General features: G+C 40.7%; 2 protein-coding genes and 1 long non-coding RNA gene across 9 annotated transcripts in view; 2 read left to right on the forward strand and 1 right to left on the reverse strand.

Moving 5' to 3' along the window:
- Nucleotides 1-8,669: 8,669 nt before the first annotated feature.
- LOC117558813 (multiple PDZ domain protein) lies at nucleotides 8,670-56,855 on the reverse strand. 7 transcript variants are annotated; one of them, XM_034235254.1, is made up of 50 exons: nucleotides 56,723-56,855; nucleotides 54,128-54,213; nucleotides 53,025-53,191; nucleotides 49,660-49,821; nucleotides 49,228-49,367; nucleotides 48,406-48,619; nucleotides 48,027-48,149; nucleotides 47,118-47,315; nucleotides 46,477-46,615; nucleotides 45,778-45,866; nucleotides 44,423-44,657; nucleotides 42,483-42,569; nucleotides 42,162-42,241; nucleotides 41,608-41,754; nucleotides 41,223-41,393; nucleotides 40,428-40,619; nucleotides 38,609-38,818; nucleotides 37,640-37,798; nucleotides 37,273-37,410; nucleotides 34,766-35,059; nucleotides 33,874-33,979; nucleotides 32,955-33,153; nucleotides 32,165-32,206; nucleotides 30,969-31,076; nucleotides 30,740-30,820; nucleotides 30,065-30,242; nucleotides 29,792-29,902; nucleotides 27,406-27,498; nucleotides 26,038-26,100; nucleotides 25,805-25,876; nucleotides 24,708-24,903; nucleotides 23,032-23,228; nucleotides 22,862-22,953; nucleotides 22,006-22,102; nucleotides 21,055-21,117; nucleotides 20,294-20,389; nucleotides 20,144-20,218; nucleotides 19,899-20,067; nucleotides 19,664-19,809; nucleotides 18,575-18,658; nucleotides 16,029-16,222; nucleotides 15,665-15,679; nucleotides 12,110-12,257; nucleotides 11,951-12,037; nucleotides 11,782-11,866; nucleotides 11,221-11,384; nucleotides 10,400-10,504; nucleotides 10,177-10,271; nucleotides 9,960-10,083; nucleotides 8,670-9,879 (listed from the first exon to the last, which is right to left on the reverse strand). In XM_034235254.1, the coding sequence occupies exons 2-50, from the start codon at nucleotides 54,141-54,143 to the stop codon at nucleotides 9,733-9,735; spliced, it is 6,393 nt and encodes a 2,130-aa protein (XP_034091145.1). In that variant the 5' UTR covers nucleotides 54,144-54,213; nucleotides 56,723-56,855; the 3' UTR covers nucleotides 8,670-9,732. The 7 variants fall into 7 exon arrangements, with proteins under 7 accessions (XP_034091145.1, XP_034091538.1, XP_034091402.1 ...); XM_034235647.1 differs by lacking the exon at nucleotides 37,640-37,798; XM_034235511.1 differs by lacking the exon at nucleotides 27,406-27,498.
- Nucleotides 56,856-66,193: 9,338 nt separating this feature from the next.
- Nucleotides 66,194-66,507, forward strand: LOC117559132. The gene is made up of 2 exons (XR_004570932.1): nucleotides 66,194-66,259; nucleotides 66,343-66,507. It is a non-coding gene; the product is annotated as an uncharacterized LOC117559132 (long non-coding RNA).
- A 13,746-nt stretch (nucleotides 66,508-80,253) lies between these two features.
- Nucleotides 80,254-144,179, forward strand: part of LOC117559180 (adhesion G protein-coupled receptor L3-like) — a 232,893-nt gene continuing 168,967 nt past the window's right edge. The window contains 2 exon segments of the mRNA XM_034235900.1: nucleotides 80,254-80,778; nucleotides 103,166-103,229. The gene's annotated coding sequence lies outside the window, so the exon portion shown is untranslated.

Raw genomic sequence — 144,179 nt, forward strand, 5'->3', positions numbered from 1 at the left:
GCCCTGCGGTCATGTCTGTCTCCTTCTTGTTCTCTGTTGTTGCTATCGATACACAGAAATGTGCTGACTGTAGGCCTACTACTTACATAACAACAACTCTGACTGGCTAATGTCTCTGCTGTCCTAAAAGTAATTAAATAATTTCTCTAAGCAAGGTAGCAATTTAGCCAGAATTATTACCATCTCAGCAGGCGATGATAGATGGCGATGCCTCCGTGTTTTATTTGCCTGTACGAAACTAAAAGGAACATAACAACACATCAGGAGTGCATAAATCAGTTTGACTCCTCGCAAATAACAGGTTCATGCAAGCTTTCCTCTAACAGCCCTGCAGCTCTGCATGATGGACGCCTCGTAGACGGCTGACGCTTCCCTGCTCTCTTTTTGCGTCTCACACTTTCTCAGGGCAAACACTGAGTGAAATAATCGAACAACACATAGTGCTTCATAAGGTCTATAAGTGTTTAGAGAGGATGATCTTTTGAGAGGAACTCTTCATTTGCAGCTATTTGCATTTAAGCTGATGCAAAACATACTTTTCCTGCATGATATGTTGCATTGCATTATGTTTTGTACTGTGTTTGACTTGTGTAGTCGTGAAAGGTGTTCAGTTTGAAATTCCTATCATTGCTGTTCTCGTCATGCATGAACAGATTCCATCAGAGCTCTTTCAAATGTTTCCCCTTGAGGTGCATTTGCAGCATAAGCCAGACTCAAGCGTGTGTATCTTTCCTGCAGAAACATTGTCACCCAGTCACATTTCTTCCTTTATTACTAATGTGACAGGCAATCCGAGGCGTGTCAGATAGCCATAAAAAGGGAATACAATCCACAGTCACACATGGGCGATTCTCTGGCTGCTGATGAAAGAAGCATGTGCAGGGAAACAGTTTTATGTGCCCTCTTTGTCTGATTTACAATGTCTAGAGGACATGATTACACCTGTTTAATGCTGTGAATCCACTCAGGAAGCTTACTGAGCTGTCTGACATGTGTGATCTGCAGGAATGCAGCCGTAACTAACAGCACAAACAGACATGAACCTCAGGGAGATGTTCTCCTGGTCAGGGGCATGTAAACATGTTTTAAAGCCCTGCTGAGGCTCTCTGCAGAGGAAGTCCTTATAAATCAGACCAACGAAGGGGAGCAGCCCTGCAGCACCCTCAGTACTGACGCAGCAGAACAGCTACTGCTGAACGAAACTGATGAAAGTCACCTTTAGACGTTAGACTTTTATATTGAGCGCCACAACCTATCCTCTGTTGAAACTAATAATGTATTTCGCACTCACTTTGATACCAAACCCATATCTGCTAAGGTTAAATCTCACTTCTTAGGTACTTGTTGACTGTCTTTTTTTGTTACTGTTCCTGGGTCTGTCTGAGCATGTCTTCAAAATACAAAGATTAATAGATTCTTTTCTGAAGCCTTCAGTGAAGTGCAACTGAAAAGACAAGATGATAATAAAAAATAATAACGAAGAATATCTTTCTGACTTTAATGCAAAAGCATTGCTAAGTAAATAACTCCACTCAGGCGGAGTTTTATGACTTGATAAAGCTTTTGTGATAGTATAAAGACAAGTGAGCAGCAAAGTCTTGGTAAGATGCCAAGAAGTGCAAAATGTAAAAAGGACTGCAGCTTTTAATCTGACATTTTCAAAGGTTTACAACCACCCCATAACCCGCCCATTCACATCCAACAATTGTAAGCCAGTCTTAAGAGGGGTTAAAGCCTGGGTCGTAAATGTGGAATTGAGAACAGGCTCTTAAAGTGTCATCCTCAGGATAATAAAGGGAGCATCAGCGTGAATCAAAAGTTAGACATTCAAGTCAAAGCCTGGGCAAGCACCACTCTCAGAAAACAGGTTATTTATGGCTCCTCATTTAATTTGACACTCGATTCAGTGTAATGGTGCAGGCAGGTTTGCTGAGGGAAGATACAATGTACAGCGAGGGCCGGAGGCGTCGATGAGCTTTCATCACCATCCTGCCTTAAAATCAATAGGAAGCCTTTGATTTCACACAGCAATGCAGAGACATGCAGGTCAATAACAGACAGCCTTAACACATGTGGAACAGCAGCGGTGTGTTTGCTCGACCTTTGTTACTGATGTTTAACTAGTGGCACAGTCAGCTCATTGATGTGTCCTCCACTTTGGCTCACACAGATCTCAACAACTATTCAACAGACTGCCACAACATTTTGTACAGAAGTTTATGGGTGAGGCGGACATAGAGAATGACTCGGGTGTTCTCTGCTTTTATTTCAGGGAGGTTTGCATTTAGTTGTTTGTATAATTGTACCATTGGATAGATTCATTACATGTGTTCATGATCTTTAGATGATTACTCAACTTTAATGTCCCTTTATGTTCCCTAAAGGTGGCCATATTCTGCTTTTTGGGGTTTTCCCTTTCCTGTAGTGTGTCATATAGGTGTGTGCATGTAAATGGTCTGCAAAGGCTAAAATTCCAAAGTTCCCTCCAGAGGTAGTTTCTCTTTTCAGACAGAGGGGGAAAAGATGTGCTGCAGCACAGGCAGTAGGCTATGAGAAAAATAAATACCTTTCTGAACTTTAAAGCAGTAGAGGCACTGAATACTTATATCAACCTGAAATGAAAAATAGGGCCCTTTAACTTAGGTCTCAATCAGATGACTTTGTTCCCTGTGTGAAAGAACACAGGCTTCACATTCATTTGAATGAGGCAAGTCCAATAGAGCAAAAATAAATAAAAAAATGGAACCTGGCTCAACCACACAGTGATGTCATCGTTCAAAAGGCTGCGGCATGCATTCCTGTTAGATCACGTATGAGTATTTTTGCTTCTAACCTCATCGTAATCAAACATTAAGTAATCCTTGGCTGATAAACTCCTATTGTATTGTAAACTACTGTACACGGTTTTCAAACTCAGGAAAGTGTCTCCCAAAGCTAACCAGCCTTTTATGGCAGCTAGCATACCTGTGGACTGTGTTCTTCTTAAAACTGATAAAGTCAGAACATGTTCAGTTAAATAAATTATTGTTATTTGTTAGAAAAGCAACACTTTGCATGCATTATTGGATTACATGCTGCTCCCACACCCCTGCAGCTGTGTCCTCCTACAAGGTCAGACATGTACCCCCCACAAGTGATCCCCCCCAACCTCAGCTCTGCAAACATTGCCCAGCGTCTGTGTCACTGCATTACTTTACACACAGCTCATAAAATGATGATTACACACTGCTGAGCCTTATCAGGCCGCGGCTGGGTGATCTAATTTGAAGCTGTAACTGAAATGCAAACATACCATGAGGAACACGTAAAGGTGTGTTTAACCTGTGGTGAAGCTGCTTCCTGTTATCAGAGATAGGGTTTGAGCCAGCTCATTACAAACTGTCTGCTGAGCTCACTGTTTGTACTGCTAACAGGGGATAACTGCAGTTGAGGGTTGAGCATTTAATGTCAGTGTTTGGTGTTCCCTCATTGAGCATGTGCTCTGTTGGCTGTGTAAACACAAGGCGCAGCCCTCACACTCCACTTTGTGCAAACATGACAAAGGTGAGGAAACCCGACCTGCATGATGTCATCGTTGCTCACGTTAACTCCAGCTTTATTTGCAATGCTGAGCTATCATGACTGCTCTGTAAATCATGATAACACCCAGCTTCCTGCTCCCAAAGTATGGCATAATTGTGGGTTATGGAGAAGAAGGGAAGTATGTGTTTGTGTTTCTGTTTACTTAGAGACACATAATGTCAGCCTCTAAAAAAAGCAGCATAGTTATATGTCTTTGTTTGTTCTGGAAACGAGACACCACAGTGAGATATGTAAAACTACAGTCCATATAAGCAAGGCTTGGTCAAATTTGTCATGCAAAATGCTCTTTCTCTCACCATACTAGCAATAATTCTGCACTACCAGTTTGAGTAGTAAAACTTGTTTATGATTCTGAGGTTACATTTTCCGTAAGGTTTGTGGTTATCATTAATCTTTCAATAAAGTTTAATCAAGCATAATAATCTTGAGAAAACAAGAAACTGACATAATGAGCTGCTTGCACACATTCCAATGTTTATTAGTTATTAAATGCAATACATACATTTAAGAAAGAAATGTTACTCTGACATGTGTCACCAGCAACTCCACCCAATCTGTGTGTGTGTGTGTGTGTGTGTGTGTGTGTGTGTGTGTGTGTGTGTGTGTGTGTGTGTGTGTGTGTGTGTGTGTGTGTGTGTGTGTGTGTGCGTTGTGTGTGCGTGTGTGTGTGTGTGTGTGTGTGTGTGTGTGTGTGTGTGTGTGTGTGTGTGTGTGTGTGTGTGTGTGTGTGTGTGTGTGTGTGTGTTGAGGAGGGACTGTTAAAGAGCAACTAGTGTACTCTGACAGGAACAATGCAGAGGCTTGTGTGTGCCGGTGATGTGCTAATCTCTCTGACAGCTCAGTGAAGACTCGAGGCAACAGGCGCAGAAAGGTCAAACGATCCTCAGAAACCTGGCTCCTTCCTTCAAAGCTGCTAAAGAGAGAGCTTTGTGTACTTCAAGAAGCAATTTTACACCACTGTCACAGCGGAATTTAATTCTGTTTGTGTATTCAAGGGCGTGTCATTGTGAGGAAATGTGACCTTTTTAAGGCCCTCGCTTCTCAGTAAAGGTGAAGTATGCCTGACTCTCAGGTAGGCCCTACTCTATGTTGTCTAACTGAGCGTGTCTTATAGCTGCGTGTTTTCATTGCAACAGTTTGATATGTCAGGGCAGGTTTGATATGGCAAAATTATTTTCAAGCACTTGTTAGAAAAGACCTCTTGTGGGAATGTTTCCGAGAGCTGCCAGTTTTTAACAATAATACAAATCTGCCTCTGGGTCAAAATGCTAATGCTAGCATGGCAGGTCCACAGTATCAATGCAACATGTTTAGCATGCGTAATGTTATCCATGTTCTGAGGCCAACTTTGTCATGATTAAAACATTTGCACCACCTGGTTCCTATTTCTAAATCAACAATTGAGTAGGCTAGATCCCATGTTAGCGGTTTAGCAGGCATCATGGTGTCTCTTTGGACATGTTTGCTGAGTCATCATGCCTTGCCCATAGGTTTCTGTTTGCTTAAACTCTTGATAGCCAGTGTGCATGAGTCATGATGATACTGGGCTCTGAAAGTTATCTCACAGGTTACATCTGAAGGGTCATGAAGTCAACATTTGTCATGCAACAGGACATGTCTTTGTTTTAAAAATGTTTTATGAATCCAAGAATGGAGTCTTGTTCATGGTCATATCCCAACCCAGTCTCACGGCATTTCGTGTTCACCAACACGATTTTTAATCTATTGATTCGTGTTCCCCAACACGATTTGCTCCTTTTTTTCGTGTTGCACAGCACGATTTTTTTTCGTGTTGCACAGCACGATTTTAAAAGCAATGTATTTCTATTGCCTGCAGCACGTCTTTTTCTCCGGTCGGGTCGAGGAAGACCTCAAGCTGTGTGGTTCATAAAAACATGTTCTTACTCAATATCAAGCCACAATTATTGCTTTTATTTTAAATCGTATAATTTCGGACTTTTGTTGCCGTCTGTGAGGAAAAGAAATGGGGCTCAGAGCCTCAGAATACTGAAATCTGTATTTTTTAAATATTTTTTTCCTTCTAATTTGTTATTCTTTTCAAAAATAACACACTGTTATTTACTCACCAATAACACACAATTATCCTTGCTTTTATTGATTGGTTTAATTCCATAATCTCGGGCTTTTTTGGCGTCCATCAGGGACTGAATTTCAAAATAAAATATCCGGAAACAGACGTAGGACTATAAGGGACATTTCGAGTGTCATTGCGATTGTCAACCTTTCTGAGTTTAGGATGGCCGAAGACACTACACTACCCATAATCCCCAGCTATCGTTTAGGACTACAGTCCCCCGTAAGGTTACGCAGAGCGTCAAACAGCTGTGTGAAATGGAACGAAACCACGCCAGACTATCCAAAACTGGAATCGAACGCCCCCCCCCAGAACTACACATAATGGATGCTGGCTATTGTGTTTCGCCAAATGTTCTATGGGACGTCTCTACTGAACGTTTTCGTTTTTCTCACAATTAGAAGTTGCCAGTATTAAACACATTGGCGCTATCAAATGTAAAACTATTATATATTATTTATTATAATTAATAAATGGGTGAAAATCGCTATATATACCCACATGACAGCTCATTGTTACTTTGTAATTCTACTCCACTACAATTCAGAGGTTAACCTGGTATCTTTACTCCACTGCATTTATTTGAGTTACTTTGCAGATTCTGATTAATTATGTGAAATATAAACAACCCTTAAATCAGACTTTAGTTACACCTGAGTAAAATTCAGGTAAGGTGATTGTCAAGTGCCAACAGTCAGGAAAGATATTTGATAGTTGGTGCTTGAGAAGACTAAACATGTATCTGCAATTGACATGAATGGAAACGAGTAATAAAGTATATTCATTACTCGTTATTCTCTACTAATAGTTAATTAAAGACTGTATATTATGGCTATTTTGCACATCCCTTTCAAGATTTTCAAAGGTTTATTGACATATCATATACACAACTACGGTGTAGTTATGCAATGAATGAAACACTTGGGTCACAGGTTCCTCAACAGTGCATTACAAGACATATATCAATATGTGTGAATCTCCACCATTAAACTGTCATATTCTGCACATTTCTTATTCTATCTACATACATACGAGTATAATTCATATGTATAATATCAGTTAAAATAAGTGCTTCAACATAGTTAACATTGCAGGAAAGCAATATATTAGACGTTAAGTACTTTGTCAGGCTTAATATTTATCTGTAGATAGATACCCCCAACGTTTTTTTCTTATTTAAAAGAAGACCTTAATCTGTTATTTAATGTTTAAATAAAGGTTAATTCGTTTTTCTGTTTTGCACCTCCTCCTATTAATATCTTTGTACATGCTGCACTAAACTGTTTTATTGTAGAGATCACTTTATAGTATCTTCTTGATTTTTTATATTCTATATTTCTATATTTATACTTTCCCCCTATGAAAGTATGTACTCTTAATATTTTTTTAATCAAACACAATAATTCAATAACGTGCTTTAACCACTAGATGCACACAAGGTACACAAATGTTTTCCGGATTTCATATCATATAAACACCAAATCCCAGCATGCATTGCGGCTCAAACATCCAATAAGTGAGCTTAAAACCATAGCTGAGGATCTTGGGTAATGCCTATGTCCGGTTATTTTTATTTTGAAATTCAGTCTCTGACGGAGGACAAAAAAGCCCGAGATTATGGAATTAAACCAATCAATAAAAGCAAGGATAATTGTGTGTTATTGGTGAGTAAATAACAGTGTGTTATTTTGAAAAGAATAACAAATTAGAAGGAAACAAATATTTAAAAAAATACAGATTTCAGTATTCTGAGGCTCTGAGCCCCATTTATTTTCCTCACAGACGGCAACAAAAGTACGAAATTATACGATTTAAAATAAAAGCAATAATTGTGGCTTGATATTGAGTAAGAACATGTTTTTATGAACCACACAGCTTCAGGTCTTCCTCGACCCGACCGGAGAAAAAGACGTGCTGCAAGCAGTAGAAATACATTGCTTTTAAAATCGTGCTGTGCAGCACGAAAAAAAGGGGCAAATCGTGTTGGGGAACACGAATCAATAGATTAAAAATCGTGTTGGTGAACACGAAATGCCGTGAGACTGGGTTGCATATCCCTTGAAAATGTACATAGAGGCCTGATTGACATCCTGACAATGCAGTCTTTAAACTATGGCGCCATTGACGTGGAAACGTTACACCACTCGCCCACACTCAAGCCGAGCGTGACGCATTGGCCACATCTGATCTCACATCTGAGAGGCCTGTGCAGACAAGTGTTGTGTAAACCAACCTGCGTCTGCTGCACCATGGGGAGGCTGCATGAGGGTTCAACATGGGGGAGCCACTAAAGCAACAGGTGCTGTAGGAAAGCTCAGCTGGGGAGTGCTAGCTGCGTTAGCTAGTAGCAGCTGCAGGTAACTGTTGACCTTAGGGTGAACAGTTGAGCTAATTCTCCTGAACAACCCCCAGACCTCATTAGACGGTGGGCTTCAAAGGTCTAGCATGACTCCTGTGATTAATTGTCACCCCCATGCTGTCTGTAAACCGACTTAAGGAAGCGTACTTCATGCACAGGACCCCACACACACATACAGTACACATAGGGCTGAGACAGGCCGTGAGCAGCTGTGCAGAGACAGATGGGATGTCATGTTTTAATGGAGAGCTGTGTCTCTCTCCATTCAGGCTTTATTAAGTCTCAGGTGACAACTGAGTCTATTCAAGCAAGTCTATATTATCCTCTGTCTATAAATCTCGCTTCATGTGCATTTAATTTCAACACCTTGTGACTCCCTTTCATAAATGCGACAGTTAATTGCTTTTATCTCCTTATAGAAAATGTATTTGTGTGATTTATGGCAGCTGTGAATATGCTGTACAATAACTCAAGCAGTTAGATGGAGTAACAGCTGTCATGCACTTCACAATGCTCAATAGGCTTTTAAAAGAGCATTTGTTTCTGAATTTAATTGTGTTTTTAGATTATTTTAAGAAGGAGGAAGATGTCTGCTTTTTGCATACAAGGCACAAGAACAGTGAAACGCATAGATTGAATCCAAAGGTCACTTTTATTTAATTCAGTGTGAATAAATTCAATACTGTCCCATTGACAGAGCTAGAAATGCATATTTATGGTGATAAAACAGAGAAGAGAAAGAAACTAGAGCACACAACACATGCCTAAAGCCTTCAGGAGCTACATGACTTTGTTTTCAGTAAACAGTAAGAGCGCAGGTCCGTTATTAAATCAAACCCTCGAACAGTCAAACCTAGTGAGCCGGCCTTTTGCTTTTCTGTGCACTTAATACTAAAAAAAATCAGAATACTTACATAATACCTTTTTATATATTGGCTTTAGCAGCAATATATTTCAGTGAGTAGGACACACAAACACACAAACAATTCCTCATTTAGTAAAGTGTGCACTCCGATGACACACTTCTTAGTTTTAAGGACTTCACATAATTCTTCCGGTTTTTACAGACTTCTAGCCATCATCATTTAATAATGTTCTCTTGGACACTTTTGCTAGAACAACAGTGACTTTAGGCTATGTATTTTTGACTTTATGAAATGTTGAATTAGCAACAGCCGCATCAGCCTTTCAGGAAAATCAACACGATGAATTGCTGCTTACAGCTAATACAGAAATTAGCTCAATTTAGCTAATCTGCTAATCACCTCGAGGGAGTTTCATGCTGTTTCATCCTCTGATTGTGGTATAAATAGACATCAGACTGCTAAAAACGTTGAAAACAGGCTTCTCTGTAGAAATACTTTTGTGTTAATATTGATCAAACAATTCATTTAAATACAGGAAAATACTTCAATCCAGAGCCAGGGAATGTAAGAGAGTTGTTCCTTAAACTATTTTCAACCTCTTTGAGATTAAAATAAAAACTTTTTATGAACTTAACTTGACATGACTGGTTCATATCTTTTTTAATCTATGTGCTGTAGGCTTACGTGGATCACAGTGTTTGAAGCTACATTCAATAATGATAATAAGCTCCTTCATGAATATCAGGAAATAAAGCAGTGTGCATATTTTCACCTCTGGAGATTTAAGCACATCCCACTAATCAATTTGAGTTGACATGTGTGAGTGTGTATTATGAGAGGACAGTGAGTGTGACGGTTCCTTTGGTCCTCTTCAGGATGCCCACGGCTTCTTCATGAGTGACGCCCTCCAGAGTCTGCCCGTTAACCGCCATTATCTGATCCCCCCGCTTCAGTCGGCCGTCCTCCGCCGCTGCCCCCTTTAAAACACACATACAAAAGTTAAATACATATTTCTCCCAGTTCTGAAAATATACAAACAGAGCATTGTGTCTTGTACCTTTCCAAACACGGTTTTAACGTAGATGGGCAGGTCTCCATGGGGGCTGCCGTACCCCCCCACTATACTGAAGCCCAGGCCATCAGGTCCTCTCTCCAGATTGATGCTTTTATACTGAGGGGGGCTGAAGCAAACACGGAAAATGTTGTTTAAAAAAATCCCCTTCTACTTGCAGCTCCATAATTGTTTTCTTCTTTGTGTAGTAAACAGCTGATACCCGAGGTCGTCCTGGAAGATGCAGCTGGGAGTAAGAGGTGCAGCCGGGGGTTCCGGAGGGGGTCCGGTCACAGAGGTGTCGCCGCCTGCTACCACCTGCAGGTACACCAAAACACACACACACTCTCTTATGTTGCATGATAAAGACTGAAAGTGAGGTGCTAGGGCTCCATCAGGGTGACTTCAGGTACTCTTCTCACAATTGAAAAACTGTGTGTGTGTACCTGCAGCTGTATTGTGCCTGTGGCGCTCTTCAGCAGACTGACAGCCTGAGCGTGGGTCATGCCTTCAGCCGAGCTCCCACAGATACTGACGATGCGGTCCCCAATCTGGAATAGAGTTTAGTGCAATTTAAAAAAGACACAAGAGCAAAACACATTGGAAAGACAGTTGGCAGCAGAGAAAATGTAAAGAAAGCTGGTTCTATGACTCGTTATAATGTTTTCTTCTAATCGATGAATCTAGAAAATAATCAGCATATTAATCTACAAAGAAAGTAATCATGAGTTGCAGCCCTTTTATTCCCTTAAAGACAGTATGCATATGTATAAGCAATGTTAAGTATGCAGTAGTCATGTTATCTAGTTTCTATAAATGTATTGTTTCTTGACAAAAGTCTGGATAACTCTCCATGATAGCAGGATGTGGATAACGATTTGAAATGTAATTCACCCCGAGTAATTTCATGATGTCGAGTTATCCTCTCTCATTCCCTGTGAAAGGATAAAGCAGCTTTAACATACTATTCAAGATTGGCCTCTTTTACTTCAATGAGCCCTTCAGTAGGCTAACTGATCTGAATGCAGCAGTGGGAGATGTATTACCCGTGTTAGCGCTATGGCTATTGTCCTCCTCTCTGTCACACAGAGCTATAATTGTTTTTCTCCGTCTCTAACTAATAGCTCTTGACCTTTGAAACTGAGTAAAGTGAGTGGGAATGATATGCCCGTATATAATTAATATTCACATTAAATCCCACACAAGAATTACTGGCATGCAGACTCTTGGTTCAGTATTCAGAGAGAGGGAGATGAACATGTCGTACTTTGAGCTGCTGAGTCTGAGCAGCCAGGCCCACAGGGTTCATCATGGCGATGAAGATGGGGATATCTCCCAGAGGGCTGCCCACGCCCCCCGCTATACTGACCCCCAGAGAGTCATGGGGCCCCTTAGTGAACTCCACTGTCCTGGTCTCCTGATGCTCTTGAGCTGTGAAGGGAACAAACAAGCAAAATGATCAGAAACCTGGGCCACGTTTCTCCTATGTTTCTTCCTGCTTTCTTAATAGTGCAGACGCTTTTCCACACCCCAATTTCTGCAGTTTTCTTTTTTTATATATCTGAGAAACTGAGCAGCGGATCCTGGATAACAATACATCACTTTTTGTAGATATATAGGAGGCTTTTGCCATATTTCTACATGTTTATATCCCCTCAATTTGACGTTAGTGTAGCATAATAACAGCTAAAGCCTAGACTGCTGCAGACATGCTACTTAGCTAAAGCTAGTTAGCAGCAAGACGCCTAGCTTCTGCACATATGACTACCACAAACCTCGCATTGCCTTGATTTATTGTCACTTGGAATACTTGGGGCATGATACTTACTGTCTAGACACATGTTGGGTTTGTCGGGGTCAGTAGGGCCATTGTCTGCCTGAGAGACCAACCTGGTGCTGCCATTCTCACTCATCTGAAACAGAGTCATTTAGCGTTGTCACTTTTTGTCAGAGAAACCAATCAAATGTCATTCCTAAAAGATGTGTAGTAACAGTACCTGACTGCTCTGAGAGAGTCTTCTTTCAGAGTGGAAGGGCCCGGCTTTAAACCTCCCCACCTCCATGTTGATGGGCCCCACGCAGCACTGCAACACGAGGAACAGTATTTAGTTTAAACCATACATTTAATCCACCAACCGTGAGTGTGACAGTCGTACCTTGAGCAGTGCAGCCATGGCCTCCTGCGTGCTCGTCCTCACATCCTCCCCGTTGACGGACAGGATCTGATCGCCCTGCATCAGCCGGCCGTCAGTGTCCACCAGCCCCCCCTTCACAATGTCAGACACAAACACTCCGGTGTCGTTCCTGTTAAGAAAGGAACAGCACAGTGAGATAACATTACTGTAAAAGTCATAATGTACTAGTTGACCTTCATTGTAACATACAGTACTGCTGTAGTTTAACATTTAATTAATAACACACTATTGATCCCGCAATTTCACATTTTGTCCTCTGCACAAATGTAGCTTGCCCTCCAGGGGAGCAGCAGCTAAGGATGGAATATTTAAAAGCAACTGTGACCTCAATAAATGTGTTTTCCATCCTGAATCCTGCATATGCTCAGAATAGAACTGAATAGAAAATATGCTGTCTGCTGCTTTGCATGTTCAATGTTTATTTTTGGTTTGCTAGTGCATAATCTGCAGAGCACAATACACAGTAGAACTAAGGTAGAAGAAGAAGAAGCAGCAGGTTAGGTTTAAAACACATTTACAATGGTGTATGCTGAGGTAGCAAGCTAGCTGCAAAAAGTGGCTGTCGTTACTGATTTAGATTTATGGCAACAAATAGATATCTGCCTTTGCACAGGGGACGTCTGAAATGTTGCCGCATAAGCATTGGCCTGATGGTGGAGCGTGGTGATTGTACTACCCAGTTTAACTACTTTAAAAACCGTAAACTGCCGAACAAGCTTGCTGCAGTCAGGCAGAAAAATGGAGAAGCTATCACATTGAATGCCTACTGACTTTTCCCCATCTTCAACCCACTAGATTTTCATGAGATATTAACTTTAGAACTTGAGTGCAATAACACAAGTGTTTTTCACACCTTAAAGTCAGCTGTTCGTTGTTGTTATTGCCACCTGCTCATCCCCCCTCAGCAACAACCCCATGCTTCTCCCTCTCGATCTAATTATCTCCCCAAAAAGTGTTCAAGTGATCAATCTTCAAAACATCCTTTCACAAGATTGTTTGTCTGAAGCCAAAGGTCAACATAGTCACAAAAGATATGCTCACTCTGAGCGCTGACCTCTGGGAAATGCAGATGAATGCAGAGATGGGGCTGCATTATATCGGAAACATTTTTCCCCTGCAATTTATTCCTTTATCAAGAAAATCAATTGTTTGATTTGACAGAGACCTGTGTGTGTTTTCCTGAAGCACATCCTCCCTGCAGACCTTGCATATCTGAGGTGCCAATCTCCACGTGGATACAACTAAGCAGATCATCCGATCCTCCTCACCACAAACTCCTGGCTGTCACTCCTCACCACTAACTGCTAGCTTGCACTTTCCATTTCAAACCAGAGTTTTATGCTGTCTCTTCCTATGGAGCATTGTTGTTTTTTCCGCTTGTGTAGCAAAACTAATATGAGAGAATGATTTACAACTTCATTTAAATAACCAACGTGGCTTTTCATCCTGCAGCAGCCCAGTAAGCTACTGAATCTCCTATTATTATATAAATAGATTTTATATAAAAATATGACAGACTAACATTTAAACGTTTAACACACATTTAACAGTGTACATGGCTTAGTTGAAAAAGCTCCTCAAAAACGCTATCGAAGCAGTTCCTGCCGTTGCTACATTAGTTCAAACAGTAACAACGGACTATTTTTCTTAGTGGATGAAACACCTTCATGCCGATCTAGATCCCTCCGCTTCGCATCGGGCTCCTGATCAGCCTGTCGGTGTTCTTTTCCCCATAATGACCGCGTCGCTGCACATTATCCCTTACATATGACTGTGTAGGTCATTCACTTAGTATGATCCCAGAGGTCAAATAAGTCACTACTCCCCCTCTCCCACATGTGCTTTACCTACAAATATTTATGTGAAAAAAAGAAAAGAAATGGTGTTTGTGTAAGAAGATCTACAACCTGTGCCAGTCAGACGTGTGTAAAGCTTCCTTCACAGCTCTAAATTGAACTTATTTCAAATGTCGGATGGTAAAAAAGCATCATATCTGTCAGTACTGTCAGAAATATGATTGAATTTAAAGGTGATTTTTAGCTCTAGTACTTTGCAGCCACAGTTGTTTGTCCTACGAGGTTTGGAGGTCAGTAGTTTGTAAGGTTGTGTGTTTGGGAATGCATGCATTTATGTGGTTGCAGTTATTTCAGTGTTGTACTTTTTTCTGCCATCCTTATTTTCACTATGCTCCCTCACACACATTTCTCTGGCTATAGTATCTACATTTAAATATAACAAGAAAACTGTGTGTCTTGTGTGTGTATGTTATCTCTATTTATCTAGCTCTATACACAATACACACTATCTTAATGTGATTACCCTACTGTCCTACTAGGGCATTGCGTTCCAAGAATGCAGGGTTGTTGGTTGTTCCTAGAGTCTCTAAAAGTACAATGGGAGCCACAGCCTTTTCTTATCAAGCTCCACATTTGTGGAATCAGCTTCCAGTTTGTGTTCGAGCGGCAGACACCCTATCCGTTTTTAAGAGTGCGCTTAAGACCTTCCTTTTTGATAAAGCTTATAGTGATAAAATAAAATAATCTAATAAGAGTGCATTGACGTAGATACGTTGTGCCTCTTCACTTATACATTTTAGTTCTTACTCTTTCACTTAAATCCTAAAAACTTTAAATTTAAAACTTTATCCAAACCTTTCCCCTCTATGACCTCTCGAGGTTTATTAGAGGGTAACAGGTTGCAGAGAACGCCTAGCCCGGCCGGGGAGTGTGGAACGTAGCCACTGACCCACTCCTACCTCTGACAAATTCAGGTTCCAATGGGGACCTTTTTCCCTGTGTGTGCCTCTCCACCTCTGTTTCCTACTTCTTACTTGCTACCCTTTTCCCTCAACCTATCCTAAGCGAGTGCATGTATGTAGACACGTTAGTTTAGCTGCTATAGGCTTGGACTGTTGGGGGGGCACCTTACTCTGTCTTTCTGGCTGTTTGTACCTGTGTACTCTCATGTTCCGATTAACCCAGCTTCCCCCAAATCTCTTTTTTGTGTCCATATATACGCCGGGATCCTGAGTCGAGGCTAATCCTGTTGCTGTGGTCGTGTGTCCTGGATCCTCTATCCTGAGCACTGGATCTGAGTCCTGGACTTCGAGTCATGGCTGAACCTGTCTCTGCGGTCCTGCCAGACTCTCACCATACTACTTCACTGATGGCTCCCACAAGATTGCTGACATCCTTGTGGATTCATCTTCTTATTATAGACACATGTATTTCCAAACATTTGGTCTACCTATGTTGCAAATGTATTATCTTTTCGATTTACACACGGCATCTATTGCACGTCTGTCCGTCCTGGGAGAGGGATCCCTCCTCTGTTGCTCTCCCTGAGGTTTCTCCCATTGTGGGGTTTTCTCTGGAAATGTTTCCTTGTACGATGTGAGGGTCTAAGGACAGAGGGTGTCGTATTGTCATACTGATATTCTGTACAAATTGTGAAGACCACTGAGACAAATGTAACATTTGTGATATTGGGCTATATAAATAAACATTGATTGATTACCTCTCATCCCGTGATCTGCATTAAAAAAAGAGAATGTGTACAGTTACTATCAAACTATGTTGACTCTTAGATAACTATTTAATTATTTTTAATATATTTCCATTCCATCATTTCCATTACCTGTTTTTTATATTTGTAGTGTATCTGTTTTTATACTCAAGAGACAAGCTCATCATTTTAAAAAGACCAAAATTAGACAATTTCAAGGTTTTATTTGTTCCTTTTTCTTAGTTAATTCTGTTCTAAGCTATGTTTACGTGTATATTAAGGGTTACCAAGATTCCTTGTATGCTAACTTAATAATAATACTGTAATACTGTCCCACTATGCATTAAGTTGTAGTCCTCGCACTAATCGTCCTCACCTCCTCCCCACGATGCTCAGGCCCAGGCCCTGTCCCGGCTGCTTGTGCAGCTCCACACTGAAGGAGTCCCACAGGTCCTCCTCCTTGTACTGCGCCTCGTCCCTGAAGACCACCAGCCGGACCCTCTGGGGGGTCTGCCGCAGGACGTTGATCGCCTCATCGTGACTCGCTACTCGCAGGTCGATGCCGTTCACCTGAGAGGTCAGTGTAAAGTTAGATATTATCGTGTCTCCAGTAACACAATGTCAGCGTTTTTCAGAAATCCTTACTTTGATAATTGATCAAAGTTATTTTTTTTTCATGTGATCTAAACATTTCAGTGCTGTTCAGTTAAATATATGCTAAAATTAGTCTGTACAAGATTCAAACATTTAGGAACAACCACAGAACATGATAAATAATGCATTACATGTAGTTTATTGCATAAAACAAACTGTCTGGGAAAATGTCTTCATTTTAAACAGTCTGCAGAGCAGCAGAGCCCTTTTCATCTCTTTTTATATGAAGTGAATGCAGCAGCCGCAGAGAGCTATAAAAGTCTTAACAGCGTCATTTAATGCTAAAAGAGAATTTTCCTTTGGCCGCTGAGGTCACATTTCTTCAAACTGCTGAGCTATCTAACTCTGGATCATAATATGAAAATGTTACAACGCTTAGAGGGAAGCTGAGTGGTCAGCGTGAGGATTGATGTCCGGCTCCTCTGCCCACATTAAAGGAGGGAAATACCCCATTAGCTTTTTCCCATCGCAGCGTGCCGTGCGCTGGGAAAAAAAGTCACTTTTCCTCTCTGACCCGATCATCTAAACAGAACAGCTTGGCTCCAGGACAGAAATGAAAAGAAGAGGGCAATTAAGTCATAAGGCCTTGAATGTGTGTGTTTGTGTGTGTGCACGCCCTTAATTTCAGGTCTACTGATTGAGCTTCCATAACAAATCTCCTCCCCCTCCCTCTTTCACAAAGCCTGAGGTCAAATGCAGGGCAAATCCAAGTTGAGCTGCGATACTTAACTCGTCTCTCAACGTCATACGTTCACAAGGAAGCACAAAACAGCCGGCTAAACACAAAAATAAGATGGGAAATGATGCCTTTTACTGAAAAAATACCCTAGAAGTCCTTAAAATGAAGACTTAGTAATGCTAAAACGTTTCTATAGTCAGGGGTGCACATAACTTTTTTGCCCTGGTTCTCAAAGGAGCACCTGGAGATGTTGCTTGGTGCTCATCCTTAAAATGAAATAAACTGTAACTTTTGAGGGGTCTTGACTTTATTTGCCAGACACACGCGCTGAACACACATGCAGAGGTGAACACAGAACACACATGCAGAGGTGAACACAGAACACACATGCAGAGGTGAACACAAGACAACATTAGCACGACCAGTAATCCTACAAGCTGTCATCACTACCCTCCTGACTGTTCTCCTCACTGTTCTCCTCTCTGTCAGACATGGTAGCTGATGATGTAGGCCTACTACTTTCTCTCTGGTTGAGTCTGTGATTAGCTGCTTGCATCCACAAGTCAACAGCTGGGTTTGGGTCGAAAGTCTCTGTTGTCATCTTAGACAAGTGGATGTAATCAAATAAGTATGTGAACATAACCAATAACCTACCATAGCCAATAACAAATTAATGTAACTTATTTTATTTATGTTGTTCATTCATATCTTATTTTACCTCAACATTTATTTATGTATTTTTTTTTATCTCTCCAGTTTTAAAGGATATTTTTGGTTACTGTCCTATAGTATACATTGGAATGATTTCAAACCTGTTTATCCCAATAATTATAAAGGAGTGCCTTGGAAATATGTGTTTACATAAATTGTGACCAAACCGTTTGAACTTAGACTAAAGTGAACTATCTAAACACTCAGAGTCCTTTACCTCACTGAGCTGTAGTTATCAGTCTCAGTCTGACTGGAGAGGACTCTCCCTCCACATCATTGTAGAAACATCTTCTTCTTATATCCGTTAGAGCAGCTAGCACCAGATTATAATAACAACAGCGCCGGTACCGGTGCACCCTCCCTCTCTCCCACGCTCACTCGCATTTTGGCTGTGAGCTGCGGTTGCCAGATAAGCCAACATCCCCCACTTTCATCACTTACAGCGCCCATCATACAGGGCAAATGAAACGTGTAACCGGGGTGAAAAGGGTGTTACATTTACTTAATTATGAATATTGTTACATCAAGGCCGAAAATTAGGATGAGCACCAACAGTCAAAAATGTTTTTTTCCCTCCCAGAGCTGTCAGCGCAGCGCCTCCACAGATCTGGCGCCCTAGGCGAACATCTATTACGCCAGCGCTACGGGCCGGCTCTGAGTTCATATGCAACTCGCAAATATATTTCTCTCTCTTCTCTTTTCTCTCTTCTCTCTTTTCTCTTTAAAAAAGTTATGTGCAGCCCTGTCTATAGTGTATATTAGAGTCGTATATCGATACATTTCTCACACTAAACCAAGCATTTATTCGAAAGCTCCTTCAGTTATTGACATGTGTTCAGCCTCATTTTTATCTAGCTCGTTTGTGATACTCATTATACCTCCAGGATTTGGTCTCCTGCCCAGAGTCTGCCATCTTTAGAAGCAGCTCCTTCTTCATACACTTCATGGATAATGATGGCCCCCTGCAGTGAGAGGAAGTGAGCAGAACAAAAAGAAAGAAAATGAGAGCGGTAGTGATTTAACTGGAGGAAAGGAGAAGAATACAGGACAGTAGGTAGTGCGAGGAAATATAAAGCAGTTGCATAAGGTCCATCTTTGTAGCGAAGATAATTTTAGACTTATTTTGGTTTTTCTGTTTTCTAAGTGTGAGTGTCATTTGGGGTTCAGAGGTTACATTCCTGGGCTGGATATTGTCTGCTGCGGACAAAGAGCTGCTCCACCAAGCCTGACTGAGCAGACAGAATAGATGCGCTGAGGAGGAGGAGCAGGAGGAAGGCTGGGACAACATCATTTCCTACATTCCTGAGTCACCGCGGCTATTTTGAACCTGCATTACACCACCAGCACACATTCTCACTGGGTGGCATGTTTTGGTGGGGACTTAAAGTACAGTCATGGTACTTTTTTTTTTTTTAGGATTTACAGTATCTTTTGGAAATGATTCTCCTGGTTAGGATTCATTCAGTGTGGATGGTTCAGGAGATGTTTAGTGTCTCTTCTCCTCTGATATAAAGTGGTCAAACAGTGAATACATTTTCAGTTTGAGGTTACAATTCAGAGTTTCTGTAAATAGGCATGGGTCATTGCAAGCGAATTTATACATTTTGTGCAACTAACTTTATAAAAAGCTACTACTACTACTACATGTGTGATGCCATAAGGTTTAGTTGCTTTTAGACATTAAATTGCAGAGTTATCCACAGAGGATTAACAATGCATGTTCACGTTTAAAATAGGCTTAAAATCGGATTAAAAAAAGTGCATTTTGGATAACTTCCTGCTGACAAATGCTCAAAAGAGATACAATGATTTTACAGCAGACCAGAGGAAACCTTTAAATTACACATTGATATTGCTTTGAACATTTTTGAAAACATTTCGGGTAAGGTAAATATACAATCTAACAAAATGATGGGAAAATGCAGAAATTCTAAATAATATACAGATTGTCATTGATATTCTCCTACCAGCAGGGTGTCGCAGCCCCCCACGATGCTGAGGCCGAGGCCGGTGCGGCCCTTGAAGATATCGATGGTCGTCTCGCAGCCGGGGATGATGGGACACGTCGTGGGGTCGCAGGTCAGCGTGGTGGGGGTGGAGGAGCGACTCGGACCTGCAGCAGAGGAAGAACAAAGTGAGCTGATTGATCCTTTATGTATCTCCCTGAATAAGAAGTCAAACGTCCAAACAAAGGGGACCCACTCATCACTGCCTCTGCCTCCGGTTGACTCAGAGTCGTTGCTGCAATGCTATGCATGCTGGGAAAGCCTGGGAGGATGCCATCGGAGCTATCCCCATCCTCACTGGTGGACGGGAGAGACGAGAAGGTGAGCTTCACCGGACCTTTGCATGTCCTCAGGAGAGAGTTCACCTAAAACAGAGAATAAATCATTAGACATCATCTTTCCTTCTGACATAAGAAAACTCACAGGGAATACTTGATTTACCTGTTCCACAGTGTAGCCGAGCACTGATTCCCCGTTCACAGTTAGGAGTTTGTCCCCTGGTCTCATACAGCCCTCCTGCACATCACAGTTTCGATCAGTAATCACTTTTGTAACACGCACTCATCATCTGCTGCAGGATGTGAGACTTACCTTCCCTGTGTGTCCTCTCACTTCAGATATACTCTGAATCTCCACTCCGTTCTCTGTGTTTCCCTCCACGAAGGTGATGCCCAGTCCTCCGTCCTCCTGTTGGACAAACACAGCATTGAGTACACACAGCAAATAATGGAGCTGCAGAAAACAAGCATTAATGATGATAATTATCTCCAGAAAGATAAGGAGCTGCCCCGATTCTGCCACATTTTCACTGTTAGCTCCTGCGGCTTTACACACACCGCATGGGGTCTTTTTTTACTCATTCTTTTTAAGCGATTAGTTCACTGGAATCACAATAATTTTGTTTCCAAATTAGTCCGATTCTGAGGCTTCTGATGTTTGATATATGTAAGAATAGATATATAAAATAACTGAATATATTCCAGTTTACCGCAGGAACTATTTTCTTTGCTTAACGTGTTTCAAATGTGAAGTTTTTCAATGATTGACTCTGAAAACCTTAGCAAATATAACTGAAAATATCTGCAGGGCAAGAAAGTAGACACCACAAGAGGTAGCAATGTTTTTCTCTTTTGGGTGAACTGAGGCTTTATGACCCTTTGGAACTGCTTTTTCTTTTTATTCCGTCTCTTTTCTGTTTCATGGCCGTTAGTCAGACTCCACCGCTCTCGTTCTGTCATACCCCGTTGACTGTTTTTGTGTACACCTCCCTCATTATGGCCAGACTTCCTGTCTATTATGGTCTTTATTTTGGTGTTTCCAAAGAGCAGTCTGTCCCGTGTGAAGTGTCTCACCTTCAGCTTTATGGCGTGATGAATATATTTCAAAGTGTCTCCGTTAGCAGCAGTAGTTTCTGGCTGTGAGGAAACAGCAGCAGTTAGTTAATGCAGTTTGAAGTATAAATACATGTGTACGTGTGTGTTGGCTGCTGAGTGTGTTTGTGGTTTTGGTGGTCACACAGGAACTGCAGGACCACACAAAGAGACTTTTAGGAGCAAACAGGCATTAAAACAATTTAGGAGCGTGCTGCAGCATAAAAACTCAATTGCACAGGAGCAGGGGTGGAACATAACTCGGTACATTTACTCAAGTTTAGTCCATTTTTGACTTACTGTTATGCCACTTTATTATGCTACTCTTCTACATCTCAGGGGAAATATCGTACTTTTTACTTACTATTTAGTTACTTTTGACACATTAGATGAAGTACTATACTACTTATCTACCCAGTAGTATTAAAAAGTAATGTTGGCTCCGTGTAATGAAAAATTAACTACTCCTAACTACATGTATTTGTTAGTTAAACACAATAATATAATTTTCAAAGGATTTATTTTGTTATCACAAAATCCAAGTTGATGTCTTTAAAGACCCAAAGATATCCACTTTAAATGAAAATCATGAAATAGGCCTATACATATTTGAGAAAGCGGAAAACAATATTTTCTGTCATTTTATAGAACAAATTATACTTTCAATAATTACGTGGTTACAAAGTTATATATTATCCAGCATTATCCATACATTTACTAAAGTAACATTTTAAATGCAGGACTTTAACTTGTAAATGACTATTTTAGATTCTGGTACTTTTACTGAAGTAACGTATCTGTGTATGTCTTCCACAGCTGCATGTGGGTAAAGTAGAAGCACTAATCAAAGTGTGTGAGTTATATGCAGACAGAGCTTTAACATCTGCATCATGTGTGACTGTTGTTTTTGTGGGGCCATGTTGTGGGTGTTACCTCAGTGGGGGGGTCCTCAGGGTCTCCCCCCTCCATGTCTCCCCCCTCCTGCTCTCTCACCGGTCCCACAGCCATCTGCTGCAGCGCCTCCGTGTTCCTGCTCCAGAGAGAGGGAGTCATAACTCTTAAATAAACGCTGCTCTTCCATGAGTTACACGTCTGATCAGTGTTTCTCTCCGGGTCAGCGCAGGGATGAGAATTAAGTAGGAGGTTAAGTAGTGTGATTCTGGAGAGGACTGTTTGAGGAGGGGTCAAAGGTCAACATGTCAGACGCTGTGCTGATGTGTAGACTGCTCACTGATCTGTTTACACAATCATAGTTATAGTGTGCCATTTTCTTAAGTAAAAAACAAAGAAATGATACTTCAATAAACTGCCACTTCAAAATGCCCAGTTACAGTAATAAAGAAAAAAATGATGTATCTATTGTTTTCTAAATATGTTTTTTGTTTTATTCGTTTTGGCTATGAAGATTACCTTTGTGCATTGCATTGTGGGAGAAAAGTACACATAAACAGCACACTTATAAATACGTTTTTCTTTAGTGCCACTTTGTCATACTTAATGTTTTTACTTTACATACACAAAACCTTTTAGATGCAGCTATAGTGGTGTTTAAATCCCAGTTTTAATATTCAAATTGAACTACAATTTAATATTTGTAACAATACATTTTGCTTGTATGAGGAAGAATGTGTTACTTAATTTATATTCTGACTCTCCGCCTTCAACTGTGTGCTTCTGTTGAATCGCAACAGCCCCCTCTATTGTATTTTGAACAACATTACAACAGATTTGAACAGTCTGACAATGAAATATAGGTGCCATGAAAGTGTGCTCATAGTACATTTTTTACCTGACAAAGATGATTTTGACTCTGGAAGGAGCGCTCTTGATGATGGAGGAGGCGTTCTGGTGACTGTGTCCGTAGAGGACTTGCCCGTTGATCTGACCGGATACACACATATATCATTAATGAATTATTCCTCTATGTATTGAAACATCCTGACATCCAAACCCCCTTACCTCCAGCAGCTCGTCCCCCACCACCATGCGTCCATCCCTGCCCGCCGCCCCGTTGGGGTCGATGCCCACAACGAACACACTCATGCGGGAGCGGTCCCTGTTCCCGGCCAGGCTGAGACCCAGGCCCGTCCTCCCCTTCTCCAGCTCCATCATGTGCAGGACCCCCGAGAGGCCGCCGTAACGCTGGGAGATGTTCTCTGGAAAAGGTGAAGACAGAAAGATGTAAACTGATGTACAGAGATGGCAAAAGTACAGACATCCTTTACTCAAGAAGAAGTACAGATACTCGTGTTTAAAAATACTCTGGTAAAAGTAGAAGTACTGACTAAACTTCTTTACTCAAGTAAAAGTAAAGAAGTATGGGTTTTGAAATGTACTTCAGTAAAAAGTACCCATAACTAGCAGCTGTTTTAAAGAGTAACTGACCTCCCTTTATATTAATAGAACAATAATGTAATTGTTAGCTAATGAATGTTTCCATGCTGAACAACGGCAACATGACAACGTTTTCATTGGTTCCTCTTCTTTAGAGAAGACCAGGAAATGATGGATACACGGATCGTGTTCAAATCAATAGGCACGCAATGACTCTAAAGAATAATGATCAGGCCACCAAACACAGATTAAAACTAAAGTAACCTGTTTGAAAATGTAAGAAGTATAAAGTACAGGTATTTGTTAAAAATGTAAGAAGTAAAAGTAAAAAGTTGTCAGAAAAAAAAGTAGTGGAGTAAAGTACTGATACCAGAAAACATTTACTTAAGTATTTGTACTCCACTATTTCCCATCTCTGCTGATCATTTCTCATTTTATGTCGTGTTGCTTAAAAGAAGGGTCATTTTTTGGAATTGGTTAAACCCACAGGCATCAAAAGATTTACATATCAGGCTGCTGAGTTTTATCTCTTTGTCTCAAACTTGTTTGCAAAGTTTTTCATCTATTCCATCCTCTCCTGTCTCTCCCCCCCTCTCCCGTTAGACAGACCAATGTTCTCCTGTTGTTCTGGGCTTCCTGCCACTGTTGGGCCATCAGTCCTGCACTAATCTGCACAACTCACCTCCCTGGGCCCAACCTCATCAATCTTATCCAGGACGGGAACACTCTCTCACACACATGCACACACTCACACACAATCTCTCTCATACAGAGTCCCAGGTGTGTGCAGCAGGAAGTCCGGTCTCCTGAGTTGAATGTGTCTGACTGTGTGACCCGTTCTCCTTGAAGCGGTGACTTCGTGCTGCAGTTTGACATTCAGCAGTCTGCCGGATGCTAAGAGATTAATTTTACCGAAGTGACAGCCACATAAAGACCGTGAATGTGTGCTCTTCTTCTTGCAGATGGATTTATGAACATGAGAGAAACTAAAAGTGCCTTTGAGGACCTCTAGTGGCAGAGAGGTGATAAAGCATGTTGCTTCTGTCAATGCATATCCTGTCTGTATTCCTTAACTATACTATTCAAATGAAACTTCCAGGGTTTATAATGCTATCCCACACATTTCTCCCAAGTCACTTTCACTTAAACTAGGATTGAATTGATAGGCCAGAGTGGATTTAAAGCGACACACACTATCCTTTTCACCTGTTGTGTCTCCCCTTAAATGACAAAAAAAGCCTTAACTCTTGTTCAACACAGTATATAATTGCACATTTAAATAAAAGACAAAGTAGACTCACTCCAGTTGTATCCAAACTCATCCTCCTCTTCCTCCCGCTGCTCCACCCTCTGCTCCTCCTCCTCCTCCTCTTCCTCTGCAGGTCCTCCAGGACTCTCCGTCAGTGTGTCGGTGTCAGTCTCCCCCACATGGGGCATCACCGGCAGGGGGAGGACGGCGCTGGTGGGAGGTGCCTTCACCGCTTCACGCTTCACAGACTGTCACGCCACAGGAGGAGTTGGAAAACAGTTTATTAGTGAGAGGTGAGGAGGAAGAAGAGGGTTTTTTTTATAGTGAAGCTTGAATCATGTTGAGATGAAGATGTGATAATGCAAATGCTTGGTTTACATCAACTGCTTCATCACTTTTATGTTAGGCTGAGAAATAATAGTGTAATATAGATGCTTAAGGCTAGAATTAGGTTAATTAGAATATAGCTCAATTTATAATGTGATGCTTATATTTAAGTATATCGTTATTTTTTTATAACTGATGTATTGCATATAATTAAACAATAATCACTCATCATGACACTTACCTGAAAACCAGGGGAAATAAATCACATTTTGATCACTTTAACTGTTGTTTGATAATGTGCAAAAATATCTCGAATGTGTCTTTGTCATCCGCTTAAGTGAGTAAATAGTTTTGAAAGCGAGAAAGAAAAAACAAAAGACAAACAGGACAAAACATTTTGATTTCACAAAAATGAACAAAGGTAAAGAGATGGAGGAGATGTTAGGACATGAACAAGTGTATGAATGTACAGCATGTTAAAATATATTCAAAACATGAACTGTATTAGAGTCGCAAAGACTAGTCCATCAACAAAATAATAATTATGATTATGGATTAATTATGCAAAAATGTCAAAAATAATATATATATTTAAATAAAACTGAATATCTTACGGTTCTGGGGTGAACAAACAAGACATTTGAAGACATCACCTTTGACTCTTTACGGACCAAATCATTATTATAGAGAAAAATCTGCTGATTAATTGATAATTAAAGTGATGCTTAGTTGCAGCCCTGAACTGTATCATGGTGTATTTACATTGCTGTACATCATACACAGAGTGAGGAAGGGGAGAGCTCAACGCAGAGACCCACAAACCTTAAATGGGGTAGGAGTGAAAGGGTTAGTTGGGGAGAGGCGGAGGAAAAGTCTACTGTGACTGTAAGCCTCCTACGGAGAAAGACAAAGGGTGAGAACTTTAGACGACAACACACAAACCTACATCTATCGACAGAAAGGTGAAACACAGCTACTCCAAACTTTTAAAGCTAACACTTTCTGAGCTGTGGAACAATGGCAAACACTCAGCGGAGGTTAACTGAAACACCCACCTTGTCCTTGTTGTCTTTGGTCACAGCTGCAGCTCTGTCCTCTCCGGAGTCTGCTCCCGAAGACTGCCACGCATCACACACACACATGAAGGTAAACACTCACACATTCATTTGAATGGAGAAAACTGTCATAACATTCACTTCTGCGTCACCACAATGTGAAAGATCCTTTATCATAGGGCCGCACGATATAAGAAAAAAAACATTGACAGTACAACATTTGTTTTCTTGCTATATAAAAATTACAGAGATTTTTTTTGTCAATATTATCCATTTTATCTTAATTTTTTTTGACCAAATCTTCCTCCTTTTTTTCTCCTCCTGTTTATCATCCTGTCTGTTGAATGACATCTTGGACCATTACTTCTTTGAGTTCATTGGCCTTACTTGACTTTGCATGTTCTGCAATGTGACATGTGTACATGGCAAAGATGATGATGAATTGATAAATTACCGACCCTATATGCCCTACTGTATCATATTTTAATCCTATTAATATTAATCAGTTCATACAAAGTGTTTTGAATGACCATATGCTGCATCATGAAAAACCATCTGTTTATATTGGGGCTACTGAAGAAAAACAGACATTTCTTAGACAACAGTCAACATTGAGTGGAGAAGCTTCTGCAGCAGCATCACATGTCGGTCCAATCGTGACCCTTTATCCTCACTGATGGAGCTTAAAAGGTTTTACAAGAAAGTCTGACGTTTTGAAAAAAAGATACTGCAGTTTACAGTTCTTCACATGATTGTGTTGAGTGCTGCCTGTCTTATCAAGTTGTCTCCTTTGCATCGGCAGTGAGACACTTGGGACAATGTTTGAGGGATAATTGTTAGAAAGTGGGCCTTGGAAGCTGAAGACAGGAGGAAAAATAAAATGCAATTATAGTAAAAGCCTGTGCTATGATTTAACTGTGTGCTGCAACAAAAGGGCCGCAGCAGAGCACAGGAAGAGGCAACATGTGCTCGGAGGAGAGAATAGAATCACATTTCAGTAGAAAAGTGCACTTTAAAATGAAAGTATCGTTTTTTTTTTATTGGTGCCGTTCGAATTTGAAATGTTTTCCTTCAATTGGTTGTTTTTTTGCCCGATACTGAAAGCAGAACAGAGTTTAATATCTGAATAGTTATCCCAAGCAATATAGTTATTGCAATATTCAAAGATATTGCATATTTTTCTCATATCGTGCAGCCCTAGTAAACCTGCATTCCAAATTATTTTTTAATGTTTAACCCAGGACTCAGCACAAACGCATGCATGCTCTCCTTCATTGTCCTCATGCAGCTCATAGTTAACACACAGTGTAAAGCAGTACAGGGGACACACATAAGCAGACAGACATACATGGGGAGGGGGCTTCTAACCTGAGGGGGGGCAGGGGCTAAGCAGGTTTGGTTAATGCAGCAAGCACTCGACCCGCGGTGAGTACTGAGCTGCAGAAAGGGCAGCAGCGGCCTCTAAAAGCAACACACAGGACCAACAAGCTGACAACATGACGGATATGTAACATGAAGGCTGAGCTTTTCTGACAACATTGAATCAGAGGCCATCCAGGAGGAAGGAAAAGGCGAGTTTGTGGGGAACCTCAGGTTTTATTTAAATGAGTCACCATTGAAAATGTACAATGAAAATCAGTCTGTGTATCTGCATTTAGAATTTTGGAAAGTCCACTTAAAGTCTATTTCCTCCTGGGGTGGCTTCGTCGCTGAAGGTGTCTCGGTCAAGCTACTTCCTTCAGGACAGCCATTCCTCTACAGCAAAAAATAATCACAGCAAAGCCTCTTTCTCTGAAATACTTTAACCGAATGTTTCAAAGACTTCTCGAGGCTACCCTGAGATTATTCACCGCTTACAAGAGAAGGATTTAAAACTTAAAGGCAGACAGCATGGATATGCTTTATTCTCTTCAGGCGGCTGCATTTAAAAAACGGCATTATGGCCTGCCTACAGCACTTAGAGGTATCACCCAATCAATATAATATTTCTCACACTGTTCAGTCCATTGTGATGAATTTCAATGGAGCTGCAACTCAATATCAGTGACTTTAAAGTAAATTGAAAGCATGTCTTGCAGTCTTGAGCACATTTTGACAGCCGCAGAGCCACACAGTAGGAATGATTTATTTATTTGCTTTTCTATTGCTTACTTGAGGAGTTTATTGATAAGGGGACATTTCAATAACCCCCATGGGGAAATTGCATTAGGATTCTAGTCTAAATGTGTATTGAATGTCAGCATTACACACAGGTTTTGAGTTTCTATTGTGCTGTGACACAATAGATTTCACCCCCTTTTGATTAAAAACAGCATTGTGGGTTATCTCATTGTTACCATTAGATTACCCTGTGATATAAAACAGAATAGGATGTCTGGATATTAAAATAAAAGCCCTGCTTCTTTTTCTCCCGGAAGGAAACTACAATTCTTAGTCTGTTTTTATGTCTGTCAATATACACATCGAGTCAAATATGCAGTTCGAGAGAACATTTGCTAACAGTGTGGAGGCAGAAGGGATGAAGATGACGTGTGATGGAGAGGAAGGATTACCTGACATGTGCGATGTGGCATGCAAGCTGGGTTATATACTGACAAAGGCTGAGAAAGCAGGGCGGAGGGACATAAATGCAACTCATAATGTAGTCAAACATGATATGTGAACTATTGACAAAAGGTGTTAACGTCTTTTAAAGTAATTAATCCCCATATGGGTAGCTACAGCAGGCAGATGGTTAGCTTGACCCAGCATAGCCTACAGAATGGAACCAGAAAATCGCTAACATTAGCCTAAAGATCACAAAACTTGATGTAATTTAGAGTTGTCAAAACTAAGTGATTTTACCAAAATGTTAAACCAATGTTTTAAGGTTTGCTCTTTGTACTGTTAGAGGCTAACTTTATCTAAAGTTGTGTTCATTAAACGTCATCCCACGTAGCATTTGCTGCTTTAATTAGCATTTAGCTTAGTGCCTTAACGTTAGCAGGTTTATTGTAGCAGCTTTAGCTTAGCGGAAGTAATGTGGATTCAGTTAGCTCTTTACTTTAAAAGTCAGAAAATGCTGATCCGATGTGTGCACACATGTGTGGAACCATGGAGATGCTAACTTCATGGTAGTACCATAAAATGTCCTCCCTGCAGCTCTCTATTCACTCTCCCTCTTCTTCTTTTTTATTGGTCTTTACCAGCTCCAAAGGGAAATATCATCTGGCTGCTAAGTGAAGCTAATAGCTGCTAAACACTCCACTGTTGTTGTCTGACTGCTGTTTAGTGCCTAACCCTATTTAGCATACAGTGGGTTGTAAAGCTTTTTCCCTCAAATCTGTTTAAAGTCACTGTACTGGAGTTTAGTTCTCCATTAACATGAATTATTGCTCTGCATGTGCTACATTACATTATGAGTTGCTACAAGGCTTAATAAGTAGCCATGCTAAGGAAAGCATTATATCTGAATGCAAGCGATTGACTCAGAGATCTGACACCAGCTGCAGGGACTATTTAGTCATGGTTTAAAAGCCTGAGGGCACTTTCAAACAACAAAGGAGTAGCAGTTAGAGGTTAAAAACTTGCGAATTTATTTAACATGACACAGAGGGTTTGTTGTTGCTCTCATTGGATATTTCAAAAATCAAACCTGACACACCGGGTTTTTGAAAGGGCCCTGTGCAGATGAACTGCTACATGAGGTGAAAATGGAAAAGGATAATGATCTTTAGAGAATGAGGTAGTTAGTTTGACTATTATTTGGACTCACCCTGGGCCTGTGGATGATACTCTGAACCAAGAAGGTGACGGGGTTTCCTCCCTTGCGGATAGCCTCCACTGCCTCCTCGTGACTGGCATCTCTTAGATCTACTCCATCCACCTGTCACAGAATATATTGGGGAATCCTTACTTTTTTAAAGATTTTAAACTCTTTTCAGTTCTCTCACATTACTGCACCTTAATAAAATAACACTATAGGAGGTAACTACACACAATAACAACTTCACGTCTGCTTGTTCTACCACCTGTATTGTTCCCTTACCTCTACGATCCTGTCTCCAGTCTTCAGGGTCCCGTTCTGTCCCGCAGGACTGTCCTCCAGTATGTGTTTGATGAAGATGCCCCTCATCACCTCTCCGTTGCTCAGCCGACTGCCCATCCCCCGGCCCCCGACAATACTGATACCCAGAGACTTGCCTGGCGCCCGGAAGAGCTCCACTCTGAGGAAGGTACACATGCATTTTTATTTGTACACTTCTTAAATGTGACTCTTCTACTGATATGTCACTGTAAACGTTATCCCCTTTATTTTGTCTATAATAACATCACTTTGATTCTTTGATGCATATGACAAATGTCATCATTGTAGTTAACTCATATGAACACTACTATTTTGTATTGTTTAGTTTGACAGACTATTCACCACATTTAAACTCAATATTCTTCTGGAATACAGTTTGGTCTCTGTAGGCTTTTCTTTAACCAGAAAAAAACAGGAGTCTTTGAGGTAGCTGCAAGAGAACTGAATCTGACAAAAACCTGTTAATATGTATACTTAATGTTGGGGAAAATTGTCATTTATTAAATCTAACGTAGTAATCAAGCAGCAATGCATTGAGTGTATTCAATTATGTGGATCCACTGTGTTAGTTTTCAAAACCATATATCTCCTTGAAATGTTAACAATATTATTAGATTAAATACAGTGTGTACTCACTTCCTGGGTTGGTTCCAATTGCTGTAAGAGGCACTCTCCTCTCCCTCTCCATCTTCCCGCTCAGGGAGGTTAGGAATATCTCTAAAAATACCAAGGTGAACGGAAACAGTAAGGTACAAAACATAAACTCACAGGAAGACTGCTGCCTAGCAAACATGCATGCAAACAGGGCACCTATAAATGTAACTGGCACGTCACACAAGTCATTGTGCACAGAATGAGTACATACTTCGGATCTGGAGCTGGGACTGCATGGATTTCATCGGAGACTTCCTCTGTAGTCTGCTCTAGGCTGGCCTTGTACTCCTCCAGATACTCTGCAGGTACATATGTGATTCTAAACACACACACACACACACACACACACACACACACACACACACACACACACACACACACACACACACACACACACACACACACACACACACACACACACAAGTCAGACATTTCCTAAAGCAAATGTCTTCACCCTCCATTAACCTTCTTAGTGGCACTCACATTTAGCCAAAAATAGAGAATAACTGGCGAGAGTTTTTTCATTGAGCAAAAGAGCTTCTTTCCAATCTTTTTATTCATATTCAGAGACTTCTTTCTCTCGTCCCATAAGCCCCAGAGAGCAGTAACACTGATCCGACTGTTGAACACAGATGTTTACCTTCATAAAGTCTGAGACATCACGTCTTCTGTCACCTACTGTGTGAGACAAATCTGCAGGGTGTAGCCATCATTAATTCATGAGCCGCTTACTAATTCATGTTAAGAAATGAACCAAAAGCTAGCTGACAAAATCTGACACCCACTTAGAGTTCTTCTTCCAAACAATTCAGAGTGAAGTTGATGCTGAAGGGCACATTAACATATTTAAAGGACGCTGACAGAACGTCAACAGATGGGCTGATCTGCTTTTTAAACATGATGCACGCAGACAGAGAGAAAGATGATTCCCAGTGAAAGATGAAATGGAGGTTGATGAAAACATCACAGCATGCAGTGAGAGAAATGGTTAGGCAGGGAGTTATAAATGGTACAAAAGAAATCAGACTGGTCATTAGTGAATATGTTAGTCACAGAAATATGAAAAGGTTATACAGCAAGAGAATTGATGCAGTCAACCAAGGTTTATCCAGTTATTATATAGTGTATGTGTTAAGATGTGCACAGATTTAAAGTTATTTTGAGAAACACTTTAATGTTATTTTCTTTACAAAATAACTTAAATGCGATTTAACATATCTGAATGATATTTATAGTGACATCTTACACAATAAGACTATGCTGTTGTCATTGTTTGACAACCATTAAGTGTCTGGATAAAGCTCTTTTAACTGCGATGAATGCCGTTAGCAAATCAAGAGAGAGGAAGTCAAAACAAATATGGCGGCTGCGTGGAGAGACACCAGCGTGGACGTTAGGCATACTCACACATAAAACGGGCACAGGTCGTCCTCAGGTGCACTAGCAGATCTAGAATGTGAAGAAGCTTTTAATTTAATTTAATTTTTTTAAGGATTTATGCACCGGAGTGAACAAACGGCCAGGTTTAGTTCAGCAAGCACAATTTATGACACACCTCGTCCCAATGTAGAATATCGTCTAGTTGTGTAACATAATGTGCCTAATTTTGTTCCTAGGATTAGTTAACATGCTGCAACATTTCTGTGTCAAACAACAAACCCTCTTTTCATTCTTCGTGCTTTCTCACTGAATTTCAGTAAATTCATGTTTGCAGTAGAGAATGGATGCTTGGAAATATGTTTACCAAATGCTGTAATTGCAATTAATGGTTTGGTCTATAAAATCAAGGCTACAAATCAAATGTAAAGTGGGCTGTGATGACTGCAGGGATGAAGATAGAAAAGACATATAAAGGCAACAGTGAATATTTTTGAGTTTTTTGTTTATTCTAGTCCAAGGTGAAGTCTTTAGATGTCTTGTTTTATCAGTCCAAAACCCAAATACATTTACTCTAATATGATATAAAACAGAAAAAGGTTAAAGCAATATTTTTCTGACCTTCATGCACAAAATACTTGGAGATACTTTTTATTTTTGAGTGACTAATAGTTGCAGCTTCACATTAAACATAACAACATTTCAGAGATCTGACTTTTTGTATTTATTGGGACTAAAACCTCTACCTGTTGTTGCATTTGTGGTGCAGCCGTACACCTCCTTTGCAGTAACGTGTGTGTGTGTGTCTCATGTGTCTCACCCCAGGTCGGGTCCGATGAGTGAGTGTCGTCGCAACATGGCTCGGGCCTGAGCGTTGGTCATGTGAGCGGTGGGCTCTCCGTTGATGGCCAGGATCAGATCCCCGACCCCCAGACGCCCGTCCCGGCTGATGGAGCCGCCGTGGATGATGCTGCGGATCAGCATCCCCAGACTGGCCTTCATCGCGCTCACAGTCATCCCTTCAGGTAGATTTGAAGAAATTGTTACACTCTGAAATTGGATTTGGATCTAAATTAACCAGAAATTGACTTAATTCCGCCATCACTGAAAGTATAGATTGAAAACTAGGTATCTCCCAAGGAAGATTTTTGAATAACTTAAAACGTCTTTTTATTAATTTCCACATTTCCCCGCAAATTGTCCAAAACCCCACAGTATTAACACATTTGAATTTCAATGGAGTATGTGGAAATTTGAACTTCTTCCCTTGTAACTCAGCGTACATAAGCATAACATCAGTGTTTCATTTAAAAGCGGATTTTGTTTGAACTCCACATGGTTTAAAGATTATAAAAACAAAACCCAAATGTATTTTGTTGAAATGTTGAATTGAGCATAAAAGAGAAACCTTCAGTGGGCTAAAAAGCAAAACTAGGCACTGAAAATCTTCATAACACTTATTTGTTTTAGAAGCTAAAACTTAGCATGCTCCGAGCCAGCAGCAGCCCCATGGGTGGGTTTTGAAATGCAAATACTCTGAAAGGATCCTTTCAGAGTGAAAAACAGACAAAAATCTCTATCATTTTAGCTTTTTTAGCTGGCATTCAGAAGAAAAAATGACACAAAAGAAAAGGCCATTCCTCCTTTCAGTCATGCAACCTCATTTACACTTCTATGAAGAATAAGTCGAAAATGAATAAAATAATAACAAATCAAAATGTGAAGAAATCAACACAAACCCAGGCTGGAGTTGCCCTTCACGACTGTGATCGTCCTTTCAAAGCTGCTCCCCGAGGTCAGCGCTTCTTCATCAGCGTCTTCCCCTCTCACAGCAGCGTCTTCATCCTTCAAGGTGATCATTCAAAAGTTAATCATGAAGGTAAATGAAAATATTATGCCCGATTCAAACAAAGCGAATAAAAGCTAAGTGCAGCTGATTGAAAATAAATAAGCTTTGAAGGATGAGTGTCTTATGTTTGGGGAGTGGATTACCTTAAGAAAATCCATTAAGAGAAGACAAAGCACGATGATTTAGCATATTTTATAATACACCTTGAACATTTATCAGAAATACTCACTGCTCATCTTCTTTTTTCTAACTTGTTTTACATAAGACATACTTTGATTACAGCTCTCTTTCTCCAAACATGTAAAACAGGGGTTACTGGACAATCAAAAAGGCTGTCGTAAGGGTCATATTACTGCTTTTTATATATCCAAGATACTAACTATAGAGGTGACAGTTCTCCTCCATGGCACTGGAGAGGTGTGCTTGAGCAAGGCACTGAACCCCCAACTGCTCCCTGGTGCCATAAAAAGATGGTAGGCTTTTTGCTCTGGCACCTCTCCATAAAAAAAATCTTGTGTTTGTGCATGTGTGCATTTTTACCGTGTTATATGACAATTTCCCCTAGAAGGTTAACAAAGTGGATTCTTCTTCTTCTCTTCAGCTACAAACTCTGTATTTTGGTCCAATCAGAACTTGAACTGGCGACCTTAAGTTAATACAGACTTAAGTACCGCCTATGTGACATTTTTTAAATATGTGGTTTATAATGAGGCTGCACAATATGAAAATTGTTAAACATGGTAATTATAATATATAGTTTGTAATCAGACTTATTGTTTTACCTTTATCATATTTATATCTCCAATATCTTCAAAAGACATGGGTGTCTCTGCAGGTTCGTCTAATGCTCCGGTCCCTGCTTCAGAGTTTAAACACTGCTCTGGTTCCTCTTTGTCAGCGTGTGGTGCCAGGAAGTGGTCAGAGGGGCTCAGTATGGAGTTAAACGTCGGGCCTCTGAGACTGGGAGGAGAGAAAGAGGCAGACTTCTGCGGGGAGAAGGCTGGGAAATCGTCTTCAAGGCTGGGCGGTGTCTCAAAGCCGGGTCGCTCCTCCAACAGGTCGAGACGAGCCGTCAGCTGCAGTAAAACAGAGCACAGCAGCTGAAGGAGCGCTCCTCTCACATAGGCACACAATCGGGGGGAATTCATCTTGTTCAGTCGCCTCCCGCCCCCCTCGTAATGAACCATAGAAAAGCCATCAGTGGCCAATAGAGAGTGGTAGGAATTACTGGCGATCTTGAGCTTGCCGTGCACAAAATGTGGTTTTATTGTAACAGCATTTAAGACTTTATTAGAGGCCGGATGAGTAGTGATGAATCTCAGCGAGCGACTTCCCTCTGGGAGCCAGAGCAGAAGTATCAATCTTTAGAAAACAGTTAGAATATGCAAATGGCTAATACAAGTGGGGCTCAATGAGCAGACATGGGAAGTAGAGTAGAACAAGAAAAGGAGGTTTCATTTTAATAAGGCAGCGCTATAAATCCACAGTGAAGTGGCCTGTGACGAGTGCAGGTATTCAAACGATGCAATTATGAAGATGGGAAGGATATCCCAGGCAACAGGGAGAAACATTTATTTGTGTAGGATTTTAAAAAATGGGAATTGCTGTGGTTTACTTTAGTGTCTATAATAAATTCACCCCATTAAAAAGTGTACATAACTTAACGATACTGTGTGTAATGAGTCATATTATGGCATGCAGAGATGATACAAATAGAAGACATTTCATCAAATGTCTGAAGGCAGAATCAGTTTCCTAAAGAACACTCAAAATTAATTACATATGACAGATTCAAGATCGTAAAAAAACTATTCAAACTTTGACTGTCACGCTCCAGGCGTAGCCAGATAAAGTTTAAGTATGCATCATTTATAGAATCGCTTTGAAAATAAATCGAGAAACCTTTTTAAAAAAAAAAAAACACTATACAAATCCTTTCTGTTTTATATATTTCTTATGGTCTTCTTGAACAGAATGACCAATGCATATGCATGAATGTAATCTATCAATGCACTCAGAAAAAGGAGTGCTTTATTGACAGCGTAGACTCACTTATTTAGTCTCTAAAACCCAGTTGACCTTTATAGGTAAAAAAACATTCATATTCCTCAAAATAAAATAATCTTAGATACTGTCGGCAAGTGTGTGAAAGCTGCTCCACCGTTTACGGTCAGTGAAGTAGATTTATAAGCAGACTTGTTGCTCTCTCTGGAGCTTTAGGGAGAAAAACTGTTCATCATCACAGGGAAAACACCGCGCCGTCTGCCCTCATACAAACATCTGAAATCTGTTGTGAAATCCCCCCCATCCTGTAAAGTGTGCCTGTCCCTCTCGGCTGCACGATTATAGTATAAAATCTTCGGAAGGCCCCACAAATAAGGTCAGCCGCTGGGAAAAGAGTTCGTGTGGCCCCTTGCTCTTCTTTGTTTATTCTCTTATAGTTTAAAATCCATTTGCTGAGCTGTGGCTGTAGGGCAGCCACAGCTACAGCTCTCACATCACAACAGAAAGTCAGAAATGTTGTTACTGCCTTCACAAAGAAAACATCTCTCCTGGCATTTGGGCGCTGCATGGCCAAAAACAAAGACTAATGACTACTACATGGTGAAAAAGGGCAGTTACTGTTGGCGTGCATTTGAATGTATTTTTCTGCCACTAGGGGTCTCTCAGTCAGAATGTGAGGGGTCATGGGAGGTCATTATTGGTTTAACCAAGAGCAGAATTATCCATAGATTGTTATAAGCAGTAAAAACAGAGAATAAAAGCAGTTTGACAAAGGAGAGCATTTCCCTGCAGGCAAACGCTAGCTCAACTTTCTTCTCGGATAACTTTAGATTCAGACGTTCAGGAGTTTTTTTTTAACAAGCCGAATTACCCACCTATTCTCCAAAATAAATGTTACCTCTAACTAAAACCATTAAAAACAATGAAAAAAGCAGTTCAAATGTGTTTCTCCGATGCTGTTTGGCTGAAAATGATCATCCTGCTAGGGCTTCAAGTTGTGGTGCCATCACCATTATCCTTCATATCATTAAAATAAACAGAGTGAGAGTGAGAGTGAAAAAGCACCAAGATCTAAAAGATGCATGGTAAAAATGTTGTTTAAAACCGCATGAAGTGCATTTTTCACTAAATATAGTGTATATATAGAAGCACTAAAATTATTCATCTGGGAGACGCGAGTACATTTGGGATAGTGTGAGTACACAGAATATGCCTAGTCTGATGTGTAAATGTGCCATATTATTTATGTGAGAATGACGTGGGGTATATTCCCTGTGCCTCTTACCTTGGGTGTAGATGCGTGCAGGTAGTCCAGGTCGGCGCTGCAGCTGCTGCCGTGCAGAGCCATCATGGACGCCTGGAAAGAGTCGTCGTCCATCGTGGAGTAAGAATGATCTAACTGTTCGGCCTCGCTGGTGTCGATCTGTGATCATCAATGGAAGAACAGTAACCAACTGGCACTGAAAACTTTATATTTGATCAATGAGGTGAACTATCTAATCACAGAAACTATTAAATCACATCATATATGGCATCTATGTGTCAGAGTAATGGTCAATATAAGCAGAAGCAAATATGTTGAGCAAAATCTGTTTTTCCATTTTCAGGATGTTCTGATTGATTTTTTTGTTTTTTCCCAGAAGCTAACTAACCAATGCCGGCTCTGCTCGGTAAACGTTGCCCTCAGCCGGTCCTTCTTCCTCTCCTTCTTCAACCAAAATATTGTTGAAGTCAAATGAATGGATGGTGGATGATGGAGTAATTTCCTGCTCACCATAGGGGTGTGGAGAGTGGGAATATCCACATATTCCCTAGGAAAGTGGAGAAATCATTTCAGAGTCTCCAGCTTCAAATAATCAGATTTTTTAAATTGTTTTAATGACCGAATCAGGTACAAATGAGTTAGTATGGAATGAGGAAAATATGTTAGTTAGAAGTTATTGAGCTGATTAAAGAGAAAGATAGGGGTGCAGGGAAGTTGCCCAAACGTCACAGACAAGCTCAAGAACATTTAATGTGTTAAGCTCTTGATATTGATTTTGTGTAGCATGCAGCCTAGACATGCTACACAAAATCCCCCTCAGAAGAAGATCCCCGTCCTGCAGGAGCGGTGTTTAACTCCAGTTTCCTGCAGCTCTGTAATCTAACCTCGGCAGCCCAGAGGTCTCACTGCGTAATCCAATGGGCAGATTCAATACGGGAGAAACCAAGCTGTAAAGCTGAAAGAATGCGAGCAATTTTGCAGAGAGCGACGTACAAAGAGAGCCTGCAGCGGTGAACATGCTGTTGGACAGGCCCAATATTCACACAGCTGTCCCGATGTGGTAAAACATACAACAGGGCCTGGAAAATCCAATAACATAGTATATGAAACAAGAGCGTTAAAGGCTGGATGCCTCCTCTGAATGAGCAGTGGGTGGAAAGCTAAGCCTCCTCTCTTTTTCCTGCATGAAATATTCAAGGCCTCGTAAGCTGAACCCTCACGACAAGCTGACTCACAGGGACACATTCATGACACAAAAGCATAACTAGTAAATATAAGCACACATTTGCCCTGTTATCGCCCACAACACAAGTGATATTTTCCTTCATAATAATTGAAATGCTAATTGTTTGCTTACAGGCAGCGGTTTGGACACTCCTATCTGCACCATGCCCAGCTGGGCCCCCTTCAGCGCCTGCACTGCGTCCTCCAGGCTGCCGTTCTCCAGCTCCGTGCTGTTCACGTACATGAGGCGGTCTCCTGGCAGCAGCCGGCTGTCATGCTCCGCCACGCCGCCGGGAACCAGAGAGCGGATCACGATCACCGTCTTGGCCGGGTCCAGCGGGTCCTGAGGCGGAGGAACAGGTAAACTTCACAGACTCAAATGTACATGGAAATCACAGGAAATGTTCTATTACGTGCTTTTTGTCTGAGGACACTAGACTCTCCAACTACAACAAACAAATGTATTTCATAGGGTTGACCTTAACGGAAATAATGGAAATAAATGTAATGCTAAATGATACCTACTGTTCCCAAAATGGATGACAGGCTCAGATATTTATATAATATTTGTACAGCTGCATCGGCGGCGCGTGAGTCTCAGGTTTGGGAAGGCTAAATAACTTTTTTTTTATCTGACGCTGCCCGCCTCCGGCGTCTATAGAAAAGAGATCAACTCAGTGAAAGCACCGCCTGCTGACCAATCAGAGCTCAGTGTGCGGAGTTTAAATCTATCAAGTCATATTACAGGATAAAGGAAATACAGTTTAAACTGCCGTATACGCAGAGAAGACGCCGACGTGTCGCACTTATCATTCATATCACACTGATATCACATCATCAATCGATCATATAATATCACAATATTTCCTTATCTGAGTCAGCTTCTCGAGCCGTATCTGGCCGTGCAACACTTAGTTACATTGTCACATATACATACATGTCTGTATGCAGACGTATTATTTTAAGCGACACATTAAGTTGACGAAACACTCAACTCAAATGTAATTAAAGTCAGATCCACTCGTGTCTTAGATGGGGCAGTATCATAAAACTGTTTTCAAACACTCTGTAATTTATTTTTTAACGAGTTGTTCTGTATTCTCCTTGCAGGTGCAACTCTGTGGCTCGTATCCTGGATTATATGTTTAAGTCATGGATGTTTAAAGTTAATATTTGTCTAATATTAGTTAACTTTTCATTAATGAAGTATGACGCTGCACTGTCAGTACACTTGTCCCTGTTTGTGATTGGTCAAATGTAGCTAACCCCGCCCCTTTCACGTGAACGCGTTCTCAGCTGGAGAGAGAAACCCTGGCTTGATTTACCGAGTTGATAACCAGCTTCATGGACCACTTAGCGAAATCTCGTTTGTAAGGGTTAGTTAAGATAACTCAAACATATCCAGGGTCTGTTGAACTGGCTTCGTACAGGGCACAGGTGGCTGCATAGCAGCGCTAATGTCAAAGACACACACATTATACATTATATTTTTATTTTACCAGGATGCAGTTAGCCTACACAAATATTTGGGAAGGCTTAGCCTTCCCTAGCCTACAGCACCCGCTGCCCCTGTACAGCTGTCAGAATTAGCATTAAATATGGGTGAAAAAAGGCAATACTCGATAAATATCGAACTTTCTGCTCCTTAGGTTTATGATAGAAACACAACATCATGTATACAAAGAACCGATCTGTGGGTTTAATATAATATCATTAAATAAGCCATTAGGATACCATTAGATATACTTTTATTGTATCGGAAATACTTTACAAGACTTTGCACAATAAAATAAAGATTAAACAGTATGTATTTGTATATATCAACTGTGAAAGATTTAGATAATCTCTATTGAATATACAATATTAATATACAGATTGAAGTCTGCATACTTTTTTGAAAGGCCTGCCTCCAACTAGCAAACTGTAAACAACGTATACTAAAGATTTCCCACCTGGTAGTCGAGGATGCTGAATCCCAATCCTCCTTCTCCTTTCTCCAGCTCGATGTTGTGGATCTCCAGCTCCCACATGGCCAGAGGAGAGGCTACGACCTCCTCCGTCACCTTTTCCTCTGTCACTGCTGCTGCTGCTGCCTTCACCTCTGAGTCTGCAGCCGCCCGCACAATACTCAGGTCTATTTGTTTCTGCAGAAGAAAAGCCCAAAATCCATCTGTAACAGCCTCACTTTCAGTCCCAACCCCTGGGCTGCTACCCTCCGGTGTGATTCTGGCAGGAGATAAAAGGGAAATATCTCCGGGGATGCTCGGGCCTTAGCACATTATCACTGTTAAAGCTGGATAGATGAAAGCCACCTTCCCCAAGAGACTAGATGTTTCTGATGTCTCATATCTCCTGCACATGTTTGGTGCAGACATATTACTAGAATTGGTCCTAATAAACTTTTCTCTGCTTTTTCACAAGACTTAATTCAAAGTCAATGGAGCGATTAACAGATCGTGCTAAGCTAATAACGAGCAATGGGTTTTAATAGCGGGAGAACTTTGCACTCCATATTCCCTTTCATATGCAGAAATGGGAAATCATTTTCATGATATATCAATGCATGCTAAGGTGTGTAGTTTCCAACTCGACTTGAATGCATCTTCTGCTACAATAGCCTTTAAAATGCGGTTTGTTTACTCCCAAATCATGCTTGACAAATGCTATCTAATGAACATTAAAATGTATATTAAAACAATAATACATTCAAGTAAATCTGCTATGTTTGAATATTGCATTTGCAGTACCTTTAATGCAGACACTGTAGACAGAATCTCTGGTTCTGGTTGGACATCGTGCATGTCAGTCTGCAGGTGGGGGGCGGGTCTGCAGCAGGTCATGTAGACGCAGAGAGGGAGCTCCTTCAGGATCCTCACCACTTCCTTGTGCGTTTCACCAATCAGAGACAAGCCGTTGACCTGAGAGAGGAGAGGCTAGCATTAGCTTCATTTAGGTGTAGTAGGTTAGTAGTAGTAGTAGTAGTAGTAGTAGTAGTAGTAGTAGTAGTAGTAGTAGTAGTAGTAGTCGTAGTCGTAGTAGTAGGTACATGTTGATAGTTCAGCCTTTGTAAGTATTAATGGCAAAAATGTAAAAGACAAAATGGAAACACTGTTGAAAGTGTGTTTTTTGCACCTCAAGCAGTTCATCTCCACTGAAGAGCTTCCCGCAGCGACCCACAGGTCCCTCAGGAAGGACGGAGCGGATGTAGTGATGTCCGCTGCTCGCCTCCAGGCTGATGCCCAGCCCGCTGCTCGCACTGAACTTCTCCACCTGAGCCACCTGTAGAATAACATCCCAGTTATATCTCAATCCCTTTTGTGTTGCCACTCAGGTCATCCCGCTTTTTTAAAGAGAGCAGTTTTATGTTAACAGCCAAGTCAAAATGCAAGTATCCATTATGTTGCTGATTATTTCCTAGAATGCTTCAGTCTATCCTAGGTTCTCACAGTCCAACGTGATGTCTTCAAATGTCTTGTTTTGTCAGTCCAAGATATATAAAGTGGAAAAAACAGAACGTCTCCATATTTGAGATTCAAGAAACACTACTGTGTGACACTTTTGCATGCTTAATGACTCAAAAGTTAGATTATCGCAACAATTAATAAACTCATCTTTTAGTAGACTAATGGGTTGAAATCTAATTTAATGCATGAGAGAAAACAATTAATATTGAAAACAAAACTTACTACAACTTCATTACTTGGACCCAGAATCTCGAGCCACTTCTTCATCAGTTCCTCTTCCTCAAAGGCTGTTAGCTTCATCCCTTGGAAAACACAACAGAAAAGCATTAATGCACAAAACGACAAAAAATGCTAAAACGTGATAAACTCAGCCTGCATAGTGACTTACATTTCTAACTATTTCTTCTGACCCACTTAAGAAAAACGTTATCTGAATGTTTTAAACACATGTCAGTGTTTCCTCTCCACCGTGTGTTTGCTCGTGTGTTCCTGACACAGTAACCCTTATCAGTCAGACATATCTTAAAGAAGAGTTCCTCCTACCATGTGTGTCGTCTGTCAGCTGATCCGAGGTCGAGCCGACATCAGATACTTCGCTCTTTGTCTGCGGTGGCTTTTCATCTGCGGCGACTGTGAACAGACAGCGCGGAGTGAGGAAGACGCACACACGTCAGGGAAAAGGTGCTCTACTCTGCACTTATAGGGGCTCAGTAAACTCAACACAATGATCAAGATTCACCTTACGCAAAAACACATATGATACAGAAAGCACATGCAAATAGTCAGGAGGAATTAAGTGTTGGTACACATTTTTCAAGATTAGCTCAAAATGTGTCGAAACAATATTTTCATTTTCGAAATTATAATAACAGAACTGTGTTTGTGTGTATGATTACTATGATTTATGAGAAATAGTGTTAGAAATAAAATGTAAACAAGAGTAGACATCTCCCTTTGGCACAGATCAATTTATTTGTTTGGACTTTAACGAGTCCCTATTCTGCTTTTCGAGCACTATGTAACACTTGCGCTTCTATTGGCTAGCGCTTCATCTAATTGTACGTTGTTTTGTTTGTCATTAATGCTCATGCTAGAGCTAATATTATTTGTTATTTGGTACTCTATTATTTAATTCTTCCAAATGACAGGAGTATGAGAATTTCCTATCTTTTTCATAATGACCCTCACTTTAGAAAAATATTCTCCCCCTATTATCTTAAAGGATTTACCTGTGTGTGCTGATGATACCCATTATGACAGACTTTAAACTTCAAATATCTGTTTAATGACCCTCGTGTGTTTTTTTACAGCTTCACACCGCTGTTTATGTCTCTGGAGTTCCACAGGGCACCGGAGTGGCCGCCCATGAAATTACTACGCTGTACATCAGCACCTTTTAAGTGCTCACATAAAACTAATACTAGCTCTTCTGCCGGTGTGTGAATGTGTGTGTGCTCCAACAACCTGAACACTGACTTGGCAACAATTTAAGTGAGTAGTTACATTTATTTTGTTAATCCCAAACATTAAATGACCCATTACAACTCCACATCAAACCTATGATCTCATGCACAGTAAGTTAGCTTAAATACATTCTAACTCAACAAACTAGTGCTTGAGGAACACACACTCTTATAATGTGTCATTTTTATTAGGGATGCAAAATGTATTATTTAGCCGACACCAATATAAACCTGCTTGTCATGGCTGCTAATTGCAAAAAGACACAATCATTTCACATTCAAAAAGTTTCTAAGCCTTGTGTTTAGCTGCAACTCAACGCCATGTTGTTGGATGCCTTGTAAATGTTGATGTTTTTAATTCTATAACTTGGTCTTTTTCAGGTTTTAAACAACACGATGGAAAACCTTGGCTCTTTTTCTAGAAATGTGTCAATCCTGTTTATTATTTTCCTCCATGCCGGAGGGAAAAGCTTTCAACAAATAAAACTTTCCATAGCAAAACAGCTGCTACTAGAGACGGGACAATATAGGATTTTATTGTTCGACATTTGGGATAATCATAAATATTCCCACATGAGTTACTTTAAAAAGCTGTCTAGCTCTCTATCATGGTAGAGACATTAAAAATAGAGCCTGCATTTGTTAAAAATACAGATATTAACACGTAAGAAAGAACCGACTCACACACTATTTTTTGGGAAAGGTTTTACACTTTAAAATTATGGTTTTGTAAAATAACTTGATGCCAAAAGAAAATGTATATCTCAACAAAAAGTAGGTTAAAGTGATTCCATTAGGTTATACTAACATTTTAAGAGTTTTGAGCATATTTCTAAATTGCAATATCTTTTTAATATGCTGCTGGTTTAAGTTGTGTAACTATTTTTTTTATAAAATAAATCTCTATTTGCTGTCAGTCTTTTCTGCATCATATCTCCTGTCTGAGCCACACATGTTCACACATCAAATGTCCCCTTTTCTCAGGTAGTGTGTTTTTGTCTCTTTTCATTAAATCCCTACCTTGTGCCGCAGCCTCCTCCTCTGCCTTCCTCCTCTCCAGCTCCTCCAGCACTATGGTGGTGGTGGGGATGGTGGTGTGGGGGGGCAGCACGCCGATGTTGGGGGCCACAGCGGGGGGGAGGTCTTCGGGCCTGAAGCCCCTCCGGATCAGCTTGAGGTGCACCGTGTGGCCTGTGTGGCGCAGCACCTCTACCGCCTGCTGGTTGGTGAAGCCCTGGATGTCCACGCTGTCCACCTGCAGGGGGCGAGACACCAGTGAGCTGGAATTATTTTTATTTTCTTAAAGTATAACATACAACAAGAGACGGTGAAAAGGAAGAAAAGTACTATGATTACACCTCTTGAATTATTCATATTGAAGTAAATTGTTCATTTGGTGTTCTTATGTGTTTTTATAGCTCTGAACATGTACAAAATAAAAAGTAAACTGAATTGCATAGAATACTTGTTTGTTTAAGGTCAAATTGAAACAACCATAGGCATTATTAACCAGTAGAGCTTCAAGAATGTCAAAATAATAATAATTTGATTCATTGTTTAAGTTATTTCTTCTTGCAAAAATGTCTTTAAATGCAGTTGTCAGCCTCTAAAATCTGTCTTTCAATCTTTTTTCAATCATATTTAAGTGCATTTCTTTAGATGTTTATATTAATCAGTTTGGACTTAGAAAATAATTACGAATTGCAAAAATGTCTTTTTAAATGTAGCCTATCAAATCTGGATTTACAGACATTTATAGTCATCTACTTGGACTTTGAGAAACTGACACTTCTCACTGTTTTCTGTCATTTAATTCACCAAACTATTAATTAATTCACCAAACTATTAAACTATTAATAATTCATTATCAAATAGTCGTCACATTCATTTATAATGAACATCATCATTACTCGCAGCCCTAAACAGCACCAGAGTATTCCCATCTATTCAAGCCATTAACTTTATTTATTTAGATCATTTAGGAGAGTTAAAAAACCCCAAGTTTAAATAATTCAGTCAATTAAATGCTTAAAGTTCTTAAATTGGATCCCAAAGCACAAGAATAAAACTCTTGCACACATAAACACAGTAACAAAACAGGAGGATGTGAGGACTTTAAAAACACAAAGGCAACATTAACTCATTTCAAAATGATGCAAGACATTACACAGTTTGACGTCCTGCAGAAATGAAGCTAATTCAAGACTCCTAGTCACAAGAAAAACACTTTAATAACTATCAGTTAGTTATTCATCATGCATTTCATAATCACCCTCCATTCCCTCACTGTAGTACATCTAATAAACCTTCACTGAATATTTTACCTCATGCCATTACAGGGAAGAAAGCACAAAGAGCATAATGGTTGCACTTACAGCTATTATCTGGTCTCCAACATGGACGCGGCCATCTTGATCTACAGCGCTGTCTTTTGTTATGCTCTTCACGAAAATGCCAGAGGGCTCTGAGGAACAAGGACACAAAATAAAAAGAAAGATGAAGAACAAAGCTGTAAATCTGGACATTAAGACCCGAGGAGGAAAGCTAACAGATGTTTCAATATTACATGAGTCATAAACAATAATGGGATGAACCCAGTGCACTAATGCCAACCTTGAAAAGTAAAGACTTTGCAGCCAAGGCCATTTCATATTCAATTTAATTAAATGAATGAAGAAGCTCATAATAAAAAGGCTTACTGTGTGCACTTATATTGAAGCGAATCATTTCCCAAACACCGACATTGACAACACCTTATAAAGTTATTAGGCTAACACGTTAGCATACATTCATTTAAAGTTTTCTGTCCAACTGAGGGATTTATGTCTAATATTTACCTAAAACGATAAGCTAAAAGTGGCTAAAGCACTCATAAAGGACATACATACTATGAATCCATTGCTACCAGTAACAGTTCATTGTAAAGTGTTTTATTAGGAGGGAAATTAGTGCCTTTGTTGGAAATTAATATATTGACACAACTTGTGTAATACTGAAGTTATAAATATTTTTATATATAATATTTTGAACATCATACTCTGATTTTAATGGTCATTCAGTCTGCTATTTCTCACCTGAGTTTTTATCTCCAACATAGCCGGCGATAGTGATGCCCAGACCCTGTGCGTTCTTCGTCAGGCTCACATCAAACGCTTCATCCTCCTCTTCCTCCTCCTCCTCTTCTTCCTCCTCCTCCTCCTCCTCCTCATAGCCCTGTGAACAGAGGAACAGAAAAGACAGGTATTTACCACTGATAACAAGATAAAAGGAAAACAAATCATCAACTGCACCACATGGGTACCAAATCAGGTTTTTTTCTTTGATAATAAACAATCTAACGCTGGTGACAATAATAGACCCCTAATGTGTGCAGGCAAAAAGGATGTTAATTATAAAGTGAGTCACAGAATTTCATTCGATGTCTGAATAGGGCTGAGCCTTGAAAATATCTGTGAAATCGATGTTTTAGAGCTGAATAAATAATAGTTAACATTTGCTCAAAATATGAGTCACAGGCAAATTAATCAGCAGTTTTCTTTCAATTCATTTCAGAACCACGAAGAGAAAGAGAATAAAGATGGAGGCAAAGGAGGTGGGCTTGTTTTTCTTTAAAATAATCAATCATCAGTGAATCACTGTAGTGATCCTCCAATACTTCTATTCTATACTTCTATAACATTTCTCTTTTCTTTTCAAAGTGCAGCAGTCCCCTCACCTGTTCGTTGACGGTGGGCAGCACCACAGGCATGACAGCAGCGACAGAGGGGCCCTCCTCCAGGGGCCCCCGGGTCACCACCAGCTTCACCCGGTTCCCACAAAGCCGGAGGACCTGGGCCACCTGCTCGCTGCCCATCCCCAGCAGGTCAGTGTCCCCGATCCGCAGGATGTGGTCCCCGCTGCGCAGCCGGCCATCCTAAACAAAACACATTTCAGACAATTGGCCCCAGGGCACAGACAGGCTGGAGAGATTTTAACATTTTGTGGTATTTTTTGATGTTTTTGTGGTAATTTTCTGTCTTTTTTTGTCTGATACGTGTTTATATCAGTACAATTTATGCAGGTGTAGGTAAACTACCCATGACACCTTGGGCCCTTGGCTATGGACATGCTAGAGATCCTCCATCTCTTCTACATAGAAGTAAGACACGCATTGTGTTTCTTTTTTATGTTTCATGTCCCTTTGTGGTAATCTTGAATCACTCTTAGTTTATTTGTGTCTATTCATAGTATTTAACAATTTTTTTGTAGTCATGTTGTGTCTTTTTACAGTCCTTTTCATGCCTCTTTGTGGTTTGAACGTGGCTATTTGAGTGACATTTTGTAGGTGAAGTCGAGTGTGCCTCTGACACTTGTGTGCAGTAATCCATTAATTAGTCTGTGTAGCTTCAGTATGAAATGAAACCCATAATAAAACGCTCAGTACCAAACAGAAGACAAGAGTGACAGTTAGCTTGCAATTCTCATTATTCCTAATTGACATGGGTTGTCTCTTTAGAAAATTAAAGTGACATCAAATACAAAGAAATGTTCCTTTTTTATTGTAAACACTTTACAGTATATACAAAGAATCTTCATGGAAAGAAACATTAGTCATTTAAAGCAAACTCTCAGAAAAAGCAGTCACCTGATCAGCGATGCCTCCAGGAAGGATGGTCTTCACAATAACTCCGGTGGTCTTTCCTCCCACGATACCGAAGCCGAGGCCAGTGCCATCGTTCACCAGCTCGATCGTTTCCACGAGCTGCCACTAGGCGCCGGGAAAGAGGAGGAAGAATAGAACAAATGAACATTCGTACAAATGTATCCAGCCATGAACTGTGTTGGATGAGTAAGAAAAGAGCATGTTTGCCGTTTGATAGCCACAGACACATTTGACTGCCATGTTGGATTGCAGGATCTGCTTCTAATGTGTCTTTGTGTATCGGCAAAGCGTCGTTTTGCAAAAATGAGGTTGTCTAAATGAGCAAGTTCAAATCATGGCTGAAATTAGAGTGTGTTTTTACCGCGCTGGAGTTGGCAGACAGGGTGCTGGCTGCAGAGGGTGTGCGTGACACTGCGGGGCTGGTGAGCTGGGGGATGGGTCCTCTGGCCACGGTGAGCTGGACCCTCTCTGAGGTGCTCTGCAGGAGGCCGATGGCCTGCTGGTGGCTCACTGTCTGGTCCAGGATCTTCCCGTTGATGGCTAAGATCTGATCCGCTTCCCTCAGCTTCCCATCGCTGTCCGGGAAGAGGGACATAGTGAGGGGGACAGGCGGTAAATGAAGTCAGAGCTTAACCAAAATCTGCCTCTGATCAAGTCTTTATCATAGAGTAGCGTAATAGTGGAGACTAACCATTAGTTGTGTAACCGTTTTGTTCTCTGTGTTGGCACATTTCTCTCTAAGGATACATTTGGTTGTGCTTCTATTTGACATTTCAATATTTAGAGTATTTTGTAAGCCATATGATGTTCTAAAGGCATGAAAATGTAGTTTTATATTGAAAAAAATACAACAATTAGAGTTGAAACGATTAATTTCTATGTATAATTTAATAGTTAAACATTCATTTCCATTACGTTTTGTATAGTGTAAATGGTTCATTATTTTAGTAAATTCCAGTTGTTGTTTAAGCTTTTATTTTGAAGGCAGCATCAGGAATTTTGGTGACAGTTGGGGTAATGTTTTTCAATAATTTGCACTGGACAATGCATTTAATAATTCTACCAGGTGCTTAAGTCCCGGTTTGATTCTGATTACATGTGTTGTTACATGTGCAATTAGAAACGAGATAATAATTTCCAGAAACATCTGAAAAAGTCCCAGGGCGTGTTCATTCTAACATACCAGTCGGCCACACTTCCTGCTTGAATTTCCTGGATGAAGATGCCAAGCTCTCCCCGATTCTCGCTCTTCAGTCCCACCACGCTGAAGCCCAGACCCCCTGACTCTGGCTTCTGCAGATCCACATGTGCCAGGTAGCGCCCCTGAATGATAAACACATATATATTTGCACATGTTATTTGGTGGTGTGCTGATTTGCATCAAAGCTGCAGCTGCCTTTAGAAGTGTGTTAGAAGTGCCTCGAGAGTAAACTTGCAGCCTGTAGTGCTAGATATCATTAAGGTTTTTCTACCTGCTGATTCTTGTGCATGTGGTAAAATTACCCAAACATAAAATGATTACAGTAATACATCAAATAAAACAGTAGCCTGGCAGCAGAGTGTCCTACACTGACAAACAGCACAGTGATTGCCTCGGCTTTACAGATGTGTTTACCTGCGCCATGGAGTGAACAAGATGTTCAAATTCCTCAGACGACGGCTTGCCGTTGATGAGAGTAGAATCTGAAATGTCTGAGTAGGAAACATGGCCGCCGTTGGGGTTGACTGCTGCGACATGATCGCAGAGGTCAGTCTCACGCGACCCTGGGAGACTCTCCTGAAAATATAGAAATAGATGTGTAGTGAGTTAAGTCGAAAACTGCAGATGTTGCAGTGACAGATTACAGATGACTGTTTTGCACGTTTTATCTAAAAATAAACGTGATGTTTATGGCTACATAACAGCTCTGGATTCTTGCAAAAACAATCCTGCAGAGAGCAACAATTACTGCCAATAATCCAATTGAAAACAATTAAAAGTTCAAACAAGAAGACATCAGGACTCGTTCCAACTGTGGACGTAAACATTTAGTTTAATTTTAGACACCAAAACCCTGAAGTGTGTGTGTGTGTGTGTGTGTGTGTGTGTGTGTGTGTGTGTGTGTGTGTGTGTGTGTGTGTGTGTGTGTTTGTGTGAGGCCACTGGGATGCCAGATAGTTAGTTATCCCGCCATGATTAGCTGGATCTCTGACAGCCTAATCCTTCAGGGTATAATGGCTCTTAGCTGATGTTCCAACAATGACAAGGCTCCAAACACAATATTTCCATGGCGGCAGGGGGAAGCATCACCGGCCATCTGGAAGCCTTAACATGTTTGGCTTTTAATTACTGCAATGACTTTACTTGTGTGACAGATGAATTACATGAATGAGACATCTACATATAACAGTGTTTTCCCAATTTCATTATCCAAAGGGAAAAATGTGTATGACCATCTCAATACACACACACACACACACACACACACACACACACACGCACACACACACACACACACACACACACACACACACACACACACACACACACACACACACACACACACACACACACACACACACACACACACACACAGAGAGTTTCATAAACACTAATTTGGCATATGGCACTGCCGAGCTAAAGCTGTCCTTGTGAACTTGTGCATTTGCATTCTGGGAAGTTGACTGCACAACTTTCAGCTCTGGGAACATGTAGTGTGAATTATAGCTGCCTTTAAAACAGGCCCAGATTAGTGCTGAGAAACAGGGCACATTAGCGCTGCACACAGCCCTATGGGCCACGCTAACGTAGCGTAGCATGCGGCTAAGTTGCATGAGCTTTGTTAGTTGGGGCCTGGCTAAGAGGATTAAAGTTCCAGTTTGGTTCTTGCACATTTAAGAAATTGTTTCTGCCCCACTTCACACGGTGGCCTCTTTCCTATTGGCGAGTCGGGCCTGGTCACCATAGCGACGTGGACTGTGCGCGGCCTAACTACCAGAGCCAGGAGAAGGACAGTGTGTGTGTGTTTATGTCTGGCTCTTGTCTGACAACAACACACAAAACAAATGCACCCTCGCTCCAAACTGGTTCTGCTGACGGGGAGCCAAACAAATGCAGTTTGCTTAAAAAACACAACAGTGATTATATTGAGACTTTTTACCCTTTTCACCAGATCTGAAGGGAAATTATGATAAATACCTGCTTGGTAAATGTTGCTTACTAAAGAAAGCATGCATCAGCACACACACAGGAGGAATGTAGGACTCCTTTGCAATGAGTAAAACCTCCAGCATAGAGAAATGCCGGCAGACTTTTATAATCTAAATTCCTCAGTGGGCTAAAGGCTGGAGCATCCCTGCCTCCCACTGCATAGCTCACATATTTCCGTCTCTATTTCTCAAACGCTCGCCCCGGCCCCACTCCACTGAGACTGGAGAGCTCTCTGCCTCTTCCTCTCAAACGTTTTAGTCTCAATGGAGAGAATCAGCCTGAAAGGTTAGACCTTCTATCTGTACCCTCACTACGGTCCGCTCAAGAACACTGACAGCAATTTGGCCAAAGCAGCAGCACTTTTGGGAGAGGGGATTTTAAAGGGTGGAGGAAAGATAAAAGCATTGTGGATAAATGAACCTTACTGTGATGCTGTAGTTTATTTTTGACCTTGTTGTTGAAGATGTTATGTTTGTCATGTAACCAAAACACTTCAAGTCAGTCTTCAAACTATTAATAAAACGCCCAAATATATATCCAAAGCATTGTAACTTGCTGTAATTGTTTGTCTTGTGCACAGCAGGGGTACATACAAGGGTTTATTCGGCTTATTGTAGGTTTAGAAAAAGTTTGTATAGAGAGAAAAAAAAAAAGTCGAAAGATCATAGTCATACATTTGTTTTAGAAGAATCTGACAAAGATACAAGAAAAAATAGTGTATCATCTGAGAGATAATATTTCTGTTTCTTGACCATCTATATCCACACATTTCTGAGATTTCTTCTTGTAAATGTGTGACTTTTGTCTTCTTGTAGAATCAGTCCTCACTCCCCAGGCTACTTAACTGTTTTTTTTTCTTCTTCAGATTGGCATTAATATGGCCTCATAGTTTCTGTACTTGCAAAAATACATCTTTGCATTTATTTTCTTTGTAGGGCTCCAACTATAATTCTAAACAGAGATCATCATCTAATCATTACATTATTACATTACATTACGTCACTTGTTAGACGCTTTTATCCAAAGCGACTTACATACTCAATACTGTGGACAATCCCCAAAGGAGCACTTTGGGGTGAAGTGTCTTGCCATCATATCATAGTCATAGTTTGAACTTAGTCAAAAGATGATGCATTGAAATGTCTTGTTTTGTCCAAAATATTCATAGAATTGTGTCAGGGTTGAGGACGCAAATGCAGGAAAAATAAAATAAAAAGGTATGGTAACAAAAAGCGAGCTTTATTAAAAAGCCGATGAGAAGAAACAACTAAATATTAACAAGACCGGGGAACAAGAGAGACATGAACAAACTTACAAGCATGGGCAGGTAACCAGGACAAAAGACGATAAGGTAACATGGACGAGAAAAACGGGCAGGTAACATGGACAAGAAGAGAGGACGATCGGACATGGAGCACAGGGGAAGACAAGACTAAATACACAGAAGGGTAACCACAGCACAAGACCCAGCTGGGCAGGGGAGGCAGAAACACAAGAGCAACAGACACAGGAGGGAAACTAAAGACAGGAAGGCAAACACAGGAAGTAGGACCAGACAAGACACAAGGAGGAAAACATTTCAAAATAAAAGGTGGAAAATGGCAACATCAATACAAAAAGATGACACATTTCCCGATTCCCTTTTAAGAGACTTAACCATTAATTGCAGCTGTAGCATCATGTTTACATAAAAAAAAAAAAAGTGTATTCATTAGATATATATATATATATATATATAGTCCTATAGTTGTGTTTTTCACATTATGTGGATGCAATATTTGTGGGGGTACCTGGTCTCTGAGGTGCTGCACGGACTTCTGCAGGGCGAGGATCTGGTGGAAGAGGGGGCTCTGGAGCACAGACTTGAGCAGGCTAAGCTTCTCCTCGGTGGGCACCTCCCCCCGCTCCTTCAGCCGGGCCTGGAGACGCTCCACCGCCTGCAAGGCACGCTGAGTGTCTGCAGGCCGTCACATATTTCAGTGACAGTGGAGGAGAGGACGGTGGAGAAGAGAGGCTTAATCAGTGCATGGGCAGAGAGTGAGATAGAAAGGTTGTTTGGACCTTAAAATACACTTGTATTTGTAATTTTAGCATTTGTGTTTAAAAATATACCCCATATTGTCTTTTAACGTGTATCTTTAACTATCTGTAAATAGCAGTGGTGGAAGAAGTACTCAGATTAAGTAAAAGTAACAATACGAAAATGTACTTTTTTAGTAAGTATACTTCATTACACTCCACCAGTAAATCGGCACAGAGGAAGCTCGGCTGCTCTAAAGATCACGTAGCATCAGGTTTTGCACCAGAAGGAATACAACAGTTTCTCTCAATGTGTCCTCTTGTTTCCATTAGTGTCAGTGGTGTGTTGCACAGGAACAGAGAGTGTGTATCAGCAGATAAGAGCAGCAGCCCCTCTGCAGTCTGCCTGCTGGACCCTGCATAAGCTGTAAACTCCAGAGAGGCTTGTTAGTGAGGATGGGTCAGCCCGGCCTACGCTGGACAAAAATGAAGCAATTTCCAAAGCTCACGGAGCGTGACTAACACCTCATCGAGCTTTTTATAATGTCCAGGAGCCCTTTCTGCACTTAAGACGCTTTATAGTTTGAACAACGGTTGTAAACAAGACGATAACATTAGAGTATCAGCTGGGTTTTTTCTGTTGCCACAGATATGCAGGTACCTGTTTCAGCTGCATAAGGATGTTAAAGAGGCCCTTTTATGCCATTTGTGTTTTTTCCCTTTCCTGTAGTGTGTGTAATATTTTGTATAAGAGACAGTAAAGTTGGTCCATGGCAAGACTATAGGCAAAACACTTTTTGGGAGGATTCACGGCTATTTATCATGATTTTTTAAAGACTAGCAGGGAGAGAAAATCACCAAAGTGATTACTTACCCATTGTTTCGATCATTTTTACAATTCCAGATGGGTGTGATTTATTTCCATTAACAGCAACGTCACTCGTTTCCCTTCCTCAAGGCCTGTAACAAAAAAAAACACAACGTCTTTTTCTTAACAGTCAGAGAAATACATTCCTGGAAACACAGTCTTTCCACAACACACTCGATAGCAACAGAAAGTAAGAGCTGTAGACACTAATTCTCGTCTGAACCACACTTCTTAAAAACCTCTCTATTGGAAAGGTCAACATGAAGACCAAACTGATTTATTTCTGCTCTTTCAGGGACATATTGTTATCTTAAAATGCTTCACCATAACAGCAACAAAGGAACATGGTGCTGCAGAACTGAAGTCACATCTACTGTGTGTTAGAGATGTCATTCACTGCACTGTTGCAGCAGTTTTGGAATATGCATGACATGTTCGCAGCCAGCGAAAACACGGTGGTACAATTTACTCCTATCAGATAAACATAGCACGTTAAAGAGCATTCTACTGATTACAAATAATTATAGTCAGTCTTATTAGTTATTTTAAAACCAGTGTAATACTCTGCGTGGATCATAATAGCACTGCAACAATTATCTTTATCGTGTATTAATCTGTGGTTTATTTTCTAGACTAATTGTTTTTTCTTTAAATGTCAGAATATGAAATGCATTAGAATTGACCACAGCCTAACGTGATCTATTGTATAATACATAATAAAAGCAACAATAAAAACAAATTAAACTACAATGTTCATCATTAATTATCAAAAAAGTTGCAGATGACATTTTGTCATTTAACTTATCAACTGATTAATGCAACTCTATGTAGGCATGTCACAAAATTACCGGCAACAACTTATGGCATGTCGTATGGTATGGCGAGGACCTCCAACATTTGTGCGTGTTTATTATTATAAGAATGTTAAGCCAACAGGAGAGAGAATAAACTGTAACCTTATTATATTTATTACTTTAGTTGTGTGGTTTTATTTTTATTTTATTTATTTATATATTTAATATTTGGGGAAATAAATGAATCCAATGTCTGAATTATCTTAATAATATTATAACTCCAAATGCATCTGATTTATAATGTTTTTTGACAGTTAGTAGACCATATTTTTCATTTTATTTGATATTTTTCAGGTATTTTTTACATGCATGAATGAAGCTGTGAAACCTTGACTCATCACATCTTTAAACTAAAGCCTGATAATAACACAGTATGAAGGTATTTTAACACATAATATGGAGGTAGCTGTGGGTTTTTATGTTTTGCTAACACTGTCATCAGTGTCATGGCTGTCACACTTGAGTCCAGCAGAGGCTTTGTTACTGCACGACATGACTCAGGGGGACATTACACGATTAAAGGAGATTGCTGAGGTAATTAAAAGCCGACTCTTAGAATAGCTCCTGCATGAGTCAGCAGTATCAGCCCAGTTTATTTGTTTTTATTTATTTAGCTTCATTATACCTTTCTAAATGACTAATGGACTTTCAAATACAGGATGTGGTCGCTGTGTGTTAATGGGTTTATTTGGTGTAAAATGTCATTTTGAATCTCCTGCACTATACAAATGTTTAATAAATAGCTGCAGGGAAATATATTAGTGCTGCATAAATCCGATGATTTTTACTGCTTTCTTACTGGTACTAAAACATTTGTAATATGTATGAGCACCCACATAATGATTAATATAACAACTGGCATCCAGTTCCAGAGAAATATACTTTTTAAATGTAATCAATTAATTAATATAATATGCTTTTAGATTTAGCAGTTTATTTCTCGAGGCTGCCCAGTTTGTTTTTAATATGCTATTGCATTAATATGCAAAAATAGCAGGTTCATATGTGTGGCACATAATAACATAGGCCTACACATGGGTAATTCAGTGTGCTTTAGATAAAAAAGAAAGAAGCATAAATGTGACTCAAATGACTCAGAAACCCATTAGCTAATGTCACAAAGTGGACTTTACCCCAAACACAGAGCTTTAAGGATGCATTTACCTCCGAAAAAATAATCACGTGTCAGCTTTGCTGTGACTATATGCTAATAATACCTGACTGTCACCGAGGACTTATTCTGCAAAATAAAACCCAAAGTAGCTCGACTATGTCCCCGGCCGCGTTACACTTACTTATCATATTAAAGCGTTTGCTACAATATAAGTATGCGTAGTTCTAGTAAATCCACTGAGGCTAGCTAGTGTTTTGATAAAGTGACCAGGGGCCAGGGCTCTCGGAACAATCCGCTTTCCTCAGCTCCTCCTCCTCCTCCATCTCATCCATGGAGGAGCAACAGGCTTCCCACGGTAAAGAAGTTAAAGTATCGCTGCTGTGGGTCAAACTGAGGCTACTTGCAGTGAACTGAACACACTTTATACTTAGAAAGAGACACTAAAAGCTATTTAAATCCCCCTATGTTCTGCTTCTCGGTGACCACGGGATAGGCGTCTCGGGATATCTTCCTCTCATTAGCGACAGTGTAGCTAACAAAGGCGCCTATTGCACACATATTCAGTTGTTTCAATAATCCTAAATGTTCATTAAGATTTCCCGTAGCGACTTTAGAGAATAATGTATCACTTACATGAGTGTGGAGCCTTTACTTCCCGGATCTCAGTACCCTCTACTCTGCTGTTGTCCTGCGGCTAACGGCGCTCTGTGTGCGGCTTAAAGACGGGGCGGTGTGTAACCCGATCCTCCGCTCACCCCGACCCGGCCACAGGGACTGAAGCGCCGCTTGGTGGTCACCCTGATCCTCGGCCTCCAGCTGCAGGGTCAGGGTCAAATTATTAAATACTCAAATAAGAAGTTATTTCACTCCCAAGAGCCATATGCATTCGTGAGGTAAATAAATATCTAAAATAAACAGTTTTTTAAAACAGTTGTAGCCTACAATAAATAATACTGTGATAATATTATTATAAAACAATACATATTTGAGGAATACATGAACATGTATTTGACCTATAAAAGTAGCGGTTATGCAGAATGGTCCATTTCATATAGTTATAGTAACTATAATAATTCATATTGAGTACTTTTTGTAAGTTGTTATTAAAATGTTTACTAAATGAATCATATATCATCCTTTACGCTACATGAGATGGGAAGGTACAGAGCCTTTCTATTTAATGTAACTTATACAGGATATCTTAATGTGTACAAACCAGGTTAAGCACATGCAGTAGATTGCAAAAAAAGGTTACAATAAAGTAGCACCAGGGAAGTCAATGTACTAAATAAAGACATATCCAGAGATTGAAAACATATTCAGATACTTATACCTAAGTAAAGTACAGTGTTGTACGTCATAACAAGTAAGTGCCCTTCTTGGAAAACCCTACTTTAGTTGAAGTACACCAATTCAATATAATGTAAATCTAAATGTAATAGCTGCAACATGTATTTCACGAGCAGATTAGTGAGACCCTAGTGTCTAATGTTGCTGTTTTCTCTTGCAGCTGAATTAAGTCCTTGAGATGATAATGTCACCTGAGTGACCCTACAATGCGTCACAGACACAGCAGTGCACTGTTTTTCGCCCTTGAGCAAAATGCTGAGCCCCGTATCTAACATAAAAGCAAAAATAATACTGTTGTCATTCTTATTAGACATATTGGAGTCATTGTAGGGCAAATCAGTATGAAAGCAGACCTGAATTATAATGTGATGTATTACAAACATGCTGCAGGGGAGCCGTTCTTGGCCTGATTTACACAAACTGAAACTGGTATTTATGATTCATCAGAGTCTGATTATGACATTGGTCAGAGGTTTATTCTGCTAATAAAACATGAGTGAGTCAAACACAGACATGTTGTAATTCTGCACCCACACTATAACATATACAATCTAGATGTCTTTATAAGAATTCAAGTGTAACAAGCAATCAGTGGAAGGTAAAGTATTTTTAGGAAGCACCTTGGAAAAAGGACACGGCATGAATTCTCCATCTGTGTCCTGTTTACAGGATTATGCACTCTCTCCCTTTCAGGCGGCAATGTGCCATGCTTATCAAATTCGATATGAGCTGTTTTTCGAGTGAAATGTATGAAATGCCCACTGGGAGAGAAGCTATTGCATGACTCAGTTGTGACAGCACCAAAATAGCAATGCTCTGATTTTAATTGCATTGTTTTTCCTTTCATTGTAGGGGACAGAGAAGCACACTGTAGATCTGCACTCTGACCCCGACTGCAGGACTTTTCATGGATCGTGGCCCAGAAGAGAGCGGAAAGCGAGATGTCAGTAAGTAAGATTTCATTTCAACAGGAGTGAAAGGGATACAAGCTGCTTAATCCCCATATATCACCGTATATATCTTCACTTCTACCTCCCTCTTATCCACCCTGTAACTTCCCTCTCACTTTGACAATAAGCCACTTTTACGTGGGAGGTCTGATTCTGCCAAATGCTGAAAAAGACAAGAGATTGAAAGAATAAGAAAATATCTCATTGCAAGGCAGCTTCAGCATTTTGTATATTATTCCTGCCTGTCACGACTGCAGCAATACCCATTATTTGAGACTGCTTCGTGACAACAACTGAATTTAAATGTTTAGGATACTTACAGGAGTTTAAGCTACTATTTATGGCTCCAGCTTAAAGCCGTTTGTTCATCTCGTTAACCTTTTAAGATTGACCGATTCAGCGTATTTATAGCTGAAACTGAATAGGTTAATTGGTGTTTTTTGTGGTAAATAAAACCTGTTAGGTGAGGGGGACATGTTTACAGGTGTAACTGATAACATTAACAAAGGCACATCACCATTTAGAAAAGCATAGCACATCTTAATGTAATGCTGTCCTGATTAATGATAGAAACAGCGGTGCTGATGGATAGCTGATGTACTCTTTGACAAGGTCACAATGAGTTAGCAATAAAATGACTACCATCTATGCTATGAAAATGACATCACTGTCTGAAAACCACACATTTTATTTTAAGGAGCTCCCTGTTCTGATGCCATACTTTTATTGGACAGCAGCTAGGTATATGCAGTGATATGGTTCAATAAAGAAATTCCCTGAAGAAATCACAAATTCAACGATTGAAAGAAAGGGGAAGCTGGCATTGTCTGCCTGCTGATTTATTGCCAATAAATCCATCCACATATAAATAGACTTTGCAACTATAACATTCCAAAAGATGTGAAAGGATTCACAGAAAGAGTCAGACTTCATGATAAATAATTTTCATACAATAGACCGGAATAATGAAACAACGTTAAGGGTACTGTGAGCATGCAGACCTACGCCAAGGCCAGATGCCTTTCTCTCAAGCAAAAACAAGCCGTGTTGTTGTTGGATCCGCTCCAAAATACAGTATAATATATATACAGAAGCTAAATCAAAACCTCTGGATGTAACAATACATTAAGTAGCTTGAAAACCAGAATCATGAAGATGCACTAAAAATAATCCTAGCTTTGTGACGGCTTTTTTCAGGGTCAAATGATTGAACATATAATATTTGGCATGATAATGTTGTAGAGCAAAGGTCACATAGTCAATAGTTCCTGTTGGGAATGTGAATGGGCAGATGATGAAATGTAATGCCAATCTAGCGTCTTCCCTCAATGATTTTTGAGACTGCGAGGGTCGGTGTTGGCTGTGAGTGTTGCGTCTAAAGAGACGTCACAGGGTCACCAAAATCAATCATCTTCTGCCTCTTGGGAGCTAAATGTGAACACCAAATGTCATGCCGATCCAAACATGAAAATCAAATCAATCGTACTCATTCTGTGATATCCACTCAACCGTAACCTTACGTTTTTTCTGGTATCTATCTTTGATGCAGGGCTTAAACAAGTCAAACATTTGTCCAAAGTCATGTATAGCAAAGGTAAAATGAATATTTGACTATGTTCCTTATTCTTATGGAAGATGCATTTTCTTCCCAAGACCAAGACAGCTTCCCTCAATAATTAACATGATAACAATTTAAAATGTGGTCATCATTTTAATGCATTTCAGACTTTGACTGTGCAATAAATAGATACCATGTAGGTAGTGTTGTAGGGGTTCATCTGTGTCAATGTATGATAATTGGCAGCTGTGATATAGTTTGCTAAAGGTTGTTAAATATGTAACCTGCAATGGTAGCTTATTACGCACAAATGTACATCTTCACCGCACATTTCCATAACATACATTACATATGTAACCCTTGTGTTGTGTTCGGGTCTCCCGTGACCCGTTTCAAGTTCAAATTATATAATAACTATGCTCTAGTTCTTTTTATCGGAACAAGGCTTCATGATATCCTCCACAACAGCTATATAAACACTACAAAACTGATTTTGACAATTTTAGCCAAGTCTGAAGGTCTCTAAAAAAAAAGTGTATCATTTGGGGTTCGGGTCTGGAAAGACCCAGCAGAATTGTTGTAGGTGACTCGGGGTCAAATTTGGCCCAATCAAGATTCATCTTTGACTTTAGACACCCCACCCCCTTCATCCACTGTAACAATAATATTTCGTAACATGCACTTGGTCTCTCATCCCTCTGACCCCTTCCCCCATGAGAACTCGACCTTTCTCAAAGAATATGTACACTAACACTTGAACCTGAACACACACATATACGTGTGCAATATGTGGTGTAATGTGTTTTGGGGCCATAAAATAAAATAACAACAGGATTGTATGGTTATGAATGCATAATAAGTTAGTTATGATGTAGTTAAAACAATATTGGATGATAGTCATTTATTTTGTGTGTTTTGGACTGAAATACATCATGGGTCAACATTTACCCGCGAACCCCAATGAACGGTAACAGCTTTCGAAAACAACACAAGGGTTAAAAGATGCAGGTTGCATTAATTGAAAGAGCTTAGGGACTGACTGCTGAATCTAGAGCTTTATAATGCATCCTGAGTCACAACAGGTGAGCTGTGCAACAGGGACGATAGTACCTGGAAAAAACAAACATCTGAAGAATGAAATGCATACTCATTCTTCAAATTGGTCACCGCAGAGGAAGAATAAGTCACTTTTGGTAAATTTCCATAACACAGTTTCTCCTCTATTCATTGTCTGATCATGTGAGACTGCACTGACGATAACATTCGAGTCACACAGCTAATGCATCTGTTTTTGTCAAAGATAAATTGCACGCCAGACTTTGAAAACCACCGCAGGTCATTTAACTAAACTTAATGTTTTTTTCAAGACACAGCCTGAAAGACTTTTCTCTCAATCTGCACATGAACGTCAGTGAGCTGGGAAATAAACAGAAAATATGAGTAACCTGTTTCCTAAATTGCTTTCTCTCAGACAAACACAGATGGCAGCTGGCGGTGGCATAAGCCCCTTGCTCATGATCTTTTATTTGTATTGATCTGTACTAATCTTATTTTAAATCCTTATATCTTCATATAATGAGAAAATAAACACTCCATAATTCTTCTTACAAAACAAGAAGGGTGATCACTTCCTGCTGCCATCCGTCTTTAGTTTTAAGAACCAAAATCACATTTTTGCAGGTTTCATATGCTTGGTTTAGTTTGTTAGCATGTTTACTAACTAGCAACAAAGCTAAAGGGAATGTTGGGGGTTTGGAGAGTATTCAAATGTTGACCTAAAGATGGCTTTAGGAGATTAATTATTGCAATTCACCCAGAGGGTTACATGAATGTCTGTGCACAATTTCGTGTCAATCTGTCCAATATTTGTGCAAACACCTGCAGCCATTTTATGCTAAGTTTTCATGTTTTAAATTGCTACTTGTTAGTTTTAGCAAGCATAATTTGCAGAAACATATTCCTCTTAAGGGCAGCTGATAAATGGCACCTCAGCTAATGATGCTGTTGTGTTATCTTGATAATAATAAGGTTAGCCCTTAAAAGGAATCCAGCTATAATTATGCATTTTCAGGATGTCTTTTTGCATTAAAGTTGTAGAAATAAGTGTCAAGTGTTTTACTTTAATTATATGTTTCTGTATCTAGATGACAACACTGCTCTGGTAATTATTAGGAATAAGTTGGGGCTGCCTGCTAGAGTTACAGTAAAGGGACTTTTGCACGGTCTGCATCTGTTTGATTCAAACTTGAAATTTAAAGAGTACCTGTCACCGTGATAAATAATGTTGTGTTTGTGAAATGCTTTTAATTGCAGAGGAAGTGGCTGCTCTGCCATGTGTGCGACAGGGTGGAGAGAAAGTGTCTCTTCTCAGGAAACTCTGCAGGTGTTGTCTGATCTTCATGTGGTGTTACATGTTGCAGAATTCAGACAACCGGGAATAAATTGTTAAGGAGACAATACATGAAAGTGCATTCATGCAGTCTATGTGAAGAGTTTTCTTGCAATACATTTGATTATTGATAGTGTTATTGGAGCAGCTATCCATCAGGTTCACTTCAAATTCATACATTTATGAAGACATAGCCATATCAGAGTCTTAAGGGCTACAATATTTCACAAAAAATACCCTGCTCCCCTTATAGATTATACACGGTTCTCCAAATACTTTTGTACTTAACAGTCCTGTATTAACCTTTATTTGCTCACTTTTGATGTCTTTGTTATTCTAATAATAATAATAACTATTATTATTATTATGATATAATGACTTATTGTTATTTTTGTATTATTATATATATTATGTATAAGTGTCCTGTATTTACCTTTGTTTTTCCAGCTTTTAAAGCTGTTACATCTATTCCTGTGTAAGTACAATTGAACACTTCAACACAGGTGTCAAAGTGGCCATTGAGTTCACAATCAAATTAAATAACTCTGATTTACAGTAGCAAAAGCACAGGTGTGAATTAACAAATGATTGGGACCTCATTAGTTTTTATCTGTGACACCTGTGCCGTACTGTCAAACTGTCTCCTGCAGAAACGTCTTTTTTTAAACGATAAATACGTGTTTGGTTACTTAAAACACACATCATTGGAATACTATTGGCATGTTTGGAGTCTACTCGCCTTAATGTAAGTAAATATTCACTTTCATTTAATGTTTGTTCTCCTGAGGGGAATATGTTTCTGCTAAAAGCTACAGAATGCTAACACTAGTCGCTAGCTCTGTTGCTACATACTGTAAGTAGCTAGCTTACAGTCACGTTTACTCGTGGCTTCTGTGACTTGGCATTCCATTAAGTTATTCCTGTATTTAAGGAAGAAAGTTGCCCAATATTTCATAAGTCAAAATGCTAAATCAGCATACTTAAGTGTGCAAGAGATGCTTAGCTTTGTACAGCAAGGTGACATCATGTGTATCATATTAAGTTCTTCTTTTTTATATATCCTCAATGCTACTGTGCAGTGTCCTCACTTCACACTATGCTACAAATGTTTTTTTAATTGTTGGTAATGCATGCACAGTTAAACAATAAGGAGATGCACTGTTTTAGTGAGTTTTATAGGGTCCGGTGGAATACTTTTGTAACTTTAGAGAGCTCTCATGCAGTCTTTATGCTGAACGAAGCTAATTGCCTTTTTCTTTCACCTCCTCACTGTTCGAGGACATCTCATGTCCCCCATATAAAAAATCGAATAGTCCATGCCCAAAAAGCTAAAACATGCACGTTGTTGTGTTAATAAACATACTTGTCGTGAGACAAAATGTATATGAAGTTGTAGAAAAAGTGGTTTCAAAATATTATTTAAATGATCAAATAGCTCTCGAACACCCCCTAAAATATAATTTTTCTCTTGTCCCCGCTTCTTGGTGACCAATTTGCATGTCAAATATAACATTTAAAATAGGGATTTTATTTACTTTTGTTGGTATTATTCTATTGATATGTCTCTTGTAATGGTAAAATCAATTTGTTAAATCATAAACATATTTTAAATAACAGTAATTTTGCACAGAAGGTGTGTCCCTCAACATGCGTTCACATGGTTCAACCCTGGCTATTACCCAAACCTTTTTAGATTGGCAGAGGAAGTGAACAAACTGTAAATCAGATGATTTAGGCCCAATCCCAAACCACTCCCTCGACCCTACCCCTCCGTGACGGAGTGAACTCCGTCTGTAGCCACACTCGCAGCTCAACGAGGCTCCCTCCTGTCAGATGGAGGGTATAAACAGGGGTGCACATAACTTGTTTGCCCTGGTTCTGAAAGGAGCACCTGGAGATGTTGCTTGGTGCTCATCCTTAAATTGAAATAAATAAACCGGTCTTTATTTGTCAGACACACGGCACAGAACACACAGAGGTGAATACAGAACACACAGAGGTGAACACAGAACACACATGCAGAGGTGAACACAGAACACACATGCAGAGGTGAACACAAGACAACATTAGCACGACCAGTAATCCTACAAGCTGTCATCACTACCCTCCTGACTGTTCTCCTCACTGTCTTCCTCTCTGTCAGACATGGTAGCTGATGATGTAGGCCTACTACTTTCTCTCTGGTTGATTCTGCGATTAGCTGCTTGCATCCACAAGTCAACAGCTGGTTTTGGGTCGAAAGTCCAGTTTTAAAAGGATATGTTTGGTTACTGTCCTATAGTATACATTGGAATGATTTCAAACCTGTTTATCCCAATAATTATAAAGGAGTGCCTTGAAAATATGTGTTTACATAAATTGTGACCAAACCGTTTGAACTTAGACTAAAGTGAACTATCTAAACACTCAGAGTCCTTTACCTCACTGAGCTGTAGTTATCAGCCTCTCAGTCTGACTGGAGAGGACTCTCCCTCCACATCATTGTAGAAACATCTTCTTCTTCCGTTAGAGCAGCTAGCACCAGATGCTAATAACAACAGCGCCCTCCCTTTCTCCCTCGCTCACTCCCACACTCACTCGCATTTTGGCTGTGAGCTGCGGGCGCCATATAAGGCCCTGAGTTCATATGCAACTCGCAAATATCTTTCTCTCTCTCTCTCTCTCTCTCTCTCTCTCTCTCTCTCTCTCTCTCTCTCTCTCTCTCTCTCTCTTCTCTTTTCTCTTCTCCTCTCTCTCAATGTTGGTACGCAAATGCGCCTTTTTTCAAATGACCTGGTGCTCTTTTTTTCACCTGCTCACCAGTTATGTGCAGCCCTGGGTATAAATACAGCAGTAGGAGCCAAAATACTTGTTTTTGCCTTACTTATTATTTGTATTATTATCTTGTATTTCTGTTTGCGTCACGTTTAATTCTTATTGTTTATCACTTCCGGCAATGGTCACGTGGGTGTGGTTTATTGGTATTTAGTCACCTGTTGGATGCCGGTTGGGAGGATATGATGTAGGAAGAGGGTGAATTTGCTCCGATACTTTCTGTTGAGCGTCAGGTCTGGAGTTGTATATTGTTTGTTTTCGTTTTATTAAACACCATGGACTACAAATGAATACGGACTCTTACATGGAACGCGTCACAGCAAAGAGCATTTTTTGCTTTTTTGCCGTTCCATGTAAGAGTCCGTATTCATTCTCCTACAGTGGGTGTTTGCTGGAACTACTTGTAAACAGCTTGTTTCCTGACGGACACACACAGCGTTGAGACCTTGAGACCGGTCAGGTAGAGACCGGGGTTGCGTTCCAATAATCCAAAAATCAGCTCCTAAATTCTAACCCTATCTCCTATTCCTTGACCTCTGAGTGAAACGTCACGGGGTTAAGGGATAGTGGATAGGAGAATTCAAAAGGACTTAGGAGAAGAGACTGCGGTACTTTAGAGAATCCGGCCGTTTCTCAATCGCAAGGAAACTGGCTTCCAACCAAGCCAATATTTCAAGGATACTACGTCATCGAGTGCTGTTCCAATCTCCAGCATACTTGGAATTCCACCGAGGCCGCGTCCTTGGTTTGGGGGTAATTTCGAGGCTACACATGTGTAGCAGGATGAGCAGTAAATAGTGTTGTAAGGCATATTCTGTTTAGCCTATCACCGCCAGGGGGCACCTTATAAAGGGGCAGAGGCTTCTAGCTGGCGGCCTCTTGTTCGCTGGTGCCCAGACCTACCCACTTCCGTTCTTGCCGTGTTTTGCTTCCGCCACCGGCGTAGGTATGTTGTAGGAGAATAGCTGGCTTCAGGTAAAGTTTCACAATTCTCTATCATACTTACGTGTAGTCACGTTTTGTTTTGTATAGCGGAGGGTCTTCCTGGCGATGCCTGTCAAGTAGCCGTAACATAGAGAGCATGAAACTCTCTCCTCTCTGCCTGATCGGTATGTACAGCGATTTGTTCAGTCCATTCACCACACCTTTCCTGAACATTAATATTATACTTGTGTGTTTATTGTTAATCTAGGGCCAAGCTAAGGCTTTAAAGAACCGCTGCTGTTTTGCTGCACCGAAAAGAGACGGGTTTCTGACGCAGGGTCATCACCCGTACTGCTGATCCTGTGTGACTGTTTTTATAAATTGTATTTTTACTATTGTATACAAATAAACTGTTCTATTTTTGATAATTGGACCACGTCTCTTGTTCCATGAGTAACCGAACCTGTGTGTCCTAGTGACTTAAAACTTGTCACATTTCCCTGGGTGAAATTCCCGGGGTGGCGTTGTCGGACTTAGTGGTTTAACCAAACTGCTACACATGGGTAGACTTTGCGTCCTTCAAATCCCCACAATGCTTTGTGCACGGACCAATTTCCCCAAATCTGTGGCGGAAAATGTAAGGCGGGGCCTCTCATATGACGCACACCTGCACACTTGCTAGCCTGTTCCACTCTTCGTTTTCCGAATGCCAGGAAGGATTCTTGCCTAGCTTCTGAAGGAAGTGACTCGGAAGACATGTGCTACCAAGCAAGCATCCTCGCGATTGAGAAACGGCCTCCGACTGCACTTTCACTATCCGACGTGTTTATGATGCGCCAGCGGACGTCATGAATGTGCGTCTGCTGCTGTGGGGAAACTATGGAAACTACAGTTTTCTATACAGAGGACTACAACATGGATGTATAATAAGAAGGAGGGACTACTGTAACTGATCTAGAGACTCTGCACCGTGCTCTGATGCTGTTGTTTTATGCTTTATGAACGGGGACAACAGAGAAACATATTCTTCATGACCAAAGTTGGAATTGAAATAAAAAAGGAACGTGAAACTTATGCTCGCCACCCTCTCCCTCCGGTCCACATTAATACAAATGGTCCCAATACGTATGATTGTATGAACTATGAAAATATCTTAAAATCAATACAAATGTATTTATTATAAACGTTAGTCCTTAACATCTATCACTGTGTATATCACCATTCAAACATCTTTTAAAAGTTGAACAAACCCCACACAGCTCAGTAAAGACTGTGAAATGTTGACTTTATTTGATCATTTCAGTAAAAACTAACTATTCATATTTCTCTTTTTGATTATAATACTGATGAACGTTCAGAACAAAGCACTTTGGCAACTTACCACATACGTTTTAAAATGCTTAATAAGCACCGTAACTTTCATGATATAATTTCTCGGTCATAATCGGTTGTTTCCGTGAACGGCCGACTGTTGAGTGACGGCAAATGCTGCGGCTGCAATGCATTGTGAGGCAGCATTTTCTCCTCTCCTTTTGTCAAGGGAGGTCCAGTGGTTCCTAAGCTAAAGGAGGTTATAAAGGAAGTTTGAAACCTCCTTTCCTTTCATTTAGAGAATTGGAACGGCACTTATCATGGCTGCCACTGACGTACTTCCGAGTCATTTCACTTGGTTAGGAAGGTTCCTAAGCTAAATGGACTATTGGAACGCAAACCCGGGGCCGTTTCTCAATCACGAGGATTTTGGCTTCCAAGCCAATATTTCAAGGATGCTACGTCATCGAGTGCTGCCGAAGGACTGTTCCAATCTCCAGCATACTTGGAATTCCACCGAGGCCGCGTCCTTGGTTTGGGGGAAATTTCAAGGCTGCACATGGGTAGACTTCGCGTCCTTAAAATACCCACAATGCTTTGCGCACGGACCAATTTCAAAAACCCTTGCGGAGAATGGCTGAACCGACGCAGCACACATTTAAATGTAAGTATGTAGTGGCATAGAACATGTGTTGGTAAATATGTTACTTTGTTACATTTGTTATCACCAAAAATGTGTTCCGTGAAAGTAAAGCAAGTTCATAATTAGATAGACATCGTGAGGTATTTATTTTCGGTACAGTTTATGTTGAAACCGTTAGAGGACCGTGGAGGACCCATCAGTGTATCCTCGGTTATAGCTCCTCCAGAGAGCCTCCAGAGAGCCTCCTCGACGCTCGATCCTCGAAGTGCATTTAGAGAAATGAGATGTCCTTCAGGCTTCAACATGGCGCGCTGAAATTCATTTCCGGGTCACTACCGGAGGACCAAGGAGTCGAGGAGTCGAGGAGGGGGATTTGATGAAATGAGAAAGGGCCCGGCATAGATATATATATATATATATATATATATATATATATATAAAAACACTAGATGGCTCAAGGGGGAGTCACCAGCGTAGCTCACTGGCGGCCATCTTGACACAGTCAACAACTACTGCTACAGCTGTTGTAAGGTGAGTGATCTGCACAAAAATACTCTTAACTCGCTGAATTCTTGACTGATTTACAAACGGTTTGGTTTATTATAAACGTTATTAGCATGGCTATGATACAGGAGACAACAAGAAATGTTGGAGAAAAAAAGTTCATGACCATAATTATAAGTATGCAGTTTCATAACTACATCTCTGATGTTTATAACAAACGAAACCGTTTGAAAATTGGTTGAAAATTGAGCAATCTTCGGTTATTTCAATAGTGCACCATAGACACAGGGATCGCACAATCGGGCACGGGTACGGACACATCTGCCCCCAGTCACGTGACTTTGTTTACAATCTGACAGCTGAAAGCAAAGGAAACCCCTCCGAGTCCGGTCCGGCCTCATATGACTATGGTGATCATGTGCCTGACTGGCTTTGGTTGCCAATCCTCGAGTCAATCTGTCCCCGGATATGTCCCCGTTTTTAAATATGCTTAAATTGATTTTGAGTTTTCTCATGGCAGTTAGAATATAAGGGACAAACCAGGAGACTTTACTTCCTCTTGACACCGTCGGCTATTTACAAAAAAAACACCTAAATATACTTGTTATTGTGCTTCTGTGTCTTTTCATCTGCTCCGTAAACTCCCTCTCTCTCTGTCCCGCTTCATTGTAGGATTTCTGCCATGTCTCTACTTTAGTTTGACCATCTCTGTTATTAAGTTATGGAATACTAAATACATAAGTAATTAGATACCTTACCGTTACTGCTCTCATAATGAATGACAAGAATAAGAATAATGTGTATTGAATTGGTTTAATCAATTAGTGAGTTTATTTAAGGCACAGCAGTTACAATGGTCAAACTACATGTAGCGACAGCAGGAAACAAACTAAGTCGCTGAGAGGCTGAGGCCGGGCCTGTTTGCTGTTGTATGACACGCTAAAAAAGTACTTGCTGATATCCAAAGCTCTGTTTCGTAGTATGGTAGTTTAATGAAAAAACTCTGTTCTCAGACATATACAGGGGCGCCGCCAGGGATTTTGGGCCCCATGAAAATATATCACATTGGGCCCCACCACCAGGCACAGGCCACGCCAACCAAGCAATTGCTGTAACCACACCTCCAGAACCCAACCGACTCATTTATGCTTTAAATAACTCTACCTGTACAGGCTTGCATCTATCTTGTAGTCCAATACTAACTGCACAATATTTACTGACACTGAGCGGTGAACATATAACACTGTGCAGACGTGCAAATATTCTTCTGCAGTAGAATTCACTATTTGATATAACACTAACATTCCTGACAATAGACCTCAATAGTCATCTTTTATGGTGTACATGCCTTTTTAATAACATTTTTGAATGGAACATTCATGAATCTAAATAAATATAACTTAAATATACATGACCTCTTAAATTAAAATAAAGTGAACATTAACACCAATATTATCATTTATTAAATGCTATAAAAAAAAAAACATAAGCAGCAGATTTTGTATTAAATATACATACCAACTACAAAATAAGCGGGTATTAAAGTGTAAACGGACAACAAAACGGAAATGGAAGTGAAAAGGCCTGATGGTGGTGCTAAATCAGAGCCTATTACCTGTTCTCAGTCTTTTTCTCATCATGCATCTTGTGTGTAGTGATCCAATATCGTTACCATAGCCTTGCCCTTTAACAGTTATTACGAGCCCTTGCTCAGCCTTACTCACCAAGAGCCCACCGCCTGGCCTTCTTACAGGCAAAGTCACTGATCAAGTCCTTGAAGTCCAGCTTTCTAGCCAACTGGCTTTCAATGCATGGCATGGCATAGCATGGCATAGCATGGCAAGACTGCAAAGCCTTAATGGGGGGACAGTGCTGCGGAGCCTAAAGATCCTAAAGATAAAGTTGGTCCTGGCACCAGGGGAGGGACAACTGGTTTAGTATGAATAGCTGCTAAAAATGTACCTGCATTTATTAAATGTCAGCTAAAAGAGGAGTGAAATAAAAAACCTCTGAATTTTCTGTGAAGATATTAACAGAACTTAATGTCAGCAAAACATTACAATTATTATTTACAATGGACTACGCTTAGCTAACAGACTAATTTCCACCACTCATGGACCACTCCCACCTTTTCTCTTGAAAAACTGGGTGACATACTGTCGCCCTTTAGTCCCTCTCTCTTGTCTTTCTCTCCTTTCTTTTCTTTTTTGAAAGTCTGACTTTGTTAGTCGTTGAGACATCGTACACACGTAACTACTAGCATCCCTGCTCACATGCTCTCACTCTCTGCCAGAAAGATGCGCCGGCCAATTACCTCACCAAGATAGATGCCGCCTATCATAGTGCACTAAGGTTTGTGACAGACTGTAAGACTTTGACTCATCATTGTACCCTGTATACAAGGGCAGGGTTGCTTTCACTTACTGTACGGCGGCTAAATCACTGGTATCTTTTTATTTATAAAGCAATGTTAGGGAAACTTCCGTCTTACATCTGTTCCCTGATCTCACAGCGTATTGTAAATGGCTACTGCCTGAGATCTAAAGCTGTGGTTGTATTACATGTGCCAACTGCTAGGACTGTATTAGGAAATACAGCTTTTAGATGCGCAGCGCCGCTAGCATGGAACAGTCTACAAAAGGAATGGAAGCTAAGCAGTTTGATTCCATTTCATGTTTTTAAAGCTAGGATAGACGCTATACAATCAGAAAATATTGGTGTCTGTAAATGCTACTAGTATACAAACTGTAGTATCATATAATGTCCTTTGTTTTCTGTCATGTTTGTATTAATGTTTGGAACTAATTGAAGCAGGTCACCATTGTAAAAGAGGTCTATGATCTCAATGGGTTTTATCTGTATAAATAAAGGTTTTGAATTGAATTGAATTGAAAGAGCGGTGCTGCACAGCGTTTGGAGGCAGGACCAAACCATTACATGTAAATAGAGGGGGATTTGCAGAGGCTTTGGATAATTAACTTTTGGAAGAAAAAAAGTGAAATGAATCGTAAGTTTAGTGAGTACATTATCAATATGACGTTATATTAATGTTAATTATTGATGATTGATGAAAGGTTACTTAAACATTTGTTCTTAATGTTCTAAAATATTTTGGGGCCCCTGTCAGTCACGGGCCCTTAGAATCGTCCTAACTTTTCACCCCCTTATGGCGCCCCTGGACATATACATATATATAATATAATCGAAGCAATTGTAATCTTGCGGTCAACAAAAAAGTACAACGGCCCCGTGTGACCCTCTCTTCCACACACTCACACCTCACACAGGTGAACAGGATTATAATGAGTGCCACCCATACCCATGTGACCCAAGCCAACCAATCAACAGCGATCATGGCTCCTACACTACATTAAAACAGAATTGTCCGCATTTTGTCTTTAATAGTTACTAACATTAGATATGTTAATGAGATATGGACCGCAAAAAATTGTTTCCCCTGGTTTTGATTTTTTTTATACAAAGTTCTTACGTTTTCAGGGGGGTCGGGGGGGCGTACATAGACATAATGTTATGAATGAGCGAGCTGCCTGTGGCAAGATGGCCGCCATGTGGCAACGTCGGTCTCCATTGGCCAGCAGGTGAGTCATCTAGTGTTTATATTAGGGCTGTCAAGTTAACGCGTTAATAACGCGTTAACGCAAAATATAAATTAACGCCACTAATTATTTTAACGCGATTAACGCATGTGTATTTTTTTTCCTCGGCTGCCCCGTAGTTTCAGAGCGCATCGAGTTTAAAATACCATCTACAAGCTGATGCTGACAGCCCCGCTCCTGCCGCCCGCTTGTGGCAGACCACACTTCCACGCTCACCGGCAGGCACCGACTGGCTATTGGGAGGACCGGGAGGGTGTGTGTATGTGTGGCCCGAGCGAGCGAGAGACAGACCTTACGTGCATTGTTGTTGTTAGCATCTGGTGCTAGCTAGCTGCGCTAACGGATATGGAGCTGTTTAAATGAAAACAGAGGAGCGACATTTCGCCACAACTGCGCCGAGCACTTGACTTTATGCAGGAAGCCAGACAGTGGGACATTGTACGAAAAGTCAGCACACTCAGCACGGATAGTGCGCGCAACATGATTGCAGCGTCCAGGCAGCTCCCGTTCGAGCATATGCCTTGAGTTGCACATAGCTCTAACGATCTATCACACACACACACCCCCCCCATTTGTATTGTATTATTGTATGAGAGAGGTTCCAGGTTGAATTGAGGCGAATATTTGTAATGTTCAGAGGTTGTTGTGTTTAATATTCATGAGAATATTTGTCATTGTTCAAATGATAATAAACATTAGCATAAAGCATATTTGTCCACTCATATGTTGATAAGAGTATTAAAAACTTGAAAAATATTCCTCTAAGGTACATTTAGAACAGATAAAAAATGTGCGATTAATATGCGATTAATCGCGATTAACTATGGACAATCATGCGATTAAATATTTTAATCGACTGACAGCCCTAGTTTATATATATCTATGGAGACCGGTCTCAAGTCAGCACCGCTGCAGACTCGCTGTTTGAGGGCTCGATAGCCCACTCCCCCTCCACACCGCTACACACTCGTTGGTTTGGAACAGCCCTCAATATGGCGGACCCTCCGCGCAAACGGTGTAGGGGTAGGGTGCCTCTCTTTTATTTTCCATATTTTTACAATCTTTTCAGTCTTAAAAGAGTGTGGCACTCTGACCCACTCAACCCTGTTACTCATATTATCAGAATAAAGCATATTAATTTCAAATTTATCTTTCTTTCATTAGATATCCAAGTTTGTCCTTGCCTTGAAAGTAACATTACAGTACATGCTACATCTAGCAATAATTCCTGAGGTTAAAGCTCAAATTAGCATTGATTTTCAACCCTGTTACTATAATTAGAGTAACAGGGGTAGTTCTTCATTGGAAAATATTAGGGCTGGGACTCGATTAAAAAAATTAATCTAATTAATTAGAGGCTTTGTAATTAATTAATCGAAATTAATCGCATTTTTAATCACATATAAATATTTGACCTGAGAACAGTGAGAAGCAATTTTTTTCACATGGATTTTAGTATACCATTAGGCGCATTCACACCGCAGTACTTTTCCCACAAAGGTTCATGAGAACTTAGTTCATGAGAACTCTTTGAACCTGGGGGTGGATTAGGGAGTCCCAGCAGCCTTCCGAGTAAATCGCCAGAACGCCGACACCTCCTCATCTCCACCGCTCCCATGTTTTATTTTGTGTTGCCATAAATTAGTTTCTCTGCGTTTCTGCGCTGGGCTAATGCTAATAATGCTAATGCGAGGATAATAAAATTCACCAAACTTTTTGGGAGTTTTACGGGGCGTGGTTTGCAATCCGCCCAGCCAATCAGAAATATAGCTCTTTTCTCACAAGAGAGCCGTACGAAAGTCCCTGCTCTCTAGCAGCTCTCTGCTCTCTAGCAGGGACTTTCGTGGGGGTAAAAAGGTTCTCATGAACTAATTTTAGTACCGGTTCTTTTTGGTGTGAACGCGATAAAAGAGGCTAGCTTCCACGCTAGCTGCTATATGTTTTGCATTGAGGTGATACTTGAGGCTTGATGTGCTGCGGTGATATGCGAATTCCTTTTTGCATAATTTACACACAACCGTGCTCTTATCGACGCTTCCATCCGTCCGTTTTTTAAAACAACATTTCCCACTGTTGTTCACTGTGGTTTGTTGTTGTCTGAAGTCATGAACGTTAGTTGGTGCTCCAGTATAATCGGTACGCCTGAAACTCATCCAGTGAGAAACGTTCCGCGGTGCAAAAATAAGTGCGATTAAAATGCGTTAATTTTTTTAACGCGTTAATTTTTGTGTAATTAATTAATCTTAATTAACGCGTTAAAGTCCCGGCCCTAGAAAATATACATTTGATGCCTAGCTGGGCAAATCACTTTTTTTGATGGTTTATTATCTGTTTTTCCTAAATACATAAAAAAATTAATTAAATAAAAGGTTCATTTTTCAAAAATGTTGGTGTCTAAATTGTCCTCCAATTCTGGAATGACCTCTATATTTTTATAGCAAGAAAACGAATAAGAGAATTTCCCAAAATCTTGATTCATGCCTTTCATAACCACAGTCAGAGCAATTAGAGAAACACAAGTTTTGTTCTCTGAATTGACTAATTTCAAGCTTAAAAAGTGAATTATTGACTTCCTGTCCCTGATTGCATCCCAATATTTGATGGAAGTTATTTCCTCTGCTCGTTAGACTCTCTAAACATAATCAATGTGTGTTATCTGCTTCTACTTTACCTTACAGTCTTTGTATTGGCAAAAAACGGTTGGGATAGCCCCTTAGAAACAGCAGCAGCACAGTTTACTCTGCACCCAGTGATCTCTGTTCAAAGCAGAATGTGTGAAATCAATTAAACTTTGAAATAGGAGTAAAAAAAGGGCCGTTCTGTGTATCTGTTCAATGCTTGATCTCTTCTCTCCCAAACTTACCTTTAAATAACATAAGGAGCAGAACCAGCACTGTTAAAATAAACTTTCAAAAATGAAAATTTTAACAAGTGCAAATTCTGCAAGTTTTGCAAAAAAAAAACTGAGTATAACTTTTAGAAAGTGTTGAATCACTGGATATGAACCGTTTTTTTTTTAGCACAAAGCTTTAGTCTCTGCCTTTGTCAGTGTGTGTGTCAGTGTGTGTGAGCTGCTGTGTTTCTCTTGCAGATATCTTTTAGTCATGTGGGGGTTTAAATACAGCAAAGGTCAAACATAAATATAATGCAGCTCACAGAGACACTGACTATGGGTGTATGTTTATTAATATACTATTTTTTGTTAGGTTAAAGATATACATTTGACACATTTGCACACACGCAAACAGACACACTTAAAAAAAACTTTAACTAACACTTAACTTTTTTAAGGATTTGCTGAATCAAATCGTGTAACCGTTAATCAGTTTTATTTTATTATATCCCAGCAAAACAAAAAATGTAGTTTTAGTTGGAGTAATTCATTATAATATGAATTACGATGGGAAGTAGCTGGAAAAAGATATCATGCAAAAAAAGATCAACTTATAACATACAAGTGGGAAATAAATTATTTAAATAAACATAACACAAAGCTTCAGAGCTATGCTGCTAACCCAAGTTAATAAAGTTAAATAGTAAAGACAATTTAAAAGTGTAGAGCTGTTATAATATCTTTCCGTTTCCCACTCACACACCTCTGCCTCCATGAAAGTAGGAGTGTGTGCTACACACACTCACTGCACACACTCCTCCAGTAGAGAAAGTCATTGATTTCACTACATTGAATTATACTGTATATTTCTTTTTAGTTTGTGTCCAAAATCATAATACCACTGTTCATTAGGACACATTAGGACACAAGTCAATATCTCTTAGTTATCCTTGATCCTAAAAAAAGAAGAAATGCAAACACACACAGAGCAATTGTAATTCAAGCTTTAATTGTTGTTTTGAGACGTGTTAGTTAGTTAATAGTTATATATTCTGTCAACTGATTTGAATATCATCAGCATCAGTTCATGTTTGCTGTGCTTTCTTAAATGTGGGGTTGAGTTGACCCTGTTTGCTTTTTGCTAACATTTGGAACGCTCCTTCGTTGAGTTAAGTCCGCAGTGGGTGAAAGAGACGGAGGACGGAGGTGTTGATAGTTTATCACAGCTGATGTAATGCTGGAAGTAGGCAGCGTGTCGTGCCTACTGACTGTGGGTGGTCATGTGCGTGAAGCTCACAGCCCACTTCTCAAGAAACACCTACAGAATGGGTGCATATCGGCATCAGAACTCAAATCATAAGATGTGTCCCTCTGGAGGGAACTTTGGCATTTAAGCTTTTGCACAAAAAGCTATATAACACACTACAGGGAAGGGAAACCTAAAAACAGCAGAATATATCTTTACATTTGGTTATGAGGCTTCATTTTGTAAGTGTGAAGCAGCCAAATCAGAATGAAGTCTGTGTAAGTGTCCTGCACATACATATACATTTATTTCTTCTGATTCGTCCTGCTAATGTTGCCAATAAGATGAATCTTTTTGCTGCGGCTTGACAGGGAAACGGCCTCCCAGGAATTTATTTAATTTTTAGTCGCGGCACAAGGGCAACAAAGCCCGGATGGGCTGATGGAAAAATGGAGACCAATGACTCACCAACAGTAATATGGTGAGTGTTGCATTCACCTTGGCATTATGTCTGCTGTTTTGAGCAGACGGAACATGTACATTGTTACAGCAAAGGGACGGAATAGATGAAGACGAAAATAAAACGCTATCAAATAAAAAGACATGCAACATTAACAAAATAAAAATGTAAATAAGTACACATCCAAGGTAGAACAAGATAAATAGCAGTAGCCAAATACAATACAGGCTTACCTGACAAAGATGTCTAGTGTCAGTGTGAATTACATCTCTGGTGTGTGAGGAACAAAGGCAGCAGGGAGTGTGTGTTGTTACAGAAGCTATCAGACGGGATCAAAGTGTGTGTGTGAGTGTGTCTTGCAGGGGGGCTTTGAGGTCAAGAACAGCTGTAACTTGAACAGAGAGGAGACGTTTTATTTCACCATAACGTAGAAATGTCTTCTAACCTTTTACCGAGCACTTTGCAAATGTTGTCATTGTTGTACAATTAGTCCTAATATCGCTTCTCCATAAGCACACACACAAACAGCTGCAGAAGAGCTCCTAGGTGTCTGGGCACTTTAAGCTCGGCTGCATGTGTAAGTGTCAGCACTGGAGAGGATCATTCCTCGGCATGCTAGCGTGGATAAACAGGGAAAATGGCTTCTTCATTATTGGATTCACTTTGCACAACAACTGTCCCCATAAGCCTTCATTTCCTTCAACAGCTTTATATTTGGCAGGAGTTCCTTCCAGCAGCATGTGAGTCGCTGTGCAGAAGTTTTATGGAGCCGTGCATCACTTTACGGCGTTCAATTATGACTCTGTCTCAGCCAGGTGCTTAACTCTCTGTATTTAGTGAATCCATTTTTGGCAGCTGGAGGTTTAGCATTAGCACGATACGCTAACAATTACAAATGTTGCTGTGAGCGGAAATGTCGCTGTTTACAAGGATATAGACATTGACATTAGTGTGACATTATAAAAATGACTGTTCGCTACATTTTCACACTCTTCTTCTGAACTTTTAGCTTGTGGCATACTTAAATATAAACACCATACACATAATGTCAACAGCTTGAAGGCTAGCATTAGCATGTTACAAACACACTAAAACATGTTGCCATGAGCTGAAATGTTGCTGTTGACAAGGAAAAGTACTTAATTATAAGTAGAAGTACAATTAAAAGTGCTGAAATACTCTGTTACTGTTTGGCAATCAAAATATAACTTAAGTGAAAGCACAAAAGTATCAATAGAATACTTGGGTACACAAACTAAAAGTACTCACTGTGCAGAATAACCATTTTGCTTTAACATTCAATTGTTCTCTTTTCACCGACAGAGCAAACCTAAACAAAGCAGAATAGGTCCTCTCTAAGATGTTACTTTCTCATTTCGCTCCACGGGAAAAACGAGTTTGTAATCCAAAATACATTCTACACTAACTTTTTTAATACAACATACAATATTCAATGTCCTTGTATGCATATTTTGGGATTGATTGTTTCTTTTGCCACTCAAGTTTACTTATTTGAATGATCAGTGAACCAGCTGTGATTCTGAATGAAAAGCATCACAGTTGATGCTGTACGTCTGCCTTTTATACCTAAATATCTTGGAAAACTACTGAAACAGATGCTTAAAAGAGTGATTGTTCTATATTTATTTGTATTTTTCGAAGTATTTTCAATTGATCACTTCTGGATTGTTGTAATAACAGAAAATCTCTTCTTATGATTGAACCATTCTTGCCAGGTGTTCTAACTACTGTTTTTGTTCTTTAATAAACAAATGTTATCCACCCCATACAAGTAGTCATGCGATCAACTCTAAATATAAAAATACTGGTTCAGATTATGAAAGTATGTTTTGACTCTGTTCCCTGAATAAGAGTCATTGCGGTGATGTTTAATAATATGAAAATGTTAATCATGACGAGCGCGTTGTGTGGGTGTTTAAATTTGATCTTGTTAAAACACTTCACCTCCGAAATTGAACCCGTTCTAATTCTGCAGTTCAGAAGAGGCATGTGAAAATGAATGTGTTTTATTAAATCCCTGAAAGGATACTTTAATAGAAATGAAAGCTTTTCATCTGACAGCAGTAACATTATTCCTGTCCTGAGGACCGTTAGTTTAGCATTAGCATGAAGTGAGGAGCATATCCACTCACTGTGACAATAATAGAATCAAATGTATTTTTAATGCTCCTAGTGGGGATCTTTTATACACATAAAATATGACATGTTTTCACAGTAAGCTATTCATTGCATTAAACTGTTGTCTGATCAGACTGATTGTCTTTGTTAAACAACTTTGAGCAGGAATTCCTAATACTATTGAATACAAATATTGTTGGAGCTTTAGCTCTCATTCTTTTCAAATGTGAAAATATATATTCATGCAGCAGTTCAGGGATGTTTCCCTATCACTTTCATGATTTTCTACCTTTCTCTGCAGTTAAACCACATATAACTTGCCCTCATTTCCATGTTTTTGAAATGCTTTTCCATCTTAATGGAGGCAGCGCCAAGCTTTTTACACTGCTATCATGAGGAGTGTGTTATTCAGAAGATAAAAGAGAAATGATCAGAATCTGAGGAGAATCCTCTCAGTCTGTCTGCATCTCCAGCACTGCTGGAATATTCATGTTACCTCTAATGCAGAGACAGTTATTGTGTGCTTCTTGTATATTTTATGTTTTTGAGATAGCAGCGGTGTGTTCAGGAGTCGCTGTGAAGCTGCCGGTGTAATGGCAGCAGCCTCAGTCAGAGCTCTACCTGCAGAAATCCATTTGCATCAGACTGCATAGGATACCGTGCCAGGCAGAGATAACACTGTATCTTTTCACAGGCAGGCAGCCAGGTATTTCTCATCAGCAGTTCAAGGTGTTTCTCAGAGAGGAACATGAGCTTCAGCAGGTCTGTGTTCACATGCACATTAGTGGGAGAACTTCTGATTAATGTTTGATTGCAATTAGGGTTATACGAGTGATTCATTTGCTAATGGATGATGAAGAGGTTGCATGGTCCAGCTGGAGAGGTTGAGTTCAAATTTGGGCAAACATTTTGTTTTAGCCCATTTCTTACTATTATTTTATATATAAAGTCAGAGGCACTCTTGTAGAATAAGAAGATTGAGCCTCCAGCAAATGTATCGGTATGAAAAACAAGCTTCCAGCAAGAAACAGCACCATGAACTCTTCATTTGAGGACAGTTTGGACATGCACTATATTATACCTGCAAACATATGTGGCATTCCTTCAGCCACACCTAAACAGAGTGTTTTATTATTATTTCACCTGGTTTCTACTTTTCCTTTATTGAGCTGTTGATGGAGAGTTCTTGCATTTTCACGAGTCTTCTGAGAGACAGGCAGGGTGGATTTGGCATTAATATTGCAGCCACAGGCGCACAGACAGAATGTAATATAACATGGGTCTGGTTTGCAGCCTGAGGCTACACATCCTGTAGGTGGAGAGCATGCTATCTCCTGTTTGCTGCTAGGTGGAGCCCGAGTATTCGTGGAGAGCGGCAATCCACATCCGAGTTTTTCCTCTCACCTTTCTCTGGTCTCCACACACACTCACTCCCAGCCAGTGCGCACATTTGGTTCGTCAGAGGTGCAGGGAGCTCAGTGTTTGGACCCAAACAACTCAGATCTTCCCCCTGCGGAGCTTCTCTCTCCAGATTTCCTCTCCTGGATACTCTTTTCTGTTAGCGAGAGAGGACAGGGCTGCTGGTATTTTGCGTTTTAGCTTCATGGGACGTGATGTAGCCCCCGCACCGAAGGACGGCTTGTGCCATAAAGGGATGTAAGGGACAGGCGCGTGGATAACACACGAGGAAGCTGCTGTCTCTCCGCGACATCACCGATAATCGGATTGTGGACCGAGGCTGTTTACCACGGGATATTGAACGCATCTGCTGGGGGGAACTGTTTGGATTCGTTGTTCTCTCCGAAACCCGTTTCATCAAGCCCTCCCTCACACCGCGCGCAAGGACGCTACCCACCGCCTGAGAGACAGTTTGGAGAGAAATGATCACTAACACTTTGAATGGAAGGACGTGAGCCAGCCCTGCTGTTTAGCAGTCCTCTCTAACCCCGCGGTAAGTGCGACTTCACTAAATGCACGTCTCCGTTTGTGCGCACATCCAGAATAATGTTCAAATTGAGCTCCGGGCGACAACAATGAATCCCTGCAGCAGATACTGTGGATGTGCTTGCTTTCCACCCTTTATTACTTTAACTGGCCATCGATGCGTTCATGTGTAATCAGCGCAGATCAACGCACGATATATTGATAGCCAATATGAAAATGTAAATGTCCTGTTGGACTAATTAACCATTTCTGAATGATTGATTCTGATCTGATGTATGGGGAATGTTGAGCAGTTGTTTTACCCTCACATGGAGCTCCAAACAATGGGCTTTGCAAAGAAGTTGCATATTGGATGCATGCCTATGAATGAAGTTGAAGTCTTGCATTTCAATTTTGGACAATTCACATTGAACATAGGCCTCCATCATGTGTGTGGACTGAAGCTCAGGACTGATGCATACATCAGAGGTGAACCAGTGCAGGCCTCTTCCTGTTGTTCAAAATGTGCAGGAGTTTGAGGATGGATGCAGTGGTGTGAGCATCTGCATTTGTCATGATGGTTTGACTATGTTGCTTTAAAATATTGAAGTTATTGGCTATATATCCCCCTTTTCCAAAGTGTGACTGTTGGCTTTCTGAACGCTGCACAACACATATCACTATTTCATGTACACACTGTATGAAAAGAGGGAATAGTGAATGATGCCCTGCTGAGGGAGACATGCTGTCCTGTGTCTGAGAGAGGAGCAGGGCTGCAGTAGGCTTTGATGTGAGGACAGCACACTGTCTTTCAACATCTAAATCAAAGAGGGAAAGGTCGCACAGCCTCACTGAATCTGAGGAGAAGTTTCCTCAGCACTGCAACATCATGCCCTCTCTACTTTATATTTAGAACATGGTCCATTATATTTTCAATTTTCAAGAACTTTTTGTGTAATGTATTTCCCCCTATTTCAGAATATCATAAACTATATTGATGGTTTTGACAATTAGATGTCCTGGAATGCAGTACCATTTGTCATATAATCTGCATCATCACACACACACAAACACACACACACAAACACACACACAAAACAGAAAAAAAGCACGATTTGAAACACAAGGGGACGTTTGATGCTTCCTGACTGAACGGTTATGTCAACATGCTCTTTGTTTCCAGTGTGTTCACATAAATAAGTGCTGCTCCTGGTGGAATATAATCTGGGTTATATTTAATATAACAGCAGTTGAACTTGACATCTGGTGTGATGCCTGATAGGACGCGGCGCTGTTTGAAAATAGAATAATTGTTCCCTTGAAGCTGTTGTGTTGCAGTCCAGACAGTGAGCTGAACACGAGAGCATTAATTCAATCTCTTATCTCGGGTAAAGTAACACATTGAGATAGTGATAGAAATAACAATGTGCATGCTAGATCTACTGTTTTCGCCATGCCTTCTGATTCCAGTAAATGGTATGGTTTTTCTCATCACTTGACAATATATCTATTTTTCATTCACTGAAAAAAGATTGAAACCCTTGACATGAAACACTTAAAATAATTCATTCATTGCAGGCCTTTTTATAGGAAGGTTATCCAGCTCTTATTTTGTCTGCAAAGTGACTCATTCTGCTGTACAACATGCTGTGTATCACATATTTCTTCCTGTTGATTTACCTTTACACCAATACAGTTTGTTGCCCTCATTGGGAAGCATGCTTCATCTTAATTTTGTTATTGGATGATCCCTCTCTCTGCGACACTTAGTGCACTGATTTGCATTGGCAGTTCCATTTATTTGATTTGATTTTTGCTTTTTTTGGACACGTTTGCAAGGCAGGATGAAATCCAATTTGTCGTTGCTGTATGAATGGAGGCTCCATTTCTTCATTAGGTTAGCTTTATGAGGGGTGCAGCTTCACGGCTCATTATGTTCAGGGAGGGTTTTGACTTTTGCTTCAGTTTGGATAACCAAACTCTATCCCAAAAATATTCACTCGCTCACACGTTTTCTGTCTATTCTCCTCGTCTTTTGTGCTTTAATTGTAAAGTAGATGTGGTAAATTGGATGATTTATGTTTTGAGATGAAATGTCCCTTTTTATTCCCAAGGCCTATCGATTATAAAGAACCTGCATTTCTCTTTTAGTGAGACCTTCAATGTCCCACTATGCACAATTATTAATCGACCCTGGGCTGAGTGAATGAAAAGCTTTTCATGTTTTCATCTCGCTGCTTTGTCTGTGTCGATCTGGCATACGTTGAATGAAGTGCTCAAGGTCATTCTGTGCATTCTCTTTCAAATTTGACATTTGTATTTTGTCGCAGTGAATTTACAATCAACTCTTTTCTTTTTTGAGGCTGTGGGTTGGTTGTGACTATGGAAATGATGGGAGATTATTTCTGGACATGTATTTGTGGAGGTCAGAAAGATTCTGTAAAGTCACAGATTAGAAAAAGTTTTTAGGCAGATAGCAAAGTAAATGGTGTTCATGGATACAGATCACAGGGTCACTTCCTCCATCCGCTTGAGTTGCATCCAGTGAAACAGCATGTATTCAGTAGACCTGAAACACTGATTAAACGATATCAAGACTACATTACTTGACAACTCCCAACCTCTCAAATGTTTCCTGAATATTTTTCGATTCATTTGGACCGTTGAAGAGACAAAACATTTTCCAATTTTGCCCAATTTCTTTCATTTTAAAGACCACATTTTTAATTGTCAAGAGAATATTCAGAAGTTACAGCTACAGATCAGCCTTTACTGCATACCGTGGACCAATAGAAACCTTGATAACTACAGTATGCGCCCTCACGATATTTAGACATGTCTTTTACTCTGTTTTGTCTTCCTGATGGTTATTTATTAACCACAATGGAGCAATGAACCACACACCATAGCATATGGAGCTAAGGTTTAGTTATTCATATATCCTTTACATGGAAAACTGTTGAATTTTCCCTGCACATCACGAGATTACACTTGTTTTGTGCTTTATTTATTATAAGCAGCGTTGCACGAGTTCCTTGTAAGTAGGGAATTAAGGAAGATATTCGAAATGATGGATTTTAAAATCGGTTTTTGCGGTTGAATGATTGTTTATCCGAGCGGATGCTGACATGAATTACAGAAACATCTTCACAGATGAAGCTTCATGTTTTCATGGATTATTTTTCCTCTTTGATTTTTAGATAAAAGGATGGTTATATCTCCAGTTTAATCCCATACATATCAGAAAGCTTGTATGCAATGCATATGATATTTCTTCTGTTTTTAAACATAATACGTTAGTTCTGTGCCAAAAGCTTTCTGCAAGCCATTTACTGTGCTGTATTAACATTCCTGCAGGCCCTGTCTCACCTACAGCTTCAGAAGGGCCCTCTGGTTTTTCTAAGGTCCCTCAGAGCAGAGTTGCTGTTAGGAGGAGACAGGTCGCTCTTATGGGGCCCTTTCTCTGGCAGGAATGTCACATGACGAAAATCCAAAAGCAGAGAAAGCACATGGCCGAGGAGAGGTCCTCAAGGTCTGCGCCCCTCGACACTTTAGCTGTCCGCTCTCATAAAGAGCTCCGCACAAAGGGTTTGACTCGAGCTTTCACAACCCCCTGCAGGAAGTGGAGCTTACAGTGGAGACTTCAGATGGTGCATGATGGGAGGAACAGATGATACGTTTCTTGATTCTGTATGGCTCTGTGAGAAGTAAGCCCAATGTTTGGGAGCAATTTACGCATACAAATCAGAGAAAACAGAAGATAACTATCATATCAAAAATATCATAAGTTGCTAAAGGCATAGCACATGTTGTATTTATATCAGTTCAGGTTCATGCAAAGCATTTTTGTTAAAAGCTATGTTCATCTAAACCCTGCAAAAAACTTGAGAATAAAAGTGTCTTTGGAGATCTTTATATATATTTGGTAAATCAAATCATATATTTTTCACGAGCACATATTTACCGACGTGATGATGGGATTATCGGATGCAAACAATATGGTGGCTGGATTCTACCCCAACAAGTGATTAGCATGATAAAGGAAGGGCGGGTGATGCACTTATGACTTTACATCACTTAGATGTTATACCACTTCAGTGAGGGTGTGTTGATAGGGCGAGGTCATGGTCAATCCTGACAATAAATACTGGAACTAGAGGAAATGAAGGCACTTGTACGCTTCTTTGTATTCAAGTAGAAGGTTGGTTAACCATAAGTCAAGTGATGCTAGAATGCCATTTTGTACTTTTGCATTCACTTTTTTAATTCCACTTCACTTCATTGTGAATATGCATTTAATTTTATAAAGCGCTTCAAGGCTGTTTTCATCATCCAGCTCAAGTGTAGACGTGAACATGACCAGTGCAACATTTTCATGCTTCACACTGCAGTTTTTATTTCCTTAAAGCCACCCCTCCACCCTAATGTGACACATACTGTAGTTAAGTTGTCCCCAGGGGGGTTAAACACTTAGCAGACACATTTTAACACTCGACAAGTTCTGCAGGCAGAGAGACAAAGCTCGCACGTCGAGGGGAGCGTAAAGCATTAAGTAGCTTGTGCAGATGTGTATTCATTGTATGAATGGAGACTGAGATACCATCCTTGTGCTAAAGAGTGTTTGCCCTTCAATATGTGTGTCCAGTGAACTTGACATGCTGTATCCCAAAAGAAAGCAGTTTGTTGTATAATATTGTTAACCCTAGCCCCAATACAGCTAAAGTGGCCCATGGAAAAATAATGCGTAAGAGTAAAAAGGATTCTTTATAGGCTGGAGTGCAGATATGGACCCAAAAATGTCAACTTAGCATTTCAAGCAATCCAAGCCACTCTTACGACGCTGTTGCTGGTGTTAAAAGGAACCCAACAGCTATGAAACTGACACAGCCTGATACAGCCGCACTACATCAACCTCTTTACTACTCTGTAAAATCTCCTGCATTTGTCTATGTGCATCTTACAGTCAAGTTTTTTTGCAACAATATTGATTGCTTTTCCCTTTGTTTGAGTTTTTTTTTTTTCGCCTTGTGAACTTTGGACCAGTGAAGAGGATTCAAACAAAGATGCAATGCTTCTCCGAGGCCGAAGCTCTAAAAGAAGTTAATTTATGGCCTGTTTGGGAGGCAGGTTTGGGCTTGAATACATAATGAGGTAGTGCACCTGCAGCTGCATACAAATGAATGGAAATGACGGTTAGTATTTACGCCTCCCTAAACCATTGGGACCTCCTGATCTGACCACTAATAGGCCAGAGAAGAGGAATGAAGATAGGAATCTTGTTCACAGGCTGCTGTTTCTGCAAATATCAGCTGCAGAATTCACGATTTGGTTTTGTTAAAATTATACAACCTTTAAAATATGTGTGTTACTAATAACACTTTAGATTTAGTTTTGGATAAAATAATCTATGACAACATTGTTTTTTTCTGTCATACTTTCATCCTTCCACTTGAAAAGAGCTTGTGAAGTAACACAAAGTGAATGCCTTCTAGAAATTACAATATCCTGCTTAACCTTTTAGATTAAAACACCAGTTCTTGATTCAGATGATAACATGTAGACGGTAGAAGGGGGGATAGTTAAAGTATTTTCACACAGGTGGATGGCTCCATAATAAAGGATTATTTTTCTTAATAAGAGGAATGCATAGTTTTATCATGCACTAAACCAGGGTGCATTATTTGAGCCTGTAAAAGTCTAATTCCATTTCTGACTTCAAAATGTATTGAGCATTTCAGCATCTCCCTCTGAGCTTGTGACCAGATTGATTTTCCTAATCGATAGCATGTGATTGGATTTAGGAGTGTGTGAGTGGGGGGTGGATCTGGCAGGGACGACTGCTCGTTCTCCTCGGGAGGAGCCCCTCGTTGGTTCCCATCTGTATGAGCTCCTGCACAGTGCCTTGCCTCACATCAGGTTGGTATAATGGCCTCAGAAATGTGTACCCAGTGTCACATTTAAACTCCGCTGCCAGCCCTTTGTCACCTCCGGAGTGGAGATGACTGAATTGATGCTCCGCCCTAGTGGAGCAAAACCGTTTAAATGACAAAACATTTCTGTCTCACCTTGAACTTAATTGACTGCATGAGAGCTGGCGTTTGGAAAGTGCTGACAGAATGACTTCTGTTGTTGGAGCTATAGACGGAGCCTTTTCTTTATCCTGCTGTCGCACCATGCATCTGTTTCTCTTATGCAGGATGCATGGTGGCGTCATAAAGCAGTGCATTATGGATGGTTCATGTGACATGTATTACTCCTAATGGGCTTACTGTCTGTATGCATTAGTATGTATTAGTGTTGCACGGTGTACCGATACTTGAAAGGTACCGCGATACCCTGCCGTTAAAAACGGTACGATTCCTCCGTTTCATTAGTATCGGTACTTTAAGAATGACGGGGAAAAGTACTCCGGTGAGAAAGCGCCGTTTTAATAAGAGCCGTGTGTGTTCAGCGCTCTGCTTCCACTCCCTGCACTGCAGCCGTGCCTGCCCTGCAGTCCCGCCCCTCTCAAGCACGTTCTAAGTCCCTCCCCTCTCTCGTGCACGCGGCCACGCGCTAGCTGCCAGAGCATGTGAGAAAACGAGAAGCATGGCTGCAAGTGGGAGTGCAGCTGCCGCTGCGCCTCGGCTTGTTGACAAAAAAGACGCCAGAAGCGAAATTTGCAAGTATTTGAGCTATATCTCTGACAGTGAGGGCAAGCCTACGGACACCACGAGGCCTGTCTGTGAGACATGTTTTAGATCCCTGCAAACCAAGGGAGCCAACACATCAGACTTGGCTAAGCACCCGCCGACCGGCATGTTTAAATAATTTAAAGACAGACAGGTTAGCGAATGTGATAGATAACATAATTACATCATGCTCAAGCCCATGCCCTCACATCTAAGTCAAACAAGTGTAATTTATTTTGTGACAAACTAGGCAATTAATGGCAATGATAACTGTCTAATATGGCTATCTTTTTAGCTAACTTACCAATGTGGCTAACATCTGAAATATACATTTTGTCAATAATTATTTATATTACTGTACTATTACATGTTAATAAAATATAAAAAAAATTATATTTTATAAAACAATAAAGTTGTTTGAGATGATGCTTAATTTGATTTAATACGAATTCTTGTCATTTATTTTGTTTATTGTTCTCATTGTTTAAAAGTTTGTGTTAACCATATGGTTCTGGTGTGAAATAAAGCACAATAATTACATTTAAGACTGTTTCCCTTTTTTTTAGAAAAGTATCGAAAAATAATCGGAATCGCAATTCTTGACTTGGTATCGGTATCGAAACCAAAATGTTGGTATGTGACAACACTAGTATGTATCACGTTTCTGCAGGGAGGAGAAGTGGCAAATGGCTTCTTTTCATTCAAGGGCGTATTAAAATATGTGGACCGTTATTCAGGCACATTTCTTGCAAAGGAAATATCTAAGTTTTCCACTTGAAAAAGCAGTCGTTAACAAGCTACCTGATGACCCAGGTGTGCTGTCAGTCACTCAGCCGGAGTACTGGGTAGCATTTACCCTGTCACTGGAAACCCCCCCCCCCCCCCCCCCTCCCCCCCACTATCCACTTGTATATTGGGGCTGTCTGTGATGCTGAGCCGCAATGGTGGCAACTGTAGGATTTCGTAGAGGGGAGCCACAAGACTGTAATCAGTCATTATGTCAGGAGCGAGCCCCGTGAGCCCCACTGCAGCTCATTCAGCCAAATAATAAGCAGCAGATAACGGAGCTGGAGCCCAACCCCCCTCGGCCCCCCCTCAGCATGGAGCTGGAAAACGGGGGGCCTCTTCCTCTTGTCTGCCCACGTATGGACGTCACCTTGGTTCAAGGGCTGCATCGAGCTTTCCTACGTTCTGAAGGACTGAAAACTCCAGCTGTTGTTCGGAGACCCCCCTCCTCCGGTTAATGCCAAACACACCTCGAGGTGCTGACAGGGAGTGTGTGTTTATTTTGGCTAATGATTGCAAGCAGAAATATGCTTTAGAGTCAAAAGCTGTGTCAAGTAGCACTACAACGGAATGTTGAAATGTGAATGTGTGTTTCACATTATGTTTTTTTGAATACCTCAAAAAAAATGTAGATCATATTTTATAATAAATATACGATTAAATGATACGTAGATCTACAGAATAGTTATTGTCAAGTATTTCCCATTGTAAAAAAGCCAAAAAAGGCTGTTTTTAGCTCAAATATGAATCTTTTCTCTGTTTTGCATCATATTAAAGTGAATATCTTTGTGTTAAGTATTGACAAAGGTGACATTTAAAGACATCAGCATGGACTTTGAGGATAGGATAAACATCTTTCATTATTGTTAGACATTTTATTGACACAAAAAGTAATAATGATATTTATATTACAAACAAAGTCTGATGAATGTTGATAATATTAAAATAGTGTTGGATTTTTAACCAACACATGCTGTATACTGTAGCTGCAGATGGATTTAAAATGTTTTTTTACTGTGTGATATTGAATGAATCATCGCTCTCCCCCTTTAAGCCCCATTACTTTCTCCTCACTCTCATGGAGTTTTGTCATTCCATAACAAGGGTCACCGTCTCCCATTGTCTCGCTGCAGCCTCCCTCTGTGTCTCAGTATTGAGTAGTTCTGCTGGGTGAGCGGTGCCATATAAGATCCATACATCATGCTGCAGACAGACTGACAGACAGTGGGAGTGGAGACGTCAGACCCGCCCCTCTCTTACTGCTCTCCACAGTGCTTCTGCTTTAATATCCCCCCTCTTCCTTCCCCAGTGCACTTGACATGCTCATAATATAAATGTTTTTATGGTGAATGGTGCAGGGATAATTATGCGTCCAATAAATGTTTTTTAAACCAGCTCCGAGGATGCTTTCATAGAGATATTTGTTCGACTGCCACATTATAATTGCTTCACTACTGTATGCATGCAAAAATTGACAGTTAGATTAATCTCATCAAAATGTTAAGCTTTTATAATCTTCTCATGGACCCCTTTTACTCTCTCATACATAATAAATGCAGCTAAAAGTCAGCCTCACTGAGCTTTAGCTTAGCACAGTAGCATGCTAGCCCCATATGAAGCTGCTGCATGCCACCAGACAATGAGCGCTCTAAGGTCAGGGAGGCTCCGCCCTTTATGGGATTCCTGCCCATAATGATTAATAGGGAAGGTGTAGTTATTGCCTTGGAAGTCATCAGTGGAATGCTGCAGTTAAAGCAGTCATTTGTAATCCAATTTCATTACACCTGTGCTTACGTCTTCTCTTTCTTAAGGGATTGTTCTCTTTTTCTCCTATTCAGTTTTTGCTAATGACCAACCCATTATTGATTGGTATGGATGGACAAAAAAAGATTGCTTTGTTCCAGCATTTCTTATCAGTCTATTCTCTCCCAAAGCAGTAGAAATGACAGAATCCCACTACTACTGGCGGCTTCAGACCAAAAGTCCATTTAGTTTTGTTGTCACTTTGTGAAAGGTTAGGCTTCTGTAATCTTGTTTATGTTTTTGGTCATGAGTAAGCCTCCCTAAGCCAGCTTTGTGTCCAACACAGCTGGAGAGGCCTTCACAATTTCAGCAGAGCAGAAATAATTGGTCCATTGGCTGGGAGGCAGCCATGACACACAGGTAATGTTTAATGTCTGTGTCTCAGCCGGCGATAGCAAGATATTTATACTCTTTGTGTTGCCTTGGTAAACATGGATATACAATGGTATGGAGCACTTTTATAGAAGGCATTTTGGTTTGGTTTTTGTGCCAATTGTTTAAAGTGATAATTTCCCAGTTGGGGTTAAATTGTGACCTCCTGGAATCTTCAATGAAGTACCTTTTATCTTTTCCCTTTGTTTGTTTTTTCCCTGCTGTGCATCATCTATCCCTGCAAAACAAATTATCCAGTAGTTAATAATAACCTTTCCTTCGATACAATAACAGACCCTAGAGAAACCTTTTCCCCTCAATTTAGCCCTCTTGACTCTGAGCACACTACCTCCATCTGACGGGGACTTTTGGATTGGAAAGTCTGTCGTAGCCACTTTTAATTATACTGGCAGTAAAGGATGAAACTGAGCGGGATGAAGTGCTTTTTGTGCATCGATTTTCCTCCGGGTACATAGATGCACTGGAGAGAGGGAGAGACAATTGTAACCTCCTTGATCGCTGCACTGCAGGAAAACAAAGGGGGGGCTCCATGCAAAGGCCCTACTTTCTTTTTAGTATAATGAGAGCATGTACATCAAACCAACCTCCTCATCTAATTAGGAAATTCCATTGAATAAGAAAGCAACTCTGGAAAGAGGCTACACAGGCACTTTACCTTGATGGAGTTGTGATGGTTTCTGTGATCTGTTTGGACATCTGACAAACTTTGGCCACCCTTTGGTGTGTGTTTTTGTAACCTGGTCGACAAGGTGTTGTTGTAGATGGATCCTTTGAGCTCTCCCCTAGGGATTTCTGCCTACTCCAGGGATCTTAAGCCTTTATTTTGGCAGAATCTCACCTCACCTGGGTATCAGGAGAGTGACTGTCACCTTCACTGCCCTAAGGTCCCGGCAGGATTCCTGCAGACCATGAAAAGACGACAGCCTGGCTTTTGTTTGCTTGTTTTCAGATGACGCTTCCCCCTATTTTCCTTGAGAACTTCCTCTGGCTGCATGCTTTGCAAAGTCGCACCAGCAGATGCGACAATTCGTCATGCATAAGAAACCCCACTCCGGCTGCCATCTGTCCACTTGTGTCATTTACCATGCACCGCCAGTTTGTTGTGGTACCCATTACCCTTATACAATTTTGATGGCATGCAAAATATGCTGAACCCATCTCAAGACCTCCCAACCTCACTCTTTAAAAACTCATTCCCAACCTATGCGTGACCCAGGTAACAGAAACCAGAAAATATACGGACTGTCACCATATTTAGCCTCTGAGGCTTGTGGAAACTTTTGCCATTTAGTGGCCCGGTATACTGTTACCTCCACTGGATGGCTAGAATGAATTATTACGGCCAGTCAAACTGAAATATGACTTTCCCCGACATGATTCCTCGATGACCTAACAAATTCAACATGCCAAACCATATCAGATAAAAAAACCTAGGAGGGATTGCTTTAACTACTTTAGAAATCATGCCATATTCAGGAGCCATGTTTACCTACAATAAGAAAACTAAATCACAATGGAAATAGGCATGAAACAAATACAAGAACATCAATATTGGACTTTTTCTGTAAAATGCTTAATAATGTGGCTATGGTAAGAACAATTAGACCAATTCTAATTATTAAATGGCAATCACATTGCATTTATGTGACTGGATAGATGTATTCCTAATACTATGGACTGTAGTCGGACAAGAAATAGGAATTACACATAAAACGTCTGATAATATATCCAATTACAATAGGGGAACTGGGGCATAAGAACACTGAAACAATAAGGGAATAAGGTGTTTAACCAACCAAAGAACATCAATATTGTACTAGTCTGCAAAACACTCCTTTGGAGAAAGCAACATTATCGTGTTGTTGTAGTTACCCTAAATGTTGGAACAACACCTGCATTGTGAGCTCTGGATTCTCTAATATGGACATTGGGATGAATGTGTGCCAATGTCTCTGCTCTTGTTGTAGCTGCTTCAAAGATCCCACCCCATTAGTATGCAGCTCCTGTTTCAGCTGAACATCGAGCGCTGGTAACCACAGCACACTGCTGCTCACCAGTATGATTGTTTCTGGTTTCTTCTCCCACCCCCACCCCATCTTTTATTCCCTCTTTCATAGCGGCAGTCCCCCTTTTCCACTTGCATTGCAGTTCCCAGTTCAGATTGACATTTCTGGTGACTTGGAGGTGGGATTTGAGGTGCTTTAAGAGTGAAGCATAAAGGTTATCCATACTTTGTTCTGTACAGCAGCAACAGCATATACTGGAGAAGAGAGGTGGACAAAGTACTAGTAGAAAAAGCGTTGAAATACTCTATTAGAAATAAAAGACCTGTGAGATACAGGGATGAGATACGGTCTTGGGTGGAAATGTCAGATTATTTGACTAATGTGAATCTTGAAATATTTACATTTCTTAATTTTCCAAATGCTTCTTCTTTCTGACATTGTGTGGCCTTGCATCAGCAATGCTAGTTTCTCCAACTATTCATTCACTTCAATCACATATGCTCATTGCAGGTGACCTGATGGCAATCTCTCTCTGTGTTCAGGAAGAATTGAACACATTTTCACAGCCTATATTGCAACATTAAAGCAGCCACATGCCTTCACCTCAGCCACTAACATGAAATAATGTAGTGCAGGCTCACAGTGATAGAAAGATGCCTATCATTCTTTTGCAGAGCTTTTACTCCCCTCTGGGCGACGTGTTTAATATGACTCCACAAATGTGATTTAGTGGGCAGATAGCCTCGGGATTCAGAGGTCGCTGCCTCAGAGAGGCCTCCTGTGTGTATGTGGCACCGACATATGTAGGTTAGGTTATCTTTATAGCGAAAGAATCCTAACAGAAAAGCTACAACCACCAAGGGCAGAACACATTTACATTTTTCCAGATTATTTCACAATGTCCAGCAGTTTCTTCCATCCTTATTTCCTGAAAGCATTCTATTTCCGAACATCAAATTCACGTTACATTTTTTCCTTCTTCTCTCATCCCTGCCCTTTCTATATTCATCCTCCATTCAATTACTTTTCTGTTTCAGCAGAGGCTCGGTCTATACTATATTGCTCTGCGATGCGTGGTGATACCCCACAGATTTATGTTGGAGCTGAAGGATGGCTGTCCAATTTTCTGCATGGATAGCAGAGCCGGTGGCATTGTGTGTGTTTTAGAGCTCTTGTCAGATGTGCGTTAAGGACGTATGGAGCACACAGCCATGTAATTCTTCCAGACAGTGGCCATTTCTGTCACATCCTGCCATTAGCTTGTGTATCGCAGTGATTTGCGGTGTGTGTCTTTCTCTGTGTGTCTGTGTGTGTGTGTGTGTAAATATATTCTTGCGGCTATATTTGAAACTATTATTTAGTAACTGTGGGAATGAGCATCTTTCTTTCTTGTAAAAGGAGAATCAGAATCATTAGCCATTGGTCTTTTTTTCTTTATTTTATAAAAGGGGCAAATGTTCTTTCTCCTTCTTTAATAGTTCTTAAATAGCAGACTTTATCATTGTAGGGTTGACAGGCCGCATTGGTTTCCTTTCAAATCCAATGGGATTTCTCCATTGGATTTAGGATTATTGCAGAAGACAATCTCTGTGGCAAACAAATGTTTATGGTAATTACACGTTTTGTGCAGCAGGATCATCTCCCCATATGAACACCACTTTATATTTATTTTAAGTAAAAAGCTAACATTGGGCTATAAAGAAACTACAGCATGATTGGTCACATAACTTCGCGTCACTGCCACTAAGCTAAAGGTGGCTAATGTTGGGCTTAATGACATTTAGTAGTGTCATTTAGACCCTTAGCGTCTAAAGTGTGGGATATTTATTTATTTATTTTACAAACTGTTATTCGCCTAATAAGCCCTATACCTCCATTAAACCAAATGTTTAGCCTCTATATCCAAGTTGTGTTTCAGAAGTCAAATCTGCAGGCAACCTCAATCTGTCACAGCAGTAGACGTCTGTGCAGCATGGGGTCACAGCCCAATACTGTGCTGATGCAGTTATAGTTGTGTCTTTCTTTGTAGTCACACTGAAAGGTTGACGTGCCCCCAGCTGACTGCCCCCTCCTCACAGGGGTCCTGCGATATCTCGCTTGTCTCCTTCCAGGCCTGAATGGGCACATTGTGCTGCTTGCTGCAGACCACTGGGTCCTCCACACACACCTGTCAGGCCATGTCCTTGGCGCCTTGGGTGCTGAGACACTCCAGAGCCCCCCGCTTCACACATGGTTATTGAACCCTGCACACACACACACACACACACACCTAAAAGCAGCCGTATATGAAGAAATAAACACATGTGGTTACGCTGTTAAGACACAGAGACATACACAATTGAATTTCACATAAACACATGCATACACACACTCTTTCACACACTTTATTGGAAAAACACCTCTCTTTCCCCATGCCAAGGTTTGATTCAGTGTGCAGGTCGGCCTTAGAACTCAGAGGGTCAAGTTCCATATTTGTCAGGGTGGGGGGGCACAGGCCGGCACATGGAAACAGGATTGAGAAGTAAACTAGCGAAACTCGATCCACTGCCTCAATCAGCTGCACATTTTCTGTTTGAGAGTCGAGAGGGGAACCTATGAGTGTTCCACATTAGAGCTGAAATCATAACCAACAACTTATTGTAATCAATTCATAATCTTTAAGCCAAAACAGTTGCATGATTAAACTATTTAGTAGAAAATAAATGGCAAACATGTCAGTTAATAAATCATTGTAGTTGCTTTTTTAGAAAACCTTGTTGGAGATTTAATGTGAACATTAGCTTTTAGTTAGTACTTTTGGGTTTATAATCATTACTCATAATTTAAGACATTTGAGTCAAGTTATTGTTATCGTTTTTCTTTATTTAAATCAAATCAATCCCATACAACTGTTTCTTGATATTGATTGATTTATATTTGATTTAAGGCAGATGCTATTTGCACCCGGGTACCCGTAGCTAACAATGCTATTTACACCCGGGTGTCCATAGCTAACAATGCTATTTGCACCCTGGTGTCCATAGCTAACAATGCTATTTACACCCTGGTGTCCATAGCTAACAATGCTATTTACACCCTGGTGTCCATAGCTAACAATGCTATTTACACCCTGGTGTCCATAGCTAACAATGCTATTTACACCCTGGTGTCTGTAGCTAACAATGCTATTTACACCCTGGTGTCTGTAGCTAACAATGCTATTTGCACCTTGATGTCCGTAGCTAACAATGTTATTTACACCCTGGTGTCCGTAGGTAACAATGCTATTTGCACCCAGGCTACACATTAGATACTGTTTTGGGTGTATAGGTATTTATGGAAATGTTTCTTTGATGACTTCATTGCCTTGTGCTGCTGGGTCAAATTGTAGTTCCCCTATGGTGGATGTATAAAGACTAGGGCGTCAGTCGATTAACATATGTAATCGCGATTAATCGCATGATTGTCCATAGTTAATCGCGATTAATCGCAAATTAATCGCACATTTTTGATCTGTTCTAAATGTACCTTAGAGGAATATTTAAGTTTTTAATACTCTTATCAACATATGAGTGGACAAATATGCTTTATGCTAATGTTTATTATCATTTGAACAAGGACAAATATTCTCATGAATATTAAACACAACAACCTCTGAACATTACAAATATTCGCCTCAATTCAACCTGGAACCTCTCATACAATACAGTGTGTTGTGTGTGTGTGTGTGTGTGTGTGTGTGTGTGTGTGTGTGTGTGTGTGTGTGTGTGTGTGTGTGTGTGTGTGTGTGTGTGTGTGTGTGTGTGTGTGTGTGTGTGTGTGTGTGTGTGTGTGTGTGTGTGTGTGTGTGTGTGTGTGTGTGTGTGTGTGTGTGTGTGTGTGTGTGTGTGTGTGTGTGTGATCGATCGATCGAGCTATGTGCAACTCAAGGCATATGCTCGAACGGGAGCTGCCTGGACGCTGCAATCATGTTGCTCGCACTATCGAAAGCGCGAAATGTCGCTCCTCTGTTTTCATTTAAACAGCTCCTTATATCCGTTAGCGCAGCTAGCTAGCACCAGATGCTAACAACAACAATGCACGTAAGGTCTCTCTCTCGCTCGCTCGGGCCACACATACACACACCCTCCCGGTCCTCCCAATAGCCAGTCGGTGCCTGCCGGTGAGCGTGGAAGTGTGGTCTGCCACAAGCGGGCGGCAGGAGCGGGGCTGTCAGCATCAGCTTGTAGATGGTATTTTAAACTCGATGCGCTCTGAAACTACGGGGCGGCCGAGGAAAAAAAATACACATGCGTTAATCGCGTTAAAATAATTAGTGGCGTCAATTTTTTTTTGCGTTAACGCGTTATTAACGTGTTAACTTGACAGCCCTAATAAAGACACATCTTTAGCTATTTACACCCGGGTGTTGTACTGTATGCATCTCTTCTTGCTCTTTCTGCCATTGCTTGGTTAGGTTACCTGAACATCAGGGACAAAACACACCTGTGATATATTGTGAACATGGCTGTAAGGTATGTCCCACAGACCCCCCTGATGAAAAGGGGCTAATTAATCTGCCCAACACTCGGAAAGAAGTTATGAGACGTGATGAATTTTAGTATGTTTATTTACAAAATACCACAACAGTAAACAGTGACTAAAAAGCAATGATATAATTGTGCCCCGATCAGTCTATTTAATATGTAGCCCCTGAGGCTCTTCATGTGGTCCAGCAGCAGAAATATCATTGAATCAATACAAACATAATACATTTATTAATCCTGTTTTGATATTCTTTCAAGTCTTCCTCTCTCTGAGCACGTCTCTATGGCCTTGGCCGGTTACTCTCAGTGGAACAAATGTACCTCTACGTGTGGCGTTAGCATCACAGGAAAATGCTAAATGGCTCATTCTGAATGCACACAGCGTGCACCCTCGTGAAGGACCTATGGTGTCTAGTCCCACTACTGTCACCCATACAATTTTCCTCTCTATTGACTTTTATGTTGTGCTGCAAGGTTGGTCGTGGTGGTGGGGAATATGTATGTGTTGCAGATAAAGATGAGGCAGTTTATCATAATGATATTCCCCTGCAGGCAAACAGCAGAGGGGAACATTTCCACAAGAGCGTTTGACAGCTTGTTTTTGACGACACATTTCATGCATTTAGTATTATGGTCTATAGACGTAAAGCTTTTTTTAAAATGTGACTGTGAGCCGGGATATCCGTGAGATCATGTGAAATCTGGTCCTGGCTTTAGAAGCAATCTTGAAGAAAACATGATATTTGCATAAATATTCAAACACATGAGCTTGCATACACCAACCAATGAACAATTTAAATGAGGTACGACCCTAGCTGAATGCATTATACTGGAGACCATGTGTGTGTTCAGCACTTCTCTCTTTTATGTTTCCACAGACAAATGGACAAAAACATGAATACACATGCGTTAGCTACATCATTTTCCAATTAAGGCCAACTAGAGCCCTTGTATCGGGTAGTCTTAGGGGTAAGAGCTGCATTGTTTGGTGTCTCTTATCAACACTTCTCATTTGTATGCCGAAACAGAGTAAGAGAGAGAAATGGGGACTCTGGGAAAACATGGAAATATGATACTGTAGATGGAAATAAATATAAGGAAAATATCTACGGGAGTGTGCGCTGAGAAAATGAAGAGTGTACTGACACTAAAGAATGAGGAAGTAATATGTAAGAATGCATTGTCTTGCTGCAGGTGCCAGCAGCCCCAGTCTATTGTTATCTGCTTCCCTGAATTGAATGTGACCCTGGGGGGTGAGGATGCTGCCCATGCATTATAAATGCTGCCCATTGACTTTCATTGGAAAGCCTCCCCTTCCCTCTCGATGAACTGACTGGCTTTGATTACTTAACTGATAATAGCAGAGCAAAGTAATTAGTGTTACATTTACATGAACAGAGGTCTTGTTTGTATTCACACTTTGATGCAGTGCAACACAGTTGTTGGAAACATACCAAAAATGTAAGTTGTATCTTATTTTCGCAATGTTATCTCATGATTCCTTTTAATATTATTGCAGATTTGCTGTAAGCTAGCTAGCTAACGTACAATTATGAAACAGTCTAACTCTGAAGCTGCAGCGCCATTCTCCGAATGGATGTGTTTGGGTTGTTGTAGCGCATTGGCCCCCGTCACCATAGTGATGAGTTGTTCACTGTGGATTTGTTTAATACATTCATATTTCTCCTCACAGTGTGTAATAGTACATTTGCTGAAAGTTATGGTTTGTTATACTAGAAGTGCAGTTTACCCGAGGGTGCAAAGACAGCCTTTATTCAGCCTGCTATTTCTCTCTGAGAGCAGCTCATTGGAGTAATCTGTAGTGGAATAACAGTACTACACTCAGGAGTATGTAGGTTACTGATTCAAGGTTGCCTCCTCTTGTAAAGAGATTTAAATACGTTTTCTGCTCATTAGCCATATCTGCTGTGCCTTTAGCCTCTGCACACACAGGCCTGCTGTCAGTTACAGTGTCACCATCGCCGGGTCATTTAGTTTAAAGCCCTGCTCTGCCGATTACAGCTTTTGTTGTGAGCGGCCGTGACTACTGTAACGCGGGTGTTTGGGTCAGCGCTGGGCACAATAGCTTAGTTACTCTCGCTGACTTCCCCACTATTGCCTCTCTCTCTCTTTCTCAGCACATTTTCCACTTGGCTGATAAAATAAGCCACTCTTTGATGAGCTTTCGGCGGGCCACGGTGCTGTGCCTCAGTAAATGCTTTTTCAGAGACACACCAGGCTGTCGGCTCGGATCAGTCATACAGTGGCTGCATGCATGCACCTCGCTCCTGTTTGGTCTTTTGTCTCCTCGTACCTGATTTTTGGACACACATGATAAGCTGGTGCTAGAGCTGCTAATGTATTTCAAGAATGCCCACAACTTTTTAGCCTTGAGGCAGGAAAACTATTGTCACTCCTGCCCTGTTTCTCTTCACCTGGTCAAATTCAGGCTCCTGTACTTTCCATCATGATTAGCTTGAAACAACATGAAGTCAGAAGTTAGATAACCAGCAGCTGCAGAGAAGCAGATGGTAAGTGCAGACAATTAAATCAACTGCAAATAGATGGGGTGGGCATCCTGTAGAGCTGCACAATATGAGTCAAAGATGCGATGACATTGAATATTGCGATAACAATATCATTCTGCTGCTTCTAATACATTTCTAAACTTGTTCTATTGAAAAAAGGTAAAGATATTATTTCCAACATTCATTTATCGTACAAATTGAGCATTTATCTGAACAGAAAAGGTACAAATAATAATAGTTCAGAGATACAGTGCTTTGCACACTGTGCCACAATGAATCACTTTCAGGGTGTGAAGTCAAATTTGTGTGGAAGTTCATGGCAGGGAAAGCAGGACAACCAGCCTGTGTTTCATCACTTTGTCATTTAGAAAACAGAGAACAGTACTGTGATGCAACATCTGAAGAATAAGTAGAGAAGAGGGCCAAAGGCAAACTTTTCAAACAATTGTTTTTGTGTTAATGCTGCTTTAGACACTACCTTTTTATACATGTCTGCAAAAGGGAGTCATTTACTTGCAGATAAAGACAAGGCAACAACACTCGTCACTATGTCTGAAGTAATACTGGCATTTTTGTCCATGCCTGCAGCATTTTACATTAAACGATTTTTGAAAAATACTTTTAATGGCCTTTAGAAGCATGTTGATGTTGTCTTCATACAAAAACGTAATCAATGATATAAAGATTTGTCTCAAGTTTTGGATGATGCTTTGTACACTCACATTATAGTTGATAGCATAAATGAAGGCCTCTAGCTCAACTCATGGGAGGTAAATACTATTATTTGGTTGCAATATTTCTCAGATGAATACCAGATATTCCCCCCAAATTGTTGATCTCTGTGTTGTTGCATTGAAACTCAAAACATTCCTGAATAGCTCCACATTTCTGCTATATCAGTGACCGCAATATCTCAGTGTCACATCAGGTCCTCCTACCGAGGACTTCAATAGAGCTGAGTAACTCTGGTATGAACATCCGAGAGGATTATGGCGCATTTCCACTGCAGCGGGTAGCCCCGTTTAAGCGGCCTCAAGCGGCCTCAAGCGGCCAGGCCAGTTTTTGGTGGCCTTTCCATATAGCATAGCGCCGGCTAGCGGGTACTTTTTCCCTCTTTTTCCGGCCCCATAAAATCGTGGTTCTATCAGGCCAGGGCTGAACTAGTGACGTCAACACTCTCGACTGCTGATTGGTCAGAGAGAATCGTCACAAGATCGCGCGCGAGATCATCCCTAGCGTCGCATATATATATCTAGAAGCAAGCTTGCAGCATTTTTATACACGGAGGAGCTACAAAAATGGCAACGTCAAAGAAAAGCACACCGTGGTCGACCGAGGAGGTGACGACGTTCCTACATCTCATTGGGGATGATACAATCCAGCGGGAGCTCGACGGAACAACTCAAAATGTGCCCCGCCTACACTGCGTTGCTAGTACCCCAGGTCCTAAACTGTAATGGAAATGCGCCACGGCCTTGGACGGCCAGCGAGGACGCTTAGGGACGCTTAAACGGGGCTACCCCGCTGCAGTGGAAATGTGCCATAAGAGTGCATGGTCTACATTTCTCTGGCCCTCAACTCATTGAAGATATTTAGGAATCTTCATCTGCCGCCATAACTTCCACACAGATTTGTATTAGAAGATAACAGATGTATATGTTCCTGCTCCGTCAGAGAAGCAGTGGAGATCGCTTTTGTAATAGATCAATGTGTAACAAATAAAATGTGGTCCATAGCTGTGATTACTGAAAACTAGGTTTGGCCAAATGATGGAACATTGAACTGCCCAGAATATGATTTGTATTTGTTCTATTGTGCATGGACTTAATCTCAATGTTTGTGCTTTTAATTGTTGCAATATGCTGTGTGTTCCTCTCCAAACACGGTTGACCAAAATGAGCTTCAGAGGTTCCTTTGAATCGACCTCCGGCTTTCTGCCAGTCTCACATCTGATCAGACATGATGAAGAGCAGATTTGAAGAAGCACTTGTTCAGACGCCAAGATGATTTGGTCATAGTGTCGAGACGATTTATTTGACTCTTTTTGCTCATTTTTAAAGCATGGCCCAGTGCTACTAAAATATGTTAACAGGCCACCCTGATAGGTTAGAGTACAATCATATTTGTCCAATATCTAGTTAATTTGCATAGTATACTGTACACAGCACTACTGATTATTCTTTTTAACGTTGGCTTATTATTCATGACCCTAACCTGCTCTGTGGACGCCTCAATTACTCTGCTGCTCATCGCTGTTATGATCGCTGTTGAGATTTAATTATAAACATGTGAAGATAGTTTGCATCACAATAATGAAAGAGAGAGAGGTGGCAAGGATTTTATTTCCACTCAATACAATTGAAATGTTCCTGCGTTTATGTAGCTCATTAAATCAGCCATAATTAAAGTGAACCTGTGCACAGTGGCATCAGAGCAGTAGCAAAGGTTTGTATTGAATATGAGGAGGAAGAGAGAAAGTGGCACATGAAAAAGAAAGACGAGGCAGAGCAGGAGAGTCAAATGTGAGCGTGGGACAACGAGGCACGTTAAAGGTGACGAGGGGGGGCAGTCATCAAAATGCTAATGTTGCATGGGATATTTACTGCAGAGTGTTAATGCAGTTTAAAACGGGCTCTTTGTCCTGCAGCCCCTGTTGGGCTCTAATAAATCAGCCATTAAAAGCTGATGTGACCTGAATAGCTCTTCATACAGCCGCTCTGTCGCCCACTGCGAGGCAGACAACAGCTGAAACATTTATGAGAAGATGCCACTTAATGCTGGAAGACCCAGAACAGACTAAAATATGGTGTTTGTGTGAGGTGCCACTTTGATTACTAAGACCTCTGGCATTGATAAGTCATCTATCTTGTAGTTCTTCAGAGTTGATTTATGTCATGGTTGTGCACAGGCCCATTAAAGATGACTCTAAGTCATGATCGCAGACATTAGAAGTTCTTCCTGCCAGACTGATTTCCTTATTTATGGACACTTTTTTTTTGTAGGGATATGTTTTGCCGCAAAGCAAACATCTTATCGTGAACATTTTTACTAATATTGCAAATGTCGTATGAATCATGATATTCGAAGGGATGATGTTTGCATCCTTCTTTATAACAAATCAATTGAATGTAGGAAAAACAGATTGATTTGTGTCACGGTTGTGCACAAGCCTTGTTCAGTAATTATGTCAACAAGGAAGTTAACTTTAAGTCAGACATTCAAAGTACTTCCTGCTGAACTGTCCTGCATTTAACTTGCAATCAATATGTCAGCTGCACTAGTTTCTTTGTGTCTTAAAGAGGCCCTATTGTGCTTTTGGGTGGTATCCCCTTTCCTGTAGTGTGTTCTATTGGTTTGTGTGCATGTAGATGGTCTGCTAAGGGTACAATCCCAAAGCTCAATTCAGACGGAGTTTCTCCCAGTCTCCCCCACACACTCCCTGGAGGAGACTTCCTGTTTTAAAATAAACCTTTGAATTTAAATTGTCATATGGACAGAAATATATTTCTTGCAACATTCTACCCATTTGCATCACACATGAATAAAAATGAGCAAATATAAAGACATTTTCAACAGTCTGCAGCATCGTAACATTTCATTTATTCATGAGATTTCATCGCATATGTTGCCTTTATTATCTATTACACCTCTTCCGTTGTGAAGATGTGATGTTGTTCATCATGTTTTACTGAAACAAACCTTCTTCCTCTCTGTTTCCTTCAGGATCGAGCATGCTTTGACTATCTGGAATGTGATATTGTGCGGAGAACACTCAAGAAGCAACAAGGTATGTCACTTATTTTGATTGAACATCTCTGAGGACATGCCCCCCCTCGATGCAGAGCAGTAATGAAGGGCATTCATGTGGTCCAATCATGCGGCTTCTTCGTTGTGTGCTATGGGATGTTTATGAAAATGATTCATGAGAGGTACTCCTTTCAGTATGCAAATCTGTGGGACGTCACTCTGAGCCTTTTCATTTCTGCCGCCAGCGATGAGGAGGGGTTTTTGGTCGGTAACCATACGGATCCGTGTTTGGATTTCATTCCCTGATGCAAATGATGTTTTCAGTGTAATCATGCAAAAGCACAGCTGGCTTCCATTCCTCTAAACCTCGAGTCTCTTGCTTTGTACACACACATACACACACACACACACACACACACACACACACACACACACACACACACACACACACACACACACACACACACACAACACACACACACACACACACACACACACAACACACCTCATGACCACAGACACCTCCACGCACCAAGATTATTTTCCTCTGTCATTGTTGTCTTCTGCAGCCCTGTGCTTGCTCTCTGCTGCTGCCACTTATCCTCTTCCCCTTTCCCTCTCTCACATGCCAGCTGACGCCCTCCTCTCCTAGTCCTGTCGATACACACACACACACACACACACACACACACACACACACACACACACACACACACACACACACACACACACACACACACACACACACACACTTCATTCCACATTCAATGGAGTCACTAGCCTCACCGCCTGCTGTGGTGAGCCTGGATTGAATCCAATTAGGGAGATTGTTTACCCTCCTGAGTTTACTGGTGGGCTCCTCCTCTCCCTCCCTCCCTCACACACACACAAACAAACACACACACCATCCACTTTCCCCTACATCTAACTCAATACTTTCCTCTTTCCCCGCTGCAGTGCAGATTATTTCATGTTCATATTTCCCTCTCGAGCCCTTGTTGATATTATTTTACAACACTATGCAAAAAGATTAATGCATGAAACCCAGTGCGGTGTCATATCACCTTTTTGATGAGGCCTCTGGGACTCATATCCTCTATATGATGGGACGGGAGATTTCAGAGGTGAGTAATTGGGAACTATAATCCCAGAAACTACACACACATCCCAGGATTATCCCTGTTTTTAGAATTAATTTCCCAATTCCCTTGCACAAAGAAAGGACAGTAAATGTTGCTGACATAGGAGTAATGGTCACATTAGTTGCAAGGTGAAAATAGAGTAGTGCTGTCATCTAAATAACATTGAGAGCAGCGGGCGATATCTGCGCGTGGCGCTTGCTCGTGCTTTTCCGATACAAGGCGTAAATCTGCTGCAGACATAATGGCCTTGCTCTCTTTTCCTGCAGAAACACCCGCTGCTTCCCTGCAGATGTCCCGCTGTGTGACTGTGTACCGCTGCTGCTCAGAAATCAGATACTGTATTAGGGCTGAAAGGTGTCAAATGAATTAAAAGCTGCGGATTGCTTTGATGATAAATATCCTAATGCAGCCCAGAATGGAGTTACTGCCTTCATTTGACGCACCTTGTTTTGCTTAATGTGTCATCTACTTCAGAGAGGAGGAAAACAATATTTTGATATGGTACTATGGATCAAAGGGTTAGGCAGGATAGGACGTAATTAAGATGTGAAAGATATGTTTTTTGAATATCCAGAGTGTCTTAACCCTTAGCTCCTCTTCCGAATGCTTTGCATACCCATCCTGGCCTCAGGCGTTCAGGTTAGTTTGACCATAATGTCCTGTGATGGCATGAGTTTGGTTCTGTTATCTTAAAGCCCTGCAGTCTGTTTGCACAGTGAGATCCTGCCGGGGCTTGATGCAAAGCGTTTCATTTGAATGGAGAGGGAGGGAGTGAAGTCTTTTTGGCCGTTGTCAGCAGTGTTCCTGACTTTGTGCAGCTTTTGTTGTTGTGTTGCTGTTTCTGGGGAAACTAGACGGGCTCGGGGAGACCGGACAAGGCAGCAGAACCCTCTAAATAACCACATTATTTCAATGGCACACATTGCTGGTAATGTGTGCCCCTCTAAACTGTTGTCTTAACAACTGTTGGATACTTGCTCAGACATGTTGGTGGTCCCAAAAGACAGAGAGTTCGCGGGGACATTCACGTCCTTAGTTTTGAGCGGCTCTAAAGGAATCACTGTTGTTGAGGGGGATATATAGATGTGTGTGGTTTTAAATGGTCATTAGACTGCTTCTCCAGTCTTTACAACCCCTCATCGTGCCTTTTACATATACAAGTCAGCATTCACACACATTCATACAGAGGGGCCACCTGCTTAGGGAGACTAACATTCATGCACATGTCAGCAGGCATGTACATGTGTATTAAATGAACGCTGTTAAATGTGATGTTTACAGAGATGCACTTCAACATTCTGCACCTCCTCCAATGCAATATTCATGTATTCAGTGACCCTGCATTAACTGCATTATCGTCGTTAAATGCAGCCTTGCATTTTTAAATCCTGTAAATTGTGTATCTCACTTAGGAATATTAATATTCAGTGCTAAGAGAGGATTTCACACGCACACACAAGTGTAACAATTCAGCTGGAGATGATTTAAAAGTTAACAGAGGTTTGGGGAAATTAACCTTTTCTTTCCAGAGAGTTTGGCTCACCTTTGTCTGTTTAATGAATGTTTATGTACAACACAATCAGCCCACCAGTTATAGGTGTCAACCTGCATGCATTATCTCTGCTGTTTGCCAGGGAAATCCCACAATTAAGCCCCGCAAAGAAAAACTTCTGCATGTTTTTGAAGTGCTGGTAGATTAGCTTTGGACAGAGTCATGCTAACCTAAACAAACACAATGTAGCTGAAACATTTAACACATAGGTGGGAAAATGTAATTCCTTTAATAATGATGATTATGATGCGTTTATTTAAAAATACACTTTTTTCTTCTGTAACTGTTCTGAAAGACAAACAGAGCCTAGAACAGGACTGAAATGCAGTTCCATCAAAAAGGTGCCCAGTGCCTGAAAACTGCGACCATTGGTGCGCAAATCCAAGTTTAAGTAGTAACTGAATTGTGTAATGTGGTAACTAGATGTCAGAGAGAAGAGAGTGAAGCCTGAACATTGTTATTCCAGTGTCACTGTCTCCTCAGTCCCAGAGGGCGATGCAGGTGAATGCTTCACGAGGCTGGATATGTAGAGACTCTTCCTCATGCTGTGCCCTCAAAGTGTGACAGAGAAATATACGGTGAATTTGAACGGAGGTATTTCAGGATGAGACGGGGTTTGTAGGATGTTAGGACAAGAGTGTTCTCCTGATACCTGCCCTGACAGTTTGTGTGTCTTAATAAAACAACATCCTGACAGCCCAGCAGCATCTTCCTCTTCCTCCTGTATCCCCTCCTCACCCTGACCGTCTATGCCGACGTTAACGAATAGTACGATCTGTTGATGACAATTAAATCCTGCTTACGCTGCACTGATATCATCTGACATGACAGAAGAGTCCAAAGCAGCCCTCATTTGAAAGACACTAATGCTATGTGAGCTCCGAGGCATTCTGTTCGAGATATGATGAGTGGAGATCTCCATTTGCAGCTGCACACTGATTTGGAGGAAGCTTCAGACATGTTTCAAGTCCAGGGAGATGAGCCTCTAACCGGCAGAGTTCTTCCTCTTTGGTGTCTCGTTTGAACTGCGTGTGCACCCTGTCCAAGGCTTTAGCTGCAGCGAGGTGTGCGGCTCTAATCAGCCGTGTTTGATGTGCAGAGGCTTTACAGAGGAACCCGAGATCTCTCAGGACATTAAGGGTAGAGGAGAGGAAGAGATTACTGCTGGTCTTTTTATAGAGGATCACTCCTCCATCTTGCCCTTTTTAGCTCACTCATTAGTTCTCGCTCCCCCCCCCTGGACACTGATTCTGTCTCTCAACAACACCAAGGCCACTTCCTTCACTTTGGCTACAAACCTGTCTGGCTCGTAGCTGAATATGACTCAGAAGGTTTGTGTGGTCCTCTCATTCTGGCAGGTATGGAAAAACATGAGCCCAGGAGAAGTGACAGAGACGGATGAATAATAATTGCACATGCTTTCCTTTGTGGAGGCTGAGGAGGCCGTGACATGCCCTTTCTTCGTTTTCCTCTTCCATTTCCCTCCCTCCCTTTTGGCTAGTACCTGTGAAATCAGACATCCCTCTGTGCCCGTAAAAAAATAACCCACATGCTACCACTCTGCAAGTGGCTGTCGGGGGTTCAGCGGCTGACAAGCAGCGCGCACGTCGAGTTAATCAGAAGTTGTCAACTCGGAGCTGCGTCTGCTCTGACTGTGTGTTGTGTGTTCGCTCTGCTCCGTTATAGCTTTGGCTGCAGTGTAGGTGTGCTAATGGCCTCTTTATCAACAGGGATCATTAAATAATGCCCTGCGACTGCATATTTGGCAGCAAAATTGTTGTTTAGCAGAGGAAAATGGAGACACAGGTAGATAATGGGTGATTGTTGTGTCTGCTAGCCCAGTTTAGTGATGGAGCACTTTCATACACCTTCATGACCTCTTATGATTATACATCATTTTCAAGTACATTGGCCGCTGTTCCTTTTTACATATTCCCAGATGGTTTATGAAAATGTAATTTGCATATTTGCTCTTACATATGCATGCTTTGCTCCTTCGCCCCTCCGCGGGGAAGCGCCTGTCTTATAAAAACACGAGCAGAGGAGTTATTGATTTGCATCTGTTTATATGGGTGAAGCAGCGAGCTCCTCCCTGCTGTCGGTGTGCATGTGAGGATCCCAAAGGTGCCATCACACCCGTCTGTCCTTTTTACGGTGGCTCTAAAGCGCGGACGGGGGATGCAATCTGTTCCCGCCCTCCCTTGAGTTTTATTTACATCCGCGGCCTGGCAATAAAGGCTGCAATTTATGACTTACTTTTTAATTAGAAATAATGTCTTGTAGAGTTTAAGTGATGGATGGTTCAATCAATATATAGACTGCGGCTGAGCCCGGTGATGAACGCGGTTATTGACAGCCTGCAGAGTAGCCTAACTTAACACTTTGTCTCTCAGAGAAATATGTCGTGTTTTGTTTGGCCGTGGAAACTTTCTTCATTCTTCCTCTTTCCATCTTACTGTCTCCAGCTCCTCCGTCAACACTTTTTCTCAACAGCCAATGTTTTTTCCCGGATGAATCAACCTCCCCTGTCAAGCTGCATTTAGGCAATTACTTCACCTCAGTGAAAGCCCATTGTGTAGCGTGCCACGTTCACTCAGGTTAAAATGAAATAAAGGCTGCAGTAGAGTACTGTGATAAGTTGAGGAAATGTAATTCTCAAATAGCTAGAGATTGTTTTTAAATGGGGAAAGCAATTCCTTTTAGAGGAAAAAGGGTGAGCAGAAAGGATTTTTGAGTAGAATAATTAAATAGAAATCAAGTCAATGGGATTTGTTCCTGGCGCTGTGGAGGATTGCGTAATTCAGCAGGGATGGATTTATGGCACTTGACGACTGAAGTTCCATTTTGTCACTTGTGGCTTATTGTGAAGTGCTCAGACAGGAATATGCAGGACTCAGTGAGGCTTTTTAAGACCAGACAATACCAAATACCCACAGACATGGAAAATGGGTTTTAAAAATATTCATGACACTTTAAATGTTGCTAATTTAAACACAGAGGTCAAAGTTATAGTAAAAAAAAGGTATGCCTTTGCGAATATAGGACCTAAGTTTGTTCAGTTGAGGTGCCACAACTTAGTGGTTAGGTTAAGGAAAAACGCCTTATTTTGGGTTTAAATACATTGGACCGACCCATTCCATAGTAAATAAAGTTGATCATTATAGATAATAGAGTAATAGCTGCAACGTGATGCTTCATGCAGACCACCTACATCAAAGACATAATTCTTGCCAGTTCAACCGCAATACCTTTTTTTCTCATTGATTAGTGTTGCATTCACTGCCCGGTGCAGGTAGAGGTCTTCGTAATGACTCCATGCTTTGTGTTCTTGCTCTCATGAATGACATGGATCCCAAGCTATGCAGCTCTGGTCAATGGTTAATTGTTCTGCGGCAACTGAAAGCAACCAGGCTCTGTTGCAACTGACCGCGCTCCTGTAGATCCTGACCTGGGTATGTTTTCCTCCTCCACCCCCCGCCCCCCCCATGCTCATTTCCACTCTCCATTCCCTCACTGTGCTGGCATGTCTTAGCTTATCTGCCTCCTTTGTGCAACATAAGCTTGTAGATAAGCAGTATATTGGGCCGGGTTACTCATGTCTGTCTTGTTCATTCATCAGAATCCTCTAATTCCCTGCAGAAACCTTTTTCCCAGACTGCAGGTGGCCCATGTTGTAACACAGAGGGCACGCCTGATCTCTCCTGAGCAAACAGAGACATTTACTCACCACTGAAGCTTTTGTGTTCCCCACCAATGACGGTAATGCCCCGATATGTACGAGTGTACACATGACTAATCTCGGAGGTGGTGTAAAAACATGCCACTGATGGGTACGAAGCTTTAACCAAGATTAGCTATGAAGTCGGGAATCTTCCGCACCTTACTGGTGGTTGACAGATAGGTGGCATGCACAGAATAAACACAATCCCCTAACATTGGTTACCCATAAGCCCCAGAGTCCACAGGTGTTTCCAGCTGCAGGAGGCTTTCGGTTGTCTTTTTTCCGACAATGACCCAGATCTTTCAGTAATGACACATGGTACAGTAACTTAGTAAGAGAAATCCCCCGAGACTCCGTCCTGCAGGGTCACTGCAGACCAAGATCTCTGTGCTCCCCAGTTAATTAGGAATTACAACGTGGCGCGACCCTCAGTATGTTCTCCATGGTCAGAATAATGAACACCTAGAAATGGCAAGAAGGAAAACAAATGGATTTGGCTTCTGCACAAGTCATTCCATTCAGACTTTATAATTACACACAGGCATTTCTTCATGGTCTTTCAATAAGAAAGTTTAATTCATTCGATGAATGTGCAGCGATTTAAGGGCATGATGTAGTGTTGTAATTTGATTCCTATTTGACATGTGATATTTGGTAATAATCCAGTCAGGGATACACTGCGAATGTTTTTATCACTGATCAGAATAAACGCGATCATACCCAGTGCCAACGAAATCATTTGCAAACCAAGTGAACTCTCCTCGCTTTCCCTATTAATTAGATTGCTGCAATATAATAATTTCTCCTGATTGTTTAGCACCAGTCCTTAATTCTATTAAGCAACTTATCGAGTAGCATATTGAACAAATGCACAGCTTTATATTGTTTACTGTAGATCATGAGAAAGCAAGAGAAATAGACTTGTTGATGTTGTTTGGGAGGTTTTGAGCATTTATCCTTCCTGGTGAAATCTGTGTTGCCTGGTTTTTATCTAGCATTTATTTAGCATTTTCAAAATATAGAAAGTGTGCTGTTTGTGTATTGAGAGAGGAATCCAGAACAGGTGGAGCGTGGGCTCTACAGCTAAAAATACAGACCCTGAAAATTACATAAACATTTGCTGTTGAGAGAGAAATAAATCCAATTGAACCTATAATTATCATATTGCTTTTCCGCAGCAGCTGGTGCGTACACGTGTACCGCCGCTGATTTGAACATTCTCCCCGTGTATTTCCTCCCGTCTGCCATATCATAATCATTTGGCCCGGTGCCTCCGTTGGAATTGTTGCATTGTCACACCCTGAGCAGGTAGAGCGTGATGCATCTGCTCACAGACCGCATTATTTTATCAGCTGCATGAGCGGGTCACAGTGCAGTGCAGAGGGTGGTGGTGGTGTCCCCCTCCCCCGCGTCTGTCTGTGCTGGCAGCGAATACGCCCTGGTACACACCGTCCCTCGATGCAGTCTGGCAGGCGAGTGAATCATCTTCCCGTCACAGGTGGAGGAAGTACAGCAGCGGGATTGGCGATCCAAAAGGTGGCGTCTGGCCCGCTGCTCAGGAAGCTGTTTGGCTGGCGCCCGCTGGAAATGAGGATATGTCCGATATTTCCTGCATGAGAGGAAATGTAGCCATACAAGTTTGCATTTCTCTCTACCAAGAAAAAGGAGCCAGTGAGAAAAGGGATTTGAAGATGATATCAGGGTTGCACAATTTAAAAAAAGAACTAGTTTTGACAATTGCAATATTGGAGGCATTGGTGCTTTTTGCATTACAGTATTATTCACATTATCTTTGAAGGATTTGCACCCTACAAATATGTTTTTATGTCTGTGGAAAAATATTGAAAGGAGGGGATATCTCTTCACCTCCACAAAATGGTATTCAACATTTTATTACCACATATTTAGCCTTTGACAAATGGTGTGCTATTGCAATTTGAATACTGCACTAGTCCACGTTGCAATAAATTGTGTTGCCTTAGAGTAAATCCACGTTTCTAAATGCATGTATCAGCAGTCTGCTTATGTGTTGGTGCGGATCTTAGCCCTTCTGGTTTGTGTGCACTTGTATTTCTCGCAGTGTGTGTGAGTGCTTCTCCTGCACTTGGTGTGTGTGTTTGAGAGGCTGTTTCATCCGAGCTCTTGTAGGAAGGTGTTTGCGAGGGCCGCTGATCAAAGCCACGGTCCTCGGGGCCAACAAGGGCCCGGCGCGAGCAACAGATGTTTCCCTTCTCTGTTAGCGCCTCAGTTAGAGCTATCCTTATTTAACCAGAGCCGGCTAATGGCCCCCGCCGGTGTCGAATGCACCGCATCGCTTTCCTCTCCCTTTGTGTGCAGAACATGGGACAGAACAGAAAACGCCCGGGATATCTTGTTCCTCTCTAACACTCTCGTTGTGCTCCTCTGTGCCCAAAAATCCCTTTCACAGTAATTGGGTGTGAATGAAACACTTGCGCTCGCCTATTGTCTAAAGTATAGTGTTGCATTCAGGGCCGGTGGTTGAACAAGCCAAGAGAGGTGGCAGAAAACTGGGTAAGAGGAGGGGGGGTCGTAGGGAGTGTTGTGCACAGTGAAAGGGATCAAGGACAGTGTGTGTAGTAAATTAGAAATAACTGTCAGAATGATAGCTTGCTGAATGGGGCAAAAGAAGGCAAGACGAAGACCTTCAGGAACAGAAGGGGTTCTCAGACAGTTTGCAAACTGGAATACAAAGTGGACAGGCATGTTAGTTTGAAGAGAAACGGAGCTCTTCTTCATGCTGCATGCAGGAGATTGATTGAGAGATTCGGTGGGTCTAATTGTGCTGTACCATCTGCTCAAGTTACAGAAGCTGCCAGCCGTGTGACAGCTTCCAACAGGCTCACTGACGAGCAGATGTGTGCATGGGTGCTCCGTGTGTGTGCGTGTGTGTGTGTGTGTGTGTGTGTGTGTGTGTGTGTATGTGTGTGTGTGTGTGTGTGTGTGTGTGTGTGTGTGTGTGTGTGTGTGTGTGTGTGTGTGTGTGTGTGTGTGTGTGTGTGTGTGTGTGTGTGTGTTGTGTGTGTGTGTGTGTGTGTGTGTGTGTGTGTGTGTGTGTGTGTGTGTGTGTGTGTGTGTTAAAGCATGTCACGTTTTTTTATGGAATTAAGACAAGAATTCTCGCACATTGTGAAATTCCTTTTATATCATAATTAAACCCTTTTATTTGTGGCATTTTCTTCTGTATTCTGTTATTTGTTGCTGTCAGTATTGCTATTGATATAACAGCCGGACAAATGTCATTGGCACGGCACCAATTTACATAAATCAATTAGGCATTTTTTCACTTGAACAATGAAACAGATCGCCAGTGGAATCAAACAAACAAATGCTCTGCTCAAAAACAAGCATACTAATTCATCCCCGACATTCATTTGATATTCACTGAGAGGGCCGGGAGGGAATGTTTTTTTTAATACAATAAAGAAAATCCTATTTGTCAGAAAATATAAATGAATCCCCTGAGGTTCATAATTGGGGTTTTGAGGAAATGTCCAACATTTTCTTAATTGTGTGAAAAATGTAGTTGTTTGTTATTATCAATTTAACGTAATTGGGTATCACAGTATCTCAATTTACAAGTGTATCACTATATGAGCCCATTGAGAGACTATGAATTAGCATACTATCATGCTAAGACTTAAATAAGATGGACACCGCTCTCATGTGTGGTTTCTTCTCAGGAAGATTTCCAAAATGCTATTTTTCTTTTTGGAAGACATTTAACCTGAAAACTACCGTCTTCTTCCCAAACGAACAATGTCACTGTTACTAACATATTGAAATATAAGAAAGTCTTTGAATCTGGTACAAAACATCATGTTTATTATTATTTACTGGGATGCATTTTGATTAGATTAGACTTTATTTTCTGATACAAGTACACCGAAATGCAGTTTGCATCAAATCAGAAAGTGCAAGGAGTAAATAAGGTGCAGATGAGGTTACATTATATGTGGGTTTACAGAATATGCATGTGATTCATATTTGTATAAATATGAAATATATACAAATTGAAAGATAAAAAAAATAAAAAGGCCATTTTTACCGATGAGATGCAGGGTTTAAGGAGTTGAATGAAGTTGTAAAACATGCAGACGGGTAATGTGGACTAACACTTTGCTCTGTCTACCATCCCACTCTGTAGTGTATACAGCAAACAAAATGAAGCTGTTTAAAATTGGACCTCTCTATGTTGCCAAGGGGGGACAGCGGATTAGCTAATAAGGTTATTTCATTTGCATACGAAATCACTAACAAACATCCGTCTGCTGCGTGTCCATGCCAGCGGTGAGATTTAGCGTTCCTCATACTCTGTCTGATTGAAGGTACCATTAGTATTATTACTATAATGCATTACTGATAAAGGCTGAAATATGCAGATCTTATTTTATTTACATAAAAGACGCCTAAAACAGTTTTTTTTCCAAGGCTATTTAATCATTTCAAGATTTCCATTTACTGCTACTTCTAAAATCCTTCTGAACTCGGCTGTCCCCAGCGTGAAACGTTTACAGGCTTTTCATTGAGTTATCAAGCCGCAGTATCTCTAGCAAAATGAACATTACACAGAATCCTTGTAAATGTCCAACAGTGATGCAAAGCCACTAAACATGACAATAAAGTAATGGACTGTTAATTTACATGCAGAGCGAGGGATTTCACTGGTTCAGACGCTGCAGATGATGCTAACAATGTGACAGACAGCTTTGGTTCTTAAAGTTGGACACGAAATATATTTAAAGAAAGAAAAATAAGTGAAAAGTTCCGTCAGACATTGACATATTTCTGGACTTTCGTTCCTTCAGCAGCCGCGTCTCTTGCCTTTGATTTGGCCGCAGATGACAGGGGGCCGTTGGCATGTGTTTCATATTCTGCATACTCATATCCCCAAGCCCCTCCAGTCATTATTATTCAGTAGATGCACTGTTTGGCACAAGGACAAATGTTTGCATAATTTATGTGGGCCGTCATCAATTTTTGAAAAACGTCCCCGGCCTTTTCTCATGCTTTTAACTAAATAGATCAGCCTGGACGTTAAAACAGCCGCAAGGAGGAAAGCAAACTGTATTTATATCTTTACCTAAACTTTGATCCACTGCACACTTCACAGAGTATATTATGTCCAGCTCAGATACTCTTAGTATACCTGTTCCCATTGGGATTAAGAAGTGAGACTGTAAGGCATGTTCTCCTGAAGATGTCAACTGCTCAGATAAAGTATTTGGAGATGAGCATGCAGCACACTTCCTGTGGATGTTTCCCTGAGGGTTCTCAACTGAGGACTGCAGTTATTTCTGGCGTAGCACAGCTCACGGGAGGAGGTCCTCTGAGGAAAAGAGAAGAGAATTTGTCATCCCGGGAGAAAGTGCTCTGTATTTACTTTAATGAAGAAGGGGACGGTGTAAATAATGTCCCTTTTTTATTCTGAGCCTCTCCTCCTGTTGTCCATCTGTTTATCCCATAATCCCAGTTGTAGATGTTTTCTGCGCCATTGTCCCCTCCTCAGGATTTCCGCAGGACCCTGTAATCCATCTTGTGAAGGGATGGATTTCTTCTGGCTCTTTAGTTTGATATCCTAAACAGAAGGAAATCTGGTGTGTGTCTGTTAATTTGTGAATACTGTAGGCTGTGTTTAGTGGACTGCTGTATCTGGAGGAAAATGGGGAGATTGAATAGATTTTTGGCTCCTCTGCTTGAGCTTCCAGTTTCTGCTGATTGAGTTCAAATGTAATACTTATATAATAATAATGTCTTTTTGTACTCCTTAATCTGCTGCATGGAATCCTAGGTACTTACTAAAAGACATTTCTAATCTACGAAAATGTGATTATGTTTTTTTTTCTTCTTCTATCTGGTTATATTTGGGGTAGCTTTTTATATAAAAGAATTATTATATAAGCTGTATTTGGATAAGCATCTTGGGATGATGATGATTATTTCTCTTCATATTTGACATTTAATCAATCATCCTGACTTCTGCAACAATCCACTTATCATTTTTAGTAGTGGAAGCCAAAAAAAAGTATTTCAGTAACAATTTAGATGACATGAGCAATGTTTCCATGCAGACCGAGCTCATCAGATCACATTATGTTTCTCTCCATGCAGACTTAGTGTTTCCGTTTAAACCTGCTGTTTGCATCTGTGTGCAAGCAATCAATAAGCAGCAGAGTGTGTAATCTGCATGATGACTGCTGTGGAGAAGACAGAAAAGTGCAGACATGGGAGGAAGTTATTGCCCTTTTGACCTTCAAAGATATGATATGGGAGGATAAATACAATCGGAATTCATTGACTTTCACCGTGCTTAATAACAGCTTGACTCTGCACAGAGAAATGCAGTGCAACCATGCAGGAATATTTTTAAAAAGGCTCACCACTTATGTTCTTTTCCAATCTCATATTTGTTCTAAAGGAAAACAGATCGATGTGCTTCACTTGGTTAGGGGACTCGGGGGATTTATTACTCGCCAGTGACAAGCCGCTCCGAATCCCGGACTCAGAGAAATACATCAGATGTGTCTCGCTACATAACATGACCTCCAGGAGCCGGGGACATTTGAATACATACATATTAAAGGTCCCATGTCATGGCCATTTCCACTGATCATAATTCCATTGTTGAGGTCTACTAGAATAGATTTATACTGTGCAATTTTCCAAACTCACATTGGTTTCGCATACAGCATCTCTGTAAACTACGTGTATTCACTCTCTCCACTAAACGGCTTGTTGCAGCTCTTGCCCCCCCCTCCCTGTGAGCCCAGTGTGCTCCGATTGGTCGGGACCAGTCGGGACGTTGTGAATCGCACTGAGCTCCGTGGAGGTGTGATTTCCTTGTTTAGCGAAACACAGCCAAACTCATCCTGAGCACACACAAAGTCACAGCCGAAGTAAAAACAATGAGTGTGGCTTGATATTGAGTAAGAAAAAGGTTGATAAACGCTGTGAGAATGGGTCTGCAGAGAGAATTTCGCCGCGGTCTGTTATCAGCCTGCAGCCAGGGAGGAGAAATCAGCAGAGCTGCCTGCACTGAGTGTGTGAGGAAGTCCGTGGATTGGTCAATTTGGACCAATCAGCGAGGGCTTAACGTAACGGCTCCGCGGACGTAACGGCTCCACGGATTGGTCCATTTAGTTCCGGGGACGACATGACATCATGATGTACCCGGAAGAATCAAATGGACAGTGACGTATCTCCAACGAGGCGTTTTGGGGAGGTCTTTTCTGTGTTAGAGTTTACTCGCTACATGGTGTACTTTGAGGGTTTTGACTCTGCACACCGTTTACATGCATAAAAACCTTCATAACACACAAGGGGACGGGTAATAACCGGAAAAGCACGACATGTCACCTTTAAGAAAGAATAATACTCAGTCCTTTAGTGATATCCCACTTACTTTCTGCCATCTATTGTGCTGTCAGGTTTCAGCTCGGCCATTTATTAATTCTTACAAGACCTTGTGTGGAGACAGTGATGGAGCACGCTGAATACTCAACAGTATTTATTAGTCAGTTGCAGAGAAATCATATGAACAGTGTACGATTCAGCCTTTTTCAATGTATGCCTGAACTTGAAAAGCTTAAGGACAACAGTGGAAGCACCTCTTTCCTTTTCTCCCTCTTCATTAGTGCGAATGCTGTTTACAGCATTCCACTATAGTACTTCAAATCTTTATTCTTCCCCTTATTATTATTTCAGCCAATACTTTGGCACTCCATAACTTCAGCTTATTTTCAGCTACAGAAACCATTCAAATATTAAACTATTCAGCCTGTTCAGGAATCGATGGGAAACTTTCAACTTTTTCAAAATATTTCATACTTTTTGAAATATTCAGCTTTTTAAACTCTTTTTTTTAACATTGAAGTCAATGGGAAGAGCCTTCAAATCCACTTTTCCTACACTTTGCGCCAAATGCATCTCCTTCCACATAATTTCAGCCAGACACTTCATTCCAACTTTCAAATGATCACAATACCTTCAGCTATAAAACTTGTATAAAATAATTTTGATATCTTTTCAACTTTTTGAGATATTGAATTTAGTTTGGAGCTTGGTAGAGAGGCCTTTTTAAGATTTTTACATTAGAGTGGATGGAGCAGCTCATTAACTCTAGAGTGCTTTGATCTCAAAACAGAGTGCAGGACAGCTCAAAATTCTCCCCCAAAAATGTTTTAAACTTGCCATACTTCCCAAACCCTACACTCCTCAGACATATTTTTTCATGGAAAACGTAGGAAAACCTCTCCTAGCTTGTAAAATAAAGAAAAAATAAGAAAAAATATTAAAGAAAATGCCTCTTGAGGGCATTAAGTGACAAAAACGTTCAACATTCCTCCATTGAAGCCCATTGTAATTTCAGGCAGATATTTCCTCATGGTAGCAGCCGCACACCTTTAGTTAAACTGCCAAAAAGGCCACATTATTAAACCAAAACTACACAAAAATTACACTTCAGATACTCAACTTCCTTGACATGCTTCAAGTTTTGAAATTTCACAGATATCTGTTACGGTTCTTCCACAAAACGTTCACATGTAAGAGGTTCATCTCTCATTCAGAACAATGGAAACCTGTGATCTCTACAGAGCTCGTTAGTTCAAATATAAACACCTGTGCAATGGAACACGATGATGTCATCACTCCAACTGCCATGCAGCAGACTTTAACAGTCCAGCTGTGAAGACGATTCGGGACAGTCTTGAGATTTCTCCAAATGCCGTTGCCATGGCAACACAATGCTCGCCTTGAAACACGGTTTTCTCATAGCTTCAGTGAAAATACTCCAAACAACCCAGAACTTCACAGGTTTGATAACGATGCAGCCATCAATGCATCTAAGCGTAGTATGGGGTGTCATCAAATGTCATCGCCATGGCGACAGACCACTCGCCATGAAACACGATGAGGCTGTAAGTCAAATCGACACTGTCCAATCGTCCCCCAATCTTCACTTGTATATCACCGGTCCATGCCTCAAGAGCTCTACGCCAAATCTGAGATCTCACCATATGCCGTTTCCATGGAAACGCATCCCTCGCCATACAACTTGATGTCGCTATAAGTCCAATGGACACGGTCCAATCGTCCCCCAATCTTCACTTGTATATCACCGGTCCATGCCTCCACAGCTCTACGCCAAATCTGAGATCTCACCATATGCCGTTTCCATGAAAACGCATCCCTCGCCATAAAATATGATGTCACTATAACTCCTATGCAAATGTTCAAAGAGTGCTCAATCTTCACATGTGTGCTAACAGTCCAGCCGTGAAGACATCTACGTGACAGTTTTGAGATTTCTTCAAATGCCGTTGCCATGGCAACACAATGCTCACCATGAAACACGGTTTTCTCATAACTTCAGTGAAAATACTCGAAATGGCCCAAAACTTCACAGGTTTGGTAACAATGCAGCCATCAACACATCTAAGAGTATTATGGGATGTCATCAAATGCCGTTGCCATGGCGACAGATCATTCACCATCAAGTTAGTTCAAAAGTTTCCCAAGCCTTTTTACTTTCTTTTCTCATCTTAATACAAATTCATTCACTACTACTTACATATGATATTTAACTCCTTCAGCCTATTTTCAGCTGCATAACCCATTCAACTATTACATTATTCAGCTATTTCAGGACATCAAGGCTATACATGTTGTTGTTTATACCTTTTTTAAACCTTTTCTTTTAAATATTCAGCTTTTTCTGCATTTTTTTAGCTAAAAGCAGCTACCATTCAGCTAATAACATATTCAGCTTTTTCTGCATTTTCAGCTAAATTCAGCCATAAATGTTCACAGTTTACAGCATTCGCACGCATTTTCTGCAAGAAATGCATTTTCTAGTTCTTCCCCTTATTAGTGCGAATGCTGTTTACAGCATTCCACTATAGTGCTTCAAATCTTTATTCTTCCCCTTATTATTATTATTATTTCAGCCAATACTTTGGCTTTCCATAACTTCAGCTTATTTTCAGCTACAGAAACCATTCAAATATTAAACTATTCAGCCTGTTCAGGAATCGATGGGAAACCTTCAACTTTTTCAAAATATGTTATACTTTTTGAAATATTCAGCTTTTTAAGCTCTTTTTTTAACATTGAAGTCAATGGGAAGAGCCTTCAAATCAGCCAATACTTTAGCTCTCCATAACTTCAGCTTACTTTCGGCTACAGAAACCATTCAAATATTAAACTATTCAGCCTGTTCAGGAATCGATGGGAAACCTTCAACTTTTTCAAAATATTTCATACTTTTTGAAATATTCAGCTTTTTAAACTCTTTTTTTAACATTGAAGTCAATGGGAAGAGCCTTCAAATCAGCCAATACTTTAGCTCTCCATAACTTCAGCTTACTTTCGGCTACAGAAACCATTCAAATATTAAACTATTCAGCCTGTTCAGGAATCGATGGGAAACCTTCAACTTTTTCAAAATATTTCATACTTTTTGAAATATTCAGCTTTTTAAACTCTTTTTTTAACATTGAAGTCAATGGGAGATGCCTTCAAATCCTGTTTTCCTACACTTTGCGCCAAATGCATCTCCTTCCACATAATTTCAGCCAGACACTTCATTCCAACTTTCAAATGATCACAATACCTTCAGCTATAAAACTTGTATAAAATAATTTTGATATCTTTTCAACTTTTTGAGATATTGAATTTAGTTTGGAGCTTGGTAGAGAGGCATTTTTAAGATTTTTACATTAGAGTGGATGGAGCAGCTCATTAACTCTAGAGTGCTTTGATCTCAAAACAGAGTGCAGGACAGCTCAAAATTCTCCCCCAAAAATGTTTTAAACTTGCCATACTTCCCAAACCCTACACTCCTCAGACATATTTTTTCATGGAAAACGTAGGAAAACCTCTCCTAGCTTGTAAAATAAAGAAAAAATAAGAAAAAATATTAAAGAAAAGGCCTCTTGAGGGCATTAAGTGACAAAAACGTTCAACATTCCTCCATTGAAGCCCATTGTAATTTCAGGCAGATATTTCCTCACGGTAGCAACCTTTAGTTAAACTGCCAAAAAGGCCACATTATTAAACCAAAACTACACACCAATTACACTTCAGATACTCAACTTCCTTGACATGCTTCACGTTTTGAAATTTCACAGATATCTGTTACGGTTCTTCCACAAAACGTTCACATGTAAGAGGTTCATCTCTCATTCAGAACAATGGAAACCTGTGATCTCTACAGAGCTCGTTAGTTCAAATATAAACACCTGTGTAATGGAACACGATGATGTCATCACTCCAACTGCCATGCAGCAGACTTCAACAGTCCAGCTGTGAAGACGATTCGGGACAGTCTTGAGATTTCTCCAAATGCCGTTGCCATGGCAACACAATGCTCGCCTTGAAACACGGTTTTCTCATAACTTCAGTGAAAATACTCCAAACAGCCCAGAACTTCACAGGTTTGATAACGATGCAGCCATCAATGCATCTAAGCGTAGTATGGGGTGTCATCAAATGTCATCGCCATGGCGACAGACCACTCGCCATGAAACACGATGAGGCTGTAAGTCAAATCGACACTGTCCAATCGTCCCCCAATCTTCACTTGTATATCACCGGTCCATGCCTCCACAGCTCTACGCCAAATCTGAGATCTCACCATATGCCGTTTCCATGGAAACGCATCCCTCGCCATAAAATATGATGTCACTATAACTCCTATGCAAATGTTCAAAGAGTGCGCAAACTTCACATGTGTGCTAACAGTCCAGCCGTGAAGACATCTACGTGACAGTTTTGAGATTTCTTCAAATACCGTTGCCATGGCAACACAATGCTCACCATGAAACACGGTTTTCTCATAACTTCAGTGAAAATACTCGAAATGGCCCAAAACTTCACAGGTTTGGTGACAATGCAGCCATCAACACATCTAAGAGTATTATGGGATGTCATCAAATGCCGTTGCCATGGCGACAGATCATTCACCATCAAGTTAGTTCAAAAGTTTCCCAAGCCTTTTTACTTTATTTTCTCATCTTAATACAAATTCATTCACTACTACTTACATCTGATATTTAACTCCTTCAGCCTATTTTCAGCTGCATAACCCATTCAACGATTACATTATTCAGCTATTTCAGGACATCAAGGCTATACATGTTGTTGTTTATACCTTTTTTAAACCTTTTCTTTGAAATATTCAGCTTTTTCTGCATTTTTTTAGCTAAAAGCAGCTACCATTCAGCTAATAACATATTCAGCTTTTTCTGCATTTTCAGCTAAATTCAGCCATAAATGTTCACAGTTTACAGCATTCGCACGCATTTTCTGCAAGAAATGCATTTTCTAGTTATTATTATTTCAGCCAATACTTTGGCTCTCCATAACTTCAGCTTATTTTCAGCTACAGAAACCATTCAAATATTAAACTATTCAGCCTGTTCAGGAATCGATGGGAAACTTTCAACTTTTTCAAAATATTTCATACTTTTTGAAATATTCAGCTTTTTAAACTCTTTTTTTTAACATTGAAGTCAATGGGAAGAGCCTTCAAATCCACTTTTCCTACACTTTGCGCCAAATGCATCTCCTTCCACATAATTTCAGCCAGACACTTCATTCCAACTTTCAAATGATCACAATACCTTCAGCTATAAAACTTGTATAAAATAATTTTGATATCTTTTCAACTTTTTGAGATATTGAATTTAGTTTGGAGCTTGGTAGTGAGGCATTTTTAAGATTTTTACATTAGAGTGGATGGAGCAGCTCATTAACTCTAGAGTGCTTTGATCTCAAAACAGAGTGCAGGACAGCTCAAAATTCTCCCCCAAAAATGTTTTAAACTTGCCATACTTCTCAAACCCTACACTCCTCAGACATATTTTTTCATGGAAAACGTAGGAAAACCTCTCCTAGCTTGTAAAATAAAGAAAAAATAAGAAAAAATATTAAAGAAAATGCCTCTTGAGGGCATTAAGTGACAAAAACGTTCAACATTCCTCCATTGAAGCCCATTGTAATTTCAGGCAGATATTTCCTCACGGTAGCAGCCGCACACCTTTAGTTAAACTGCCAAAAAGGCCACATTATTAACCCAAAACTACACAAAAATTACACTTCAGATACTCAACTTCCTTGACATGCTTCACGTTTTGAAATTTCACAGATATCTGTTACGGTTCTTCCACAAAACGTTCACATGTAAGAGGTTCATCTCTCATTCAGAACAATGGAAACCTGTGATCTCTACAGAGCTCGTTAGTTCAAATATAAACACCTGTGTAATGGAACACGATGATGTCATCACTCCAACTGACATGCAGCAGACTTCAACAGTCCAGCTGTGAAGACGATTCGGGACAGTCTTGAGATTTCTCCAAATGCCGTTGCCATGGCAACACAATGCTCACCTTGAAACACGGTTCTCTCATAGCTTCAGTGAAAATACTCCCAACAGCCCAGAACTTCACAGGTTTGATAACGATGCAGCCATCAATGCATCTAAGCGTAGTATGGGGTGTCATCGCCATGGCGACAGACCACTCGCCATGAAACACGATGAGGCTGTAAGTCAAATCGACACTGTCCAATCGTCCCCCAATCTTCACTTGTATATCACCGGTCCATGCCTCAAGAGCTCTACGCCAAATCTGAGATCTCACCATATGCCGTTTCCATGGAAACGCATCCCTCGCCATACAACTTGATGTCGCTATAAGTCCAATGGACACGGTCCAATCGTCCCCTAATCTTCACTTGTATATCACCGGTCCATGCCTCCACAGCTCTACGCCAAATCTGAGATCTCACCATATGCCGTTTCCATGGAAACGCATCCCTCGCCATAAAATATGATGTCACTATAACTCCTATGCAAATGTTCAAAGAGTGCGCAAACTTCACATGTGTGCTAACGGCCCGTCCACACAGCAGCTTTGAACAAATCTTGAAAATCTAGGAGCTGGGCGTGTCTGACAGCTTGGGGATTTTTTGCGAGCAACACGACCAACAACCAATCACATGAATCTCCCGCCCCCGACATACAAAGCAAAAAAAAACGGGGATTTTTATGCGAGCAATATATATATATATAAACTCCCCAAACAGGCGAAAACCTACCAGTTTCACCCACTGTCTCTGCCACCTCCCTCCATGCCTGGTTCCTCCGGTTTGTATCCCGGTAAATAGTCTGGTCGTAAAGAACCGGGTGATTTGCTACCGTAATTTCTCGTTTGGAATATGAGGAAATGAACTGCGGGTCTGGTTCTCCCAGCTTGCACGCGGTTTGATTGGCTAGCGCTTGAAATGTCAGATTTGCATAAACGGATCTGATTGGCTGTCGCTTCCAGCTCAGCCTCAAAAGTTGAACATTGTTCAACTTTGGAATCCTGAACATCCTGGAAATCCTGGAAATCTTCGCCTCGCCCCCCCACAATGCAGTTCGGCGACAAGCGAGGGAAAGTGACGTCATCCCCATTCAAAGTCAATGGGCGGAGACGCGCTGGAAGCGGTGGACAAATCGCCAAAAGCTGCTGTGTGGACGGGCCGTAACAGTCCAGCCGTGAAGACATCTACGTGACAGTTTTGAGATTTCTTCAAATGCCGTTGCCATGGCAACACAATGCTCACCATGAAACACGGTTTTCTCATAACTTCAGTGAAAATACTCGAAATGGCCCAAAACTTCACAGGTTTGGTAACAATGCAGCCATCAACACATCTAAGAGTATTATGGGATGTCATCAAATGCCGTTGCCATGGCGACAGATCATTCACCATCAACTTAGTTCAAAAGTTTCCCAAGCCTTTTTACTTTCTTTTCTCATCTTAATACAAATTAATTCACTACTACTTACATCTGATATTTAACTCCTTCAGCCTATTTTCAGCTGCATAACCCATTCAACTATTACATTATTCAGCTATTTCAGGACATCAAGGCTATACATGTTGTTGTTTATACCTTTTTTAAACATTTTCTTTTAAATATTCAGCTTTTTCTGCATTTTTTTAGCTAAAAGCAGCTACCATTCAGCTAATAACATATTCAGCTTTTTCTGCATTTTCAGCTAAATTCAGCCATAAATGTTCACAGTTTACAGCATTCGCACGCATTTTCTGCAAGAAATGCATTTTCTAGTTATTATTATTATTTCAGCCAATACTTTGGCTTTCCATAACTTCAGCTTATTTTCAGCTACAGAAACCATTCAAATATTAAACTATTCAGCCTGTTCAGGAATCGATGGGAAACCTTCAACTTTTTCAAAATATGTTATACTTTTTGAAATATTCAGCTTTTTACACTCTTTTTTTAACATTGAAGTCAATGGGAAGAGCCTTCAAATCAGCCAATACTTTAGCTCTCCATAACTTCAGCTTACTTTCGGCTACAGAAACCATTCAAATATTAAACTATTCAGCCTGTTCAGGAATCGATGGGAAACCTTCAACTTTTTCAAAATATTTCATACTTTTTGAAATATTCAGCTTTTTAAACTCTTTTTTTAACATTGAAGTCAATGGGAAGAGCCTTCAAATCAGCAAATACTTTAGCTCTCTATAACTTCAGCTTACTTTCGGCTACAGAAACCATTCAAATATTAAACTATTCAGCCTGTTCAGGAATCGATGGGAAACCTTCAACTTTTTCAAAATATTTCATACTTTTTGAAATATTCAGCTTTTTAAACTCTTTTTTTAACATTGAAGTCAATGGGAGATGCCTTCAAATCCTGTTTTCCTACACTTTGCGCCAAATGCATCTCCTTCCACATAATTTCAGCCAGACACTTCATTCCAACTTTCAAATGATCACAATACCTTCAGCTATAGAACTTGTATAAAATAATTTTGATATCTTTTCAACTTTTTGAGATATTGAATTTAGTTTGGAGCTTGGTAGAGAGGCATTTTTAAGATTTTTACATTAGAGTGGATGGAGCAGCTCATTAACTCTAGAGTGCTTTGATCTCAAAACAGAGTGCAGGACAGCTCAAAATTCTCCCCCAAAAATGTTTTAAACTTGCCATACTTCCCAAACCCTACACTCCTCAGACATATTTTTTCATGGAAAACTTAGGAAAACCTCTTCTAGCTTGTAAAATAAAGAAAAAATAAGAAAAAATATTAAAGAAAATGCCTCTTGAGGGCATTAAGTGACAAAAACGTTCAACATTCCTCCATTGAAGCCCATTGTAATTTCAGGCAGATATTTCCTCACGGTAGCAGCCGCACACCTTTAGTTAAACTGCCAAAAAAGCCACATTATTAAACCAAAACTACACAACAATTACACTTGAGATACTCAACTTCCTTGACATGCTTCACGTTTTGAAATTTCACAGATATCTGTTACGGTTCTTCCACAAAACGTTCACATGTAAGAGGTTCATCTCTCATTCAGAACAATGGAAACCTGTGATCTCTACAGAGCTCGTTAGTTCAAATATAAACACCTGTGTAATGGAACACGATGATGTCATCACTCCAACTGCCATGCAGCAGACTTCAACAGTCCAGCTGTGAAGACGATTCGGGACAGTCTTGAGATTTCTCCAAATGCAGTTGCCATGGCAACACAATGCTCGCCTTGAAACACGGTTTTCTCATAGCTTCAGTGAAAATACTCCAAACAGCCCAGAACTTCACAGGTTTGATAAAGATGCAGCCATCAATGCATCTAAGCGTAGTATGGGGTGTCATCGCCATGGCGACAGACCACTCGCCATGAAACACGATGAGGCTGTAAGTCAAATCGACACTGTCCAATCGTCCCCCAATCTTCACTTGTATATCACCGGTCCATGCCTCAAGAGCTCTACGCCAAATCTGAGATCTCACCATATGCCGTTTCCATGGAAACGCATCCCTCGCCATACAACTTGATGTCGCTATAAGTCCAATGGACACGGTCCAATCGTCCCCCAATCTTCACTTGTATATCACCGGTCCATGCCTCCACAGCTCTACGCCAAATCTGAGATCTCACCATATGCCGTTTCCATGGAAACGCATCCCTCGCCATAAAATATGATGTCACTATAACTCCTATGCAAATGTTCAAAGAGTGCGCAAACTTCACATGTGTGCTAACGGCCCGTCCACACAGCAGCTTTGAACAAATCTTGAAAATCTAGGAGCTGGGCGTGTCTGACAGCTTGGGGATTTTTTGCGAGCAACACGACCAACAACCAATCACATGAATCTCCCGCCCCCGACATACAAAGCAAAAAAAAAACGGGGATTTTTATGCGAGCAATATATATATATATATAAACTCCCCAAACAGGCGAAAACCTACCAGTTTCACCCACTGTCTCTGCCACCTCCCTCCATGCCTGGTTCCTCCGGTTTGTATCCCGGTAAATAGTCTGGTCGTAAAGAACCGGGTGATTTGCTACCGTAATTTCTCGTTTGGAATATGAGGAAATGAACTCCGGGTCTGGTTCTCCCAGCTTGCACGCGGTTTGATTGGCTAGCGCTTGAAATGTCAGATTTGCATAAACGGATCTGATTGGCTGTCGCTTCCAGCTCAGCCTCAAAAGTAGAACATTGTTCAACTTTGGAATCCTGAACATCCTGGAAATCCTGGAAATCTTCGCCTCGCCCCCCCACAATGCAGTTCGGCGACAAGCGAGGGAAAGTGACGTCATCCCCATTAAAAGTCAATGGGCGGAGACGCGCTGGAAGCGGTGGACAAATCGCCAAAAGCTGCTGTGTGGACGGGCCGTAACAGTCCAGCCGTGAAGACATCTACGTGACAGTTTTGAGATTTCTTCAAATGCCGTTGCCATGGCAACACAATGCTCACCATGAAACACGGTTTTCTCATAACTTCAGTGAAAATACTCGAAATGGCCCAAAACTTCACAGGTTTGGTAACAATGCAGCCATCAACACATCTAAGAGTATTATGGGATGTCATCAAATGCCGTTGCCATGGCGACAGATCATTCACCATCAAGTTAGTTCAAAAGTTTCCCAAGCCTTTTTACTTTCTTTTCTCATCTTAATACAAATTAATTCACTACTACTTACATCTGATATTTAACTCCTTCAGCCTATTTTCAGCTGCAGAACCCATTCAACTATTACATTATTCAGCTATTTCAGGACATCAAGGCTATACATGTTGTTGTTTATACCTTTTTTAAACCTTTTCTTTTAAATATTCAGCTTTTTCTGCATTTTTTAGCTAAAAGCAGCTACCATTCAGCTAATAACATATTAAGCTTTTTCTGCATTTTCAGCTAAATTCAGCCATAAATGTTCACAGTTTACAGCATTCGCACGCATTTTCTGCAAGAAATGCATTTTCTAGTTTGAAATAGTTGACAGAAAACATTTAGTTTTAATGCAATGGACACCATAAACATGTCAGCAACTGCAAAGACAATGTACACATGTTAATGTCATTTTGTTATCCTTGTTGTATCTGTCGTTTACATTTTAAAATATACCTTAAATACATTCAGAAGTTATGAGTAATACATGTAAAATAATCCCCAATTTATTTACGATAATTGCAAATACTAATAAATAAATTGTAAATAAATGATTGACTTTAATAATTTGTTAACATAAACTGACTTGCAGACCATTATCATTAGAGATGTCCCGATCCCCGGATCGGATCGGCCCCCGATACTGGGTTTTAAGGTGGATCGGGATCGGCAGATCCAATTAAATGTCATGGCCGATCCATAGTTAATATTTCCCATGATTCCATTGTTACGTTGTTTGTCGTTGTTGTTCTATTGCATCAGCCGCCATTATCGAGTTGGAAAAGTGGAACGGACACATATCGTTAGCTAGTTAAAATGTCTGCAGTTTGGCATCATTTTAAAATAACTACAAGTGAGTCGCCGACTGCGACATACAAAGTCTGTAGTGTGGAAGTCTCACGAGGTGGTGCTAACAGGGTCTCCTACAACACCACAAACCTAATAAAACATCTTAAAAAGCACCACCCCGACGAACACGCCGCCTACTGTAAAGCGACAGCGTCTGCGACTGATGGACTCCATCAATAAACACTGCGGGACAGCTTGAAACGAAAGGCTTTACTTCCTCGAGACTCCGAGAGATTTCGCAAGATTACTGAGCTGATTGTGGAGTGCATAGCAGGGCAATTTCAATTTCAACCAGCCAATTTCACTTGTGGAAAACTCCGGTTTTTGTCGTCTAATAAATTATTTGGAGCCGCGCTATGGGATGCCATCCCGCCATTACATTGTTGAAAAAGGCATCCCAGCCCTGCACACCAAGGTGCGTGAACAAGTGCAGCGGCACCTAAAGGAGGCTACCTCAATCGCCCTCACCACAGACCTGTGGAGTTCAGGTGTAGCCCCGATGTCGCTCCTCAGTCTGACCGCCCACTAAATAGACTCCAGTTATACTTTGCACAACGTGGTGCTACATGCAAGTGAGCTGCGTGGCTCGCCTCTCACACTTTAATGCGTATCCGGAATGCTATAGAAGAGATGCTCGCCAAGTGAGACATCGATAATGACAAGGTGCATGTTGTTATGAGGGACAACGCCGCCAACATGAAGAAGGTAAGCCTTCTTGTTATTGACCACTGATGTTTAGCTACGCATTACCCACGTCAGTAAAGTTCATGCTAATTCCGTCAACAGCATCTTTTAATGAATGGTCATGGGGTAAACTTCCATTTGATGATTTTGACATGATATACTGGATGTATATTAAATGTTCCCTATTCCCAATTATAATTACGTGTGCCCTGGATTTATTTAAAATGATGTCTAGATAACGTATCTTTTAGACGGCAACCACGTCAACAGGCTATCAGAAAAGTTAGCCTAGCTTGTTGTCAGCTAACTCACGTCAGCTTAGCCACTAGCACTAGTTTTTAAAAAATTATTATTGCAAAAAAAATGCTCTTATTTGTGATAGTGAGAGAATAAAAGCTATTGAGCACAGCTTGGGTGCCTGTCTATTTCTTAATGTATACGAAATTAAATGCTGTTTGCCAACACAAAAAGTGATATCGGAAATCGGTATCGGAAAACCGTTATCGGGAAATATCGGGATCGGAACCTATATGAAAATATCGGAATCGGATCGGAAGCTAAAAAATTAGATCGGGACATCCCTAATTATCATGCATGAACACACTTTACAGTAAAGGGAACACAACAAAAAGCTGAAATTTGAGTCTTTGACAGACATTAAAAGCAGCAGCTTTATGTCTCTTTTGACAGCAAACAGAAGGCTTGAGTTCAGCCTTGTATCCATCAGTTTACACACAACATGCTGAAAGTGGAGATGAAGGATGGCTCTATGAACGACAGTCTTCATTTTTCACCCTTGCATGTGGTCCGTTTCATAATTCATTTAGCGGGAGGGCAAGCATCATGCGTTAAACGGGACATTGTATGCATATTTACGCCATTTAACACCCTCAAACTGCGGTGCCTTGTCTCTGCTAATACACCACAGGATTTGCGTTTGTTTACCCCAGCTGCTTGAAGATGTGACCCAGGATATGTTGCCCTATTAGAAAGCAATAACGGACAAATTGCTTCACAGAAGTATAATAAAGGAGCGCTGTGAAAGACTGCAGGCGCAAAATAATTTCATTTTCAATCGTTCAAACATGACACATTATTCAAATGTAAGTGTTTTTTCTTGACCTGCAGGGTGTTTCTCTGTTTATTAATTGTAAAATATCTTGTGCAAATCTGACTCATAATTTGATCTCAAAACATTTGCCTTGAGTTTAGGTAACGCTTGTTTCCTGTCATGCACACACATGAACACAGATGTGCATTCGTGCTTCTCACACTCAATTTAACATGAAACATGAGCCAACTCTGAGACCCCGGCCTAATGGCTGCTGCTGCGCTGGTTAGTGTGCACGTCTTGCTGCTGATGTGGTGTGAAGTGCATGTGCTCCATGTGAAGGAGGGCATGCTTTGACTTTGGCATGAAGCCCTGTGTGCTGCACTGTGCTGACATGTCAGTATGTCAGACTTTTTTATTTAACCCTTTTGTTTGTTTGGTTTGTAGCTATGGCCAGCTGTTGGGACTGTTGTACATGAAATATTCCTCTTTTGTTTGGAATGCAATTGGGTCTAACTGAAGAGCCAAGTTCAGTGTTTGGATTGAATGTTAGCATAACATGTTAGCATGTTAATTATAGCAGCATAAAGCATTAAAATAATACACAATATAAATATACTGAACAAAATAAAAATACTCTCAGTGTTTCCCCTATATACAAATAGTGGCAGAAAAAGAGCACATGTTCAATGTGAAAAGTGACCGGAGATAGATTATTTCAGTTGCAATTTGGTGCTATATATATATATATATATATATATATATATATTTATATATATATATATATATATATTAGGGCTGTCAGGCGATTAAAATATTTAATCGCGATTAATCGCATGATTGTCCATAGTTAATCGCGATTAATCGCAAATTAATCGCACATTTTTGATCTGTTCTAAATGTACCTTAGAGGAATATTTTTCAAGTTTTTAATACTCTTATCAACATATGAGTGGACAAATATGCTTTATGCTAATGTTTATTATCATTTGAACAATGACAAATATCCTCATGAATATTAAACAACAACCTCTGAACATTACAAATATTCGCCTCAATTCAACCTGGGGCCCGTACTACGAAGCTGGTTCAACCTAACCTGGATATGTTTGAGTTAGCCGGTTGGCCTAATCCAAAACATACGCGCTCTCGCTAAACTGTACTACGACGCTGGTTATCAAGTGGATCGCTCAAGTGTGTGTGTGTGTGTGTGTGTGTGAGATGGATCGTTGGAGCTATTTTCAACTCAAGGCATATGCTCTAACGGGAGCTGCCTGGACGCTGCAATCATGTTGCGCACTATCCGAGCTGAGTGTGCTGACTTTTCGTACAATGTCCCACTGTCTGGCTTCCTGCATAAAGTCAAGTGCTCGGCGCAGTTGTTGCGAAATGTCGCTCCTCTGTTTTCTTTTAAACAGCTCCTTATATCCGCATATTAGCGCAGCTAGCTAGCACCAGATGCTAACAACAACAATGCACGTAAGGTCTCTCTCTCGCTCGCTCGGGCCACACACCCTCCCGGTCCTCCCGATGGCCAGTCGGTGCCTGCTGGTGAGCGTGGAAGTGTGGTCTGCCGCAAGCGGGCAGCAGGAGCGGGGCTGTCAGCATCAGCTTGTAGATGGTATTTTAAACTCGATGCGCTCTGAAACTACGGGGCGGCCGAGGAAAAAAAATACACATGCGTTAATCGCGTTAAAATAATTAGTTAACGCGTTATTAACGCGTTAACTTGACAGCCCTAATATATATATATATATATATATATATATAGGGCTGTGCGATTATGGCAAAAATCATAATCACGATTAATTGGGTCAATAATTGATATCACGATTATTTTGACGATTATTCCTTGACCATTTATTGAACTTTAAAACAAATAATATTTTACCAATAAACAAGATCAACAAATATGTTGGAGCGCACTTCCAAAACCATACTAAACATATATTATTAATATGATAAATACAAATAAATTAGACCAAAATAAATTAAATCAAATATGATGCAGTGCACTGTCACAACCTACTGAAAACTCCTTAACATAGAGCCAACATTTTGGTAAAACATATTCAACATATTCCACTCAGTTAAACGTTGAAGGCTGGCCAACCGTCATGGTCCAGAAGTAACAGGAAATAAATGTTGAACTACAATTTAAGACCAAATAAAAATGTTTAGGCCACCATGGCAAATGCTGGTAGGGCTGCTCATGTCATCTCTTAAAGATTGTTTGCAAGAAACACCAGCCTGTTTACATGGTCTGGTTTCAGAGATGAGCGCAGGAAGGTGACAATATTGCCACCTGTACTGAAGACCCTCAGCCACGCCCCGACACATGGGGTGACGCCGGCCAATCACAAAGCTTTGATGCGTTCAAGTGCATTATTCTGGCACAGGAAGATTATAATACAGGACATTAACGATAAAACAGAATATTGTTGTTCTATTTTTAGACACATCTCGCAATCGACTGGTTGGGCACCCCTGGGCTAGACCATAGGTCTGTTGTGGTAGCAAAGTAGTCAGCTGAAGCCACATCTCTCTCAACTTCCCCACGGCATTTGTCATATAGCCTAGTGCAGGCAGCGCAGACCTGCTGAAATAATACCGAGACGGCATCGCGTAACGCTTGTCCAACGTGTTGACAAGTTACTTAAAGCCCTGGTTGCTAACAGTGCTAACTGGGCACATATCTTTAGCGATGTGAAATGTAATGGCAAAGTACTTGCAAATAGTGGAAATAGTTGTACCCTTCTTTTTAACGAGTTGCTGCTCTTGTTCTGACATCTTCGCTCGCGCTGAACACTCACAACACATGTCACTCCCACGTGACCGAGTGGGCTTTGAGGGAGGGGCGAAAGCACACCCAGCAAAAATAATCGTATTTTGTCAATTATGCTGTTTTCATAATCGTCGCAAACCATAATCGTAATCGCGATTAAAATACGATTAATTGCACAGCCCTATATATATATATATATATATATTAAAAAAACACCTTGTATTTCAGGGGGGGCGCGGGGCTCCGTTGGCGGGGCGCAGTGTTTCGCCTACAATGGTAGGGGAAACACTGACATGAGGATAAATATTTACATAATACTAAAAACAAGACATCAGAATGTTCTGTTGTATACCTGAACCAGCAGCTTGGAATTCAAGCAAACACTTTCATAAAGTAATAATTAGGGGTGGACCGAATGGGAAATTCTTGGCCGAAACCGATACCGAAAATAGGAAACAGTTGGCCGAAAACCGAATGCCGAAAGGCCGAAAATGATTAATAGAAATATATATATATATATATATATATATATATATATATATATATATATAATGTATACATTTTTTACCAATGTTGTTCAGCTACCTGATTATGGAAATAGACATGATTATGGCAAAACTTAACTTAAATAATAATCACTATTATGGGTCCATAAAACATTTATTCAGCACTTTTGAATGCATACAGTACATTTATATATGTCATGTATTATTGCTAAAAAACATGATATCGCAGTCTTAGTGTCGCCAACTCGTTTCTAATATGCAAAGACAACAAATGCGTCTATGATGTATTTTCGATCAGACGAGATCTCTCTCCCCGTCTGTGTGCGAGGGGGCGGGGCAGTTTACACACACGCAGCTGCTACATGCAGCGGAGCACACTGCGGAGATGGCGGAGAGAACGCGCTCCGAGGTGTGGTTAAACTTTACCCGTCTCGATGTGGAGAATACTTGTTACCATAAGTGCAATAAGAGTTTAGCATGTAAGCACGAGCAATTTGTCTAAACATTTAGCAAAAGTGCACCGCATGCAGACGGAGGAATGCACCGGGTTCGACCGTCTTTCTAGCAGCTCTGTAGCTCCATCCACGAGTAACGTTTCCACGTCAGGTGTTATGTATGCTAGCAGCAACACACGGAGTTAACTACATTATACAAACATGGGTTAATGATTAGAGGTAACTGAGTTATTTAGTTTGTTAAAATGTCAGCTATTCTGTTTACAGTCTGTCATCAGATTATTTAATACGATTTGTTAAAGGCTCAGGGCAATCTCGATGACAAAGGTCAATGTTCCCCCCCCCTGTGAGCCAGCCGCGAGCATGGTCGCCGTGTCTTTATTACGTCATCACAACAACACGTTAGGTTACCAACGTAAGCCTGTTCTGACATTTGGTGATATTTTTTCGGCCGAAAGCCGAAAAGGGCCTTTTTAACCATTTTCGGCCGATAATTTTCGGTGGCCGAATATTCGGTGCATCCCTAGTAATAATCCCTCTCAATGCTTACAGTGCACATGTGAACAGTCTTCAGCTCGCCTCAGTCCTAACCTGGAAAACTGCTTCGTCTCACGCTAGACATCTGAATTTCTAAGGGATCGTCAGAGAAACTGTCAGCCTCAGCGTGCACGGAGGAAATCGCTCAAACGTGCTGAGTTATTGGGTCATTCGCGGCGAGCATTAGTGCATGAATACAGGCCTGGATCGCTGAGGTGCGCTTCAATCTGAATAATGGTTTGCAGACTCAGACTGAACAGAGGACATTTCTCTGTGTCACTCCACTTAACATTTACCCTCTCCACCCTGCTGGAGTTTGACACGGTGTCTGCTGAGAAAGATTTGGAAATATCTAGTGTGCAGATTTTTCTATCAACTTAATTACTTCCCTGTGAAATGTAAAGAAGTACTGTATTAATGTAAGAGAAATATAGAAAAAGGAAATAGTTGGCTTGTGCAACACATCAGTGGAAAGCTTTTCGTTTTCTGTCCTCTGACATTAATATACATATTTAAAAGTAGTTGAATTATCTTCATTTTATCAGTTGCATTGTTCTTAGTGAACTTTTTTTCTCATTGTGATGTGTCAGAGAAATCCTTGTACTGTTGGCTATAGCCCAGCGTTGTATACTTTGGAAATACACACACATACTGTACAGAGAGTGTGTTTTGGCTGATGTCAGATTCAGCTGTGGGCAGTGTGCAAGGTCAGATGCAGATGAGTTTGCAAGGAGACTGGAGCAGAAACTATTGCAATTCACGCTCCTGGGCCTTTTCTTTACACACTTGAGACAACAGCAGACAGGAGCACAGCGGAGCATGTTGCCATCATCAATCACCTCAGAGACTGTCGCTGTGATGTGTCAAAAAGCATGAAAGGCTTGATGCTCAATGATAGGGCTGTTAAAAACGCAGGCTGTGAGGAGATGGCATCAGGATGTGGAGCTGAACCAGGGAGGAAACTCATCTCACGTTTACACTCAGGAACCGGGTTATTACAGGAAATCAGCCATTGAAGCAGGAAATAGAAAACATTTTTACTTTGATGATTAAATGCACATGGTCAGCACTCACATTTCAGTGCCATGTATTTGAACCGAATGTTAATGTCTGCTATCAAACAAGACGTGTATTTTTGTGCATTTTGGGCTGTTTTAAAATCTTCTTAAAAGTGTCTGACTTTTATTATAAAAAAAACGATTGACCTTCAATTTAATCGTGTCGATACAAAGACACAAAACTATAATATGCCTTTTGCAAAGCACTGCTGTCACAACTTTATTTGATTTGTGCACAACACAAGACTGGTTCGTCCACAAAAGCTTACTGTGGGAACATGGCTTCTGTTAATCCCTCAAAGCGATTAACGAAAACCGGTTCTCCATTGACATGACATTTGAAATCTCAGGTTGCAGCAGAAACTCATATAAAACCAGGTCTATTAAAGGATAAGGCTAGACTACAAATATACATTTCTTAACGACATCAAATCCTGTGAAAGGAGATTAAAGAGAAGAGATGTCAGTCTTTATTTCCAGTACTGTCTTAACTTGTCTGTTACAGCCGTTTTGCTCCTGCCTACTGTACACACTGTAGGTGTTGTCAAATGTTACTTAACCTCTTAAGCCCCAAGCCTGTTTTTCAGGTTTCAGGCTCGAAAATGACATGCCCAAAACAAAGGACTATAACTTAACTTCTAAAAGGGTTATATGAATAATTTATTTTATCAAAGCAAGGTCACATCTGTGAGTTGGATGTAGAAGTGTCAGAATCAATAAAGATGTTTCAGTGTCAGAGTAAATCCAGATGGAACATAGTCAAAAAGTGTAAATTTTGTCTCCGCCCAAATAAAACCCATTACTTATAGTGAAAACCACCCTTGAATGATGGGTTAGTAGCCTAAAAGCTTTAGGAATCCAAAGTATAACATATAATAAGTATACCCTGTATCAAGATTGAGGCAAAACAAGTGAGAATTGACCTTTTTAGAGAGATTTAGCAAAAAAAAGTCCAAGCGGACTAAGCTTTGGGCACATTTGGGTACATTTGGTTCCATCAGTGCCATTTAACCTTTTTCAGGTACCAGACTGTAAAAATCATTGTACAACATTTAATTATCACTATAGGTATTCATTCCATAAAAAAAAATAAAAAAAATAGTTAAAAAAATAAATAAAAATTAAGTGGGTGTGTGTGTGTGGGGAGTGTGTGGCAAGTTCCCTCTTTGCATGAGATGCATGTTACTTGCACAATAAAAATGAGGAAACTTAGGAAACATTTGACTCCAACTGGAGCAGATTTATTAAAACAAATTAGCAACACACTATACAACAAGCATTTTTTGGGTAAAAAAACAACTTTATACAAACCCTGAATGTTACAGTATTACTCCAGTAAGTCATGCCATGCCCTGTAAAAGTTATTTTTGGTAGTGAAGCACAGAGGGACCTGACACTTCCTGCAGTACACAGGTGTCTTCACCCTTCAGTTGCCAGCATCAGAGCACCTCCTGCAGTACCTCCTGACCTTGGTGGCATCTTCCCCATAATACTCGGGCATCCAGAAGCCATATCCTCATCGCCTTCCTCACTGTGAAAACAAATGGGGAAAAAACAAATAGATTAATTCTCTGGCTTGTACTTTCAAAAATGTAACTCAAATCAGAAATAATTTCTCTACAACAACAGCAGAACATCAATTTTGAGTGTGTGAAATAACATTATATCACTCAAAATGTATACCGTGTAAATTATGTGAGACGGGGTTCATATAATCTGTTCAATATTTAATATTAATATTCTGATATATATATACATATACATATATATATGTATATATGTGTATATATATATATATGTATATATATGTGTATGTATATATATGTGTGCATATATATATATATATGTGTATATATATATATATATGTATATATATATATATATATGTATATATTAGTGCTGTCAAAATTATCGCGTTAACGGCGGTAATACATTTTTTGAATTAATTGCGTTAAAATATTTAACGCATTTAACGCATGTGCAGAATGGCCCGCCCCATACGTGCCACCAGTGGCAGCGCCAGGGTATGGCTGGGGTAGGCTACACCCATACCAAGAAATAACTTAGCCCCACCATGACAAATGATGTTAAAGTAAGCAAAATAAAGTCTGCCAACTCGCGCGGAGTATATTGCACAGACAGCAGTTAGTAAGATTGATTTCAGTAGCCACGGTTTTGAAAACTTTTGTCACGTAGTGATCGTCTTCTCAATAGAACATCTTTGATAACGGCGTGGTGTTGTTGCAGGAAGTCCCGACGGAGAATACTTTTGCTGTAGTAGGCCTACAGGGGTGCACATAACTGGTACGCAGGTTATGTGCGTAATCTCTCTGAAATGCGTACCGTCACCTGTGTCACAAAGCGCATTTGCGTACCGACGTACTTGTGAAGCTTTTCCAGAAGGCGGTTAGATCACCGGACGACAGTCGGTCTCCGTGTGCACAGACAGGGCTGCTGTTAACGTCGGTCTGTACAACGGAATTGTGCCAAAACTACGCCAACCGGCTGCGGAGGGAGACTCCCCCCCCCCCCCCCTTCACTGGAGAACTGAGCTAAAACAGCTGATCGTTCACACTCTGTGGTCACTCCACTAGCCGCTGCCGCCGCCCCCCCCCCTCTGTCGACTTTCCTGAAGTACTCCCCCGTTGATTGAAATCAACACGTAATGAATTAAGACCCCACGGTTTGATGATTGATAGGTGTGTGGGTTGTCTTTCATTTTGACACGCAGAAATGTTATAATAAACATAGATACTGTATGTTAAATGGATATATCCGCCTTCTTTCATTTATCTTTCCATTCCCACAACAATATACATAAATAAATGGCATATTTTGAACATAGTTCGAATGGTGATTAATCATGATTAATTAATTTTTAAGCTGTGATTAATCTGATTAAAATTTGTAATCGTTTGATAGCCCTAGTATATATGTATATATATATATATGTATGTATATGTATGTATATATATATATATATATGTGTGTATGTGTATATATATATGCGTGTGTATATATATATATATATATATATATATATATATATATATATATAGTTGTAAGTCACTTTGGATAAAACCGTCAGCTAAATGAAATGTAATACCGTGTTAAATTCAACATGTCTTGTATTTTTCAAGAACAAGAAACGGCATCCATCTTCTTTGTTGTTGAGTGTGTGAAAGAACATTATATCACAAGATGGATGCCGTCGTGTTATTGTCACGTGTGTGAAATTACTATAGATGAATACACTCTTACACCAAATAAATAACAAAAAGATAAAAACAGATGAATACTCTTACACCAAATAAATAAGTAATAGATACAAACAGAGAGATTACCTTTCCGGTGACGGAGGTTCATAATCAGAGTCATTACTGTCCCCTTTGTGCGTGACGAGATCACTATTTTCCGACGGAGAGTCCTGAAATACGATGTCCAATGCCTCCTCGACGGACAAAAAAGTCTTCTTTCTGGCTGCCATTGTTACAATGAAGACAAAGAAAACAAATCCTGCTGTTTCGCTGATCGATCTGCCGTTCTCTGCTCTCCTGTCGCCGCGGGACATACTAGGCTATGCTATAGCCTAGTATGCTGCGTAAGAAGAGTGGGGCGTGCGTAAACCAGCTATACTGCCTTTATATATACTTACGCAAGCTCCTATCTCTGGAACTCATTGGTCGATTTGGGTGATTGACACCTTTTTTGAATCGTTAGAGCCAATCGAATCGAGTAGCAGTTTCAAATTACGTAAATACGTTACGCCTGCGGAGGGGGAGCTATGCGTAAACTGCATCTCCCGCAGCTGAAGCCACGGACTGTTAATCGTTGGACCTACTCTTCTGCCGTGAATGAAATAATTGATTATCAGTAATCATTTTAAAGTGACAAGAGACATTGGATTAACCCTGAGCAGCGTTTTTATTCCTTTGAACACAACTTTTGATCACAAAACAGCCAAGGTAAAACCTAATTATTGTCATGGATTTGAAAACTGATATTGTTTACTTGCTATGTTCTGGCTGCCAGCTCGGTTAATGTTGTGCCTGTAGTGATGGGGTGTATACCCATGGAATCTGTGGAATCTCAGCTTTCAGAAAATGTGTTGTTTGTGCGGAAAGTATGAATTATAAATGATCGTTTTTGTGAGTTATGAGCAGACATAGCAATTGCCCGTTTTTGACATGGGTTCATTTAGAGGCTTCTTGTGAGACTTCTTTTTTGAAAAACATTTTTTTTTCCGTATCGTCAGTTAGCCAAGTTTCCTCCGGTCAGATGGGTATGGAATATTAATAGTTTCATGAATTACACTTCAGATATAGCACTGTTGCTACATATATAGCATTTTCGGACCCGAGCTCGGGTCCGTGGGGCTTAAGAGGTTAAACAGGGTTCATTTGTAGTTTTGGTCTATTCATGGATTTATGGAATATATATATATATATGCTTTACATTTCTAAATGGATATGAGTCTCATGAATGTCTCTCCCCACTGGCTGCATCACATTACCCATTTTTCAATCCCAGTTTGCAGCATGAATCAGATTTTGATGACGCCTCTCAAAGTGAAGATGCTAACAGATTTTTAGAGGGAAAGAAGTCTCTGTGCTTGGAGTCCACAGTCATCTGTTAATCAGAGACAGCCTTAATTATGCTCGTTGTGGGGCTTTTTCCTCATTCCTCAATTTGCATGCCAGCAGTTGCCTAACTCTATCCATTGTGAAATTGCACGAGCATTTTCCTGTTGGCTACCCCTCCCTCCAAATGGACATATTGGGTAATAAATATAAGTTCCAGCAGTGCTGTCTCTCACAGATGATGTTATAAGACTTGCCAGCCTGAGGCATCAGCTGTATGTGTTGGACGTGTGTCAGAGCAGAGACCCCTCCCCCTCCTCTTCAGACTCCCTACCAACTGGTCCAGGAATTGCATGCCAGATTGTGGAGAGTCCCAGAGACTCTCCTTTGCTCCATGTCCACATTAAAAGAAAGAGTCTGGCATTGAAATACACTCCCCATGATATCAAAATCATGGGGAGTGAAAAGAAAATCTTATTTCCCTTGGCCGGCTTTATTGAGGAATGACGGTGGAGGGGGGGAGGGTAGAGTTTCAGAGTTAGCTTTAAAGGTGGTCCCCCACTCAGCTGATGGCCTGTTGTGCAGGCTGAATTACATTCCACTGTTGGGTTAATACAGATATGAAACAAGGAGAAAGAAAGGAGAAGGGATGGAGGGGTGGAAAGTTTCTGTCAGTGCAGACTTGGGCACACGGCTGTCAATTTTGGAAAGACAGGACTCCCCAGAAATGGAGAGACAGTATAATTCTGTCAGTTATGTAAAACTTTGGGGGGGGGTGAGGTTTGGGTCAAAAAGTTCAGTCTGTGTTAACTTGCTTTTCTTTGCTAGTTGGCACCCATAGAGTACATTGTTAGCAGGTATTTAGTCACAAACCAAGTTAGAAATGTGTTCTTATTGAGATTCCCTCACTGGGAACCAGAAAGAAAATGTCACGTGAACCATCGTTTTGTTCAGTCTCTTCAAAAATACTTTTGATAAATTGATCTATTAATCTACCTGCAAAACTACTCTAAAGAGTGTAAATTGGGTTGAACAAATCCCTGGCTTTGGGAAACTAGCTAGATGACTTCTCTCTAACACTTTGTTCGCCATTCTTTTTTTCCAAATGAAATACATTTTGCTCCAAGGGACCTCCCAGCATTGATACGCTCAATATTGATTGGCAAAAGGCCAATGCCATCAAGCGAGAGTCTTTAGTCATCTCATCGTCATAAACATGATGCAATCTCATTAAAAAGACTCAGAGTGGATCTGTGAAATGTCCACATATTGTATTTCGGGGGTAGCTGCATTTTGGAGAGTCAAAAGCAATTACTGACTCATGGAGAGGGTAGGACTGTGTCTGTGGCCGCGGCGTAAGTGGACGAAATAACATTACACAGAAGAGCAACGTAGGACTTGGATCGCAAGTCGGGAAGGCTCTATGTTGTGTCAATTAACTGGAGAAAGAGGAAGGAAGTGCAGGATGTTGGGGATGTGAGAGTCAAAGAGTTGGTAACAAGTTTTTTCCACAGCTGCCAAAAAACACACATTTTCTGCAGAGGAGACCACACACTATTATTATGCATCCAGACCAATCATACTGCAGTTTGTGTCCAGATATGCAAACCCTTGTCATGTATCCATATTGTGCATTTTTAATTCAATGCTGTAGCAGTTAAAAGTGTGTGTGTGTACACATGGGTTAGCACTGTATGCTTGATTTCCAGTGTGTTCCTGTACTCTGACATTCTCCAACTATCCCCGACCGTTCTGTGGCTGCCTCACCGCGGGGGCCCTCCACTTTTAGATTTAGAGAGGTTTCCTGCTGAGTCCAACCCAAACACATTCTCCTGCTCAGCCAAGAGACACAGGGCAAGGTCAGTGTGTGTGTGTGTGTTTGTGTTTTCATTGCAAAGTGTGGCATGAAAACACAAAGGCACACACACACACAGGTCACACACTGTCCTCTCCTCCCACTGCAGGTACACTCTGCTCAGGCTCTGATTTGACCACTGAAACATTGAACTAATTTGCCACACACACACCCACACACACACACACACACACACACACACACACACACACACACACACACACCACACACACACACACACACACACACACACACACACACACACACACACACACACACACACACACACACAGATAGAACAACCGTCGATAGCATCACCATGGTGTCGATGTGATTCTCTCTTTGTGGTCCCCGTTCACTTCATTAAATCTCTTGTGTTTGCAGATTTGTACTTCAAAGTAAGTCTTTAATGAGTTAATTAGAATTAGTCAGCATCTAGTGAAATTAAACCAGTACATCCTAAATGGCTTTTTTTGGGTAAATGGCTCAGCGTGAGTGCCATGCTGCTGAGTCTATTACACAAGCAGCACATTAGTTGCAGCTTATGCAACGCCGCTGCAAATCTCAGTTTGTCTTTTGTGTGAATATAATGCACTTAGAGGGCTGCAGAAAAAATAGGATATCAAGAGGAATGAGAAGAAAAGCTTGCCTTGAATTCAGTGGACATTTAGATTGAGGTTAATATAACCCCAGGGGCCGCAGCCATCTCGTCAGGTTTGAGAAGCTGTGCTACACCAGGCACCTCGACGCCAGCTGTGATTTGTCAGACCTGAGAGCACTTTCCTCCACGGAGAGGAGAGTGTTGCCCCTTTTGTCCGGAGACAGACCCCATGAGGATGTTTGCCCAGACCAATCAGACTTTCATCAAACTCCATTCTACTCTGAGAGCGGGCTGAGGGACCCTACAGCTCGCAGGCTCCTCTCACTTCTTCTTCCACACTCTGCTCGGCAGGCATTTCTTCCCCGTGGCTTGGAAAAACAAACCTCCCAATTATAGATGATTATCTTCAAGCTTTCTGCCATGATTTGGACTCCAGGAAGACACGAAGAAGAACTAGGAAGGCTGTGCCAGAAAAACAGTTTAAAATAAAGACTATTTACATGCATTTTTCAGCATACCTTTGTATATAACTATAGCCTTCCATTATGTTCCAACGCTGAGTTTAAAAGCCAGCTCTTGAGTGTTCCTTGCCTCCGGCCTTCACAAGTTTATTCTTGCCCGCTAATCGATCACTGCAGAGCCGGGTCACCGAGGTCTCCACTACAACAAGCTCTCTCACATTTCAGCCAGCGCTTTCAGAAAGCTGCTAGACAACACAAAGGCAGCCTACAAAGCAATTCACCGCGGTGACTCTTGACCCTTGTGTCAACGATGTTTGTGCCATTATTTACCTTTTTAAACACCAGGTGAATAGGAGTGTCTTGTTCACCAATGAAATGGACTGCTGTTGACCACAGGAACAAGTCTGGAGATGTTTGTGTGTCTCTGCTATTTTTTCCTCACAGTTTTCATCCCTTTAGTGTTTCTTTAGTCTTTTATATATATATATATATATTAAAAAGTATTGTTCATCAAAGCAGCATAGAGAATGAGTTGGTGAACGTAGATTCTGAATCACTTGCATGATATATGATTCACTTTAAAGCTTGAGGAGCACGGTTTAACTTGCAGATTTTAAATAAAGCTACAGGAGTGTAGAAAGAAAAAATATATGCAGGAAAACCATTTCTTCAAAGCCAGTACTATTCTTTTTTTTTAAAAATATGCTTCAGTTCATGTTGAAGTGCTTTCATTTTTCCAGATAATGGAGGTAAAAAGCAACATGAATGCCAGTGAATTAATAATGTTTTTTTAACAAAACGCACCATAATATATCACTTAAGCGATTATTTGCTCACAAATTTGTATTTATATTGACTCATTCTGGATTCTTGTTCGGACCAGGGGCCTCATTTATAAAGAGATATACGCTCAAAAAATGGCGTACGCCAGTTTCTACGCAATGTTTGCGATTTATAAAATACTAACTTGACGGGAAAATGTGTGTACGCACTAAGCACAACAATGGGAGAGACGAGAAACTGCGACACCGTTGGCAGAAGGAAGAATGGAGAGAAATATGTGGAAATAATACCATAAATAAAATGTTACCTCTCATTTATCATATATGAAGAATTCATTTTCAAACATTGATTAAAGCCAATCTTAA

Source organism: Gymnodraco acuticeps, unplaced genomic scaffold, assembly GCF_902827175.1.
Source record: "Gymnodraco acuticeps unplaced genomic scaffold, fGymAcu1.1, whole genome shotgun sequence".
Lineage (NCBI taxonomy): Eukaryota > Metazoa > Chordata > Actinopteri > Perciformes > Bathydraconidae > Gymnodraco > Gymnodraco acuticeps.

Bases quoted from the DNA above. Each gene is read 5' to 3' on its own strand.
- LOC117558813 (XM_034235254.1), bottom strand. The intron at 47,316-48,026 runs GTGACTGCTTTT...TGTTTTGTTTAG, and splicing joins CTGGAGGCATCGCTGATCAG to GATGGCCGGCTGCGCAGCGG. The intron at 42,570-44,422 runs GTAGGGATTTAA...GTCTGTTCACAG, and splicing joins GGAGGAGGCTGCGGCACAAG to TCGCCGCAGATGAAAAGCCA.